We start from the raw sequence: 144179 nt of genomic DNA on the forward strand, positions 1-144179 counted from the left end.
TGTTTTGTTTCGTTCACACATGTTTGAATAATCTTTATTATTTTATCGTTACTCCATTTACATATTAAAATGCTCTGCTCCACCTTATGATGTCATGAAGTGGTAGTTGTTCAAGTTAAGAGTTATTTTATACCTTTAGCTCAAGTAGAGATTGACCATTTCACGACAGAAATCATCCAAGGTGTATGGAGTGTAAAAACACAGGGGAGCACTTCCCGTATTACTACATGACATCACAAGGTGGAACAAAGTGTTTTCCTGAGAAGTACACAGCCAAAGTATGCAGGTTAAACATGTGTGAATGATACAAAACACAAAAGCAGGTGTGTTTTCGATGAGGAAGCAACATTATAGCATAGATCAGAAAATAGTGCAATATGTTTCTGTTGAAGTTATGTTGACTAATATTTTGATGTAAACTGCAATGTAAAATACAAATTTAAATAAAACAGTGATAACTTATATAATATAATTTCACTGACTTATTACAACATAATTCATTACTGTATTATTGTCAAGGTTCTATCATATTATGACTTGCGATCAATATTGCTTTATATCTCCACACAATAAGAAGGTCACAAAGTCTTTTTCATATTTCTACACTCAACTCTGGAAACCTTAGTGAACTAAGCAAGGCAAGGGGACATAAGGAGAAAGACGTAGATGAAAGATATATAAAGCAAGTGTCACGTGTTTATTGGTAAAGCTTTAAGTAGTTCTGAGCACGAAGGTTGATGGTTCAAGGTTCACTTGCCAACATTATATAAACATACCATTATGAAGTTTAGCAATAAAAACACCTATAATAGAACAAATGCAAGATGGCTGAGTTTGAGGCCATACTGTGGGATATTCAAGACAAAGACGTAATATCTCCATGGAGACAAGCAGGAAATGTAACTACAACCAGAAAAGTTCCCCAGTGAACATTTAATGAAGCATGATCACAGACTTAATTCATAATGAACAAACAGTTTATTAAGAATGATTCAGGCTTAGTGACTACTTAATCAAGGGTTAGGAGTATTAAGCAGCCTGAATCTTTCTTAATGAGCTATTTGTAAATGATGATGCTTTATTAAAATGATCTATCTCACATTTATTCAATTACAGGTGTTTCAGTGCTCAAATGCATGTTGAAAAATTTGAAAATCCTGCCTAAAACTTGGCCTGGTGGTGTCACATACTAGAAAAGGTGGGGACTTACAAGTCGTGGACTCAAGTCAGACTTGAGTCACTGTTTTTAGGACTTGAGACTTGACTTGATAAATGGACTAAGACTTGGGACTTGACTTGGACTTGAAGGTCAGTGACTTGGGATTTGACTCGGACTTGAGGCCTGTGACTTAAGAAGACTTGAGAAGCACTTTTAAATCTGAATTCTTTCTATTCTGACCATAATGATTCACACTAAGATCTTGTCAAGACATTTAAAAAGAAAAAAAATTAACATTTCTACAACTCTTACATACTCTATAAATACTCATATATAAATGATTTTTTAAGTACAATTTATCTTAAAATTCATATAAATTGCAAAAATCTAAGCTGTATTTGGTACTTTGGTTTAAATACTTTAAATGACTTGAAGCTCAAAGCAGACGACTTGGACTTGGCCCAGTGACTTGAGACCCAACTTGGACTTGCCTGTATTTGACTTGTGACTTGACTCGGACTTGAGGTCAAAGACTTGAGACTTACTTGAGACTTGCAAAACAATGACTCGGTCCCACCTCTGCACTAGTACTTGCCTCCATACACAAACTACTGGCCAAAGGTTTTAGAACACCCTAATTTTTCAAGTTATTTATTTCAGTTCAAGTCAAATAAATAGCTTGAAATGGTACAAAGGTAAGAAAAACAAAAAAAGCTAAAAGATAACAAAACACAAGTCCAAACATTAAAACATGCAGTGTCCAGCACAGGCTCCAGACTTAAACCCCATCGAGCTGGTTTGGGATGAACTGGACAGAAGAGAAAGCCAAGCAACCTACAAGTGCCACACATTTATGAAAACTTCTGCAACAGACTTGGGAAGAACTTTCTGAACAATATTTGATTTCTATTGTAAAAAAAAAAAAAAAAAAAAAAAAAGAATGCCACGAGTGTGTTCAGCTGTTACATCTGCCAAAGGTGGACACGTTCATGAATCAAAAGTTTAGAAGACGTTTTGAACAACAGTAAACAGTAAAAAACATGAAAAAGTGTGATTTCTAAAACGTTTCACCGGTAGCGTACACAGGGTTAATGTTCTTCCGTGGAACATTCCAGGCAAATCAATAACATCTCCATGGAGACAAACAGTCAGCAGATACACCTCCAGAAGAGCTTTGATTTGTTATGCTTCATATTTTAACTTTGTTTTATAGTGGAGATGACATTGCTTTAGACTAGTGCTTTGAGAAAACGGTTGTCTTTTAAGATGAAGGTTGTTGATTCAATCCCAGCTCAAAGCAGTGCATGGTATTGTGTCTTTGGGCAAAACACTCGCCCACCTTGCCTATATGTAAATCCAGTACATTATAATTAAATTTAATGAGTTCCTTGCTATTCTAGGTTAAAGTTTTTAATGTTAACACGCAAAATCATTAACATAATAAGTGTCTATAAGATTTTTATCCATGTATGTATCTCTGTGTGTCCATCTGTTTGATTCATGCAGTAGTTTCAGCCCCCACACTGAGTTCTCTGTGTCCTCTCATTCACTCACCCCGGCGTTACTATAGCTACGCTGCGGTGGGGAAATGCAGAGAGAGAGAGAGGGAGAGAGGGAGGAGAAAGAGAGAAAAGGATAGAGGGAAAGGGAGGGAAGAAGAAGGGAGAGGAAGACACCTATATATATATATTAGAGAGAGAGAGAAGGGAAATAAACATGGAGAAAATGGAGTTAGAAAGAGGAGAGTGCAAAGGGAGGGGGAATGGGGAGAAAGAGAGAGAGAGAGAAAGACGTGGAGAGAAAAAGAGAGACATTTCAAGACAAAGACAAGGAGAAAGTAAAGGGAGAGGAAGGAATGGAGAGAAAGAAAGAGAGAGAGAAGGTGCCACTAGCTCCTGGCACGCACCAATATACAAGGGGGAAAACCTGGGCTGAATTTTAATAATGGTAAGACAAGAGCAAGGAGTGCGCCTGCTTAAGTGGAGGACACGCTATCCCTCTCTCCCTCCTCTCTCCCTCCTCCCTCCCTCCCTTCCTTCCTCTCTCCCTATCTCCCCTCTCTCTCTCTCTCTCTCTAAAGCAGTGAGGTTGCATAACTCTGCACCACAAGGAGTTTGCTGGTGCTGCTGCTGCTGCTGCTGCTGTTATGAGTCAACATCACCAAAATAAAAAATAAAAAGAGAGTGTTTTGTGGAAGGTTATCTGACAACATTCATGGGAGCATATTTTTGGCACAGGGCTAAATCTGGTTGACAGGAGAGAAAGCAGAAAAGACAGATGCAGTGGTTTAAAATATTACTAAATCAAAAGGTACTTCTGGAAGATTTGAGTCCGCTTTAAAATTCTACTGTTGCACTGTCCACACTGTATTTATGTATTTATCAGGGATGTAACAATGACCAAAATATCTTGATATCGTATCGTCAAAAGTCTCTCAGTAATATCGTGGGCCATCACAATATACTGAATAAGTTTATTTGCTGAAAATCACTGTTATGGTGCAACAATAGCTAAAAAAAACAAAAAACAGAGGGAACTACATTGACCATGATCCTTTGCTCTGTTTTGGTGCAAACTACATGAAGAAATAACAGTTCTAAGCACTTTTAAATCTTCGTTCTTTGAATTAAGTCTTGTCAAGGCATTTTAAGATGAAAAAGTAGCATAGTCACAGTTTCGCCTCCACAAAATATAACAATAAAAACCGTACCGTGAGATGTATACTGTGAAAATATTTAACTGTGAGATTTGGATATTGTTACATCCCTAGTATTTACATTATATTTAGTCAGTCTTCTTTTATTGTACATTTATAGTTAATGTGTGTTTTTATTGTTCAGTGTTTTGTATTGTATCTGTTGTATGTGTTGTGTCATCAAAGTTTCGGAATATTTTTTTATACTGACAATTTCAATTAAGGGTTTTCTGTTTATGGTTTGTTCTGGTGCCAAAAATTTACTTTTACTTGGCTGTTACAGTGGTGATAAAATTACCCTTAGATATGCAGTTTCTGAACTATAATGGAGAGTGACTTGTGCAGTTGGGGTAAATGTTATGTGTTCTTCCACATTGATTTAAAGATCCAATATTAGGCTATTTTCTGATCTATGTTGTAATGTTGTTTCCTCATTAAAACATACCCTGAGTTGTGTTTTGTTTCAGTCACACATGTTTTACACACAAACCCTTTAGACTGACTTTGTCTCTTCCTCCATGTGATGTCATGATGCAATACAGAAAGTTCTATACTGTGTTTTTAAACTCCACACACTCTAAAATCAGCCCTGGAATTTCAGATCTCTATTGAACAAAAGGTAAAAGGTAGCTGTTAAGTTGAAAACTACTGCTTAATGACATCACAAGGTGTAACGGAGCATTTTGAGCTTTGGAAATGTAGCCAGATTAATAAACCATGATTACTCAAATACAGTATGTGTTAATTAAGTAAAGCACAGCTCCAGGTATGTTTTTGAGGAGGTATATAACAACATTATAACATGGCTTAAAGCTCACAAGAAACAATTATGTGTAATATAGGACCTACGTAGTAACTAATATTCATAATGTGGCTGTTTAAGTTCAAAAAGAAGATTGAGTAGATACATGACACTATAGCTGTGTCTAATAAAGTCCGTGTCAAGTAATTATTTAATATAGTATAGGTTTTAGTTTGAACTGACCTTTAGTGTGTTCTCATCTATTCATGTTGACCATTTTAGAAGAAGGATTATAAAAGGACATCAGCAGTATAAGAATCTTACCACTTTGTAATACTATAATATTAAATACTGCGCCTTTTAAATGAGAAATATATAACAGAATATTCGTCCAGTACACAAATGAATACATTCCATTCAATCTTCTATTGAGCCATTGTACCACTGAAAACTAAGACACTAAAGGCAAGCTCAACATAGCACACACTAGGAGACGATCGTAGTTGTGGTCCAAGGTTGTAAACGTATATCTACACAGGACTGAACAGGTTCATGAACCTTGGACACATAATGAGCATAGCAGTTACATCAATTACAGTAACACAATGATTAATAAGGACCAATGGTGGAATGTTACGAAGAAAAAGTAGGAAAGTACTGTACTACAGTATAAATTAGATACATTAGGTATCTGTATTTTACTTAAGTAGATTTTAAAGTGGACACTTTTATTTCAGTGCATTTGAGAGAAGGTGGAGGTGTTGAAGTATCTCAGGGTCTTGTTTACGAGTGAGGGAAGGACGGCGCGTGAGACTGACAGGCGGATCAATGCAGCGTCTGCAGTGATGCGGTCACAGTATCGAACCATTGTGTTGAAGAGAGAGCTGACACGAAAGGCTAAGCGCTCGATTTACCAGTCATTCTACGTTTCTACCCTCACTTATGGTCATGAGCTGTGGGTAATGACTGAAAGCACAAGACTGTGGATACAAGCGGTTGAAATGAGTTTCCTCCACAGGGTGGCTGGGAGCTCCCTTAGAGATAGGGTGAGGAGCTCAGTCACACAGGAGGAGCTCAGAGTAGAGCCGCTCCTCCTCCACATCGAGAGGAGCAGCTGAGGTGACTCAGGCATCTGTTGCTTCCTGGGCGCCTTCCTTGGGAGGTGTTCCGGCGCATGTCCCACTGGGAGGAGGGTCTTCCCCCAGGACACACTGGAGGGACTATGTCTCAAGGCTAGCCTGGGAACACCTAAGGGTCCCCCCGAAGGAGCTGGAGGAAGTGTCTGGGGTGAAGGAAGTCTAGGAGTCCCTGCCTAGACTGCTGCCATCGCAATCTGGCCTCAGATAAGCGGAAGAAAATGGATGGATGAGAGAAGGTGTATCTAATTTCTACTCCACTACATTTTTGAACAGGCACAAGGAACAAGTAAATGTTTGTTTCAGAACTGAATTTTTTGCATGCTTTGGAACATGCCTGAATGACTGACAGACACTGGAAAGAGTACTGAAGTTATAATAGTACAATTACAGTTGAGTGCATGTATTGCTGTAAAAAGGTATAACAAGGTATGCATGAAAAAAGCACATTCAGACTATTGCCGGTTACATATTTTTAGTGCCATTACCATAGATCAAATTTAAGTACCAAAAAACAGATCTAGGCAAAAAGTCATTTCAGTCTGTACTTGTAATTACATAGTTACTCTCCACCCCTGATTTTCAGACTATAAACAAATAAATTATCTCTGCTCTGAACTCACAAAAAATAGCTTTTTTTTTTTTTTTCTAAAAGCCATTAGAAAGAACTGACCGTACTGTTTACCAAATGTTTGCCCCTAGTACATTTTATTTAATCATCCATTTTACATTTGACAAAACACATTTAAACATCACTTGGCATATTTTCAAACTCCCATTTTGTTACACAAGATCAACACTATACACTTAAAATAGAATGAATGAATTAATGTCACAAAATGTATTGCACCATTACAACAAGACAGCAATCAAGAAAAATCTGTGAATGGTCTTTGTTTTTATTATGTCCTTATAATCACCATTATAATCACTTCACTGGATCAAAGCCAGTGGCACTTCATCCAGACTGAGGGGGCGTGTACAGTCATCTAGGTCTGCCACCAAAGTCTTTATCAAAACATTGTTCTCTCTGCCTGATTTTGTGTGAAACAGAACACAACTCCAGGTATGTTTATGATGAGGAAACAACATTACAACAAAAATCTGAAAATAGACTAATATGAGTAATAAAGCAACTATTTAATTATTTATTCACTGAACTTTTAAAGTTCTATCCAGTTAGTTAGTGTTCATTTAGCCCAGTACTGCCTCAATGGAAAAGCCAAGTAGAGAAAGCCTGAAAGTGGACAGGTACATTGGAACACACGGAGGATTACACCTATTTTCTCCATGCTACGTAACCACTCTGCTAATCCTTTTACCTAGATTATTCCTGTCAACACACAGGGAGGAGCTCTAGCCAAGTGGACTGCACTCAAACACAGAAGCAATGTGGTCAAGTGGACTGTTTTTTTCTTGAAAACTACTCATAATGTAAATACAATATGTCGACCTAATATATGATGCATACAGCTAGGACAATGGCTATGGTAGGCATCCAGCAGACATACAGAGCTGTGACCTAGAAATGGTAATGAAGGTGGTATACAAAGCAACATATAGACCCCAATGTGTTTGTCACCTCAAGTATTCATTTATAGCTTTCCCAGTGGAGCTCAAACGTCATCACTTCGGTTTCGGAAGTAAATTTTCCATTCATTTTTCCTATAGACTTTTCGAAAAATTAAGTTAAAAGGCATCATGGAGGCCAAGCAGCTATGTGGTAACGAATATTCACAATGTGGTTGTTTAAGTCCAAAAAGAAGATTCAGCAAAATGTTTTTTTATTAACTTAGCGGCTTCTAAAGTTTCAGAAACAGATTCGAAATAAAATTCTACATCTTGTTGTCATTAGTTACCAGAGGTAGGACTTGCAAGTCATGACTTGGACTCGAGTCAGACATGAGTCACTATATTTAGGACTTGAGACTTGACTTGATAAAATGGACTAAGACTTGGGACTCAAGTCAGACTGGAGGTTGGTGATTTGGGACTTGACTCGGACTTGAGGCCTGTGACTTGAGAAGACTTATTGCTTCTTGTAAAATATATGTTTTTAGAAAATACTTTTCTCTTTACAGATGATAAATGCAGCGCTGAATTTTACAGAAACAAACTGGAAAATGTGCCTCTCACTTCTCTGTTTGGTACTTTGGATGTAACTGAAGTATTGTGATACAGTATCCTCAAATGTACTACAGTAATATACAGCACATTCAAGTACAATACAGTAAAACAGAGGGAACTACATCAACAAAATGACCAAATAACTGTTATTAAGCTCTTTTAAATGTGAATTCTTTTTATTCTGAGTGTAATGATTCACACTTAGGTCTTGTCAATTGACATTTCAAAAGAATAATTGAACAATATTTCTACAACTCTTATGTAAATACTCATATATAAATACCATGTACAATTTAGTTTAAAAATCATATAAATTGCAAAAATCTAAGCTATATTTGGTGCTTTTGTTTAAAGACTTGAAATGACTTGGAGCTCAAAGCAGATGACTTAGACTTGACTTGAACTTAAGGGCCATTGACTCAAGACTCGACTTGCTTGTATTTGACTTGAGACTCGACTCGGACTTGAGGTTAAAGACTTGAGACTTACTTGAGACTTGCAAAACAACGACTTGGTCCCACTTTTGTTAGTCACCACATAGCTGATTAGCCCTGTTGCAAGCTTGCAATTTTTTCTTTTTTTTGTTCTTTGTTTTTAGAATGTTTATGGGAAAAATAAACAAGAAATTTACTTCTATAACCCGGGGCACAATGAGCTCTATTGCCCAATTATATCTTAACAGTGAAGCTTCAGATGTGTTTTTGAATGTATCTATAATGTTGTAAATCTTTATAAATTAAACTTGCCTTATAGAGTTTTAGGTGTAGAATGTTCATAAGTAGCCAGTGGTCTAGAGGGAAATTAATATTATCCTTAACTGAATTAAAAATATAATGTTGTCTAATAACAAAATATTTACACATCATCTTATCTTCAATTTGTTGAAATATCCCAATTGTTTTTACATATTGTAATTCCCCCACTTTCCACACACCTACACAGGCTTTTGTTGTCTCTCCCTTATACTTGTGTGTGATTCATTTCCGCCCACTAAAGTAAATCTATTGGTTATTCGGTGATGGGGTTTATGTAAGCAGCAGAATACACTGTGCAGCACTTTCAGCCTGTCCCATCTACAGCTTTTATCCAATATTAACATATGAAAACACTAGCATTTGGTGCATCTGAGGCAAATGCTGTTACATTCAAATTCAGTTTTGTGTTGCATTGCAGTGAAAGTTTACTTTAACAGTTTTATGTTATTTTCTGTGTTAGATTAGGCTACATGTGGTATTGTTTTGTTCAGTTTAAACTGTGTTAGAATGTTGTTACCTCCTCAAAAACATATCTGGAGTTGTGTTTTGTTTCACTATTTTCACAAAAGTTGAGTAACCCTTTATTATTAGTCCATTTACATATCCAAAGCTGAAAATGCTTTGTCCCACCTTGTGATATCATGTAGTGGTTGTTTTGAACTTAACAGAACCTTTAGTTCTGTAAAGATTTGCATTTCCATGGTTCAATCACCCAAATGATTCTAGTGAAGGAACATGGAGTTTAAAAATACAAACAAACCACAACTACAGGTATATCTGTGATGAAGCAACAACTTTATAACATGGATAAAAAAACAGCGCAATATGGACCTTATAAAGAATCTCAGAAACAATAAATTCTACTTGAGAGTGAAACTAAACCTGCACTAAACCTGGACTAAACCAGGACTAGAACAAAAGCACCAAACCAAATCCCCATCAAAGCAGGACAAAATCACAACTCCACTGAAAAAAATGGTCTGCTCAAATTGCAAACACAAATTTGACAATAACAAGAACAAGACTTTTTTTTAATCAATTCTCTGTCCATCTTGTTTAAATCTTACAAACGTTGCTTAATTGTGGTCGATGTCAGACCTACATGTTTTAATCAAGCTGAGGAAACATGACTTTGTGATCATTTTTGCTGATACACCGATTCATTCAAAGATAATATAATTGTAACACCTGTAATTTACAGGTAGCTTTAAGAACAAAGCAAGCCAGTCAGTGTGTGGGTCTAACAGCCATACGGCAGCTTTTATTTACAAAAATGTTAAAAGGTGCTTTCAACAGGTGAGGATATTACTGGAGGGTTGAGGCTCCACCCTAAAGCTGGGGTGAAGGAGACATGCCATAAGTGAGAAAACAAACAAGATTAATACAAAGAAAACTGTTACCACAACTGAAAACACCCAAATACAAGTGCCACCATCACCAAAAACTATAAATAAGGTCACGCTCTGAGTGAGCCCCCTCCACACCCAGCTACCTCCAGCCCACAACCACTTCAGAGCTGTAACAAATTGACAATCAACTCCAACTAAAACTCAAAAACGGCAACCAGCACTGAGCCTGTAACACAGTGCAGTTATTAGAATACATCAATTAAGATTAAACAATAAGATAAAAGTCAAAAGCATACCTCTCTGATCTGGACTGTTAAAATCCTTAAAATTATATTTACAAAAGTTACAAATTTGTTTTCTAACAAGATTAAAGTGTACAAACATTACATTTGTTTGGCTCACCAGAAATAGCCATGTGTTAGGCCTGTTCCCCTCTGACCTTTGTGGTCTCTGCCATGTGACACCTAGACCACATGATCAGCTACCTTGCCACATAATGTAACATAAATGAAAAAACAGAATGAAGTAATATATTGGGACAAAAAGTAAAAAATAAAGTCATTCAACAAATGTGAATGAGATTTTTAATAGAGAATATGAACGGAACAGATTAATGAACAGATGAATAGGCCTGGCAGGATTATGATTATGCATTTTGAAGTATGATATATATTCTGAAGAAAATATAGAAAATAAAGGATAATACTGAAACTGGTTTGATACCACTGACACAACAGCAGGTTTATCCCTAAAAAGCAGGATTAAGCAAATTTGAAGCCAAGCTCTATATTATGAATGTTTTTTTTTAAATGAACAAAATAGCGGAGAAAACACCAGAATCATGTAAAGTGGGTTAATACTTAATAATATTTTAAGACCAAGATGACGAGGTTCATAGCAGCATTTACAGAGAGAGAGGCTGCGGTATTACAATGTAAAACAATGGGAGTCAGGGTCAGTAGGAGCCTGAAGAGTACGTTAGCTCTGTCCTTAGCTACGTATATCCATTTGTATATGCAGTCTGTGGTGTGTCCTCATGTGTCTTTTGAGATTACATCTTATAGCAAACACTTTCTTATAGACTAGGGAGCTGAATGGTTCCTCTATTGTGTGAACTTTCCTGTGTATTTGTAGTTTATATTTAGACCCAAATCTCTCTTTACAAACAGAGCACTTGTGTTTCCTGCTCTCTGCTCCTTCACCAGTTCCTGACATGTCATCATTGTTCACAGTGGCTCTGGTCTCTGGTGCAGACTTGGGGGACAGATGTGAGTTTTGTGCAGTGGTGCTTCTGTCTCTGATGTGGACTTGCTTGTGGACCCCTGTGTCCATGTGTGCAGGTGAACAGCTGGACAGTGGAGCTCTCCAGTCTTCATCATTATCAGTGTCAGAAGTGTGCTTTGTGTCTCCTTCAATCTCTGTGTGGACGTGTGTCTCTGCTCTAATGTCCTCGCTCTGTGTGTCCTCTCTGTAAGTATGTCTCTGCTTTGATGTCCTCTCCCTGTGTGTCCTGTCTGTGGATGTGTGTCTCTGCTCTGTTGTCCTCTCCACGTGTGTCCTGTCTGTGGACGTGTGTCTCTGCTCTGATGTCCTCGCTCTGTGTGTCCTCTCTGTGTTCAGTTTGTCTTTGTTGAGGCAGTGAGGACTCTTCTGTCTTCACACTCACAGCACTAAACTTTGGGACAAACCTGAACAATATAAGATACATTTGTAAATTTCTCACACAATCTGAATAGAAATGAATAAGAATGAATAAATTGCAGTTTGAAAAGTGCCTGAGACTCACACTTGCAGCTGATCCTTCTCCTGTTTGATGTTGTGTTCTTCTCTAATGTGTGGACTCAGACCAGGACACAGAGACGGGAGCTGAACACCTGCAGGAGACAAGAGAAAGCGTTTGGTTTGTTTGTGTTGCTAATTTGCTTCAGAAATGTGCTGAACATAAGCAAACTGATGCTGACTGTTATTGCTCTTGTTTTATTTGGACTTTCTTTGGGCCTGAGACTACAGTTTATAGCACTAATAAAATACCCACATTATCATCATAAATAAAGTGCAGCAGTTTTTAGAGTTCAAGCTCGCTCTACACCATAGACTGTATAAAAATATATTTATATATACAGTCTATGTTCCACACACTCCTGGGAGCACGGTGGGACTGCTGTCATCCACTGGTCGTCCGTGGTACTGCAGTAGAGAGAAGTTTAGCTCACACTTCAAATGGAGATTACTGACACAGCCAGAGCTCTGAAATGATTTAATGAGAGCTTTTGGTGTGTGTTAAAATAGAGGATGTTTTAATACTTCCTATTAGTAATTAGTAGTAAAGCATCTCTGAGTGCAAGGTGTACATTTTAGAGTAGTGCAGGGGTGGGTAATTGTTTTTTCCATGGAGCCATAGAAAACAGAAAATATTGTGGAGGGGTGGACCAAAATGCTTAACTTAATTCTGCATAATATTAATGGTATTTCCTTATTTTAAAAAAGCAGTAAGTAGCATTGTTTTGACGAGCTGGTAAGACTGACTGTGCTATGACTAAGCACACAAAAAATGTAATTAAAAAAAATAAATAAAAGCAATACTTGTAGTCATAGCAGTAGAGATTACAGTAGGGCAGTATAGGACATAACAGTGGTATAGTTGCTAAGCATCTGCTCCTTCCAACCAGAAGTGGCCAAACCTCCTTGTCAAAGCCTGATCTCATCACATCTCAGAGGCTACGCATGGCTGGGCCTGGTTAGTACCCAGCATCTTTGAGTTTGGTAAGATAGAGCATAATTACATAAATTCTCTTAATGGCTGAGGTGTACTTTTGATATTGTTTCTCTATTTGTACAGTTTTTATTCACATAACTAAAGAAATTGAATAGCTGTTCTATGAGAAGAAAGAGCACCTGTCTAGATATGTAGTCTAATAAAAGACGTGTTCTTCTATTTTTAAAACCCATTTGGACCATTGTTTAGCCTTTATCGGCCATTCAATTATTTTATTCTGAAAGCTTCAATTTCACGGCACTGTGTTTAATTGAATGTGTGTTCTAGAGGTGTGTGCTTCTCTCATTTTAGTCCATTACCATTTATCATCAGCTGCTAAAAATGAATCACACTCCCACATCTGACAGTGGGTCCAAAGGGATCCAAGGTCCAAATATTTTAATCCTGGTTTGAAAATGAAGAAGAAATTAGATTTTTCTCATATCCAAAATGCAAATAAAAGTGATGTTTAATCCTTATTTAAGTCTTAGTTTAAGCCTATTTTCTTAGTAAATAGAATCACAACCATTCATACTGCTGCCATGACTATGACTGCAACTTATACTATACTGATTATACTATACTGTTGAAGTGAACATGAGTAATTTTGCTGCTACTTTGCTATTGCCACTGACTGTAAGTATGATACTCACTGTGCTAATCTACCATTGAGACTAGTACTGTTACAACTTCTATTACTACAACTACTGTAATAATTCTTCTATTTCTATTGTGACCAAATGGATATAGATTATACTGCAATTTGATTACTTTTGGTAGCATATGACTACTGCCTATCCTAAGATGTACTTTTGATTACAGCACTACTGCCAATATTACTGCTACTACTGTAACTAGTACTGCATTTACAACTACTATTACTACTACAGTACAAATTAACTAAATAGTGACACACATTTTAGGATTACAAGTTTAAAGGTGTAACTTTTCTCCATTGGCATGTGATTGCTTTCTCTGTTTCAGGGTATGGCATTAAACCTTTCTATCATCATGGAGACCAAACCAGACCAAGTTACAGGTCAGATCTGTGGAGAGGCGACCAAGCTAACATCCAGAATGCCTGTTTTTGAATGTATTTTAGAGCTATACCACCTGTAACTGAATAAATGCAATGTTGGGCTCTTTAATGTCATACTGTGGAACATTCCAGGCAGAGCAGTGACATATCCGTACAAAAAAGCAGGTGTTATTTTTTAAAAAGTTATATAGTGCACCTTTAAAATTGCTTTCTGGATTCAATTTTTTGACCTCTCTGAAGTATTTCAGTTCATTTCAGGTCAGCCTCTGAAGCGATTAGGCATCCTCTTTCTGTGTTTTGTATATGGAGATTGTTAATCCTTCACAGGGAAACCACCACCCACCTCTCGTTGCGTAATACCTGTAGGAGAGGATGAGAACTGCTTATACCTGTGACAGCGCACCACAGTCAGATTAAGCAGAACAGCACTTGGCCCAGGAGACAGATGACGCTCAGAGTGTTGTGGAAGTGATTCAGTCCCGGAGAGGACTGGAGTTTCCACTGTGAGAGGAGGAAAGGCACGTCTGCACCATGGGTAAACAACATATGTTACACACAGATACACAGGTGTGATACAGAGGTAGTGCTGAGACAGGAGTTTCACATGACATCACGTCATTCTATACTAGACCTGTTTATTTAAGGGATATTTCTGGTCTATGTTATAATGTTGCTTCCTCATCACAAACACACCTGGAGTTGCATTTTGTTTCATTCATGCATGTTTAACACACAAACCCTGCACATTTAAACTCCATAAACCTTCACTAGAATCACTGGGTAAATTTCAGCCCTGGATTTGCCTATTTGTAGTCAGGCTGGCACCACCTACTGCCTCCCCTCAATTGCATTTCTCTCCAGCGAATGGTCATGAATTGAAATACACTAGATGATTTGCAAGAACCCCGGAAGTTGTAGACCATGCACCGGCCAATCAGCGAAGAGCTGTGAAGCCATGACGTCAAACTCAAGCACCTGTCTGGGTCCCTTTTGTGGTACAGCACAACAGTAAACAAAGTGGTAGATTCCTGAGATTGAGGATTTAAAGCTGGAACAAAAAGAATGTTTGGTGAATTTTATCAAGATGTTATTGCGCTTCTCCCATCCAGGATACTGAGCATTACATATGTCACAACCAAATATCAGCAATTGGTTAAATTTAAAAAGTACACGCCTACGGTCAAGCAAATGAATCCTAATGCTGCGAGGCCAGACATTTGCCACAAAGTGAAACTGGCTGGAGAATCAAGCTAGCCAAGCTACAAAAAGCTCAAATGTAGCTGTTATTTTCAAAACTACTGTTTCACAACAGTACATTAAAGTTCTCAAGAATCAATTTATGCAATATAGGACCTTTAAATGTGGGGCAGAATATATTATAAAATATATTGTGAAGTTATACTCATCCAAACAGAGGTTAGTTTAGTCAGTAATTTTGTATGAATTGTATGGAAACCTCATTGGTAAAAAAATACTGTACGAATCCTGCATATATCCATGTAAAGGCTCATTCTGCCACTGTATGAAACTACATAAAAACATTATGACCATATATGTTACCTGCTCCAATCTCAGGCTGATTACATTATAATTTGATCTGGCATCCAATATGTTTATGATTTTGGTTTTGTTATATTGATTTAAAATGTTGTTTTAAATTAAACATAAAACTAACCACGCAATTCTCTTCTCTAGAAAAAGATCATAATGCACCGTTAATACATAGCTGTTTAAATGCTGTCATAGATTCACCAAATACCTGATATGAGGCTACGTGATTACTTGGCTTTTATCAAATCTGAATAGTGTTCATTTTGGAAGTGCATCCTCTCTAGCATAGGCCCACTTCGGTTGTCAACAGCGACCTCATGTTCCTGTTTGATATTCAGATCACACTCTCTGTTGTTGTGAGTATAAGAATGGTGCTCCCATTCTAGTGTTTTCTTTTCTTTTTTTTTTTTTTTTTTTTTTTTTGCCTTGCCTTGCCTTTCCTTGCCTACCCATTATATTCTTTTATATAATAATTTGCACTAGCTTTTATAGATATATATTTAAGTCTATATCATGGCAAATATTTAAAAAAAAGATTTGCATACTTCCTTACCTAACTAACTTATCTCTCCTGGTATCCTTAACAAACCCCAATTATGATAGTGCAGTGTCCTGTAATGCCCTATGGTCTAAAATCTCCATGGGCACATTGTTTGGCTTTAGATGTGTTGTTAATCCGTTATTATGCAGAGGCTTTCATGTTCCGCTCCACTGGAACACCTCTGGTTATGTAAAAGATGAGTCAGTGTGTGAGCAGTGTAAAAGCTCCCTCTTGTGGCTGTTAAAAAAAAAAAGAGAGAGCTGCATATCTCAGATTCAGTTGTATAGTCCTGTATTGATTGTCATTATCAGCTGGCATACAACTTTTGTGTAGCCTATATACAGTAATAACAAAGAAAGAATTTATCTTACCAGTCTAGCCTAAAATGTGCTTGATATGACTGATCTTGATTTGAAGTCTTTTCTCATATGAGTTCCTTGTAGGTTTATAATCAGAAGTAAAAAGCATCCATACACTCTTAATATGAATCTACCAGCATCTACAACACAGGCAATTTTTATTTTTGTCAAGACAAAAAACAAGCCAAGTAAACTTTCAACATTTATTTTATTTACTCCTACCATTTCTGATTTATTGTTGAAACATACATCATTTTTCACAGTAAATATTTACACAAACTGACCTGCAGGCTTGAGTCTTATTGCAAGTTTTATCTGGTTTTATGTTTGGCAATGGTTTGATGAAGTTTAATTTACAACAGGCTGTGCTTTTTAAACTTTTAGACCTTGCGTGTGGTTTGAGTTTGAAGAAATGTTTTATGTTTAAACCGCAAGTAAGTCTCAGTCATGTTTAGGAATTTTTGTAAGCCATTTTATCTGTTGCCACTAGATGGCGTGAGTGCTTCACAAGTACGTGGTTCGCTCTCGGACTGCAAGGATGGATAACAAAATTACGCACAGTAAAAATGGTTTGTTCTTTTTATAAATTTAATCCCTTAAAAATAAATTAAGTTACGTTAAGTATAAATAGGTAAAATAATTAAAATAGTGCTCTTGAAAATGTGTTTTGGATGGAGTAGGCTCTCGGAACGGCTAAAAAGCACTGTGCGTAAAGGCGACCATTTCACGTCTTTACAGTTGAACATTCAAACAAAATCATCAATAGCATATCCATCTCATTAGCATGAATTAAACCAGTTCATTTGGAAAGTTTCTGAGTGCTGTTTGGGTCAGTTGTAGTGCGCGTTGATGTTGGCCAGGCCGTTGATGTTGTTGACGCAGCCAATGTGTGATGGAGACACGGTGCTGAACGGAGGCTGCAGGTTGTGGCTGTGGTACAGGGAGGGCGAGCCGGTCCAATACGAGAACCCGGACGGACCCACGCCTCCCACGGGCCCCACCAGGTTCAGCTTGGAGATCCCGGAGAAGGGCAGCGGGGAGAAGTTGCCCTGAAACTTGTACAGGGCCTGTTCAGTGCTGGACGGCTGGCACACCTGCGCGAGCCCGTGGAAGTCAAACTTGTAGGCGTAGCGTTTGCCGTGGACCTTTGTCATGATGTTTTTGTCGTAGTAGTAGCGTAAGGCGCGGCTCAGTTTGTCGTAGTTCATGTTGGGTTTGCTTTTACGCTCACCCCACCGCCGCGCCACCTCATCCGGGTCGATGAGCTTGAACTCGCCGTTGGTGCCCTCCCACGCGATGCATGACATGTTGGCACTGTCGGACAGCAGCTCCAGGAGGAACTGCCACAACTGGATCTGACCGCTGCCTGCGCACATCGGGACAGACACGCACATATGGGAATTAGCTTATGGTCCAATAAGGGAATATGGTTGATGGTTGATATAGAAAATACAATGTGGTTGCTCTTTTTTTATTATGTGATTTAAATCAACTTACACTTTTATTTTATTTAACACATATTAAACATGTTTAAGGAATTGCGTAGTGGTAAATCGTATTGTCAGCTGGATAGGTTTCTTGTTACATGCAACATCTTGAGGACTTTTCCCATTCAGAAAATATAATATTTTGTTTTAAAATGTGTATCACAATGACAATGGTCCTAGATTCTCATCATTTTGAAAGTCATGGATATGAAGAAGTCCGCATTGTCAGTGTAGACTATTATTTATTTATTTATTTAGAAATAAAACAGGTCTTCCCTTGTCGGTTAAATTATATTATTAAAAAAACAAACAATCAAAATAAATTGCCCTGAATCAAGTCAAATTTTAGTTAAGTGGACTAAAGCTGCACACTGCAGTACAGGCCGCACAGTGCCGGTCCTAATGGTCCTGGTCCTCTTTGGTCCTCACCGTGTATCTGAGCTAAAAAATTACAAATACAGTAGGTGATTTTTTTTTCTCTCTTTTCTTTCTCTCTTTTTCGTTTTCTTTTTTTTTTTTTTTTTTTTTCTTCTTAAAAAAAAAAAAAGACAGCTTTTTATTGTGGATCAATTGCACTTTTACGCATTTACGCAGAGCGATTAGGCCCAATTGTTTTTGCTTTTTTCTTGACCAAGATGTTTAGATTTATTTCCATTAATTAATAGATTTTCATGTGACTTCTTGGATATGCTGAATATTTGTACAGGAATATATAATATAATATTCCTCCCTACCTTTCTGCACTCCGGTGTTGATTGGAGCCCATGATGAGCCTTTGGTTTCCTTCAACAGGTTTTCTGTCGGATCTGAAATCAAAACACACAATTATGTCCAGCCCAAACCATCCTCCTCCTCACCGCCTCCGGGCACGGCTCAGGTGACACTGTCAGTCCTCATTAATGCGCGCCAGACACTTCACTTTAAGCTATTTTAAAATCTTTAGGAGCTATAACGTTACAGAATTTACCCAAATATCTAGGCTATATACACATTTCAAACTATAAAATATAATTCTATAATTCTATTTAATGAGTAGAAAAGGCTAAATGAATCGTGTTTACGCACAGAATCGTAAAAACCAAAAACGTATTATATAGAGGGAAAAAACATAGATCCTAAAAATAGGAAATTAAATGTATCTTCTAAAAAATAAATTATCTCAGTCACTATGATCTAATAATTTTCCCTCTTTAAATTTTTGAAAAAGACAAAAAAATACAAATTTTAAAAATTGTTTTAAATAAAATGGTACGTATGGTTCCTCGTGCGCCCTGCAGTCCGCTGTGGGAGTGATGCTTGTCGCGTGTCTGCCGCCAGCTGCGCTCAAAGAACCAGCAGGAAACGCGTCCAGGAAAAAGGATTTCCGATTTCCGACAATGGAGTCAGTCTATGAGCGCGCGCTGCGGAACCGAGTCTTTCATTTCCCCCTAAAAGAGCCACGCGCAAACGCCACTGGACCTACCGCGCGTCCTGACCACCAAACCACCACCCTGCCACCCTCATCCCTCCGCAAACCTGGGAGATACATGTTGAGCCCGAGCTGTCCTCCGCTGTCCTGCTTCATTGTGCTCGAGGCTTTGCCAAGGCTCGCCTTTCATTCGGCTGCTGCCTCCGCCAAAAGATTTTTATTAAACTTTATCTCATAACTGCGATCTGGAATAAACGCGACACATTGAAGTTTCCAGGCAACTGTCAGAGGGCCCCATCTCTGAGACAATATTCAGACAGCAATTTCCCCTGGTGCATTGCTTTAATTAAAAGAGCAATTTACCTCTGTCAGCGCGCCGCCTGCCCACAATAAAAAGAGGCCCCGAGAAATTGGGCCCTTATCAATCCGCCATCACGGTTTAATAAAGTTTCCTCTCGCGTTAAGATCTGAGTTTCTATGGTGAATTGAAGTGTTTGACATGGAAACCAGTTCAGATCCTGCGCACTTTTCCGCCTCTTTAGCTGTGGGCAAACAGTCCAGGCCTCCAGCGCGTTGGATAAAGCGTATTTGCCTTAAAACTGCACGCTCCATTGGGCATGGGAAAACAAAGAGTCATTGGGCATACAGTTACGCAGCGTCTGTTCCTGGCTTTTAGGGGTATATGGTTTTATTATGAACGCAACACGCTCGTAACTCTGAAACCATTGCTTATAATAGACGCACACGGGCATTTTGTGTGGTTTGTTCCAGTGACAAGTCGTGCGTAATGACGTTTGTGAAGCGGCCATCAGAAAACGGTGCGCGCCATTTCAACAATATTAATTTCATTTGAACTGTACGTGCCCAATTTTAGATTCAGATTTGAATTAAGTATTGGATTGTTATTTTATGTTGATTTATTGTTAGAAAACACAACACAAGTGGTTATAAGTGTCATATTTATAACAAACCAGCGACCTTCTGATCCGCAGCCTCTATCTCATTCAATCATCTATTTCAGGAATAATAACACATTAGGATGGAAGGAAGAAGATAACAGATATATGCAGTCTTTCTGAACTTGATGGTCCTTCTTTGAGAGTAACAAAAAAAAAAAGAAAAGAAAAACAAAACAAACAAAAAAAGACAATATACAGAAAGAAATGTTGCCTATGTGGTCAATAAAGAGATTATTTAACAAACCACTACTGCCAAATATTTGTATTTAGTTCATATTTAGCAACATAATCAATTTAAAATGCAAGTTCAATTTAAAATGCAATGTAAGTAGGTATAATGATATCCATTATAATAAAGAGCAGCTGCAGATTGCTATCAAATAGTCACGTGATCTGGCAAACACCAATGAACAACCGGGAACAATAACGCACCTTATCTTATTTGGTTTACAGCCTGATAAAATTGGATTAATGCTAATATTGCAAATGACAGATTTACAGCTTGTCTGATGTAAGACAAAAATGACTAAAACATTTATCATAGGAGTTAGTTGACATATGCAAATTATGATGCCTGTTTCAACTTTGAATAGTTTATTGAAAAAATAAACATAAAAGACTGGATATCTGTGTATCAAGTTATGTTTTTCCAGCAACTTCCAAATACTATCCCTTTTCATTTATTCACAAATTATTCAGAGAAAATTAGAATTAACTTCACGGATACTATTTTGAAGCACAGTAACTCTCCCTTAACTCTTTCCCATAAGAGTCCAGTAGTAAGTGTTTTCCGTCTGTTTAAGTGGTGCACTTGGTCAGGAGAAGGTGAAGGGTGTGTCTTTGGTGTTCCAGACTTGCTTTAGCTGCCTGTGTCAGAGCAAGAATCACAGGCAACTGAAAACAAGCCCGGAAAACCAGACCAGGATCCAAGGAAGTCTGCCACCCTCTGCACTTGTAGGCACACTAAAACAAAACACAACATTTTAGCATTTTGTGATCTGCTGTGTTAAATGTTTTCAATATTTGGCACAGAAAGGCATAACAAGTCTACAGTAAAGGCGATTTTCACACTATGTGCTTCCCTTACAATACCATATCTCAAAGACCTGCATAGACTTGCTTTGTCATGAATGATCTAAAAGCCCTACTATTAGGTTTATTTAATGTATAGACTAAAATGAATATGTATAATGTTGTTAAAATTATCCAACTAGATGATACGAATTGACACACTAACTATTTTCATGTATAAAGCAATAGAATTCTGTTTTAAGCATAATTATATCTATTCAAAGACTCAAAGTAATGGCAGTGTTCACATATTTGACTGGTTAACAAAATCTCCTAAAATAGTTCTGTATTAACTTATGTTCAAATATTTGATTGCTAAACAAATGAACTAAAAGTAAACACAACTTTTTAAATTACTTGTATACGTCTATAGCTATATTTATTGTCAAAATCTGCTAAAATAGTTTAGTTTTGCAGTCAGAACTTACCTGTTTCTTCCCAAAGTGCTTCCAAAGTCCATAGAGCTGCAGTGTGTCCATATGGCCCTGGTCCAGCAGCTTTATTCCGTGTGGAGGAATGTCTGTTTGGAAAAGGTGTGTGCTGGAGCTGCAACATTTATGCTCAGATCCTGTTCATTTTGGGTGTGGGACTCAAGGCTCCTACAGGTGAACGTGTCCAGGATCTCAACATGTGATACAAAGCAAACACACAACTGTCAAACTGGAATAAACAAACACCACACAACTGAATCCACACTCTATGCGAGGCTGACACTTTGTGAAGTTAAACTGAAAGATAGAGGTTGAAAGTATTTTTACTGCTACTACACAGTGTGACTCATAGCAGGTGCAGGGTTTTTTGTGAGGAATTGCTCGAGTTACAAAATGAAAATGCTTTTGTATTTTGTTGACCCGTAAGCATACTGGTAAAACTATTAGCCTTAAAATAAGTGGTAGAAGCAATTATCTTTATTGCTGCAAAAACGTCTCAAGTGCATTAGCTTATGGTTTGTGGAACTTGCTTGAACATTGGTCACATGACACAGTGGAGGAACTGATGCAACAGATATCTGCATAAATATAGGAGGAAACACTCTTGTTACCTGTTCAACAAATAACCAACTTAAGTATTATATTGGGCATTAAAAAAAGACATAAAACACAAATGACAAGATGAGTTGTTTTTATTGTGACTGGATTAGACTTGTGAATTATTGTAGAATTGGGGCTGTGAAAAGAATCATAAAATGACTTCTTCCCCAACTGAAATAAAAATCAAAATGGTATGTGGCAGAGGCATGGACCTGGATTTGAGTCACCATTTTGAGGACTTAAAACTTGACTTGATGAAGACTTGATGAAGACTTGGACCTCCACTTGGACTTGAAGGCCAATGACTTGAGACAAGACTTTTTGTTTTTAGAAAGTATTATTGTCTTTATCGTTACAACAATCGATTGTGCTTAATTTTACATGAGCAAACCGGAAATGGTCAACCAGCAGATCCAGAAACATCTGCTGTTTCCCTCCGAAGCAAAGGCTACTTTCTCCAAGCTTTCTGAGAAAGCAGAGACTACATCCTCACAGCAAAGAGCTGTCTCTCAACACAGTGAAGACTCACCTCACGCATCTGCAGGATCCAGAGCTGAAGTGAAAGTCAATCACGAATTAGAAGAAGACAGTCAGAGAGTCACAAGTGAAGCTTCTCCCACCTCAGCTAATGTGGACGAAGCAGAGACTGATGTACCTCAGACTGATATCCAGGAACATGAAGATGACAAAGATGTGCTGATCACAGCAATTATGGAGCAAGTGACACATGAACTGCCATGAGACAATGCTGAAATACTGGAAGACAGGAGGGAGATGATACAGAGGCTCAGTTTCATGAGACTGAGACAGTCTCCATGTGGAACAGGCTCACCTGCACCAGAGGTCATGGTCCAGACTATTCAGAAAACCACAGTGGGGCAAACTGCCAAAATGTTTCAGAAGAAGATTCACAGTGAGTGGGCCTTCCATATCGGCTCCATTATCTCAAGAATCCATCTTGTACTGCTCCCGCTCAGTCCTACACCTTCTACTCGTAGTTGATCTTTATAAGGAAGCAGAGGCTACTTGTAGATTCAACTTTAATGAGGAAGAAGAGACTACTTCCTCTGGTGAGAAGATTGTACATCTGCCTAAAAAAACAGCTGGACATGAGGACAACAAAGAGCCTGTCTTTCAACACAGTAAAGACCTACCTCACACATCTACTGGACACAGAAGAGCTCATCTACACCAGAAGTTATGGTCCAGGCTGTTCAGAAAACCAAAGTGGGCCAAACTGCCACAATGTTTCAGAAGAAGCCCCACAGTGGGCGGGCCTTCCACATAGGCCCCATCATCTCAAGATTCCATCTTGTATGGCTCCCGCTCACTCCACACAACTGAGGCGGAGCAGAAAGTGTAGATTTTCTGACAAAGACATTTGATTAGTATTCTCTAACAAAGTAGGAAGTATTTAACCAAATGTTACTTACAGTTTGACTTACAGTTTGGTTAATGTTTTATTGACTGATTGATTGATTGAGTTAGTTAGTTAGTTAGTTAGTTAGTTAGTTGCATTTTATGTCAGTGACCTGCTGTGACTGGCTAAAACTCCACTGAGAGTTTATTTATGGGAGCCATCCTAGATTGATCATGGGTCGACTTAAATCAGAGCGCTACACATCAATATCAGCCAGGTTAACAGGACCAGACAAAAAATAAATATATTTTTTAAATTAATTAATTAAACCTTTATTTGATGTCTTTCATAAAAGTGAAGATATGCTGTCTGAAATGGCAAGCAATATTTTTCCCTTTATTAAATAAACAAAAAGTAGAATTAAGACAACTAAACAATTAAAATGCTAAATTAAAATTCTCCCCCTCCCCTTCGGATTATAGAGCATAATATAATATGAAGCCAATTTAATACTACTTTATCAAGTACATTTTTTAAATTATTATTATTTTATAACCAGAAGACATTCTGTGTCTCTGATTTATATATGATTCATCTATTGGTATACTATGGTAAAAAGTCTTCACAATACAAAACAGGTGGATGTTCAGCACTGCCCAGTTTTAGTAGTATTTGTTCATATGTGTTTATGATTGTAATAGTATTGTGGGACTCTCGGCCTCTCTTTGCTCAGTCATTGTATAATCATGATTTAACTGTAAAGTTTAACCTGAAGAATTGGTGAATGTCAGTTTGAGAAGAGTCAGGACCTTGGACAGAGCCATGATAAAGTTTTTTTCCAGGCCAGGAAATTTGTGACTACAAAATGCCATTAGGTATTTTTAAATTAGTTTTGACATATAAAGTTAAAAAATATAGTATTAAAAATGTAAGTTTTGAGTTGCACTAACATGACCTCTCAGATGCCTGAGAGTTGTTATTGTATCTGTACTTTCAAATACTTTCTTTTTCATGCAAAATGGTATTCATTTGAATTTGTATTTCTACCGCTCCTTCAAAAGTGGAAGAACAAATAATAGAAGCCATTGCAGTGTGGTGCTCTTGTTTATTGGAAATAGTATTACAATCTGACAAGAACAAAATTACACATCTACTGCACAACTCTGCACTACAACTTCAAAATCTGCAAATATTACAAAGCCAAAGCTAAGTCAGGGCAAAGGGAAACCAGGGCTCTGATTGAAAGTGCTAGTTTTAATGGTCTGTTCTGATTGGCTGGCCATAATGATATTTATATATCTATCTACTGAATGAGGGAAAAAGTCCTCAAAATGTTGCATGTAACTGTAATCTGAAACCCATGAATAAGGTGGAGATTGTTAATGTAAAAAAATAAAGCACAAATGGTCTCTAGATTTGAAGAAAAACCTTTATTTCCTATTCCACACTTTAGCATGCCAGAAGTAGGTTGTTATCCATAGAGCCACAGAGAGAGAGGGGGAGTCCTGGTTCAGTTCAGTTCAGAGTGGTCCGGTCCGGTTCTGGTCTAGTGCTGGATCCTCCTAATGGACTGCACCTGGTTGGTGTGGGCCTGGGTGCTGTACTCGTTGTAGTGTCTGTACTCGCCTTGGCGTCTGTCCCTCTCCAAGATGTACTGGTAACCACGGTAACCGGGGAACTGGTAGGCCACCCAGCTGCAAGACATGACGCCCATCAATCTGTATTATTATTCACTTTTATACAGCACATTTATATCATCATCAGACACTATGCATATGGACTAATATTGAATACAACCTATGAGAGACCAAGCAGCAAAAGTCCATACTAGGGCTGTACATCATCATCATCATCATCATCATCATCTTTATTCCGGACTCATGGTCCACTTTTAAAACAGACAAGGACAGTGACAAAACAAAACAATAAACATTTATGTTTTTAAAAGACAACCATACCAGTGTCTCCACATACTGGACTGATATCTTATTGCACTGAATCTCAAATTTGTGAGTGACATTATTATTTCATTGTCTGATTTGTTCAGTCTGCAGATAAAAGTGTACATTAAAATTCTAAGTACAGCTTGCAGAGTGTTCACTCATGCAGTAACAAACATTTCAGTCGCACCATGGCCTCCTCAAAATGCACCCATAAAGCATCATTGTACAATCACGTACAATTTTGAAAAAAATCTAAATGTAAATTACAATAAAATTTGCAATACGCATTTAAAAGTGGAATTAGTTTCAAAGTGCACATTGTAAAATATTTCTGAAGGTTAATATTTGACAGCAGAGAATAACTGATAAATTAATCCAAGAATCCCAAGCATTTCAGAATATGTTTGTAAAGGTCTAAACTACAGATACAACAAGATAATTGTATCAACTCAACTTGCGATTTTGATTCTATTGCAAATAGTTTAGAAACCCTGGGTCACATCTGTCTAGACCATGTCATTCATATTTCACATTTAGAGATAATTTCTAAAACCATTTCCCACTCTTCACAGTGACTCTAAACACACACAGTGATAGACTTACGCTCCGGAGTTGACTTTGATGGAGGGCACTTCCTTGCTGCACCAGCCCATGGCCTGTAGAGAGGGGTAGTCATCGCACATCTCAAACTTACGGCCCTGGAAGTCCTCACACTCGTACATGGTCACCTTACTGTCACTGTGGTTCTGAGGAGCAAGAGGAGACACCATTTTGTTGAGCTGGTATGGATGAATACAAATAAAGGTGCACTGTGTAACTTTTTCGGGTGGAGGGTCGGCCACGTATTTGTCTCCATGGAGATGATAAGCCATTCAACATATCTACATTGTATTTATTCTATTATATTGCATTCTTACTGCAAGCAGGGTTATCGCTCTACAGATGTGACTTGGCCTAGTGGTGCACATACCCTCCACCAGAAAAGTTACATAGTATGCCTTTAAGTTGTGGCAGTTTGTTCTGTGGTACCATCAGTGTATTCATGGGGTTTAGCTTCCAAAATTTTAAGGACTTTTCACCATTCAAAACACAGGATAGTTTCAAATTGCAGTTCAAATTTGTTATCATTTTGAAACCCATGGATACACAGAACATATAGATATTTCAGTAGCAGTTGTGATACAGAATAAGCGTTGATCGTAATGGTCTAACTCACAGCGCACTTGATGGGTCTGAAGGAGAGGAGGTGCTCGGTTCTGTATCCGCTGTTGCCGCTCCAGGCCTCGTAGCAGGGGTAGTCTCCCTTCTCCAGGATGAACTGCTGTCCCTGGTACTCTGGGTACTCATAACCCACCCAGCTGCACACAACACACAAGATATATACAGGAAATGAAGCAGGTTAAAGAGGCAATAGTATTACAGCACACCGTAGTGTATTACTATTAGGTTTTGGTATTTGGTAAAAGAAGTTAAAGAGACAATAAGCAATTAGCCAAAAAAAAAAAAAAAAAAAAAAAAAAAAAAAAAAAAAGTATATTATGTATTTATTATTCTTTATCTGTATATTATGGTATTTATTTGCTGTTTATTTGTTCATTTTTTAATTTAATTTACATTTTTTTATCTTTTTATTGATTGCATTTACTAAAAACAAGTTAAAGAAGCAGTAGTTTTCTTTTTCTTTTTTTTTTTGTCTTTTTTCATAATTTTTTCAACTTCATTATTATTATTATTATTATTATTATTATTATTATTATTATTATTATTATTATTATTATTATTATTATTTATTTTAATTTATTTTTTTATTTGATTCACCATTTCACAACTGTAACTCATGAATTCAATATATACGCCAACAACTGTTTTGTACTACCAACTTAAAACTGCAGTTTGATTGTAAATCCTGTATTATTATATGTTATTTTAGTCTGTTAGCGCTAACTGTTGCTTAGAAAGGCCTAGACCAGGAAAGATGCAGTTCTATTGTGAATACAGGGGACAATACAAACACAGGCTCAACTCCGGCTGCAGGGGAGGCTGCTGCTGCTGCTGTGGTCTTTATCTGATCTACAGTCACTCACACACAGACACACACAGAGAGTCTTATGGGGACACTGCATAGATTTACATTCATTATTTAGAGCATACAATGTAATAAAGAAATATCAGTTTTAGTTTAAATAGGTTTGGAATTAGAATAGTTTGGTCTGCATTTAATTTAGATGTATTTATATTAAAGTTTTTGTTTTAATATGTGTGCACTCCAACAGAATGATGAAGAAGAGCGACAGAATCCATTGGAACCAGTGAGACATATATACACAGCAAATAAAAACTAAAACCACCCAGCTAAATAAATCATAACCATCATTGAAGCTAAACTAAAAACAGGCTTTACTCGTTTTTTGCAGTGCGTAAAACATGTTGATGTTTCAAACTGCAAAGCATCCTCACAGCTCAGCGTATTTGAAAAGATTTGTCTGCACACGACTAGTTAAACATGCACACACACACGGTCAGTCAGCTGCACAGGGCCGGCTCATATGACTGCAGGGTCACACTCAAACGCATGCACGCCCATTTACAAACAGCCGACAATGAGAAATCCCCAGGGCATGTCTTTTATGGATATTTGAAGTAGATTAATACGACATGATTGGACAAATGCTTATGGTAAAATAAAATAAAAAAAATGTGTTGTTTGGATAATGGAATACATATAATACATAACTGGAGCAGCAAAACTTATTATGTTAAATTGTTCTTGAATCACTTGAATCTTGAATTTTGAGGAGTAGATGTTGATAGGTTTCTGAAATTTCTTTGGGTTATTTTTGGCTAGTTTCAGTATAGAATTTTAAATATATTTCAAGAAAAAATATCATGACAGTGGAGTAAGGAATGTATACTCAATCATGCAAGAAAAACACCACAAATTGAGAATTTTAGTTTGAAACCAAACATTTATGAACTTCTCAGTCTATAATGTAATGATATACGAGTCATTTTTGTTAATATTTAGTGTTTAGTCAGTTAGTTTTTTTACTTGACCTTATATGTATAGTTGACTCCAGGATTTCAGTGCTACATTTAACTAATACTACTTCATGTCAGTCTTGGTGTGGACTTAAATCAGACATTACTCCAACACTTTGTACACTTACGGTCCGTTCTCGACCTTGATGGAGCGGATCTTGCAGAATCCTCTCTCCATGATGTTCTGGCACTCCAGCATGAACTCGCATCTCTTGCCCTGGAAGTTCTCCTCCTCCCAGACTGTGATCCTGAACTGGCCCATCTGCTCCATCTGTTGAGTGTTCATGGCTGCGGCTGCTCCCTGACGGGTAACTTTCTGCAATGAGGGAGAACAAAATGAAAGAAAATATATTAGGATAAAGAGGAAGTCCATCGGAATTGAAAAATGCATGTTGGGGTGTTAAGCTTTACATACAAATCTTATACAGTATTCATGGATTTCAGCAGCTCCCTGTTTTAATCTGCAACATTTTGAGGACTTTATCCCCATCTATGTATCTGTGTAATATTTGTTTATTTGTGTTAATAATAAGTGTTAATCGCTATGGTAACGATCCTGATTTGGATCATGGATAGACCATCATGTTTTTTTTACAGATGGAGGCAAGAAATTGTATCTTGACAATGTGCAGATTTTGTTGCTGAATACTAAAACTATGGCTTTAAATTATATGGTTAACATTTTAGATTGTATTTCTTTTTGATAAATGTTATGAAATTAGGACACAATCTATACAAAAAGTGCCTCCTGCTCTCTTTGTTGGTTTGACATCGACCCATTCTTAATGCTGAAAACAACCAATTATCGTTTTTTTTTCTATCAGATAAAGTGGCTGGGGCCTTGTTTCTTTAGCAACTATGGGCCTTAAGTGGGTTATACATCAGTCACCCTTTCAATCATTCCAAGTGCAATTAAGCAGCACTAGTTCTAAGTAAACGTGCATTTAGTAGGAAGGACACAGAACAAAGATGGAGATGCTATGCACAGGACAACAAGACAACTCTGCCCCCAATGAAATACTCACAGAGCAAACACAGTTTTTCATTTCTCACAGGATCTGTTAAAGCTGCTTGGAGAAAAATCCAGCCATTTATCATTTTTCAATTTCTGCACCTCACAAGATGGCCTCCCTTTTTTTAGATAACATCCCCGTACACAGCACCGAGCCACACAAACAAAGCTCTGTCTTCTATACAAGCAGGGTACATTTACAGTAGCGATCAGAAAGTAGTCCTGAATAAATGAATTACTCAAGCACTATTATAAAGTACCATTGTTAATAAGAATAGTACTAGAACACAACTGAAGAAAGCTGCATATTTTGTTGGCTACTAAATGCAGTTTCGTTACAAAAATGGTCTAACACTTCAGAAATGATCACAACCACTACTACTACTACCAAATATTACTTCCTTTTTCTCACCCATACCAAAAGATTTTAAATGTAAACAAAATAAGAAAGTAATCTCCATTATTCGTGACATTACAGTAAAAGAAGGCTTTGTGTGTATGTTTCTGCACAAATTATACAGGTTAAAAAATATATACTTTTTGATAATAATAGTGGATTAGTAAAGTTGTAATGCCCCAAATATATAAGTTATCACCCAAATCATATTTTTATTTATGTTCACCAAACTCATAATTAGCTTTAGCATTTCCCCACAACATACAGTACACTATTACTGTCATATACTTTCCAGTTGGTAATATGAGGTGTGTGGAGATACTCACAGACGTAGTGAGGTGGGACAGATCCAGTATAATCAATGTCGGCGCTGGGTCCCTTGGGTGCGTTTTTATAGGGTGCTGCTTTGGGACAGTGGCCTTGCACACTCAGCAGCTGGGTGTCGGTGTGAAAGGGGCGCATTAACCGGGTGCTTTGTGGACCGTCCAAAACTCCATTGTGCCCAGAGCCCCCAAATCCCTGAGTCATCAGAAACAACAGGGCCAGGGAGAGGCAGCCTGACCACCGGCCATACAAAGACAACGCACTGACACAACACTTTGATTGGGGACAGGGGATAATGGACACATTCTGGGAGCTGATCCACACATACTCAGTACTACTGGTACTGCTACTGCTACTGCTACTGCTGCTGGTGCATGGGTATAGCCAGTGCTGGAAAGTAACAAAGTAAAAGTAGTAGACACATTCTGGGAGCTGATCCACACATACTCACATAAACTGGCGTAACTACTACTGCTACTGCTACTTCTTCTGCTACTGCTACTGCTGCTGGTGCATGGGTATAGCCAATGATGGAGCATAATGAAGTAAAAGTAAAAAGTACTGTGCTTATGTATCCATTTTAGGTATCTGTATTTTACTTGAGTACAGTTTAGTGGATACTTTTTACTTTTACTTCATTACATTATTGAATAGGACTAAAAAGTAAGTGTTTTTTAGTATTGTTATAGATCTGCTAAAAAGGTTGAGGGGGTTATTATTATTTTATCAAGAATTTGAGCAAACAAAAATATAATATAACATAATATAAGATATAATATAAGAAAAATGGCTAGATTCACTTGTTCTATTGAGCAAAATGCAGCCCAAATCTTTATCAAAATCAATACTTCTGAAGCTTCATTAGAGCTCAAAATATGTATGAAATACTCAACTAACAAAATGGAGTACTTCTTCGACCACTGGATACAGCTATAGCAGAGAACGAGGATGTAATGGCAAGATTGTACAAGAGAAGTTATTAATTATGAGAATTATATTAACATGGAAGTCTAGCTGGTACATATGGTATTATTATAACCATATAATATTAAAATGTAGTAAGAATGATGAATGCAAAATGGTTTTATTTGTTCACGTTAAAGATTTTTCGATAATTTTATACTTTCTATCTTGTTATCAATTTGACTTAACAGTTTTGAACTAAATTTCACATATCCTAAAAGCTGTTTTTGCTTTTATATGAACCATAAAGTAGAGCCAGTGGATGTTGACAAAATAAAATAATTTCATCTACTTTTGCTAAACTATTACATTATTTTCTAAACTGTGTACAAAGATTAAATACCTTTCACATTCATATTGCACATAGACGAATATTAACACTATTACTTTTGTGTCTCTGGAAAAAAAAAAAAAAAAACCTCAAAGCAACTCCTAATCACTTGCAGTTAAAAACTAAATATTTTTACCACAATACATTTAATTTTTGTACCTGTTGTGTGTATATTTTTGTAGAAATGGTAACTGCCTTATAAAAAGAATACAATTGCACATGGATTAAAACCAGGATTTATGAATACATAAAAACATTCAGTGCACCATGATTACAGAAGTTTTCCTGCATCGTTGGTGACATCTAGTGGTGAAAGCTCCCGTCACACCCTGTAATAAACCTGCTCTAACCACATGCATTGTTCAATATTTAACACACAGGGTCCTTAGCAGCAGAAAGACATCACTCACCGCTCTCATTGAATCTTATATAAAGCCGTATTACTATAGCACCTGCAGTCTGGTCATTATGTCGTCTCTCCATTGTCCCGTGTGTGTACATGTCGTAGCCTGCTGTGGAGCCAGGTGATGCAGGTGAGAGGACACACACAGGCACACAGATGGGGGGTTTGTGTAGCTTAAAATCTCTTTAATATTGCACCATAAATTAAATGTCAAGATCGTTTCAGTGATGTTACAATACACGAAAAAGGTGCGAGCGTTAAAGCTACACTATGTAAATTTTATGGTGGAAGGTGCACCTAGTTGTCTCCATGGAGATGTTATTGATTAGCTCAGAATGATCAACAGTGTGTCGTAAATATAATATTAAACTGTCTGTCTCTATCATAGACTGTATAAAGAAGTGGAATATAGGGGTGTGATGTCAATCATAGCGTTCGGCTCCAGTCAAATGAAGCTCATTGAGGTTTTCAGTTATTGGGGAAAATTTGCAGCAGGAATGTATTTACGGACAAAGTAGCAAAATAAAAACATCAAGGTCATGCAGAGTGGGTTTATAAGAACATTTTAAGACCAAAATGATGAGGTTCATTAGTCTGATTCATCAGCTGGTTTCATTTCCTTTCACTTCGTAGAAACCGTCTGACCTCACAGTGTTAGAATTTGTTCGCTTGATGGTAGGTGGGTACTTTTTATCATTTAACCAATCGCTGCTATTTGGTCGTGACATATGTAATGCGCCGCTAGCTGGGCTTTTCCCAAATCCCATAGGAAGAAGGGCAATAATGTCTTTCCCCCTGATAAAATTCACCAAACATTCTCTTTATTTCCGGCTTTAAATCCTTGATCTCGGGAATCCTTGACAACACTGAATATATCACTCTTCACTGATTGGCTGGTGCCTGAACGTGCACTTCTGGGGTTTTTGCGAACTGTCTGTTGTATTTTGATTCCTGACCTAGTTGCTGGAGAGAAACAAAACTGAGCGGAGGCACTAGGTGGCACCAGCCTAGAGGTTCACTGCAGAACTTAAAGAAAGAGGGGTAACAATATTTCATTCAGTGGAGCCAGAAGCACCCCCATACTTATTTCCTATTTGGAACACGATGGGTTGTGGGTTAGCTATGTCCTTATAGTGAATGATCTCTATGTAGATAACAGATGAAGTTTTAAGACCAAGTTGAACACGACTCGGTTCACAATAAGAATGTATATTTTAAGGTAGTTTTAATCAAATAAAACTACTGTAATTGAATAAATGAAGGATAGACCAGTCCCGTTAAAGCAATAACATTAAGCAAACCCCCACCAGAAAGTCGTAGTGCACCATTAAGTATGACTGATCTTAAACAAATAAATGCTAAATGCTGAAATGTTCACAGACAGGACAAAAACATGAAAAAACACATTCATAACATTTCCCATAACTATCATATATTAAGAAAGTATTCAAAACAAAAAGTGCCTTCCCAAAAAATTCCTCATCATGTTTCCATAAAATAGATATGATCATAAACTTATTGCAACTATATTTGTTTTACATAGACGAATGAGCAGTGTCTTTCTTCAACAGGTCTGATAAGATGAATCAGATGAGCTGCCATTTTGTGCCTGGCTCCGGTCATCCAGCTGATTTCACTGGGAAATAAAGCCAAAGGGGATTTGCATGTGACTCTGGTAATACTGGTTCTAGAACAACTACTGCTATGTTCAGTTTTCACCGGTTTCACTGATAAATCTAGTCAGTGGATACATTAGGTAGTATCACAAAGACAATGTTAAATATGTTTTATAATTGTGAAATGTAAATAGAGCTACTGCATATTTTTTAACCCCAAATTTATGTTTCATGCATTTTTTCTAGAAGATGTAACCTCAGCCAGAAATAGACAATAATTGAACCATAAATTATTACTGAAGACTATCAACTTGAAGTAAATCAATTATAATACATACAAAAGGTGAACAAGCCTAAAGAGTAGAATACGTTTACATTGTTGACATATACTGGAGCTTGTTCAAACCCTGGCCAAGTTTAAACCTGTTTAGACCTTCTGAAATCAATGGGGATTCTATTACCTCAGCATGTGCACTAAGACTTGAAAGCTTAACAACCTCACCATTCCATGTGTGAGACCTTGTACTTTTTCTTCATTCATTTCTGTTTGTTCAGTCAAATCAACCATTCTGAGGAGAATATGGACCAGTTTGTACAAAAATAACTCAAGCATTCACAAAAATGTAATAGGACTTTTATATTAATTCTGCCTGGATTTTTCCCCCTAAATCTCATTATAACTGAGGTATGTTTCAGCATTGACATGGGAATTATCAAGACCCAATTGCAGCTCAGTCTACTGTCTCTCAGATCAAATCGGGGGACACCAGCTGTACTATACTATACTACACTACTTTTCTTATTTCTTGTATTTACCAGAATTTGAAATCTCTGTGTTGAGCTTGTTCCCACTTAAAATTAAACTAAATCAGACAGAGAGATCAAAACTACAGTGCCTCAGCTTCATTTGTTTGTGCTCCAAAGGGTTCAGAAACAGATTCAGTTTGAATTGAGAGTCATTTTAGGAAAAATAAGATGGAATGTTAAGAGTTTTTTGATTAGGTGATTGCTAAAATTAAAATGAGATTATCAGCAGCTGTCTTCAAGGGCAGAACTAGGGAGCTTTTTGTCTCTTTTTCATCCAATACCATCTAAAAATGTTCAAATGACAACCACAGTTTAAAATGAAGCTAAAATAAAACTACAAATATACAAATATCCCTCCTTAACCCATCTTAAAAATGCCAGGAGCTGCCCCTGGCTGGTTGTCAGGGGGTAAATCTTATTTCTGGGTCAGTCTGAGTCTCAGGTATTTGAATAGTCAGTAACAGCACCTGTACACACGTTTGCATACAACCACACACGCACACACAAATGACCCACACAGACACTGGTCCACTGAATAAATGCCCTTCTGCAGGTGGAAGGTTTCTATGGTGACTAATCCAGGTGAAGGTGCCGCTGAGCGAACATCTGCTGGCCTCCTCACAACCCCCGTGATCTCTGAATGGCCACTGGACCAAACAACCAAATCATGTTTATGTCTCATGTAACATGGGCCTAGTATAAGGTTCTGTGCATCTTATTTTTCTCAATGAAAGTCTATTGAGCACCATGGCAACTAATCCCACATTCTCTAAAAAATATACTGTGGATAATGCTTTCCAACAGGATCCATGTTGACCTCGATAGCGCAGGGACAGTAGTAGGCCAAGCTCTTGCAGTAGCAGTTTGCCTTGCATCCGGAATATACTGAATAACCAATGCTTTAAGAAGATGTGAGTCTGGTGAGGGAAATGCATGGTCTGTATGTATCAAAACAAATATGGCTATTATAACTGACTGAAAAACATTGCAGATTTCTGAAGAATTGATCAGCGAAGCTGTAAATTCTTCATCTGAAGTGAGAGAAATGTCATTTTATTCAAAATGATAGACGACCAATGAGCTCCTTCTTGTCAAATGCATTACTGAAAAACAGGCAAAGCAATATTTCTTGAATATAGGTTTAGTTTTAGAAATAAAAGTATTTTTGCCAGGTGTATTTCTAGTACAAGTAGAAGCTATAAGTTGTAAGTGTAAAAGGAATAGTAGCTGCTGTAAAACTGTTGAAACTACAATGGAGTGTAGTGCTTTGAGAGGCAGTGACAAACTATAATACCAATATAAGTGGTAAGCATTATTATTGATGTATTATTTTTTACAAATGAATAAACTGATAATACCAGTAATACCAGCAATAGTGGTAGCATAACTATAGATCTTACTTTTACTTATTCTTCCCATTAGTGTGACTGAAGGGACCCAAATTGCCAGTATTTTTGCATATTTTACGATGTATGGGCCTACATTGCTTTAACAGTAGGTTTAGTGTCTAGCCCTTGTGACTTAAATATCTACTATGTAGACTTAATTCCACCATAGAAAGATAGACCTCAGACAGCTGTATTTTAAATGACTGCATCTGCATGTTTTTTTGTTTTTTTCACCCCAAATTTAAAAACTGCCCCAAACACCATTGTAACAACAGTGAAAAGCTGAAGTGGATGTGGCCGTGGGGCATTTGCATGTCTCATATTATCAGTAACTGTCAGAGGAGGCAGCACACAGCCCTGAGGCACTATTTCTCCAAACCATTTCAACTGTGGACTGAGAACACTTTAGCAAAACAGGACACTAAATATAATCTTATTTCAACAATACAGATACAATCAGTCAGCACAGATCAGGGTGGAGGGAGATTTGGGGTCTTGTAAAGGTCAACACCAGTTTAATGCTGCTAAAGTCAATGGAATACAATACAACTATGAACTAACCATGAGTCAGATCAATTTGAATGGTGTATATTGTAGTAAGCTTATATTTTGGAACACTTTGGGGCATAACATGTTTTGTCTTTTTGTAATTATAGTAATAGTAAATGCATTTACCCTAACCAAAAGTAGAAGTACTATGTGTAGTAGAAGTAATTGTGTGAACTAAAGAAGAAATGTGAGTAATGTGAAGTCTATATTATTTCAGTCAGTAACAATAGGACTCATGTAAAATACGTAAAACATTAAAGGCCCACCATGTCACGTTTCTGGTGGAGAATCTACCACACGTTTATCTCTATGTTATTTCTTTGCCTGAATGTTCCACAGTATGGCATTTAACTTATTTATCTCATCTTTCTCAATGGAGACCAGAAGATTACACCAGCAGGGCAAGTTATAGGTTAGACCTGTGGAGAGGCGGGCCTGCTCACAATATAAATGCATGTTTTATATAGGATTTTTACCTAATACAATCAGTTTAATGCCATTTCAAGGGGAAAAGCAGTTGCAGTTGCAGTATCAGGGCTTTTATGAGACTTTCTTCACTGCTTCCTTGAAAAATACAGCCACAACAAATGAAAAGTTAACCTTAAATAATTAAATAATATGTCAAAGTAAAGCGAAGAATTGTAACACAATCTATTTAAAATCTTAGTCTGCGTTCATTCAAAATATTAAAATCCATTGTGAGTAATACAGGTGTAGAGTCCCTAAATAGTCTGTATGAATGAATGAATCCAGCCTGTAGCCTCTTGGAAGTACTGAGGCTGCATTATGTCTCATTGTGTCCTGAACAAATTGAGGATAAAGGGTGTAGCTGCGGCAGTACCAGTCGGGACAGTGGCTTTAACCTGACATGGGACAGGTAACCAGGATACCCAGGAGTGTGTGCTCTGCTCCACTCTGGCTTTAAACAAATATTGACTGGAAGCTTAGGACAGGCAAATGGTTCCTCTCATAGAGCCATGTACTACTAATCAGCTATATGACAGGTTAAAGGCAGAAGTTAGTAGTTATGTTTATTCATTCCGAGGACATGTATTCACGTTGAGGAATAATCATATTTCATGTTTTTACAATATTTCTTCTTCAGTGGATTTCTAACTTATTTAATCAACATTGTTCTAAAAAAATTACGTCTTTTACCTAGTTCTTTGTCTTTTTTACCTTTTCTTTGGTCCAACCAAAATTTAAAAAGCTACATACATTTAGTCATTTTTTTATGTATATTGTTTTAAAGTTGCCAAAGATAGCAGTTGGAAACAGTAGATTTACTCATAGAAAATACTCATACTACTAAAATACTCATACAAGAAAATACTCATACTTCAAAATGGTTTCAAAGTAACCATTCTCTTACTCAGGTGTCTCTATAGGGTGTCTCATATACAAGGGATGAACACGGTGACATTTATACTTTGAAAACAAAACAAAGACTGTGAACATGTTTGACTTGGAAATAATCTGAAAATTTTAATCTCACAGTAAACACAACCGTTCTATTGCCATTTAGTGTCAGGTTGTACAGTCGCAAAATATGAAAAAGCAGTTGTTGAGAGCTAACCTTGATCAAAATCTTATAATAAAATCTTTACCATATGCCTAACCCATTCATTTAGTTGAATTGTGCATAAAATGTTGTAACATATTGGTGATTACTATTTTTTTTATTTATTATGATAAAGCAATACAGTAATTTTGATGACATCGTTCTGAATATGGTTTAAGGACCACTATGCACATTTTTATCTTTTCTTTTCTTTTTTTATGTATATATTGTTGTTTTGTCTAAAATGTTTCACAAAATGGATCAAGACTTAACAATTTCCATGGGGACAAGCAGGTGACTCCCCCAAAAATAAGTTTATTTTTGGCAATAAAAACACCTAATTGAATCAGTGGGACCCTCCATCAGAAAACGTTCCTTCAAGAGCATCTAAACCCTCCACAAAAGGTCCTGATTAAGACTAAATGCAATTGACTATTACTATTCATTGACCACAACTCATTGTACCATATGCTCCAAAGCTCTTATTTAACATAATGAATTGTGCATCCAAAAAGCAGATGGTTCTATCAGATGCATGTGTGTGAAGTTAATGTTTAGTTAATGATTACCACAACCTCCCATTAAGCCGCTGTCTCTGTGGACCAGTGACGCAAGAGACGGACAGTAATGAATATAGGGCCCAGTGGAAAAAGCACCACTGTCTTGTCAGTGTGCCAATGGGAAAAAACATAGAGATCATTACTCAAGTTGTAAATGTCAAAAACTTCAGTGGAGAAACTTTTGGTCATTAAAATGCATTGAAACAAGCTACAAAGTTGGGGCTTGAATAACATATGGAACAGTCCAGTCTATTGTTTCCCCAAGAAATTACATGGGAGTTAGTGTGCACTTTAACTGTTTATACTGTATATTTAAAATAATGTGTTTGGCCTATAATATAAATGGTCAAAATGTTCTACTGATACAACTAGGGCTAGTAGTTCTTAACATTAAAAGTCAGTTTTCCAAAGCCTTATCTCTCAACAGCTGTATGCAAATAAGCGGCTCTACCCATTCAGTGAAACGTCCTACACACCTGGAGCTTCGGTTTAACAAACTCTTTTATTGAAATTCATTGTGCATACATACACATATGTCCAACGTATTTTCCTCATTACAAGTCTCCGTAACATAGCAGAAGTTGCAGTGCATCCATCAATTCAAACCATTTGGCGCCTTTAATTATTACGCATGCGTCAAGAAGACAGTCCATCATTTGCATAGCTAGGAACTTTTACGAAAACGATGCTCCGTGTTAGGAAAAAAGTTGAAAAGAATCATTGTCGATGTCTTTACAGATGTCAATCCGTACCTGCATAACGCGAGCCGAACGAACAAAACATCACCTTCAGGTATTGTACGTGAGGCTCAACGTGAAGCAAATACGGACAAAGTCAAAATGATGCTCCAAGAACTTCGTGGTATACTCCTGTTAACAAAAAAGTTAGTTTGGAAATGTTAGTTGACCAGTTAAAGTAGCACATTTGAGATTAAGCTATAAGTTATAGCTTACCTGTAAACGTAGCAAACGGACGTGCAACGAGCATGGTATGACGCGTCTTTACGCGCACTGGATGTGCCGTGCCAGAGACAGATACACACCTTTTATACCTGTGTGTTTCGTCTCTGCCCCTCCATCACCCCTCCCCTGCCTCTCCCCCTCCCTTCGGTGCGCTCCTGTGAGTAGATCGTCCTCGGGCAGACACCTGTCGCATGGTGCGTTACTCTGATCCAATATTGACACAAAGCGAGAGGTGTGTGAGCTCTAGATGCGGTTATGACCTGTGTATGTGTGTGCGTGTGCGTGTGTGTGTGTGTGTGTGTGTCCTCCTTCTCTTCTCCAATCACCAGGCAACGCGTGTGACCTTTGTGCCCGCGCTGATGTGTAAAGGGTCCATTGTGAGGGCCGGAGCAGCCGCCTCAGCGCGCAGGCCCCGACTTGATGTATCCCGACGCGTATATTTACATATATGTGCCTTGCAAATGACTTTCTGCGTAACTTTGTCCGAATATAGTATAGTGAGGAGTCAGTACTACAAACCTACAATGACTGTAAAAAAAAATAATTTAATTTAGGCTTTTTTTCCCCCTCATTTTCTCTCCTGCTATTGTTCCTGTCGTATTATCAGAGAATATAATCTTACAGTAGCACGTAGTTTCTAAACAGAATTTTAACATCACTTTCTTTTCTTTCATACAGTGACTAATTTCTTACTAAGTCAAAGCTAGAGAAGGACATTGTAACATTATATTTATATAGTAAAGTATACAGCAGTTAGTGTACAGTAGATTTGGGTCTCCAAACATCCACACCTCAGAGGTTTCAACAATAGACAAACGAGGCCTTGAATTATAATGAAAGGACAGCAGGTTAATATCTTTTACAAAGTATTATTATTTTATAGTATTTTATATTGCTTACGTTGATTTCTGTTCTATAACATCTTTATTAACCATATATTAAGACAGGAGGTTGTCAGGAGGGAGAAGTATGTAGTGGTAACCAACGTATTTATGTAAAATTGTGGCCGTTGAGAGAAAAAGGTTGGAACCAAGGTATATAAAGCTGATGTCTTAAACAATATCAACATAAAAAAATACTTTAATTTGTACAAAGAAAACAAGTGGAATTAAAAGCCATTAGTATATTTGATTTATTTGTTCATGGTCCCTTGAGATGACACACATTTTGGAAATTCAAGTAACAAAGAATACATTAAAGAAAAATATAAGAAATATTGCATTTTACCTGACATCAGAAGAAATGTAAAACCAATAACCTCATACTGTTTTCTGTTTTAGCAGCAACTAACAACCAGGACACCAGGAGACATACAAAAGGAGTCTAAAATGGTCCTCAATAAACAAAACTGCTGAACTTCTCCTTTCACATCAGTGACTGAAACTTGACTTTAAATCACTGGCTCTTTAAGACAACATATCTGTGTATTATTGATAAATCAGGATGGAAAGACAGGTGAACAGGACAGATGGATCAACCAATCATAATCAAACTTAACTAAATGATGCTCCTTGGACATCAACAGTACAGTGAATAAAAGTAGAAATACAAGGTTTTTGGTTACAAAGTACAGGCATCATTTGTAATTAAATGGCCTATACTAATTAACACAAAAAAAAAGAAATTATGCTTTATTTTTTTTACTAAACACCATAAAGAATGCTGATATACAAGATCTACCTTAAATTTAGCCTATTATTAAAATAAAATGAATATTACTATGCCAGTCCACTATGCAGATCCAAGTATGACACATTGTATGTAGGAAAATTGCACTATAATTAGGAACTACAATGGATGAAATAAGTGTAAGCCCAAGTTTAGTCCTGGAGAAACAATGGAGAACATAAATTGAACAAATTCAATTGATCATAAAGTTATAAAGCAAAAAGTCTGCTTATTTATACCAATAGTGTAACACTGACTATATTATCACAAATAGGTCTTTGATTGAGGTGTAGTTGAATATTTTGAAAATGAGACACAAAAATGCAAATCTATTGTTGACTCAAGGCCAGTCGTAGTGTGTAGCCTTCCCAGCCCGACTTCCTGTACGCCTCGGCAGCTTTCAGCCTATCAGGGGCCTCCAGGATCCCGCGTCCAACAATGATGACATCAGAGCCTTTGTTCTTGATCACCTCCTCTGGGGTGGAGTACTGCTGCCCTAAATCATCTCCTGACAAAACAAACAAATCAGGAGTTAGAAAAATTGTATCACCTTTGTGAGACCTGGAATTATCCTATGTACTATGGCTCCACCTGGTGTTGATTGATGAACACTACATACATTTTGTTCTGCTTTTTTCAAGTTGGGCAATATGGAGCTCATCAGTGACTTCCCACCTTCCTCCTCCTTCCTTAACTAAATTTCCCATTCATTTTTCTAATGGATTTTCAGAAAAAAAATAATATTAAAAGTTTGAAATCTTGCTAAAAGATCATTAATCAGCTATGTGGTAACTTATGATCACATAATTGTTAGGGAAAATAAGCGTGGTCCTAACGAGTCTTAGTGGGCAGGAGACTGGCCGAGATAAAATTAGAAGAGCATAGCTCACCGCTTTTGAGACGAGTTAATCAAGGATACTGATAATGTTAAAGAAGGACAAATTCTGTAATGGCTGGATGACGCCAGAGCTAATCTCAGAGAAATGTCAACAGTGAACTGGAGGTGCCCTTGCTTATCTTATGCACCAAAATTCCACAACAATAATAATAATTACCTATTCTTTTATTTAAAATCTGTTTCTGAAACTTTATAAACCACCCAGTTATTAAAGCATTTTGCTGAATCTCTCACTTTTTTGGACTTAAACAACTACTTCATCGATATAAGTTTTAAAATTGTGGTTTGGAACATCTTTGCTATAGTTTTACATATAAACGGGGTGGGGGGTGCATACAATAGAAAGGCAAAATCGAAGTCAGTGTGTTATAAAGGTCTAGTAATGTTACCTTTACTCAGCAGTTGCACTCCTGGGGTCATGTGGATGAACTCTGGCCTTTTGGTTATCTTCCCACCGCAGATAAAACCCATCACAAAATCTGAGTGATCCTCTGCCATTTTCATCTGCAAGAACAAAAAAATGTAATGCCAAATTGTGTTAAGAAAAATCTAGAGAATTTATAAACTATACTAACCGCAGTTTGTGTGTATTCTCCAGTGGCCAGCGAGCCCTGTGAGCTCATCTGTGCTATGAGTAGACAGCCACGGCCCAGGGGCTTGCCCACAGCACTGAGCCCCTTCACCACCCCAGGACCAGGCAGTGGGTGTGCATTTACTATGTGGGACCAGGACGAGATCTGGTACAAGCCACCTAAAGAGAAAGACAGATTCAATGGTACAATGTAGTAAAGTTGGGATAGCATTGATTAAAATATGATATAGATGATTAAAATATCTTATGTCAATACTGAATTTTTGACTGGTTTATACACAACCTACATCATATTTAAATGATAAAATGGGTAATTTTAGTTTGGTAATTAAGATACATAAAATAGTAGGTCAGACCTGGGTCTTTTAATGGTATAATCAGTCACATGATTAAAAAAAACAATTCTTTAAATTTTGTTTGTCTTCTATTTGCTCAATACTATTGTCACTACAAATGGTATCTTACCTCCATATTGATGCTTGACTGTGTTCCCAATGTCTGCAAACTTTCGGTCTTCAAAGATAAGGAAGTTGTGCTTCTCGGCCACAGCTTGTAATTTCTGACCAATTTCTGTTGTGTAGTCCTAAAAACATTTATATTTGTTTTTATCCAATAAGGCATTTTGTTTACTTAATTAAAATTGCTGACAGTCTTACCTTAATTATGTCTATGTGTGTTTTAAGCAAACAGATTTTGGAGCCAAGTGAATCTGCGAGCTCTAATAACTCTTCACTGCTAGTTACATCAGCCGACACACACAGGTTTGACTGCTTCTCCTCCATGATGTTCAGTAACTTGGATGCAAGTGGGTGAATTTCTGCAAATGAAATAAGATTCAATATTTAAATCTACTTCTGACTCTGGCACTGTAAGAATAATTTATATCAGTGTAACCATGACATATTTAATGTGTTCAACAAGGAAAAAGCATAGGAGTGTGGGTGAATCTCGTAAGATCCCCTGAATTATGTTGACAATACAACTGTCTACAGAGTGGTGGTGCTATTGAAAAATAATGTTATGAATGTTGTATACTTTCAAAAAGACACACCAAGTGTTATTTATGCACTTTTGTGCACTCAATTGTAATTTATTTGTCTGATGCTTAAATCCAAACTACTACTATTTAAACACGTTTTAACACGTGTGAATACTAATGACAAAAGAGTGTTTCTATAGTGATATAATAATCAAAAGACATACTTGGTAGTTTGGCTCTTTCTGTATAACTCAGCTCTTTGTGCTCGATACAAGGCTTCTTGGGAACAGATACACCGTTACCATTCTTCTTCTCATCTTTGGGCCTTTAGGGTAAAATAAGTACATGATTAAAATCTAAACTTCTAGAACTATAACAGTCGCTGATATCACATTTGTTATTAGTAATAATAATAATAATAATAATAATAATAATTTTGTGCAACAACCTGTGTATCTATAGGTTTTTAGTGGCACAATTATTAGTTTTCAGCAGTGTTGGGAGTAACTTGCCATAAAAGTAACTAATTACTGTAATGCATTACTTTTTGCTGTAACACAGTAATGTAAGGCATTACAGGGGAAAAAATTGTAATGTTTTACTTTGTATAAATGTCAGTAGCACGCGTTACAAAGCTATTTTAACCTGGATTGAAGTGGTGGGTTTTTCGTTTTTTCTTCATTTAAATTCACTAAAATCATGGCGATATCAGCTGCGGTGAAACGCCATCATTATGGTTCTGAATATCGGGACTGGCCCCGAGGTGCGCCCTTGTAGACTGTCGGGTAACAGTGGGCAAAAGGACCAGCGCAGAGCTCAGTGCTGCACAGGGCCCAATCACGCTTTGCAGACACCCTGTTCCACGGGTTTGGGGTTCTCTCTCTCCAAGTCCTAGTCCAAGATTAGTCTTGGTTTAGACCTGGTTTAGTCCTTGATGGAAAGTTTTTTATGTTAGCTGAAGGACAATCAAGCTTCATGTTGGGAGTATGAGAAAAAGTCTGTTATTTCCTAAAATTACCTTAAGGAATGTTGATGGACCCCAATCAACCATTTGTTGTTGCTAAAGTTAGGTTGTCACAGTATACTTTTATGACTGCAGTTGTTGCCTGACCAACTATTGATCACTCTGTTTGACATGAGCCGCACACCTGTGTCCACCACCAGTGCAGAGAGATTCAGTCTCTCTGTCGTTGCATGTAGGCAGTAGAGCCAGAGCTCTGTATGCGTTTGTATTAAACCTTCAGAAAGCGCTCTTGTGGTCCTCACCTATTTTCTTATACCACAACCAGAAACTCATGATATCAGCCCTGTTTCAGTCCTCGGTTCAGTCTTGCTTTAGACCTGGTTCAGTTCGTTTAATCCTTGTTTAGTCCTGATTTAGTCCTGGTTCAGTCCATATACGGCGCAAAAGGTTGGCATCTTTGTTATTTTGGGGAGAGTAACTTAAACGTAATGCAGTAGTAGTGTAATGCCTTACATTTTAAATACAGTCATTTTGTAAAGTAACAAATTACTATGAAATGACAGCAGCAAGGAATAAATACCGCATTATAGTTTCTTGCCCAACAGTGGTTTTCAGAATGTTGATGTGAAAATGTCTAATCTATGCGATTCAGCGTGATAATACATTAGCACTGTTAACAGATGAATTTATTAATGCTTTTTTTGAATGATCAAACGTCCTCAGAATGTCACTTACAAACAGGAAGGTGAAACCAATGGTTATGTGTGACATTTAAAAAGTATTAAACAACATTTAAATATAAGATTACATCTACATGCCTATACAGCCAGAAAAGTCTGCACATTAGTGATTCCATTTAAACCATCACCAATCTAAATTTAATATTACAAATTGATCTACAAATTATCAATATTGTACCTGAATGAATATTGTACCTGAATGTGTTGTTTTCAATAATGAATTTGCGGACGTTTTGAGCCATTTGTGCGTCGATTCGCTCGGCCGCCTGCAGCACATCGAGCAGTTTAAACATAGAGATTATCGGGTGAAGACGTATTCCCTTTGACGCCAGCATCTCCACTCCTCCCTGCTCTCTGTCCATCAAAACAATGGAATCTGTCACCTGAAAGACAAAGCATGTTTATCAGATGTGTTAATATGCACCAAGGGTAAGGTGGGATACATCTGTTCTTTCTCTCACAGATAGTGTGGTAGTAGTAGAAAAGATGAATATAATGTGGTTTTAGATAGAACTAAGAAAGAGCACACCAGAGAGAAAATTCACTATATAGTATGTCTAAATTATCAAATGTGTGTAGATTGAGATAATTTGGACAAGTACAGAGGTGATCATTTGGGTAGAAGAATACTGAGATTAGTGCTGCAGGAAAAATGAGAAAAGCTCAATGAGGACATTTATGGATGTAGTGAACTCTGTTTTGTACCTTGAGTCCCTCTTTGTAGAGCACTTCTGCAGTCTCCAAAATACTGGTACCACTGGTCACTGTGTCTTCAATGATCAAACAAATATCGCCTTCTCGACAGATGCCCTCCACCATACGTTTAGTGCCTAGACAAATCACACAGTTGTTTTAAAATACAGCTACAACTACCCTAGGGTACACTAATGGAAGGATATCTGCCATTCTGCAGATATGGTTCCTAAAACTACTTCCAATCATTCACTTCCACATATCTGGGTGAACTTTCTTGCCCCAAGTATGCTGGGTTCAATAAAGACTCCAGTCTCTGGGATTTTGGGCATCACTATTTCAGTCTAAATTGTATCTCCATTTCCGAATGCATTTTGTTGAATGTGCAGATACTGATCACATTGTCACCTCACGTGACATATTAATTACTTGCATTAAACTAGTTGATTTACAGATTATTAGTATCAGCATATTTCATATATGTCGGTTGACTGAAAATTGTTTTATTATTCCCTTACAAAGTTTCACAATACAATATTACAATTGGACACTGACCATAGTCCTTGGCCTCCTTTCTCCTGATAAGCATGGGCAGCTCATGTCTAGAGCAGATGATTGTGGCCAGAGGCAGAGCTGTGTACGGGACCCCACACACAGACTCAAACTGGAGACCCTCATCCTGCACCTTCTGGTAAATGAAACTGGCAACCTGCAAAACAACATTCAACCAGCAATGTATCAAGTTAGAATGCAATAACAACACATTTCATACTATGCCTTATTGTCTAAACGTAAGTTTGCAAAAGCGCCTTTCAGAGGCTTTCATTAAAATGTATAACTTCTAACTCGTTATATGCTGCTTTAAACACTAAATCACATTTTTTTTTATCAAATTTATAGATTTTCCCAGATACATTTTGTGGAAGCTGACATTTGATTTAGAAAAAAATTATTAACATGACTTCTGTGCAAAAGTATTTATACCTTCAAAAGCAGTGTTTTTACAACTGCCTTTGATCACTAATGTTCACACGTGATTCTGCACATTGTTGCACAATGCTCTTACCTCAAATAAACTTAGGCTGTAAGGACACTGCACATGGCGCTTTGATTTCCCAAGTTTTACAATAAACTGATCAAATAACAATGTGAACTTCAAACCTTATGCCCTCATTCATGAAAGGCACGTAGGCTAGATAATTTTTTATCACATTTGTTAAAAGATTGCCCAATTATGACTACTTTATTGAACTATTACAATTCATTTGAGGGCACGTGGTACCTGGTTCAAGAGCGCTGGATGGGACACTAAAACTCTCAGATCGATATAAATAGGCGTCATCATTCCAGATTTGAGTTTATATTCCCCAAATTTCACCGCGTTTACATCGTGGAGTTTCAGGATCAGACTGTCCAAGCTGTCCATGTTTACGAGAGCCGTGTCGGTGCCTGAAAAACTGAAGAGAATAAAACTGAAGACCGCCGAGGGGAAGTCACCTATTTCTACTTCCTGAAAAAATGTGAAAGAATCCGTACTAGCCATGCATCTATTGTACTAACAGCAAAACACAACTCACTTCCGCTAAGACCTTCGCAATAAAACCACTCGAATCAAAGGTGGTGTGATTTCAAAATAAATGTATTTAAATGGTTGGAATTGACAAATAAACACATAAACTACAACCCAAAACATGCTACATAGGTCTCCAGGAAGAACAGTTAATAGCCAAGGTCAGTTAAATACAATCAATCAATGAACCTACCCAGGAACTACAGGTGGAAATTAGTGCTACAACCTGGTACAATTAGTCCGGTTCCTTATATACTTTTGTGGGAATTTTTTGGGGATTTGCTAACCTATATATTTTTGGAAAGGTTATAGTATATGGAGTCAGAAAATCAATGTTTGCACTTGCCAACATGTCTTTATGGCGGCCATATTGGATTTAAAAAAAATGGCCGCCAAAAAACCCTTTTTGGAATATCTCAGCCTCTGAATAAGTTGAAATGTTGATTTTAACTGCTAAACCCACATTTTCAGGGTCAGGGAATCAAATGGTGCTAGTTACAAACCTGTAAGACCTACCCAAATTAACCCTTAGATGAATAAGTGGGTCAAAAATGACCCAGTTTGGTTGTTTTCTTGCAATTTCACTGTAATATTCACATGTAATACCCCATGTTCCTTTGTGTATGTTTTTTTTTTTATAATGATCCTGCTGAAATACATCAACAATATGGGTAAAACAAATTATAAACATCACATGCAGCTGGTCAGATAACTCAAAGAGTTTAAAAGTAGCTAACATAAAATTTGGATATTAGATGTAAACACACATTTAGACACAATATCATTACACAACTTTTTTATGAGACATTTTCTATACATCATCATTATCATCATCACTTTCATACAACCATAGACTGTATATATGAGTGGACAGATCTAACACTGTAGCCACCATGTGCCAAATAGGAAGTTCTCCAGGAGGCTCTTCCGGCTCCTTCTGACTCTGGCTCCAATGGACTTACATTAGGATCTTGTGGCTCCTCTCTCTATACCTGCTGCAGTGAGCCTCAAACATTTTGGTCTTAAAATGTTTGTGTTAACCCACGACACATGATCCTATTCATAATATAGAGTCTGGCTCCAGATTGGCTCCTGTAACCGTGAACATCACAAGCCTCATTTGAGTGGTACTGAACTCTGTGGGTCACACTCACTTAGTCCACTTCTTTTATACAGTCTATGCAACAACATGGCTTCGGAATCATCATCATTCTGGCACTGGCTGCTGCACTGACACATGTCGGTACAGGATAAACCTTTAGTTTCTGGTGTGCAGTTCTGCAGTCGCCTTTGTACTTGGCAGTGGTGAACCGTGGACCTGGACCCTGAGCCTTCATTAGGACCAACTGCTGCTATCATGACATCATTTATTTAAAGAAAACTAAATGAAGCAAATTGCGCATGCACTTATTGCATATATTTGCTTAATAAACATTAGCTACTGTTCAACAAGATGGATAGATCCACGGCTGTCCGGGCTCCGAGCTCTGGTCTGGCCGTGGGCTCTGAGCTCCAGTTCTTCCGTCATCCAAATAGGGGTGTCGCTTATATTTGCTATCACAGGGTATTCACAAGATGTTGTGGTATGTGTGTGTGTATATATATATATGTATATATATATATATATATATATATATATATATATATATATATATATATATATATATATATATATATATATATATATATATATACGGAATGTGGCTACGGCCAAATACCTGCAAAGAGTGAGGCAAGTCCTAAGAAGCCAGCTCAATGGCAAGAACAAGGTGCAGGCAATCAACAGCTCTGCCCTGCCAGTGATGAGATACCCTGCAGGAATCATAAGCTGGCCAAAGAAGGAGATACAGACTACAGATGTTAAGACACGAAAGCTCCTGACCATGCATGGAGGGTTCCATCCCAATGGCTTGAGAGGGTCTGAAGGACACACAGAGGCTCATTCTGGAGGTCAGGAGCAGGCCCTGGGCACTTGAGTAATAGAGGCCCAGATCTACCACACCAAACAAGAGCCACGGTGTAGACTGTGCAAAGAGGCTCCTGAGACAGTCCAGCACAGAACTGCAGGGTGTAAAATGCTGCAGGGAAAGCATACATGGAGCGACATAACCAAGTGGTGGGCATAGTGTACAGAAACATCTGTGCAGAGTACGGGCTGGAGACCCCAGGATCAAGGTGGGAAACACCTCCAAAGGTTGTGGAGAACGACCGAGCCAAGATCCTGTGGGACTTCCAGATACAGACTGACAGGATGGTGATGGATCAACCAGACATAGTAGTGGTGGATAAGAAACAGAGCAGAGCCGTGGTGGTGGACATCACAATACCAAGCGATGGTAATATCAGGAAAAAGGAACCGCCTGTCAATCTCACGTTCCGTCCTCCCCTCACTCATGAACAAGACCCCGAGATACTTGAACTCCTCCACTTGAGGCAGGGACTCTCCACCCACTCGGAGAGGGCAAGACGCCTTTTTCCGGTCGAGAACCATGGCCTCGGATTTGGAGGAGCTGATCTTCATACCAGCCGCTTCACACACAGGTCAAACTGCCCCAGTGCTGCAGGTCCTGGTTTGATGAAGACAACAGGACAACATCATCTGTGAACAGCAGAGATGATCCTGTGGTCCCCAAACTAGACTGTTCGGCCCCTGACTGCACCGAGAAATTCTGTTCATAAATACAATGAACAGAACCGGTGACAGTTGCGGCCCTGGTGGAGTCCAACAAGCACCGGGAATAGGTTTGACTTACTGCCGGCAATGAACACAGCTCCTGCTCCGGTCGTACAGGGACCGGACAGCCCTTAGCAAAGGGCCCCGGACCCCATACTCCCAGAGCACCCCCCACAGGACACCATGAGGGACACGGTCGAATGCCTTCTCCAGATCCACAAAGCACATGTGGACTGGTTGGGCAAACGCCCATGAACCCTCGAGTGCCTGATGGAGAGTATAGAGCTGGTCCAGTGTTCCACGACTGGGACGAAAACCACGGTTGGATTCTCCTCTCCAGTCCCTGGCACAGACTGGGGAGGCTGAGAAGTGTGACTCCCCTGTAGTTGGAACACACCCTCCGGTCCCCCTTCTTATACAGAGGGACCAACACCCCGGTCTGCCAGTCCAGAGGTATTGTCCCCGACCACCACACAATGTTGAAGAGGCGTGTCAGCCAAGACCCACAACATCCAGAGACTTAAGGTACTCAGGATGGATCTCATCCAGCCACGGGCTTTATATTATGAATAGGATTTTTTTGATGGACAAAATAGCAAAAAAAAAAAAAAAAAAAAAAAAAGCACTCAGAGAGCGCAGACCTCCGCCAAGGACTACCCCCATTTTTTATAGAAATTGCGATAAAATCAGTCTTCTGGATCAGATCCGGATCAGCCTTTGGAATATGAAAGAGGATCCCATTGTCCATCCCTGAGTCAAATTTCATGGGGTTTGGTCAATAATTAACCGAGATATTGAGAAACAAAATTTTTGGCCCCATTTACCACAATGTTAACTAAAATTTCAAAGTGATCCAGAATCCAGGATTTCTTCCGGATCACCCCCAAAATGAAATCAGTTCTTCCTTTTCATATTTCCAACAAATCCTGAAAATTTCATCAAAATCGGTCCATAACTTTTTGAGTTATGTTGCTAACAGACAAACAAACAAACAGACAAACGTCGGCAAAAACATAACCTACTTGGCGGAGGTAATCAGGATCATGTAGAGCGGGTTCATACAAACATTTTAAGACCAAAATGTCGAGGCTCACATCAGCAGGTACAGAGAGAGGAGCCACAAGATCCTAATGTAAGTCCATTGGAGCCAGAGTCAGAAGGAGCCGGAAGAGCCTCCTGGAGAACTTCCTATTTGGCACATGGTGGCTACAGTGTTAGATCTGTCCACATATATATATATATATATATATATATATATATATATATATATATATATATATATATATATATAGTCTATGGTTGTATGAAAGTGATGATGATAATGATGATGTATAGAAAATGTCTCATAAAAAAGTTGTGTAATGATATTGTGTCTAAATGTGTGTGTTTACATCCAATATCCAAATTTTATGTTAGCTACTTTTAAACTCTTTGAGTTATCTGACCAGCTGCATGTGATGTTTACAATTTGTTTTACCCATATTGATGTATTTCAGCAGGATAATAAAAAAAGAAAAAAAAAAGAAAAACATGTTTTTGGAGGAACATGGGGTATTACATGTGAATATTACAGTGAAAATGCAAGAAAACAACCAAACCGGGTCATTTTTGACCCACTTATTCATCTAAGGGTTAATGTGGGTAGGTCTTACAGGTTTGTAACTAGCACCATTTGATTCCCTGACCCTGAAAATGTGGGTTTAGCAGTTAAAATCAACATTTCAACTTATTCAGAGGCTGAGATATTCCAAAAAGGGTTTTTTGGCGGCCATTTTTTAAAAATCCAATATGGCCGCCATAAAGACATGTGGGCAAATGCAAACATTGATTTTCTGACTCCATATACTATAACCTTTCCAAAAATATATAGGTTAGCAAATCCCCAAAAACTTCCCACTAAGGTCAAAAAATGGCAATAAGGAACCGGACTAAATGCATTTCTCTCGTGTTAAGGTTAATGTGAAAATTGTGCGCTGTCCCTGTCTCATTAAATAAATAAATAAATAAATAAAAACTAGTTTGTAAGAATCTGGACACAGTTAGCTAAATGTCAAAGATCACGTTTTTTTTGTTGTTGTTGTTGTTGTTATTTTATTAAAGCTACTGCTATTCCATTACATTCCATTGATTGTGACTACACCTTCATGTGGTTCATGTAGCCTATTGCATTTAATTGGATGCAAGATTGCGCCCTCGTGTGGTTCATGAAGCCTATTGCATTTAATTGGATATAAGCAGCACCTTACTAGTTAGTTGAGTCAGAAAATTAGAAAAGAATACATGAATGAACACTAAAAACAATTAACTCTTCTAATTTATATTCTGCAAAATTAGAATCAACTGCCTCAGAGCTATTTTACCAATTAATTAGGCCTATTATCAATATGATGCTTGGTAAGCAACAACAACTGCATTTGGATTTTGTTCTGTTTATTAAAAAGTTTCAATCCACAGTAGTTCAGAGTTTGGCACCAACAATACAAAACAAGTTTAAAAAATAAAGTGTACACCCCAAATTAGCATTAAACAAATGCTGGATAAGCGGGATAAATAAAACAAAGAATAAAAGAAAACATACATTTCTTTTAAAACTCATGTAACGCATTTCCAAAACAATGAAAATATTTATACCAGTCTGTCTTTGGTCATCTTTGGTCTCATTGATTTTACAGACAATATTTTTTTAAACCAGCAGATGGCAGAAAAACAAATATACTGAAATGGTGAGGCACTGTAATACTAGTCTGTAATATTTAACACTAATTCCAAGGCATCAGTGCTTACTTTCTATAAAAAATACAACTGACAACATACAGATAAAGCCTATGTTAAGAAATTGGAGGGGGGAAAAAAATCACATAAAAATATTTCAAAATCTATTGCCAATCAAACAAAATGTATCACAAAAATATTCTATAGGCTAAATAGAGGGAAATATTATGCAAAGGTTTATTAATTTACATAGTGGTGTGTCATGAAACAAATGCAGTCTGTAGAAAGCAGCAAGTTTGTGCTCTTAGAAAATCATGTTTTAATTTTACAACATCTTGGCCAAGGCACAAGGCCAGAAAATGCATTTCAGAAGGCACAGGTTGGTGATAAGGCACTACATTATGTGAAAAGGGGAAAACCTTTATAAGGCAAAAGTAAGCTCCTATTTGAATAAAAGCACCATGAGTTTTCCTTCGTGAAGTGGTTTGGACAGTGTTGGGTGTTGTTAGTCTTCGTCATTGCTTCGTCACTTTTTGGATGGGCTCTGTGCGTCTGCGAGAAGCTCTGGTCTCAAACATTCAATCGGACAGTGGATGTTCTGCATAAACAAGGTAAGTATATGTTAATAATGACATACATATAAATGTATTTAATTATTTACTTATAAATAATAATTTCAAAGACAACTGTATATTGTGTTAGGCATCAATATATATCATTAAAGAACAGAATATTAGATTCTAGTAAGTAGTCCGTATGGCAAACATTAGATAATGAAAATGATGTAATAATGTTGTGCCGTTTATGTTTCATGTTTAGGATTAAATCACAGCACTGATAATGGGCATTTGAAATCATTTTAAAAGGTGCCCTACGTAACTTTTCTGGTGGAAGGTCACGCTTGTCACCACGGAGATGTTATTGCTATCTCAGGAATGTTCTACACTATTGCATTAAACATATTTATCTAAATGAAGACAAGCAGGTAGAGCCACTAGGTCAAGTTACAGGTCAGATCTGTGGAGAGGTGAGCCCGCACACAGTAAGAAATCATGTTTTTCAAGATATTTTGAGCTATAAAACACCTGTTTATATTAATGCTGAAGTTATATGCCTTATTGTGTAACATTCCAACTTAAATATGGATATTAATGCACTCACCAGTTTTCGTAGAGCGTTTTCTCTGTACCGGTCAAAGACATCTGTGTGAACAGGCTGAAGCAAATCAGCCTCTACTTCTGTGTTGACACCTGGTCTCCTGCAGTTCTCACAGCGCCATCCCTGCAAATGAACAATTATTCAGTATATTTAGTACATAAGTCTGCATTTAGACAAAAAACTCTGCTCAGATATCTAAGAGATTCAAGATGTGTGGTATGACTTAATATAGCTTCAACTTATTCTAAGATAGAATAATGTGAATGGGTCATACCTGCTGTCCTCCATAGCATGTGCATGTGCAGATGGCACCAAGATACTCCTTCTGCCACTGGTTTCCAACTTGGTACATCTTTCCATCATCGTAACACGTTGACTCATCTGGAAAATCATACAAATGCAAAGATTAATGATAAAAAAAATTACTTTGAAAATAACTTTTCTATTTTAGACAAGGGACAACATCACCAGAGGACAATGCACACAAATAATCCCCCACTAGCTAAACTGTTCATCCTCATCCAAGTAACAAGTCAGATAATTTACCATTGTCAGGTATTTTTACATTTTTAAATTATTCAAAATACATCTGCTAAAACAAGTGTCAGTGTGCTGAAGTGAAGGCTGCTTTCCTTCAAAGTTTTATAGACTCTTGCATTTTTAGTTTATGAGGAATGTAGTTGGAATCATTGCATTGCAGTTTTGACACGAGTACCAGTAATTAGCAGTAAGTATTAAAAATGTTCTGTACATACGTGGTTCACATTTGAATTCTCCTTTTCCATTGCCTAGACAAGTGCAGCTCATCATGTGTCCATTCTCTGCACGACGATCCCATTTCTCTCCAATACGGTAGTTATTTCCATTGTCATGACACCACTCTGAGGAAGTGAAAGACAGATAGATAGAAAGAAAGGGATAGATGCAAAAGACAGACATGACAGACACAGAAACACATAAAATACACCAGGGAGATCACAGGGGACAAGAGAAAGAGAAATGGTCATTGTTCATGTACAGTATATCCAAGGACATACAATTTTATTTACAGTACTGATATACAACCACAACAAACAGTGGACAATAATATATGTACACCAATCAAACTTTTGGGTAAATTAGTGAAAAGCTTTGTTACGCAATAAACATTAACATGGGCAGCTGAGTTTAATTTGCTTTTGATCAAACTCAGTTACAATGACTGTCCATGCTAATTTGTATATTAAGGCATTAAAATTGATTCAGGAATTTACAGTATCCATTTATATATTTAAACATCCCAATAATAAGCTAAAATTTATATATTTTTATTACTTCAATGTGCTGCCGAGATTAGTTTAGATATAAATTCAAACATTAAAACACTACAGTATAAGGTATTTCCAAATTATATTATCATAAAACTTTGCTTCTATAAATTCCATAATGTTAAAACCCCATAGAATTACAGTGTATCTAATTCTATGTTCTTTGCAAAGCATGCTGGGTAAGGGGTAATACTCACTTGAGGAGTCACATCTGAAGTGCCCACTGCCCAGGCCAATGCAGCGACACCACAGTTTGAAGCCTGTTTCGGACATGCGCTCCCACTCGGACCCCACCTCGTGATAGGTGTGGGTGAAGGTGTCATAGCACACGTCCTGAGGGGTGGTGGTCAGGGGGAGATCTCCAGGAACTGAGGGAATAAGAAGAAATATGAGTTAAGCAATGCAATAATCTCTGTTGCATTTTCATATGCCCTCTATTAACCTATTAGAAATGGTACAAATCCTGCATATAATCAGAAACAAATCAAGCATCAGTAGGGACGCTGTTTCTGCTGTGTTCCTTTTCAGATTTATTTTATTAATTGATTTGGAGATTAGTTTTATATTTTGAGATTTTTTTTTTTCAAACAACAACTGCAGACAAGTTCAATTTTTTATTTAGCCTCACCTTCCCATTGCCCAAGTTGCTACTGTACTCAAGTAACTAAATGAGGAATTGAACCTACACATTTAAAAACTCATATGGACCTATATGAGATTAAGCAGGTAATATTTGTTAGATGTAAACACTTTTCAAATATTTCCAAATCACTCTTTTTTTAACAAGGTATCATTAGTCATTTATTTACTGTTTGGTCACATTGAAAATTTCAGATATGTTTAGAAAAGTACAAGAGCATTAACATTAAAGTAGTACCTGCATTGCCAACGGTTACTACTTCCTCCAGGACCTTCTCTTTAGCTCCGCCCTTCATGGCTTCCACCACAACATTATAGGACGCTCCAGAGGTCAGACCAATCAGAGTAGCACTGTTTGAGGTACCAGGAAGTCGCATCTGGAAGAAAAAATATGGCATGAGAAAGGCAGCACGATTTAGGTTGTAATATCAAATTGTGACAAGCACCGCTATGGTGATTTCACAGTTCACAGTTTAGACACATAAACACGTTATTGACAAAAAGACTGAAAAAGGCCTACAAATTAACAAACTAATAAACTATAAAAGGATCACAAGTATTTCAGCACATTGTTTGAACAGATCTAAACTATGGTTAGCAGGTTTTTTTTGCAAAATAAGACAGAATTTATTAAAGGAAATTATGATACTCAAAAAACTGCAACCTTTGTGATTTGGTGATAGCGCCCATTCAAACTGAGATATTACTGAATCTTGAAATTGGAATATTGTTACATACTTTTAATTATTATGCACTAGCACATGTTTTACCTGGAAGCCCCTCTCCTCCAGGTGAGTGAGGGGGTTACAGGACACCTCATATTCGGTGGTGTGGGGGATGGGCTGCCAGGACAGGGTGGTGATGGTCTGAGCTTCTTGGGGAATTTCGGTTTCATTATCAGGGAATCCAAACGCAAGGCCGGGCAGTGGGCCGTCGCTCACCTAATGAAAAACAATGAACATTCATTTAAAATAATGTCAAACCAAATGTTACTGATATTTTACTACCATACTATATAAACTGAGTGATGAAGATCTGACTTGAGCAACTTCAAACAAAGTCAATTCATAATATAGAATAGAAAGTCATTATAGTAACCCCATCTACTGTGCTATTGCTTCTAGGGGACAGTACATTATAATAGGGGACAATAAATTATAATAAATAGATTGAATAATAACATTTTCTCCACATGAGATTTTGTGACAGGAAATCTTGACAAACCCCTTACTACTAAAATAAAATACATTAAAAAAGTTAATATACTGATTAAAAACTATAAAACACTATTAACAGCTAGTACTAACTGATACTCTCATAAGTTTTAAGGTATTTAAGGGAAACTACCGTAACACTATTTGCACCTTAAATATATGAATTCAGTAACTTCACAGTTGCAGTTATAAACCTATCAAGCCCATATTATAAAGGCTAACTTACCTTGACCAGTGGTACTCTGTTGCCATCAGGCCCAGGCATGGGGATATAGACGAGTGGCTCTCTGAATGTTGGTCTCTGTCCCTCTTTGGGCCCATTAAAAAGTCCATTAATTCCAGTGTTTGGTCCAAGACTCTGATACTCTGTGTAAATGTGCTGCCCCTGCTGGCCTGGCTGACTTTGTCCACTGGTGCCGGCCAAATGCACATGGTTGGAGTCAAAACTTCTGCAAGAATAAGAATAAATGTTGACTACACTTTAGTCTTGTAAAATATATCCATAGACAAAACAAAACATCACAAATATTTTAAAAAGATGTAATGCACTTACTATGCATAATTATACTAGTTAGTCAATATAATGTAGTCCCTAAACTAAATCCTACCTTTAGTTATCATTTTTACAACAATTTATAATGCATTTTATTTTCCTAACTCTTACAGTTTTTCGTTGAAGGTCTCTGGGACGTCCAGGATGTCACTGGTGGGTCGGTGAGGAACAGGAAGTTGAGGTAGTTCAGGAACAAGCACCTGATCTGGGGCAGGCTCTGATTGGATGACAAACAATCACATGATCAGTTTTAAAGAGATTTGATTTCAAGAAGATGTAAAAGAAAAGAAAAAAAAAAGAAGAGAAATAAAATAAAATTTGCAAAACTTTTGACAGGGATAATGTACTTACGGGTTTTGGCTTTGCCCTCAAGAGGTGAACTTCTCAAAGAATTCTGCAGAGCAACAATCTTGATGACGTAGGAAGTACCAGGTTTCAGCCCTATGGCGAAAGATTACAAAATGTACAAATTAATGAAAATGACTGATTTGTAATAATTTTATATTTCTATTGATGCTACAGTGAGAAGCTAAACTGCATTTTATTCATTTAATCGGACTATACCAAAAACTGTTCATTATCTGATTTCTAGAGTAATCAGATTGTTGAAATGTCTCCAGGTGTTTTTGATAATTTGATTTCTTTTGTGCATGTAAACACACCAAAAATCTGTTTATCTTTACTGGTCATGTAGATGTACCCACTCACAATAAACTGCATTTCACTATGATCACCCAGTTATTTGCTTTGTCAGTTGCTATTAGTTTCATAATGCAAACTCACCATTGATAGTGGCATAGCTCTGCCCCTCATGTGGGCGGGGGGTGAGTTCTCGGGGCAGTCCTCCGACCTCCTCGTAGGTCACATAGTACCCGGTGACCCCTGGACTCCGGGACGGCTCCCAGGTGAAGGAGATACTGGTGGGGTTCAAGGAGATGAAGCGAATGTCCGTGGGTGGGATCACAACTGGTTTAGCTGCACGAGAAAAGACAGTATTGCAATAAAAAAAACACTAAACACTAAATACTATTTTGTATTGTGTCAGTTTATTATACTCCATAATTATTTATGTAACTAAAATATAATATTTCTCATAGTGTATAGAAAATATATGTATCTTCAAAACATAAAAAGTCAAGTATGTGGATCCCATTCCTTAGAAAGACAGTTTGCTTTCCAATTTTTCTGTGAAATGTGTTGGACTGTGTATTTTGTGATATATCTAAAAGAATCCATGTAATCAAATGTTCAACTAATTTGATAAGATGATGATGATTATTTTTCAACATTTCAACCACTGTCCACTATTGGGTCCCCATTAAAGAGTTAGGAATCACAGTATAAGTAATAGGATACATAAAAAGTGCATTCTTACCTGTGGTGGCTGTCAGTGTTAGAGGAGCACTGCGTCCATTTCCTTTTAGTGTGTAGATGTTGATCTTGTAAGCCGTCCCAGGCTCAAGACCTGAAAGTGAGGGAATTCAAATAGTTAAATTAACAATTTTAACTCCATATTCTCCAATTCCTTAAAGAGACTAAATAATAATTACACAAGCAGGATATTCAGCAAATGAAACAAATGTAAATTATTTGTCTGGAATTTAGTTTTAAGGAAAAAGTAAGACTTATGCTAAATAGCTGATCTGTGTAGCCATACCAGTGATGCTGTATGACCGTGAGTCCGCTCCGATGGTCTTCTGGATGGGAGAAAACGAAGAAGTGGAGATTGGAGTGACCTCGATGAAGAATCCGGAGATGGTTTCTGTTTTGGAGCGCCAGGTCAGGGTGATGGCAGAGTCGTTAACATCAGAGATACGCAGACGACGGGGAGGGCTGATGTCTGGAGAAATAAAGCAAGTTAAAAATAGATACTATATTAGGGTTAACACAAGACAAGTAAATGCTATATGTTTATTTTTGCTATAATGCATTGTTATAAGAGCACTACATCAAGGTCTATAGTGTATCTAGAATTTTAAAAAAGTAGTTCAGCTTAAAAGTTTAATGCTGAAAAGTAACAATGCAAAAGACTGTACACATTTAAAAATGTTCAGTCAATTTATAAATTAAAAAATAATGTTAACTGGATTATTTCATACATTATTTTAGATCTGAGTATTTTGCAATAGTACAATTAGTATTGTAAGTTTTATGTTCTCATGTGCTACTTGAGCTTAGTGTTATGCTATTTCGAACACAGTTAGAACCAAAGTATCTGTATGCATGCTTTGTTAATCAAGTACCAATGAATATGCAAGATGTTGATTAAGAATATTTAGAATCTTTGGAACCAAATGATTGTAAAAACTCACTCTCCACAGTGGTGACCTCTCCTTGGACTGCTCGGCTGGTCAGGGAGTCTTTCAGAGCGTAAACATGGACATCATATGTAGTTGCGATCTATAATAATGACAAAAATAATGACACAAATTAGTATCATTAATATAATAAATGAACCACAGATTAGATTTGCTCATTCTTTAAGGTATAGTATAGTATAGTGTTTTCTTCCTTACCATGAGTCCAGAGATGTGAGCCTGTGTAGTATCGGGGGCTAGATTCAGCTCTTTGGTGGGTCCGTTCTTGTTTTTCGGGTTGACCACCACACGGTACCCGGTCAGTCTGGTCACTCCCCCGAGCCTGTTCTCCTGTCCTGTCCCAGACCAGCTAATGGTGAAAGAGGTGGGTCCCACTTGGGAGAACTGGAGGTTGGTGGGAGGAGAGATGGCTGTATAGGAGTAAAGAAATTATACATTTTTATTTTTTTTGTATTAATGATTTGAGCTGGACTACGACAGGTTTAAACTGGGGTCTAAAATTAATACCTAGCTATAATGGGACTAAACATAGAACCAACTAGAGTAGGATTAACTGATTTTACCAGTATTAAATCTAATCTAAACCAGGGTTAAAACAGCTCAGTTTGTTTTAATACATTACAAAAATAACTGTAACCAAAATGTCTAAAACCAATTTGAAACAGTAAGTAATGTAAAGACTAAAATAAAAACCAGGAAGAAAATTAGGACTAAACCATGAATAAACCAAGGACTAAATCAGGACAGAACTTTGAATAAACCAGTCCTATGATCAGGTGAAAAGTATACTCAGACTAAAACAGGACCAAAGTTGTTTACACTAAACTATAACATAAGTTGGACCATTTAAATTTCACATACGTGTAGCCTGCACTCCAATCACAGGTGTGCTCTCTGTATCATCATGCAACGCGATGACTTTGACTGTGTACTCAGTGCCGGGCTGAAGTCCATAGATGACAGCAGACTCAGCATCTCCTCTGGGGGCGGGGTACAGCTCTCTCTCCCCTTCCTCTGAACTGGCGTAAAGGATTCTATAGGAGGTGACAATGCCCTCCGGACTGTCCCAAGAGATGCGCAGGGAGGTGGAGTCCACATCGGAGAAGCTCAAATCTTTGGGACGATCAAGCTCTAAAAATACAAAAAAATATAATAGAAAGGGACAGTCACTAAATGACGCTTTCAGATAGCAACCAAAACGTCTTAATTTCAAAAACATTGTCCAGATTACTAAATAACAAATGTAAAATCTTCACTCTATAATTATTTGGTAGTTTTATTTGCTTATATGTGTTATTTAGGCGTCAAATAAATAGGATACTATAAACAGGGCCAGTGACTAAACTTTAATTCCAATCCCAATCCAACTACTTTGAACATTTTTGTAAATAATATAATACAGTTTAATTAAACTCACCAGTTAAAGCATTCACCACCACAGGGGAGCTTTCACCATCTTGTCCCAGGGCAGACACACTCACAACATACTCTGAAGAAGGCATCAGGCCATGGAAGGTAATCTCTGTTTGGTCTACAAAAAAAGACAACACAAGAAAATTGAGATGTGTATTTCAATTTAATAAATTGTTCAGGTCAGACATTATTTTCTTTTACAATTACCATCACACATAAAAATAGAAGAACAGACTTAAATTACAAAAAAACTAAATAAAGCTGTTGTTTCAGTTTTCCAAAAGTAGTCAAAAGTAGTGAAAATCAGATACTAATCAATACTAAATGGGGGATCACATAGATATAGGACCACATGATGGAAGTACTGTTATTTGATGTTGTTTATTTATTTTATTTTATTTTATTTATTTTTATCGAGTTTATTCCTTAGTATTGAAATCATGTTTGAAATTTTAGTATTGTGACAACCGACCTGGAGCAACCACTTCAGTAAAGCTGGGGCCTTGTCCGTTTCGTGGAACCCCTGTAACTCTGTATCCCTTGATGGGCCCCTGGGCTGGACTCCACCTGACTGTTACACTGTTGTCATTCACTTCCTTCACTTCCATGTCTGAGGGAGAGTCAACACCTACAAAATACAGTATCATACAACTATTAATATCAAATTGTACTACTTGTAATACTCAAATAGAAGTAAAGAATTGTCTAATAATTTCCATAGCAAACGTACAAAAAGAATAGTCACTACTGGTTTACAATTTAGCAAGTATAATTCAATAAAACATTACAAATAAAAAAGGGAGAACCAGTCTCAGTAGAGTAAGTACATATTTAGGCACACACAAGTTTCTTCATGTCAAGCGGAGGTTATTATTATTGCGTGTACCTGTTTTGTGCGTGACATAGATGGGAGTGGAGGAGGCGGGGCTGTCTCCTCTTCCTGTCACAGCGTACACAGTGATGGTGTAGTCAGTACCTGGGTTCAGATTACTGATGGTGGCCGTGGACTGAGAACCAGAAACAGTGAACTCTTTGGGGTTACTGTGGCCACCTGCAAAACAAAATACAATGTAAACAAGTTTGCTCTCTATGTACTGAGTTGGGCCATGTCTGATAATGGTTTAGTCAATTGAGTGCTGGGTGCATTTTATTCCTCGTTACAGTTATTTTGACGTTTTGTCAGAAAACCCTTACCAGTCTCTCCATGTGTGATCCTGTAGTACCGCACAGTGACAGGAGGGGCGTCCCAGCGCACAGTAATGCTTGTAGGAGTGGAATCCAAAACTGTCAGGTCTGTGGGAGCATCAGAAACTGCAGAGAAAGAGAGGAGATTGATATATTTGCCATATTTTATCTTGTTTCACAGAGGTTATTTAACATATCTGCATTTATTTCTAGTCAAAATACTGAGTTTAGTCATTATTTTCTATTACAATCTATTCAGATGATGCGCCTGTTGTAGAATTAAAATGTAAAATGGGGTACAAGACAACAAATTATTTACAAGTGCTTACTTGTCTTTTGCTTTCCACTAATAGGAATGCTCTCCCGTATTCCATTGACTGCAGTGATGTTGACGATGTATTCAGTGTCTGGGGCCAGTCCAGTGATGGTAAAGTGGTTTCGAGATGGGGGCAATCTCTCCTCCTTTGTGCGCCCTCCGGTGGACATTTGGTAGCGGATTCTGTAGCCTGTGATCCTGCTCTGAGGGGGCAGCCAATGGATGGTGAAGGAGGTGGTGTAGATCTCAGAGAAACGCAGACCCGCAGGGGAGTCCAAGGCTGAAGAGAGAAGTAACATGTAATTCAAGCAAAGTAAAACATTTGCATTTGATATTCAGACTGCTAAAACATATTTACTTTAGTTTCTACTTCTATAAATAATATATCTACTTTCTCATGGTAAATTGGCAACCGATGAAACATAAAAACAAGTAAACATTCCTTAAGTATACAAGTGGTACCATAAAATAAAAACGCCAAGATGTTATGCTTTCACAATTATAATTAAAACTGTAACATATTTCGTATTTATATCAATTTAAATAGAGTTTACAATTGCAAAATGGATTAGCTGATTTATTATAATTAATGTAGAATTCAAGCCTTACCTGTTTTCATGGTGCCGACAACAGGTGAGCTCTCTCTTTGCTCATAGACACACACCACACTGACCAGATACTCTGTGTTTGGCAGCAAATCTGTAGAAAACCACAAACACATAAAATAACATTATATACTCCTCATTCAGAGAAGCCAAATCAAGTAGACAGTGTTTTTTTAAGACTAGTACTTACGCTTCAGCACTACACTATTCTCATCACCCCCAACACTGGTCTCTGTGTTGTCATCTTCATCGTCAATGGGGTGATACCTTGAAACAAAGAATTAAAGGTATATTTATTGAGCATAGTTATCTAAAATAGTTAGAAAATAAAATGAAAGAAAATTATGATATTATCTAAACTAACCAAGTAAGCTAACAAAATTAAATTCAAATAAAAAAAAAAAATACCATAATACAATTGAAAAATATATATTATAAACCCGACCATACCTGATCAAGTAGCTATTGATGTCTGCACTATTTGGCACATGAGGAGCAACCCATGAGACGTGAATTGTATTTGGTCCAGATTGTCCAAAAGTCAAATCAGTCGGAGCTGGTACAGCTATAGAAAAAATATCAAAACATTGATTAAAATTGCAATTTAATATAATAAAATTAAATCTAAATAGTAAATTAGTTTCTGAATGTATCAGATGAACCTTCATGTAGCTAACTCATAAGAAAGAGGATGTATTATTTGTCAGATAAGATTTATGTTTTAAGTTTTATTGTCATCTTTACAAGTAGGGAACAAGCAGAGAATACACCAGGGAGAAAAATGAGCCTTGCTATGATAAAACGCTCGAACTAAAACCAGATGTTGCACACGTGGAGACACACAGAACTAAATGGTTAAACCGACAACGCAGCATGACGGACAATTACAACAACAAGCTTAATGGGCAGTGATTAAGAGATCAGCTCAGAGTTAATATGGAGCAGATTTGATTATGTAACCTATAAGGGCTTTCTCACACAGCTAGTTATTAAGGAAATCAAATTGTAAAAGTACTTAAGGGATAATACTTTCTTTACTTAAAATGGGGTTTGAAGGATTACGCTTTGTTTCCACCATGTAGCCTTTTCCTCACTCTAAAAGTTCAAAACTTCATTGTAGTAATAAATGTTTTCAACATGATTTTTATTATCTATTATTTACAACATATTTATGTGTTATGTTAAGTGTTGAAAATGCACTAATATCATATATATATATATATATATATATACACACATATATATACATACATACATTGTGGACATCATAATTTAGTCATTGTCTAACTGTACATAGTAGCATGTCTTATAATGTTTAATGTGAGATAATGTATCTTCTTGAACTGTTGAATTGTTTATAAACTACAAAATACTCACTTAGCATTTATTTTGCTGAATAAAATACTCTCCTAAATTTCTTAAGTTTTTATTTTATCTATTTATTGCATTTAGTTTTATTGCATTTAGTCAATACTCAACCCACCATTTTTCAGAAAATATAATATTTGCATTATCATTTAAATATATAAACAATGTAAACTAGTGTTACTTACATGTATGTTGAGTCAGCGTTGTGGGCTCACTCTCTCCGTGCTCAGTCATAGTGATCACACTGATGTCATAGTCAATACCAGGCTCCAGTCCATAGACCGTGTAAAAGCCAGTACTGGGCTGAACCATATCCTCAAATATGGGCACACTCTCTCCAGCTGCTACCACTGTAATTTTATAACCAGTGATAGCTGTAGTGTTGTGAGGGGACCAGCGCAGGCTAATGGTCGTATCCCCAACATCATCAAAAGTCAGGTCTGTCAACTGTGGGATTTCTGGTTAGGGGTAAAAATGACAAAACATACAGAAAAAGTAGAGAAAGAGGAGGAGACGCAAGAGTTAGAATGAGCATTAAAACTTCCAGTAGCATGCAACAATATGCCACACTATTGGAAGAACGAATGCCTTCCCCAGTACATAAAATCAATTAGTCAGTCAATAGATTACAACCATTGATGACTATAAACATATATATCTAGGGTAGCATTAGCTTAGCACTCTAGCCCATTGATTCTCAAATGGTTCCAGTTTCAAGGTTAATCAACATATTTTTGTATTTCACTTTTAATTTCATTATTTATTTATTTATTTATTTATTTATTTATTTATTTATTTATTGGTTACTACAACCTTAAATACATGGTTGCATTTAGCCCATTTCCCAAGGTTAAAACTCGGTCCACCATTTGAAAATCACAAATGTATAATCCTACTTTTGTTGTGTATAAAATGTTAACACAACAAAGAAAGTTGTTACTAAAATAAATACTGAAAGTTAGTTAGCTGTGGTTTAGACTTCAATGTATGTTATTCAAATTGACAATTATATAACCCTTTATACTTACCAAACATAATTCTTATAATAACTCCAAACTAAACTGATGCCCACAAAGGAATAATTTATAGCTTACCTCTTCAAAAAACACTACTTTCCTAGACTGACTTCATTTTATTTTACAGTTCCTACTGTCAAAGTGTTTACAATCCCATAGACATGTTCTGTGACTCACCGGGCGTAACAGTGGTGTAGATGGGGGTGCTCTCCATATCGCCTTTCACAGTGACCACGCTGATGTTGTACTCGATGCCTGGACTGAGGTTATCCAAAGTGCATGAAGTCTGCCCAGCCTTAACAAACTCCTCTATGCTGTTTCCCTGCTGGCTGTTTGTGGGAGTGCACATCACTCTGTAGCCGGTTATGTCTTTGAGCAGAGTTAAAAATAATAAAATCGGTAAAATTAATAGTTAATAAATAACATTTTCTACTGTGCACTTTGGTTGTGCAAAAATACTTTCATATATTAGTTCAAGTTTTCTTAACCATTTTGCTCAGTGTCACTGAGTGAAATGATGAAATGTTTTGAAATGACCTTTTATACCTCACCAAATCGGTGAGGTATAAAAGGTCTATTAGGTACATGTTGTTCTGATATGGGAATTTCTTTAATTCATTCTTTCCTAGAAAATAAAAATAAAAATTTGCTGCATCTATCCACAAACCTGAAGACAATTTCAAACAAAAGGTGCACACTATTTGATATTTGATATGAAAGATGAATCTATCTTGTTGCGATAGTGTTTTGTTAAATGTAGTCCATACCTGGTGCATCAGTGCTGGTCCATTGCACAGTGACCTCTCCTGACCCTGGATTAGACTTCAGGTTCAAATCAGTGGGGGGAGACAGAGCTGAAGATAAAAACACTAACAGTATCAGTATTGGGTAAAATATAATGATATGTGCATTAAAAATATTTTAGTAGTATAAACTTATTTGTTCTTACGTGTAACCACTCTTTTTGTGATGGGGGTGCCTTGTTCCTGTCCGTTTAATACTGGCTGAACGCTGTAGGTGTACTCCACTCCAGGGGTCAGACCGGAAATGTAGATACTTCCTGAGTCAGAGGTCACGTCCCGTGGAGCCTCTCCTCCCTGACTGGGGCGCACCGTCAACTGAAGTATGAAAGTGCAACAAACATTTAGACAGGAGAGAGGGAGAGAGGGAAAGAGAGAGGGAGGTGTAAGGATGTGTATGGAGGGTGTTGAAGGAGAAAGGAAAGATACTGAGAGAGAGAAGCGGGAAAACGTGAGGTAGGAAAATAAAGCGAAAGTAATGGAGGGATGGAAGGAGGAAGGGGGGAGAAAGAAATTAAGAAAAATAAAAAGTGGTAGAAAGGGAAGAAGAAAGAGGGAAATAAAAGAAATAGAGAAGAATGGATGTAGGGAGAGAAAGAGGCATGGAGTGGACAGAGAAAAAGATGGAGAAAGACAGGGAAGTTTACAAAACAGGTGTGAGAGATAAGCAGAGAGAAAGAGAGAAAGGGAAATGAGAAGACAGTGGGAGGTGAGAGACCCGTGATAAGGTTAGAGATCACAATGGGGGAGTAAACGAGAGAAAGGAGGGAGAAGAGAGATAGAGGGTGTAGAAAGGGAGGGATGGAGGAAAAAGAAAAAGGGAGAAATAGGAGAAAAGGTAGAGGGAAGAGAGGCAGAGCCATAGAATGAGAGAGGAATGAGATTGCTTAGGGTGCAAAAGGTAAAGATCAAAGGTCAAAGTTTTCCCAGGAACATGAGGAAATCCAGAACATTCCCATCGTCAGTGCGACATATTCTATCCAATCAGAACTGAGGACTAAAGATTTCATGGTACTCTACAGCGAAGGGGCCTTTTACTCAAACAAGACAGCTAAGCTAAAACTGTTGACTAAACCTCTCAACTATGAAGCTAGGCAAATGTAACTAGGCTTTTTTTTTTAAAAACGTGTTACTCTTACTTATACAAATATACTTACAGCCTTCTCCATGTTAACTATTATTTTACACATGTTTCCAGTGTCTGTGTAACCCCTCAGTCATCCCAGTAGGTTCCATCACAAAAGAAAATGAAACTAGACAGAAATTTTGGGAGTGAAGACATTTCACCAATATTCCAAGCATTTCAAGCAGCTTCTTCAGTTCTAGCCATATATTTGTATATATATATCTGAATGTAGGAGCTAATACACCCTTGTTGTTTACAGTGGGGAGTATCTGTTATTAGTTAAGGCCATTGAGCTATACCCTAAGGTGTAAACTAACCCTGACTCATACTTTGCTTGATCCTTCAAGCTCCTAATGGGTGATCTTGTTCTACTCAAAATGTACTACTGTTAGATTTACTGTGTTATTAAGTGCCTAAGTCATGCCTAAGAATTTTCAGTGATATTTTGTCCCGCTCCCACTTGCCCAGTCCTGCAAGATGGGGACATTCGCTTTCATAAGCTCTATTAAACACAAAGAAGCGGAAAGGAACTGTCTAAAATGTGGCCGAGAATAGACCACTTACGCAAATTTAGGCTGCTTAAAATGTTTGTATTAATGCCAAATAAAATATCCATCACAAATTATGCATGATAGACAAACATTCATCATTTGTATATTTTACTTTACACTATATTTAGTTTGAAGGACTGCAGTTTACCATCCCACCCACCCGCTCCCGAGTAGTGTGTAGTAGTAGTGTAGTTTTGTGTCGGGTCCCATGGGTTCTGCAGGAGGCCCACGGGACTGCAGGGTTCTAATGTAGTACCTTGTATCCGATGCGTGGAATAGGAGTCCAGGAGACAACGATGGAGGTGTCAGTTACATCTGTGTTGAACTGAGGGGCGTTACCCATTGGAGGAGCTACAAACACACAGCACAAATGCATTAACTTTCATATTCGACATCATGGCAATATAGACTCAAGTCCATATGAATCATTTTATTTTCATTTTATAATATCCTACAATACAGCAAAGTATAAGGCATTTCAGTTTGTTAATGTATGGTTGCAGTCAAGTTTCTTTCAGTATAACCTAAATTAATTACATACTTCTTAGATTTAAGCATAATGCACAGCAAATAAATAAATATGAGTAAATAGCACTCACTGGTGGTAAAGACAGCAGACTCTCCCTCACTCAGAGTATTATCTATCTCTGAGTGCAGTGTGGCCGTGTACTCTGTATCTGGCTTCAGGTTGAGCAGGGTGTACTGGGTGAGGCGAGCTGGGAGTTTGAGCTGTTTGGGAGTGGAACCTTCGACCGTGAGGAACAAGCGGTACCCGGTGACTTTGGCTCGAGGTGCGTACCACAGAATCACAGCACTGTCCTCTGTGACGTTCATGAAGTGGATGTCTGTCGGGGCATCTGGCTCTAAACATTAAAAAAATGCAGTTAGAAATGGAAGAGATTTTGATTAAATAGTATTTTAGCATATTTTAGGCATAGGTGGGTAGTACACAGTTACATTTACTTGAGAAACCTTTTAATGAAATTGTACCTCTTCTTTCAGATGCCATACTTTTGTACAGTGTAGCAATACTTTGACTTAATTTAGTTTATTCAGTTCATGTATGCATTCCAGACAGCTGCTCTTAAAATTGGTCTTAAAAGTAGTACTTTTTACTAAATACATTTCTTTTACAGGTTTGGCTACTCTACCTCCTCTGGTCCTAGATCTTTAGCGTTTGTACTTACTGGTCAGCTGCTCTCCAACCAGGGGCACACTCTCCTCTCCATTGTTGATAGAGTAGACGTTGAAGCGATAGTTCGTTCCTGGTTCAAGGTGAGTGACTTCGATGTAGGAGTTTTGGCTCACAGGGAGGGTCATCTCTGTTTGGGGGGTCCCAGACTCATCCACAGGGACAACGGTCACCCTGTACCCAGAAACATCCACAGCTGGGCCTGTCCAGGTCAGAACTATTTTCTTATCGGACACCTCGAAGAACTGCAGGTCAGTAGGAGATTCTACTTCATCTGAAAGAAATAAGAGAATTATATGATCAAAGTCTTCCTATATTGATTCCCCACATCTCCATTAAATAAAAACTGTAATAACAATGGTACTGAATGAGAATTGCTTTGTTAATTACTAAAAACAATGACTGATTTGATACTAACAGGTACTGGAAAAGCTGAATACATTTTTGCTGCTAATAGAAATATTTTATAACGGATGCAAATTTTCAAAGCTTTAATAAATACTTATTATTTTTACCAGATAATGGTGAATTGATTTTTCCGAACCAAATAAAAATGTCATTTATTGGTGTATCTTAAAAATGTGGTTTTATCTAATTGTTCATTACCCATAGTTAGCACTCTATGCATAAACATTGCAAAACTAAAAATCACAAGACAACCTGCTTTGAATTCTGGTTCATTAAATGACAAACTTCAAAGGAATATCACTCCAATGACAACATATTTAACACCAGCACAATTTTACTAAAACTACTTGATAGATCCTTTGACAGTCTGGAATAATCACTATAATTTTGTTCCATAAACTGACAACATTTGCAACCCATTTTAGTTCAAATGTATTGTCTCCAGAATACAGTGAATCCCACATCTTCAATCACCAGCCCTGGTTTCTGTTTATTATCAAGTCTGTAGACGGTCATTAGCCAGTGGCAGCAACAACAAACTCCTGTCTCTCCAAAGATGGCTCCAATCTGCTCTAAACTGGGTCAGAAGTCCTGGTTCCCTCTCCCACTGTCCAAACAAATGCACCTAAATTTGTAGCATGTGTTGGGCCCAGGAGCGAGATGGACCTGGCAGACTGTTTAAGTTTTACATAAAGTCCAACGGAGCAGCTGTGAACTCAATGACTTCACTTTTCCATCCTCCAGTATCTTCTCCTATTCAGAGCCAAACTGTAGACATCTCAACCAAGCCAAGAATGATGTACAAGTTCCCCTGTTTGTAATACTTAATTTCATCACTAATAATTTTTTTGTGACCCAGTTTTGAAGAAGAATTGATGGTACATAAATTTTAGTATTTTCAGTAAGTAAGTAAGTAAGTAAGTAAGACTCCCATTAACTCATAAAATATTATTATGCTGTAGCCAAATACTAAATTATTTTTTAAATTCCTAACATTTTACACTGAATATCTTATCATTGCACTACATTACACTACAGGGTTTTTTTTAAGTAAAAATATGAAAAAAGAAAAATAACTACAATTTCACAATGTCACAATTCAATTTAATTCAATGATGTGTCTATTAAAAGTCACCATTCCTTAAACAATTATATATAAATAAACACTTTATGTATGCTTGTAGAAATTAACAAATTAACATATTTTAATAATAATAATAATAATTTCACCTTTCTCTGATTGATTTTTTTTACCTGGCTGTGGTTCTCCGGCCGTGTTGACCTGTACAAACACAGGCTCGCTCTCCAGACTGCCCTCCACGGCGTAGATACTGATGTTGTACAGCAGACCGGGTCGAAGGTCACTTAGGGTGACAGAGGTCACTGTGTCAGAGAGGGTCAGCTCTGTGCTCTCTCCCTCCACTGAAGGGGTGTACACAACCCGGTAACCTATGGAGATGAGCCAATGTCATTGTTTTAATATGTTTTTCTATATGAACTAAACTACATGAGAGCTGATGTGGCAGAGTTTTAATACAATAAATACAGTTATTCTTTCATTTTTAATTCACAATTATTGAGATAACATACCAGTGATAGGAGCAAGAGGCTTATCCCAGCTGATGACGATAGAGGTCTCTCCAACTTCGTCAACTTCATGGTCAACAGGAGCATCAGGAGCTACAGAAATATGATTTCAAAGATGTTTAATCGTGTTTAATTACGATTTACGGACTGAAGTAGCCTATAGGTACAAAAATATGTCAAAAAGATTACATAATACAAATATAAATGAACAACAGTGTGTCCATTAACCTGTAGTTTGTGAAGTGGTGAGGATGAGGTTGTCTTCTCCTCCGTCAGTGACTTCATAGACATTGACAGTGTATTTCCTCCCAGGCAGAAGCTCATTGATGTTCACTGATGTGGCTGTACGTGGCAGTTCTGATACGGAAAGACAAAATTACAATATAAGACAATTGACTATATATAGCCAAAATTGTTATTATAGTCAACAAAAATAAAACGGGACCAATGCAAGACTACACCCAATAGTGACTAGAGGAAACTAAGGCTAAATCTGGACTAAACCAAGACGACAACAGAGCTAAGTTAGAACTAAACCAAGACTAAAAGAACACTAAACAACAGGGCAGGTGTTTTAAAGGTGCACTATGTATTTTTATCTAGAGGAGGGTCCATCACCTGTTTGTCTCCATGGAGATGTTAGTGCTTAATGTTATAGCGTTACAGTACACTTATTTATCTCTAGGAAAACAAGCAGGTGACAGTCACATCAACAGGACAAGTGACAAGTGAGATCATGGAGAGGAGACCCTAATCAGGAAGGCTTTTTTTCCAAGGCCTTTTTGAGCAGTGAAACATGTGTATTTGATTAAATGCAAATTCTGTTTAATGTCATACTGCAGAAGATTCCAGGCAAAACAATTAAATCCCCATGGAGACAAGCAGGTGGCAGAAACCCCACTACAAAAGTTACATACCTTTAACTTTTTTCTGACAATAAAATGCACTATGTTCTTTCTTATATTCATAGTACTTATGCAACACATCGTGGCACTATGATATGCCTTAGGATTCTACTAATTGAAAGCATGTGTCACAACAGCCTTACCTAACACGATTGGCTGCCCAGTGCCTTGTCCCTGTTCATTGAGCTCATATTCCACTCTGAACCCAGAAACTGTGTCAGAGGCAGAGACCCAAGAGATGACGAAACTGCTGGAGGTAATTTCAGTGACGGACTCCAAAATATCCACAACTGGAGGAGGAGGGGAGGTCTCTCCATGAGATGTGGCCACTAAACGGGCAAAAATACAAAAAGGAAAATAAATATAGTGAACAGATACTTCCTGTCTCTGAGAACAGGACACTCGAGGGAGAATAGCTCATATAACGCATGGGGAGGGCTATGTAATATATACTGGGTAGGAAGTTGCTACAGATGGGTCATGCTGTTTTATGTAGTTGTTGAAACAATTAAATCAACTTGCAAGTGATGTTCAAATAATCAAACTACTTAGAATGGAAAGTTTTACATTGAAAACAGTTAAATAAGAAAGCAAACACTATTTTATCCTATTGGAGTACAGTTCCAAATTGCTTTAAAACTGCTATAACATATTTGGTTTTACTTGCTGTTTAATGTTGCCAGTTCAAATTAAAATGCATTAGATCATAATTATAGTTTTAAAACATCCAAAAATGAGGCCAATGAGGTAAGTGCAATTTTCTTAACCCTTTATACCCCTAAATAATGTCATGAAATTTGAAGTTTTGTACTGAAATCAGAAAACCACTTGAAACTAGAATTCAAGATTGCTATCCTGAATTCCAGTACATTGAATTCATAAATGAAAAAAATTTGACTGAAAAAAAAATAATTTAAACACATGTACCCCCATACCTTCTTCTGACAGCCATTAAAATAAATTACACTATGAAATAATGATTATCAGACACTCACATGACCCGTAGGTGGTGGTGAAGTCGAATCGTGTGACCTCACGCCGTCCGAATCGAAGCACGCTGATCAGCTGACCCTCGTACGTTACTCCAGGCTTCAGACCAGAGATGGTGTATGAGTTCAGATGGCCCGGGATGATCACCTCCCTCCATGGGTTGGGGCTGTTTTTCTATAAAAAAAATATTACAGACGGGAAATTAAAGGCAAACTGATTATGTAGGGTTTAATACTGGTACATTTTTATGCTATTTTAAGCTCCTTGTCATATATAGAGTTATAAAATTGTTTCATGTCTTTAATTATTCTCAACTATGTAGCGTCAGTAGTTTGTATCTTGTCATATATTTGTCACTGGGTCCTGGTCCTGGTTGCTGGTTAGTTCACCCATATGTTCAACACAATGAATGGCTATTTGAGACAGGAAGATACATAAGATGAATAATTTTCAATTATAAGCACAACTTTGATATGTGCTTTGAAATTACATACACATAGGCACATTGGAAATACAATTGGCAATAGGCTTTCATTACTAACACACCATAAATGTTCTGTTTTTTTTTTTTGCCTAATACAGTTATAATGAGTTAAACTAACTTTACTTAAGCATTTAGAACACACAGATGACTAGAGTGCATATGATGTAAAAATAAAATAATAAATAATAGATAATAAATATAATATTAAAATCCAAGTTTATTTAGAAAGTGCTGCATTTTAATCTTTCCATTTTTTGGCATAGGAGAAATTCAATTTGTCAAGTGAACAAAGTTTATTTGGTTGAATATGTTTCTCATCTCATCCAAGTTGCTTCCTCAGTTCTGGTCAGAATGGTGGTGGGTACTTCCTTATATCTGTCTGCAGGGAGGAGCTAATTACAATGAAACTACTCTGTTTCTTCAGTTCTTTCAATTTTTTTGTTTCAAGACATGGTTGTTTTCCAGACTTGGTCCCTATAGTTATTTTGGTGTTCATATGAAAGAGTTTAAATGGTGGTACTCACAGCTCTCCACTTGAGGACATATTGAGTGATGTGGGCAGAGGCAGGGGCGTTCCACTGGATGGGGTGAGAGTTGGGTTGGTTTCCAGATTCGGTGATGATAACTTGTACAGGACGGGTACCACCTGGGACACGCAGACATAAAAATGAGGGGAAAGTAATGAAACATCTGCAAATATGCCAAGGTCTATAATCCAAGGACACATGATGAAAATGGTGAAGAAAGGGTATCTACTATATTTGAGTAATGGTTTGAAACAGATTTTGCAATTTTATGCTTGAGACTTTGACCATGACACACTTTTGAAAGCAACACGATATTCTGTACTTTTGGCTTTTTAGTTTTGGGGTCACTAAAGCAAATCATCCACTATGCCTCATAATAGGGTTACCAAAATACTAACCGGTAATAGTTATTGAAACGAGGACGAGAACTGAAACTAGAACTAGCACTGAACGTAGATACTCAATTGAAAAGTATTGTTAAAATGTGAAAATGTGCAAAATTTAAATAAGACATAACTGGGCCTTTCCTGAAGAGTTGTTATTTTCAGCCCTAGCATAGGACAACAAATACACCCCACCATGACTAAATTGTCTTCATTTTACAGAATCAGAATTCATTTAAAAATCACTGTACAACGTTTGTGTTACATGTATTATATTTCAAAATTTCTCACTTAATTTCAAAGGAAAACAATTTATCTTCTAATGAGATACAGAACACAGTACCATTACAATCAATAATTTAATTTTGGCAAAAGAACACACACTAATAAATAAAGCAACTCTGTATAAGCTTCCAGCCAAAGCCAAACTTAAAATATGTTGAGTAACAGAATGTCCACAGAAACTGAGAAGAACCTGGCAGCTCTGTGTGAAATTCCTAAAGAATTCTACAGCTGCAATGCAACCGCTTTCCATGTTCTTTCAGCAACCACTTTCTAGAAACATAACAGTGATTACATGAATAAATGCATAATATTGCAATGGTTGTTTTGGAGTTATGCCAAATTTGAATATTGTGTATATACCATAGTTAATGACAAAAAAAATAAAAATACAGTTATAAAAATGCAGGTAACAGTTATATTTGTAATTAATTTACATTTCATCCAATCTCTGATGGATTTCTATGGATTGTCATTGGGATAATTCCATAAACCCTACTAAGCTAATATAGACAATAAATTAGGGATGCACTGATCCAACTTTTTTCAGTTCCAACACCAAATTTGGTACTATGGCTTTAAGTATTTGTCGATACCCAATATCAAGCAATACAAGTGCAGAGAAATTTCATTTGTACTGTATGTGTTATGTAACTGTTACTTATGTATAGTTATTATTTTGTTTATAGTTGACCCATAATCTCAGTATGATTTTGATGCTGTATTCTTAACTCAGTATCTTGCACATTCCTAGATATAAGATTAAACATCTGGCTAACATGTGTGCACTTTGCAGACATTGCATTAGCACAATTTGTACATTGTAAGTCAAAGATTCATCTCTCAACACTGTGCTTCTACTCAGACTTCATGGTATGTGAGAAAAATGATATGACCATAAGAAACAAAACCAGGGATTCCAAATCAAAGCACTCAAACAGCGATAAATCTTCCTAAAACCCTTCATGCATACAGAGGTCATATGGCATGCAGACTGTGTTGATAGCGCACTGGTAGCTTCTATAAAGATCTTTTCGAAACCGCTTTTCCCAATTCAAAAACCTGTAATCTTAGTTTCTGAGCAAGTGGCGCGGTTAACCAGATTCTGCCCGCCGATACTCAAACCTCAAAAACAATCTGGGACCAATTAAGGATTATTACAGGCCCACAGAGCACTGACGGAGCAGAGGAGAAGGCTTAGTCAAAATCAGATGTGGGGTAAGTATGAAACGGATATACACTTTGCATTTAAGACAAAGAGCTTTACAATCAGGATTCAAGTAGTGCTGTTGTGATACTCAAATTTCTAACTTGACACCAGACTTTCAATACTAAAAAACACACTTTTTTGAGAAAATTTTCAGCAAAATAGTAGTTTTGTTTATACCGCCTTGTGGAAGATTGATTTTTTTATACAGGGCAAGACCTAAAACTATTAAAAAAGGTTATTTTATTTTATGTATATGGTTTTTTTCAGTATTAACACTCAGTACTAGTTTTGGTATTGATCATGTGGGTATAGCAAAAAATTGATTGGATTTTTCTTTTGCAACAACTGAGGGATTGCACAGACATTATCTGATTAAACGTTTTTTGACAACCTTAGCTCAAAAGGTTACGGTTGCAGATTTAAAAAAATTAAAAATTAAGAGAAGATAAACTGCTAAACTAATAAACTAATCTCAATAATGTTTGGAGAGAAATTTTGCAATAAAAACAGGACATTTTGTTTTGCAACCCTACTCCAGACAAATTCACCTCAAATCTATGCTTTTCTCACAAGTGCTAGACATAACTTGATGCAGACAGATGCACAATGTAGTTACGGGGCAATGAACTTGAAAGAACCCCCTTAAAAGAACCCCAAACAACATGATATGGGCTACAGATTGTGTTACAAGATGAGAAACATAGACACTGCAAAAGCAAACTGCATTTTTGCAAAGATCGTATCAGAGCAATGGTAAATGTGAGACTTTTAAAACACTATTAAAATTCTCCACTTTGGGTTTTCCACTTTTGCCTTTTATGGAGTTTTTACATAGCAGCAGCTGACGAGCTTGAGGTCTGGACTAACCCTCACGCTGGCCTTAAATCTTGGTGAACTTGAACGCACAAAAACACACACATATTCGCACACACAGGATCGCAGCTGGTTGTCATTACAAAGACTGAAAAGTGCCCTACATTTTCTATCTCATGTCAACCTGCTCTATGCACACTGCAAAAAAGCTGCAGTTCGATCTTGATCCATGGAGCCTACAATGGAAATGTTAAAGGTCCTATATTAAAGAAATTAGATTCTTGTGAGTTTTAAGCCATGTAATAATGTTGTTTCCTCCTCAAAAACATACCTGGAGTGGAGTTGTGTTTTGTTTCATTCATATGTCTGAGTAACACTTTCCTAAAAATGCTCTGTTCCACTTTGTGATGTCAAGCAGTCGTTTTGTTTTGTTTGTTTGTTTTTTCTTTTACCTGTGGTTCTGTAGAAATTGGCAATTCCAGGGCCGAAATCATCCAAATGACTCTAGTGCAGGTGTATGTGCTTAAAAACACAGTGGAGCATGGCCTGTATTACCACATGACATCACAAAGTAGAACAGAGTGTTTTCTGTTTGGGAGAAGAACTCAGCCTCAATATGTAGTTTGTGTGTTAAACATTTGTGAATGAAACAACCCTAGGTATGTTTTTGATGAGGAACATAATAACATAGATCAGAAAATAGCATAATATAGGGCCTTAAAGTAAAAAGTAATTCTGCCCTTATTTTGACATTGATTCTTCACTGTTAAATCATGTTTGGGTTTAAAATGAACACACACACACACACATACAAAGGCCAGGCATTGATCTGTACAGCTGTAGCAACATCACAGGACGTGCCCCATGCAGACAGGAACAAAGAGCAGGGGGAGGAGGGAGTCCCAAAGAGGAAATCACACCCCATCCCATCGCAATCTGTCCACATCAAAGTCAAAAGGCCTGCCTCAAGTAAACATTTAGACTGCAACATTTGGGGGAAAGAGTTGTTAATTTGGGCCATTAAGCTGTCAGTTACTGGTGTTGGGACAGCAGGCTAACGAGGCTCCTTTTGTTAACTTTTGAATACACATAATACAATGAAAGCCTGTCTCAAAGCATGAAAAGAAACATCCATTATCTAAGTTGTAATCATAAATCTTACTCTAGTTGTTTTTTCAAAGGTGAAAATATATCAAGTTTGTTTATATCAGTAGTAAGTGAAAAAGATTTATTGACTACGCATGTATGTAATATCATGTCTACATGATATTGAATAGCATGAATAACATTAGCTATTAGCCATTAGTATAGCTGAATAGCATTAGAATGATCTTGAGCTGTATCAAATATAAGAGCACATAGACTAGTACATCCATGGACTAAAGGCTTTATAGATTATTATTCTTTCACCCCATACCATACGGACATAAGATGCTTACCTGGGTAGGACTGCTGGGGCTCACAACTCAGCTCTCCGAGACCGTTGCCATAGCAATAACACTTGTACATGACTCCGTGGATGACTTTGTCCCATGACTCCCCAATCTGATAGAAAGCTCTGGTCTCTGGCTCCTGGCACTGGTCTGAAAAAAATTAAAAAAAAAACATAAAAAGGATATTAAAGCAGTGAGTCACGATTTAGCACAATTTAGTTTTTTAAATGAACTCACCAATTGCGTCACACTTCCATCGACCGCGCCCCTGTCCGAAGCAGGTGCAGTTCATTGTGTAGCCCTCCTCATGTTGTTTGGTAAAAGTCTGGTTCACCTCATAGGTCAAGCCATCCACAATACACTGATCTATGATACAAAATACAGAGGACACTGGCTGGTTACATTTTCATACACACCAAAAATCTGATCATAATATGATTTCTGGAGTTTTCAGATTATTGAAATTTCATGTACATCATCCGGTGTGGGTAAGTAAGTAAGTCTTTATTTATATAGCGCTTTCACAGACATTTTCTGTCCTAAAAGACACTTTACACAGCATTCATTCACTCTGGTGATGATAAGCTACTATTGTAGCCACAGCTGCCCTGGGGCACACTGACAGAGGCACAGCTGCCATGCCACTGGGCGCCATCAGTCCCTCCAACCACCACCATCACTCACACACACCACTTTCATACTAGGCAATATGGGTGAAGTGTCTTGCCTAAGGACACAATGATTGAATTGATTGTATTTAACTGACCACAACTATCAAGCTGTTTATGGAGACCTATGTAGCATGTTTTGGGTTGATGGGGGAAACCGGAGCACCCGGAGGAAACCCATCCGGGCACAGGGAGAAACATGCAAACTCCACACAGAAAGGCCCGGGCAACCCGGGGATCGAACCCAGAACCTTCTTGCTGTGAGGCATGAGTGCTAGCCACTCAGCCACCGTGCCGCCGGGTAATCTAATTTCTTTCTGAGTATTCACACTTATTCAAAAAAGGGGTAAACATGTGGTAAAGACAAAAATGAAAGAAAAATTTTTTTAAAATTAATTCCAAATACTGTATTATTATATTGTACTGTTTTTTCACAAATGGAAACTCAAACTTGCAGGTGCACTAAAACCACTATAAAGTGCACGTGTATTGGCTTAGACTTTGCAGGTGAGCGATTATACCACATGACCTTTTGACCTTTAGTGTCAAGAATGTTAATGCTAGTCTTTAATTATCATGCACCACCCGCAGACCAAGACAGCAGCCTTCTCTTTATTTTGGTATCTCTGTCATCAGTTGCCCTCCCAAATCTCTACATCAATTTAATTAAATTTCTTACAACAGATGAGTAAAATTTCCTGTTTTTGAAATAAACAACAAAACTGAAAATCCTTTTATGTTAAACTTTATAATTTTCTATCAGGAATTTTGCCTACAGATGTGCTTAAAATCATCTTCTGGCTTAAAGTCCCTTCTGAACTTTCAAATTTGCTATTAAGGAAGGCACTGAACTTTGTACCAGTTCTTGTTTTCTATCGATCTGTATAGGCTCCTGTCTATAGAAATTTAAACCACAAACCAGGTAAAACAGCTGAGAGTTATGAATTCTGACCTGCTCCCTGACTCAGTTTTAAACTATAGATATTGTAAAATGTGAACCTGCATCTGTACCTTTGAGTTGAGAATAGGCGACACAGCTCCACTCTCCTCTCCCATTTCCAACACAGGTACACCTCATCATGTGTCCCAGGACGTCATGGCGCCTGTCCCACTGGTCGCCCACTCTGTACATCGCCCCTTCAGTTGTGGTGCAGACCTCTTCATGAGCTAAAACATACAACAAAACACAGTTAATGCATTTAAACTAGCAACAAGACAACAAATACGCTTACAAAATTTAACCTAGCAATCCTATTTAACGTTCTCTGGTTTGTAGTCATAGTTGTGATTGTGATTGTAGCAGTAGTTGTAGTGGTGGCAGTAATAGTGGTTGCATTAGTAGCAGTAGTATTGGTAGTAGAAGTAGTATGTGTAGAAAAGGTATAGAAGAAGTTATGGTAGTTTTAACATAGCACTACATAAAGAAATACAATACATAAAGTACACAACTGTGATTTAATTACAGTGTGTATTAGTAGAGGTTGTAGCAGTAAATGCATTAGTACTTGTCTTAGTAGTAGTAGTAGCAGTAGTAACAGTATAAGTAGTACTACTGTAATCATGTTAACATTAAGTGCTAGACTACAAGTTGTTTTCACAGTCATAGTAAGAATAATTATCATGTTATTTATACAGTCTTTAGCAGATAAGTAGTAGTATGTAGAATAGTCTTTATAGTGATAGATAAAGGTAGTGACATCAATTTATGTAGTAATAGTAGTCGTAAGAGCTGTAGTGGGAGTCTCAACAGCAATATTTGTCATTCAGTAGCGGAAATCAAGTGTCTTCTCTTTGCAATTACTGGATCTAGTCTACTATTATTTAACACAGCACCTGGGCCCAGTGGAAACTTCCTGAATAGAAAGTCAAAAACCAGCTGTGTGTTGACTTGACTGAGTGTGTCTCTGTTATTAAGAGTGGAGTTTATAATCAAGAGATATACATGTTTGTTGAACAAGAAGAAACATGTCACGTTGGCATACGGTGTGGTATTTATGCACCCTTTCACACATTTCACACGTCTCATTACTTTAAATTACAAAGTTGGACAATTTAATTAAGCAATAAGAAAGTTTAAAAGCAGCCACACAGTTTGCAGTTTGCATCAGGTATAGCAACAGCCTACAGAATTATATCTAATAAATTTTACACTATGTATTTTGCTGCTTGATGTCACTGATATATGCCAGTGCTTTTCCGATCACACATAATTTGGTTTAATTTAGCTGGGGGGAATGTCTTGCCCAAACATATAATAAAAGTATGAGTTGTATAGATCAAACTCCCATGGCCTCTCTAAAACCAAAGTTATTATCCCATCCAATTCTAACTTAAACCTTGTCATTGAAAAACTCATGCTTAATTTCTGGTCCTACCCCACAAGAAAGAGGTTAAAAACATATATTCTCCATGGAGATAGGTACATTTTATGCCATACTTTGGGCGATTATAGCCAAAAGGACAACATTTCCATGGAAACAAGCTGAAGGAGTCAAATATGAGTCAGGTTTGTGGATATGCAAGCCTGTTCATAGTAAGGACCTGAGTTTTTCAGTACAATAAACCCAACCAAATTGAAAAACAATGTGGTACAAAAATCCATTTGTGTCCTACTGCATTATAGACTGTCCCTGAAGTTGAGTCCACAGTATATGGTGTTTTTACAGTCCATATAAAGTCTTTGTCATTCACAAGCACTCCTGTAATAAATCTCTAAGTAATGACTGTATTTCCTTCAAATGGGGGCATAAATTATACAGTGACGAAACTCAAGCTCTATTCCACAGGGTAGGTCTGTTTTTGCAGGTAAAAAGGCAGAGAGAACAGAAAGACTGTCCCAAAACATCTGTTAAATTGAGCATAGAAGAGGAGGAGAGAGGAAGGAGGAGAGAAGGAGGAGGAGAGATATGGGGCAAATGCCAGGCTGCTTCTGCACTGGCGCCACACCATATGGGACTTTCAGCTTGGACTCAGTGTCTATGGACTGGTGGCTGGGCAGTAACTTTGGGATGACAATAACGAATGGTGATTTAAGTGTGCAAATCTGTCAAATGGCTTTAGGTCAGGGCTGGGTTATTATGTCAGTAAGATCGAAATAACACAGAAGGAAAGGTTTTTGTTTTCATTTTTACAAGAATAATTCACACCTACTTATATCTTTACCTCATTTTTCTTTAGCCTGGATGTCTAAGGGTTACTAACGGACTATGTTACCCTGAAAGAGGTCTGTCATGTGATGGCAACATAGAGACAATGTTTTACTTGAGGTCTTGACTAAAAAAGTATACAGCCACTATGAAGAATGAAGCAATAATCAGTTGTAATACGTCAATTTAGTATTTCTTGTAATATATGTATGAATGTTTTTTGCTAAAGGGCTTGTGAAGCTGAAAAGATGTTTGACTATAACATCTAAATATCCAGTTTCAGATAAGAGTGAGTGGTGCCATTGAATTGTATAGTGAAGCAATAGGATTTTCTGCATTAAACGGTCACATATTTGCACATACTGTATCTAGAAATATCATCAAGTATAATTAGTGTGCTAGTAATTTTTAAATTCCTAGTTAGTAGTATTGTCTCAGTGAAAAGTCAAATTTTATGTACTAATTTGGCTGCTTTGTATAGTTTGTATCCTATTCCTTCTTTTTTCCCAAGTATGGACTGAACATGAGTCTGAAATAAAGAATTAATTAATTAATTAATTAATTAATTAAATCAATAAACAATTTATTTTTTTGCGGAACACTTATACCTAGGCACATCAACAAGAACTACACTGCAAGAAAGACTGTCTAACTTTAAAAAAAACACTAGAACTGTTCCATGATGCCATTTTGGGATACACAGGCCAATGCATGAATTACTGTCTAAACTGTCATATATAGGCAATACAAAAGTGTGCTAGTAAAGTATCCATTGCCCTTGCAGCTGTATAATGTATTACAGACTATGGACAAACCAGATGGGATTTCTGCGTCAGACTTTTAATACTAACAGTGCTTCTCTAGAGCTGCTATGGATTATGTTTATAGGTCTGCCATTCAATTATTGGAGTCTGCCAGGGCTTAACTCACTGTTCCTGTGGATTGTAGCTTAAGGCACATTACATATCTACATGTTCTGAAGACACCAAATGCTTTGATCCAATCAGATAACATTTAAAAGGGAAGATTTGTGCATGGTTTGCTCAAACACTGGAGGCATCTGGCCTTAACTCAACTTTGCAGGAGAGGAAATACAATCCACACTTGTTTATTTTGTTACGGAATAACTCAAAAACACAACTCAAATGTGGGAAATTGAAGAATATATACACAATTCAATATTACTGCATACATCTGAAATATGTCTATTGGTTCTTCTCGTAAACTGCTGTTAATAATGGAGGAACGTCATTTGTCAGATTGCATGGTAACTTGTATAATTACATAGTTTTATTATGACTATGGATGCGTTTACACTTGCCATGGTTTAGTCTTGATCTAAAACATGTTGATTGGGTATGAAACTATTTCAGCCTATAACATTTATAATTAATCTCATGTTATTTCTATTGAGGGACATTTTTACACTTAGTTAAGGTATTTGGCATTCTAATCTTCACTAGTCATCAACATAATTCTCAATGTTGTTTCAGTTACCCCCTGATGTTTCACTCTCTTTACCCTTTTGATTGATTAATTGACACCTCAGTGACAGAACAACAACTTTCACATTTACTGAGGTTATCTTCACTAATCTCATCTGCAAGTTAAAGAAGTCAATTCAAATGAGATTATCTAGCCTGTGTCAACAATGTGGGGAGCTTTCACTGCCCTAAAAGATTTATACAAATACAGTAATCAGGTAACACATTCGAACATCTGGATGGTACATTTAACATACAGCACAGGGGTCTTTAAAAACCAGGCAGAACATTGACAAAAAGTCTTGTTTTTTAAACAGGTCACTACTCACCAGCCATGGGGCAGAATCCAAATCTCTGCTCAGCATCGTAGTCTGTTGTCGTGCCGCACCACTTCATCCCGTCTCTCCTCCCGTCAGAAGTACAATCCGAATAGTTCCGTCCATTATAGATGTAAGGGAACTGACACAGGGCGCCATTGGAGTTACCTCCCCTGGTCGTCACAATGGCTGATAAGACAAAACAAGTTAAGAAATAAATAAATTATCAAAAGTGTGTCTGAACAAATGAGTAGAAGAATTGTTAAAATAACAACAACAAAAGTTGGCTGGGAAGTTATATGAAAGTTATGTGTAAGGAAATCTGCTAATTCGAATTTCCTACAAAAAAAGTTCTACATATATTGATTGTTGTTTTGTATAAAAAATTTGCATGTCACTATTTCACACTTATTTAAAGACATGTTTTAGCATATTTCTTTTGAATTGCCACAATATCTGATTATTGTCACTGGGATATCGGCAAAATTCACCCCTACTTAGACACCTACTAAAACCAGTAATGACTATATGCATTAAATAGTACTCAGTGTAAAAATAAAGGCTGCTCCACTGCCAAAGATAAAATAGGCTGTAGTTTTCTTACCATTTTGTTCAGTACAGAAAGAGTATTTTTGTTCGGTCTCAAAGTCAGATGAAGTGGAACACCAGAGCTGTCCATCACTGCGTCCGTCCGAGGTGCAGGTGTGGTAAGTCTTTCCTTTGTAAACGAACGGGAAAACACAGGGCTGCCCACCAGAATTACCTCCATAGACAGCAGCAGGTCCATCTATACAAAACAATATGCATTAGTAATACTTAGACAATTAACACATGACAATAGCTAAAAGAAGTACAGCATGTTTGTGGGTGGGTTCTATATAGGCACAATTAAATATACTTAACTGTCTAACATTAAAATAAAACTGTTGAAAATAAATAAGTGATTTGAATATTGACATTAGGATATAATGTTAATGTGTTCATAGCTAGTTCATGAACCAATAATATAGACATTAACTGTATGGATAGAATGGGTTAATTTGAGGCTGTAATTATTATGTAAAAATTATGATTGTAACTGAATAATATTTTACCCCATTGTTCACAGCTGATGCCGTTGCCGAGGCAGGTGCAGAGCATTTGTTTGGTTCCCTGGTTCTTGATCCATCTCTGTCCAATGAAATAATACAGCCCAGCGTCCGACCTGCAGGGCCCCTCCTGAGGTAGTTCAGGGACTGCCGGCTGGTAGACCACCGGCTGGATGTTTGTGATCACGCGAGAGCCAGTGCCTGGGAAATAACAAGAAAATATGTTATTAATAATTTGGTAACAAGACCTAATCAAGTCTCATTGGTTTAAATATTAATCAGTCCTGAATAAGTTGTGGTCAAGTATGGATAAGACGGTGACAATTAATTCCATCTATCTTTTACAAATACTTTATTTTTGTTAAGATCTAAAACTTAAATTTTCTTTTTCAAGTATGAACAACTGCTCATAGAGTAAAAATGCATTTAAATAATAATATAGGTATTTCATTCAGATACAAATGAATATATAATATTTCAGAAGAAGCAGATAAACTTAACTGCATTAAGGACGTTTTTCTTAATTGACATAGTGTATCATAAAGTGTAACTCCCTAAAATGGCAATGTTCAATAGTGACAAAATTATGTACAAATATGTGTTTATGTGCAGTTAGACAAGCTTTGAATATTAAGTAAACTTAGTTCAGTTTTGGTACATATTGGTACAAGTATTCCTTTGCAACTTACTGTAGAAGTAATAAAAATGAGGAATCAATTTTAATAGCCTAAATTAAAAGTACTTTTTTCTATATGAAGGTAATTTATTCATTGTATTATATTGTACTATTCCTTTGCCCTAATTCTCAAACTTTCTCACAAGGTCATCACTTGGAGGACTTGTCTTTCTCACATCAACACTATGGAGGTGGGGGGCTTCTTATCTTTACCCCCCAAACACCAGCTGCCTCTGCTCTTTCTCCCTCTGTAATCACTAAGGCCATAGGGGGCAGAGGGGCAGTGGGGCAGGGGGCATCAGTTCTCACCCAGTCCGGTGGTGTGAAGCGAGGCATGTCTCTCACACTTCCACTCTCCCCTCCCATTCCCAGTGCACAGGCACTGAAGCAGGTTGCCCCTCGCGTCTGTTTTGGTCCAAGTGTCTCCAATGCGGTAAGAGGACAGGGTATCCTGGTCATTACAGCGGTCTGAAAAATAAGATACATATAGATACATTTTCCCTTGTATTTGCACCTTGATTAGTAAATTTGGGTGTGTTACATCTTTATTTGAATACCATTTGTAATACCATCTCAATTACTGGTTCAGACTCACATGCCTTTTTCTTGTTATAGAAGTCATATTAAAACAAGGCCTCAAACTGTTGTATGTAACAGGAAGCTGAAACCGGATGTGTTTAGAATAGTAAATTGCTACTTGAAAAACCAATGGACATGTAGAAGACTTTTTAATCCACTGACAGGTCGCAAGTTCGTAGTGTCAGTCCCAAGCATGGATAAAGGAAGTAGAACATAGAATTGGGCAGGGCATCTCGTCACATAATATTTGCTAATGGACCCAACTGATTTCCAAAGTACTGCACACATTGGGAAAGATTACTTATAATTTTCCACCTCATAATAGAAATGTGTGTGTTGCAATTTTGGTTTTATGCTTCATCATGTAAGAAAAAAATCTACATGTTTTGTTTTATAATTGCATATAGAAAGTAGTTTCTCCTTTGTGTAGTTTATATAGTATGTTAAAATAAAAAGTTACAATAGACTTTTTATATACAAACTTAAACTCACACCAACAATTTACCAAGCTTCCAAAATTGGCCTAATACAGAATATGACATATTTGTTATTTGTTCTGTTATGACCCTACTGGAGCATAACAGTGACCTGCCTCCTCCAGTTCTAAAAGCACATTTTCCATTCATTTTTTTTCCATAGACATAGAAAAATCAACCATTAATAGTTCAAAGGAATCACAGAGGCTTTGTCTATGGGAAAATTAATAAGAAATTTAATTCTGGAACCAGGGGGTGGGTAGTCACAGTTGAGCTCTATTGGTTGGAACAACACTGAGATCATGAACTTTCTTTACTTGGTTTTGGGCAGTGGAAATGACATAAGAGATTTTTCAACACATTTTCATTCAAAGTGTCTCAAACAATTGACACAAAACAGCTCAATCAAACATTTACAAGTGTGTCACAGCCATTGCTTGTTTGTTTTTGTTGATTCCCCAGGCAACCAGCTGTTCTCCATTTTCTTTTGTTAATGTGAGATAATTTAGTGCTATCCAGAGGCCACCTAGTGTTTTTGCATGTGCGTGTCAAGTGATTTAGGCAGTTTCATCAAGGACAAATGGTTGTAATTGCGAACACAACATTTCCTCCAAAGCTTTTAAAAAAATGAAAAGAATGGCATTGCCCTAAGAAATGAAGCTGTAATAGACTCATTATGAGAATAGTAAGGCTAATACACTGATTATGTCAACAAAACATTTACAGCTCCAAATTGTTTACCAGGGGGATTGAATAATAATATAATAAATTGCACAGATGAAATAAACATTAAATTGTGTACAATCCCAATTGACCGGCGTAATTTAGTGATGGAAACAAATATCCAAGTCTGTTACAACTGCAACTGATAAGTCCGCAGGTGTTCAGTCATTGAGTGAGCACAAAATGGGTTACTAGATTCTCAATTTAAAATCTATTTTTAATACAGGTCACAAAATATTACTCATAAAAGATGACGATTTCCCACCTGGAGGGTCGTAAAAAATATTTTCCGTAAGTTGTTAAAAAGAGGTCCAAACTAGACAAATTGAATTAGGCATGTTAATTGCTCTTACTAAGTGTTTTATAATCATTCTCCATTCTGTAACATTCTCTAACAAGACAATCGTTTGTTTGTTTTTTCCCTATAAGGTAGTAGCTTTTCATGTAAGAAAAGCATATCTACAGGTAAAATAGGGGCAACTGAGAGAAAATGTTTGGGAAACACTGGCAGAAATTAACACAGTTTTGTACAGTGGATCCTCTGTGGAGGTTATGTAAGGCTATTTTAAGCGGACTTAGTAGTTAGAGTGACAATGTTTCACTTACTTCTTGAGGTACATGTGATTCGTCCACTGCCCTCTCCCATACAGGTGCAGTCCACCACCATCCAGCCCTGGTACGGCTTCTCCCATGTTTCACCCACTACATAAGACGTCCCGGCACTGTTGTCATAGCAACGCTCAGCTGCAACAGGCAAATATTTAGTAAACATTTAGTTCATTCATTCATTTACACTGGATCTCATTTTTATCACCTATTTCACACAGAATTGAGCTTTACTAGTATAGGTATCTGCAATAATCCTGGTTAGGTCCTAATTGCACAAACTTTATCCTAGCTTTGACAATTGATAATTAAGTATATTAAGTTTGGGTGTCAAGAAATACATCTTAATTATCCTTGAAAAATCATTAACTCACCAACTGGTTTGCAAGTCCATTCTCCTTTCCCATTGCCCAAACAGTCACACTCCAACATGTATCCTCCGGTTTCGTGAGGTCTTCTCCAGGTGTCCCCTATCTTATAAGAAGCTCCGCCCTCATGGCAGCGATCTGGGCAAAAAAAAAGAACAAAAGGGTGTTTATGTCTGCACAGAGAGAACACGCAAAAGAAATGAAAACACCACATCAGACCTCTATGCCATTATCTAACCACGCAGCTAAATGCTAACAGCTGCAGGAGAGCTAGCTGTGCTAATCAGCTGAGGAGAGGATGTTATAGGCAAAATGGTGTATAAGCAGGAAGCAGGACAGCTCTTTCATTTCAAATAGATTAGTTTTATTTTGGTCCTGGATCGTGCTGGTTGCTTTAAGCCAGGGTTTAGGTTCTGGTTAAGTTTTGGTTTAGTTCTTCAATTTTTTTTTTTTCAGTATTTTGTAGGGGTGTAACGATATCCAAGTCTCACAAAACGATATTGTCATGGTATGAACCTCACGACACAATATTTATTGTAATATCATGGGAAAGCTCTAAATAAGGTGGGGAGGCTCACGATTAGGGATGTAACAATATCCAAATCTCTCAGTACGATATTTATAGCGATATTTGGTGAAGGCTAACAAAACTGTTAATGATACTTTTTTCCTCTTAAAATGTCTTGACAAGACTTAGTCCAAAGAACTAAGACTTAAAAGTGCTAAGAACTGTTATTTCTGGTTGTAGTCTGTGCTGAAATGGAGCAAAGGATCATGGTCTATGTAGTTCCCTCTGTATTTTTAGCTATTGCTGCACCATAACTCTTACTTTAAGCAAAGAGACTTGTAATTTGATATATTGTGATGATCCACAACATTACTGTGAGAAATTTGACAATACAATATCATGATATTTCAGTTATTGTTACATCCCTAGTATTATTTTTTTCAGTGAATAATATTTTTAGTTCACATTATTTGGAATAAAATCTTGGCTTGGTTTAGTCCTGTTATAGACCTGGTTTAGACCAGATTTAATCCTGGTTTAGTCCTGATTGAGACCTGATTTAGGTTTCCTGCTTTGGTCCTAGTATAGTCCTGATCTAGTTCTAGTTTAAGAATGATTAACTGCTCATTAAGTGCTCATGTTCTGACCTAAAGAATACATTTTTAATACAATAGTACTGCTAGATTTAAACCTGGATTTCAAATATTTATGCTAGTCAATTGCATCATGTTTCTTGCACAGTATCTTCAACATAAAAGTTTTCGAATACTTACTGGCAATTGTGCTAATCTTGCCTCTTCCAGAGCCGATGCAGGTACAGTCCCAGATCATGCCGTCCTTGGGTCTCTCGTAAGTTTCTCCAACAGTGTAGGAGCGCTGGTTTATCTTGTCAAAACACCTTTCTTCTTCTGCAAAGGAAACACAGGCAGCCATTAATAACACTTTTCATTCACTGTTTTGCTAAAGGTCAGTGTTTCTCCTTCCACTTTGATTCATGTTTTGGTTAATTTATTTAGAACTACAGTGGAAATGGTGCAGTTCACTTTTGGTCTTGGTTTAGGTGTGAAAATTTTGAGAACCACTGCTATAGGTTACACGCTAGGTGGTCTGTATAGTATTGCCAAATCCAATAAATTAGAATTACACTGAAAGAACATCCAGGGTACTTCAGGGTGTGTCTAAAAGCAACACCTTTTATTGCATTCTAAAGTATTTCAGAACCCTATAAGTATGTATAAGTATATCCTATAATGTAAATTGCAAATAAAAGATATACTCACCATCTGGTTTACTTGTGCATTTAATCCCAGCGACTCCTTGGCATGTGCAGACCAGCATGCTGCCCAGGTATGGCCGTTCCCACTGGTCATTGACGCCATAAAAGTGACCATTTTCCATGCAGCCCTCTGAAACAAGACAGGAAAATATGTTAAAAAACCAAAACCTAAGGACCCTGTACCAGACTTTTCCCATGTATTTGCACAAACTTTGTCTTGCCCCAGTGCAGATATATAAGCAGCTATCAAAACAAGTCAGCTGTGAACTATATGGATCTAAAATAAAGCGTTTTATTGTCTGAGAATCAGGAAGTGCTGTTGTTAGCTTTATCGTCACCGCAAAACTCCACTCTGGTCTCTGAAAGTTGTGAAAAGGGCTTGTAAACGTACTGTGGTGAATAATTAGGATGCTCAGAATACATAAGGTAAGTGAGGAATAACTTTGGACCAATGAAAAATGTTTAAAATGAACTAGTTTTTCATATTTAAGACAGCACCTTGTAGCAGATTTCACAAAGCGACTCTTGTCTATCTGGCACCATGTATCCAAACCATAAAACAAATTACAAGATTATACTGTTTACAAGACTGCAAGGCAAGGAATCTAATAATAGTACTAGAGCCTTAGATGTTGTTCTATCCACAAAGTACACACAGGGACTAGAAGACAAAAAGATACCAGGAATAAACATTTGCGTGTGGGAGGGAGGAGGCTTCACCCATGTCTGTGAAATCAAGATTGGATGTGTTAACTCCACTTCAAAGGGCCATAAGCCAGAGCAGTAAATCAATTGAACCAAGAAGAGAATGGAGAACACTTGTACTTTCACACAGCTTTTGTCCATATCTCATTCAAAGGACAATAGAAAAGTACTGTAAGCAGACATTTTCTAGTGGTTCTGAAGGAAACTAATTATTGACTCTCAGTAAACTGACAATACAGATCATTACTCAAAGCAATTGGTGATAAAAGCAACATCTTTGTAATGTTATGCATTACAAAGCTTTGAAACACTACTTTAACGATTCACGCCATTACTGTTACTGTTACTACTACTACATAATCACTACTACTTTAATAACAGTGTAGCATGGTCTCTATAGTCTTCATATTACAATGCTTTTTCTCACTTTGCTGACAAGAAATAGACAACTACCAATATAAAATAGAACCTGAATATATGTAGTGCCCTAAGTAATGCACAAACTACTCAAGGAATGTATACAGGTCGAGAAGTTGTGTAAAAAGACCTAAAAAATACCTCTGTTTTTTAATGAAGCACATGATGTTATTCAGAGTAAACATTCAGCCCACATGGCAGCTTTCCAGTCATTTCATTTGCATACTGCTGCTCCCAGCTCCAATCTACATCCACGTTGATCTCACTCGACTTTGCAAATGGACCTTTCCTGATTAATCAACATGGACTTGAGCAATTGACCTCCTGGGGTCAAGGTTAGGGGTCAAAAACACAATTGTGAACTACAGAGGAAAGATTCAGAGAATATTTCAGCGAGGTTTTCTCACAATTTCAAATATTTTTTAAGCAAATTGATAAAGATGCACAGGAATTTCATAGAGGATACTTTTATTCAAATCTGAAGACGCACAAAAAGTAGCCTAAACTTTTTTTTATCCTAAATACTGCGGTTATCTCCTTGAAATTCTCTCTTTGATAGTTCAAAATGACCTCGTGAAATCATTTCATATAATCATCTTACCTTGAGATACGGAGGAGACGTGATGCTGCTGCGCTTGCCGCCGGCTTTTCTGCGTCCTGTTGGGCATACAGTTAACCACGCTCCCGATGCACAGAGCCACAAGCACCCGAGTTATGGTGCTACCGGCCATCGTGGAGGGAAAAAACACTAAAACTGAACAAAAAGCTGCCTGCGTCCGATGTCAGTTCACGGGACACGGAATGAAAAGAGTCCCCGGAGCAGCGGATAGTGGTTCCCTCCTCGCTCTGGTCTTCGCTCTGGTCTGCAGAGAGCGGCCCCTCAGCGGTGCAGGTTATCCGGAGGGGGAGTGATTTATCTGGGCACGGCGAGCACACACGAGCAGAGGGAGGGAGGAGGGAGACTCCCCACACACGGCTCAGCCCACAGGGGCGAGAAAGAAGTAGGACCACGGGGGACAGAGAAACTAAAACAAAGGAAGGAAGACAGGAAAAGACTTATCTGAATCATCAGGCTGAGCCTATGGCATAGCGAGCTTCTGTTGCTCCTGCTCTTTAGCCTTTATAGCGGACCGTTTTGGAAACGTTTATGGAACAAAATTACAACAAAAAATTTAAAAGTTTGTGCAAAAGTCATATAATAGGCTACGCTCCCAAAAGTAATTCATACATTTTAACTGAAGCTTGGAGCCTTGACTTGAAAAAGATTGCAGTTTGTTTTTTATATCTTATTTTGATCATTATTAAGAGATATTAATTATATTGTCCAAACATTTTTGTGAAAAAGCAGAGCAGTGGGTGGAGATAGGTGGTATGTGATAACAGACATTTTCGGAGGACTCAAACCTTGAATGCAGGACAGTACAGGCCAACATGCATGAATCAATCAAAATACAACTCTAGGTAAATGAATGATGAGGGAACACCAGTATAACATGGTTAAAAACTCATGCAAGTCGATTGACATGTCCCCTTTAAGTCCCTGAGCTGGTGGTCCTGGTTCTTTCCTCATGGATGTATTGTGGGTTCACCTCCAGCTCGAGGAGTGATCTGCAGAATTAGGTCACATGGCGTCAGTGTCTGGACAGTCTCCAGCCACAGCGTAACGTTTCAGGTCTGGAAACTCTTTCAGCGTCCTGGTCCTTCATCTCATGATTGTTCTGTGATATAATCTAAATTCTGTAATGTAAAGCTTTAGTAACCACCGTTTCACTTTCACTCATTTATTCATCACATCACATCAGAAATATATACACCCAGTCGCCCCAATCCACTATTGTCTCACAGCTCTTTCTGCTTCTTTCTATACCCTTAATAGTGACAAGTCGACTATAAGAAATAGTATTTTTCAAAAATAATGCAATTAACTATTTTCATTAACATACTTTTGCAATTATTCTACCATATTTTTGGTTGTATATGTATTTTTAAAAATCTAAATGTAAAATAATTGTTAGTTGCAGTTATACTACAAACACACATCACGACTCCTCACCGCCTGCTCTGACTGGCTTGATCTCTACAAATATACTGCAGTTTAAAACAACCTATGTATTTCACCTGTAGATCATCATGTTATAACTTGTACACTGGAAATCACAATATTCATTTAAAGCAACTTTAAAAAAGAAACAAGTCGGCTGATTCTACATTAGAAAACTGCTTTGTCACAACAAAGCGTCTACCAAGGACTGCCAAATCCTGTGTGTATCACTGATTAAGAAAATAAAATTGAAGAACAAAGTAAGTGGAGAGCAATGGGAACATGCCAGTGGCAGTAAACATGGAAGTTGAACAGCAATATAATACAATATGGTGTCTTGAAAAGAATACTTAAAGATGCACAAATGACTCCAAATACAACTCTGAGAGGGTTGACAAGGGAAACAACTATAACATGATTAAAAGCTCTGAAAAGTCTATCAGTTTTTACAACAGGTTTTACAACTAAAATTGTGTACTCTCTAGCACTTTGAATAGTATTTTTCATGCATATCTAATACTTTTATTCAGTTTAAGCCATGTAACTGTACTTTTACTAGAGTACAACATCTTTCAGTACTGTTTCCACCACTGCATATTCCTAACACTACATCAACCTCCACTGCAGCCATTATAGCTCTCCCATGTGGCAAGGTCATTACTGCGTTTCAGATTACCACTGGTAGCAATTACTACTCCAGTACAGTTTCCTCTCCAAATTAATTGTTAGCTTTAGTCAATCAAGCTAACGAGGTTCTAATTGTCTCTTTGGCCTTTCTGTCTGTGAGTGTACGTGTTTTTGCCTCCTTTTCTGGTGGCTCCCCTGAATTTCCAGTAACCTCCTCGAGCTCATTTATCTTTCTAATGGACTTGTTTGTTGGACAGTGATGCCACACAGAGGAGCCGAGGTGAGGAGGTCAGCTGATAAAATGCTCAGAGCAAGTTTTTAGCTGGAAATGTTTTATTACTCCCCTCAGACAGTTGTTTAGAGATAGTGTGTTGAAAAAGACTGTCTACAATTTGGTTGAAGAGTATCAGATGTAGTGAAAAAGAAAGAAAGATGCAGTTTTATTTCATTTTCTTAAAGCAGACATTTTGTGCAAAATTGAATTTTCAGATCTTTTAACCACAGTATAGACTTTTCCCCTTCTCGTTTACTCTTTCAAAGTTGTATTTGGAGTCATTCGTGCATGTTTGAGCAATCTTTAGACACCATTTTACACCCACTGCTCTGAACTTACTTTGTTCTTCAGTTTTACTTTGTTAATTGGTTATAGACATAGAGTTCGGCAGCATCATGACGTTGCGGTTCAAATGAAAAAAATATAAATAAATAAACTACTTGTTAGTATGATCTGCAGCTATATCACAGCTCTTTGTTGTGATGGTGTTAACAGCGACGTCACCTCCCATTGGACACTGCAGTATTCTAATGTGAAAGGCAGTGGATTTGTTTCTTTTTATAAGTCGTTTTAAATGAATATTGCATTTTAAAACATAAAAATAATGGTAAATCTTCTCATCATATCAGCTATATCATCTTTATATAGCGCTTTTCGACATTCAAGGCACTCAAAGCCCTTTACAACAAGTAACCACTCACCCATTCACACACAGACAGGCAAGGTGGGTTAAGTGTCTTGCCCAAGGACACAACGATAGCGTTCATCTGTGGGAGCTAAAACGTGCGGCCAACCTGTGGGCCAGTGGATCTGACCACTCAAGCAACGATTTTTATGTGGAGAGCTTTGAATCACTAACTTGCGGATCAGTGGAAGCTCTACCAACTGAGCTTCTGCTGCCCAACTATGACATCGTCGTGTCGTAGATTATAACTATAGGCTCCAGAACAATATGTGTTCTTTAAAGAGAAAGACAATAAAGTAAAATTAAATGAGCAAGAATGTCTCAACATTATTAAAATGAATTATTTATGTTCTACTGGCAGTATTATTTTTGTATCACTGGGCATGACATCCAAATTTCCCACTCCAGTCGTAATATATTTTTGTTAGTTACCACAATAAATACCCTGAAACACATGCACTCTTTCTATGTGGGATCACCTTTACACAGATCTGACATGTAACCCTGCTTATTTCATGACTTTAATACCATACTCCAGTCAAATCAGTTACATCTCCATGGAAACAAGCAGGTGGCTCACACTACACCGAAGTTACACAATGAATCATTAAAGTACCTATATCATACATTTTTAGCTTTTACTCTTAACATTAGGATCCATTCAATTATTTTCAGTTTTTCAGAGCTGAACTATGCTATACCAAGTTGTCTTATAGGCCTCAATTATAATGTGTTTTTGTGGGGAGACATCATTGCATCACGTTTTCCCAGTGAAGCAACAGTCTCATAAATCTGACACATTAGCACATCATGGGTTTAAACACCACCTTCAGACAACACATCTTCACTCGTCTTTGAATGGGTTTTGATTTTTCCAATACTAATGTCTGAAGGCAGTGGGTTTGTCTTTGTCACCCAGTTGTTTATTCATTGGTCTAAACATCCTTTGTGGTTGCCATGTCCAAACCACTGCTACTGCCCCTATGTGATGAGCTCTAATTACTTTAAACCAGGAAATTCCATCTTAAAGCTATTATTTATCCATTATCTATCTCATGTAACCACTGAGTATTAACATAAAGCATTCTTTTGGTCATAAAATTAGGTTTTAAGTGGTAATTGTACATCAAAAGCAATGGATTTCAATTGGTAATGATTGAATGTTGCTTTCACTGTCTAATGGCATTTATTAGAAGACTTGGAGAGCTCAGACCTGGTCCAAAGTCGCAATAGCAAAGATGTAGTGGTCAGTCAGACATAGATTTGAACAAAGGATCTTCTGTTTTATAACTCTCATGTCTATTATTAGTCTGTTTATCACCAAAGCTCAGAATGCTCTATTTCACTTTGTGATGTCATGAAATGGTGGTTTTCAATGGCTAGATTTACCTTTTGCTCAATATTCCAGAGCAGAAATCATCCAGATGATTCTAGTGAACATTTGTGGAGTTTAAAAACACAGTGGAGCACTTCCTGTTTTACAAAATGACATCACAAGGTGGAACGGAGTGTTTTCCATTGGAGAGAAGAACTCTCAGATATCTAAATATGCATGTTAAATAATCATGTGTGAATGAAATAAAACACAACTTCAGTTATGTTTTTAATGAGAAAACAACAGTAACACTTTATTTTACTCACTTATTAACATCTAACTACCTGATGATTAGCATAGTTGAAGATGGTTAATTTGTCATTAATTAGTATTTATGCAGTCCTTATTAATGTCTAATTCCCTATAAGCTTATTCTGCTATTAGTTAGACATTTACAAACACTGTTCTATTAATACACTTTATATTACTGCTTATTAATATGATACTAGGCCATTTTTGTATATGAATTGTGATTCTAATAAGCTTTTGGTGCAAATAAGTAAAAACTAAATTTCTTGTGCTACTAGTCCTTAACAACACCCTTCCCAAAAGCTTATAAAAATCATAATTCATATACAAAAATGGCTTAGTATCAAACTAATAAGCAGCAATAAGGAGTATATTATTTTATTATTATATTAGGAAAGTGTTGGTAAATGTTTAACTAATAAGAGAATAAGCTTATGAGAAATTAGACATTAATAAGGGCTAAATAAATACTAATGAATGACAAATAAACCATTTACAACTATGCTGATTAGTGGTTAGATAATAATAAGTGTACCCTACAATAAAGTGTCACAGAAACAGCATATAATATAGATTTTGAAAGTAAAGTAGGCCTCCTTGAAAAACATAATGCCAATTTTCAAATTTCCCTCTTCATTTTTTACAATTTTAACCAAATATTTATTCTTGCAACCTTATTCAGCAAGTACATTTATCACACATGGAATATAGATGGTGCATCAGCTAATAATCCAAAAGTTGGCCGCTAGTACAAAAAGACAGATTGGCCTGAACAAAGTGTAATGTAGCATGTAATGTATAACTGGGAGTGAACAGATATGAAAAATTACCCACAAAAGTTTCAGTTTAGGGTCAAGGCCAAAACACATATGAATAATCTACAATGACAAGGTAAGACAGTACTGTAGGAAGAGTTGAGAAATGTAGATAGATCACAAAATGTATTGTATGGGTGTGGGAATGACAATAACAGACTAACAACAGACTTTATGGTAATACTGAGAAATAGATCAAAATGATAAAGAAAGGGGTTACAGCTGCAAATTGCTTCCATAACTAAATAACTTCTCACCCAAACTGACTCCTCCGTTGTACAATCACGTAAATTTATTCCCATAGCGTTTTGGTATTGAGTGTGTTTTGATTTTGCATTCTTTTTCTGATGGATTGCCAGTGTCCGTAGAAGTGAAATCGTGGGAAATTGATAACTGAAGATTTGTACTAAGGCCTAGTGTTGAAATATCGCAAACATTTGGTGCGTGGGGGCTTGTAACTTTTCAACATCATCCAAGTTTTTGATGCATAACTCATCCCAAAAGAGCGCCAAGTATGACATGCGATTGGTCTATTAACTGTATTGTGAATGAAGCCGATATTATTTTAACTGCATCATTTTCTATTTCAAAGCATTTCAGTTGACCCTCTATTATGCAGATTTAACCCCTTGTGAGCTTTTAGCCATGTTAGAATATTAGAACATGTTGTTGTGTTTTGTTTCATTCACACATTTGAGTTAACATTCGTCTGTCTACAGGCCTGTTTACACGAGAACGCTTGTGGGTAAAAATGACAAAATATTTGATCAGAAGTGCCTTTTGTTTAGATGGTGACAGCATTTTGGGGGCCTAAAACTCAAAAATCTGAAATTACCCTCCAGAGTGAAAAAGTTGAATGCGCTCCGCCGTAGCGTTTCCATCTACACTGCCCAAGACGCAAAAACTCCGGTCAGATCTGTTCACGTCTCATACGCGTTTAAGTCACATACATCACAACCTAGCCATCTGGCATGCATACCCAATCAAATTACACACACTTTTGCATCACCGTATGCATGCAGATTTCCTTCCAAAAACACTCGTCTAAAGGCAGAATAAAAAGTGAAGATGCAATGCTACTTTAGCGTCTTCCGTCCATACTGTCATCATATAAACGCAGCCTAAATCCCCAAAGCTCAAAATACTCTGTTCCATCTTGTGATGTCATGAAGCAGTAGTTTTCAACAGCTACCTTTTACCTTTTGTTCAGTAGAGATTGGCAGTTCCAGGGTTGAAATTTTCCAAATGATTCTAATCAAAGAGCATGGAGTTTAAAAACACAATGGTGCACTTCTTCTATTACCACATGGCATCACAAGGTGGAACAGAGTGTGTTTGTCTGAGAGAAAAACTCAGGACCTGTTCACACAAGAATGGGTAAAAATGACAAAATATTTTATTGGAAGTGCCTTTTGTTTAGACGGTGAAGCTGTTTTTGGGACTTAAAAACGCAAAAACCTGAAACCACCCTCCAGAGTGGAAAATTTGAATATGCTCCGTCATAGCGTTTCCGTCTACACTGCCCCAGACACAAAACTCTGATCAGATCTGTCTCGTACATGTTTACGTCACATACATACAGTACACAGAAACATGTCGGATCATTTCCATGCGTTGGACCTTCAAGCTGCTCTGGCAGCTCTAATAAACTTACAGGAGGCATCCAAACAAATGTACAGAATATGCAGAGATACTATCAGTAAACAAGGATCTGCAATTACCTCTGTCAAACTCTGGATACAACAGTTCGTCACAGGCGAGCCAGACGGCTATGGACGGGACCTGGGAGAACCAGTCGATGGTGGGACAACTTTGTGGAAGGAGTAGCTGATGAAAATGTGTGCTGTGAAAACATTCATATGTCCAAAGATGCCCTTGTAGCTTTAAGTACAATCTGCATCTTCCGTTCAGATCGTCATCATATCAACATAGCCTTAGCCTTAATATGCAGGTTTGTGTGTTAAACATGTTTGAATTAAATAAAACACAACTCCGGGTATGCTTTTAATGAGGAAACAACATTATAACAATGGAAATAGTGTAATATGGGCACTTTAAAGCAGGTTTTTCTAGGACACTCCACTTAATTCAAATCAAATTGGTAGGTAACTTTTTTCATGTATTGCCCCTATTGGTCTTTGCTTGATCTTTTTGGTGCAGCCATATTCCCACAAAGCACATAGTTTGCTTCAGCTGGACAAAATGTAAGAAGGTAGAATAATGGGACCATTTTCTGAAATTTTTGTGAAAATTGAATTACTTTTTTTATTTTGTCTGGACTAAGAGGACACTGAACTCTGTGTCCGGTTTTGTTTCATGTGGATAGGCCCAGTAATTACAGAGATAAGAACCATAAACCTGGTCAACAAATCTGTAAACTTTTAAACATCAAATGCTACCACAGAATTCTGACCTGTGCTCAATTTTAAACTACAATTTATTTCACTATTTTCTAGACTTTTGTATCAATGAGTTGCTGTCTTTTTGAAATTTGATTTTAACTTTATTTCCATGAGTAACTGAGTCGCACAATCAGCTCCTTTTGTGGGAAAAAATTGTGATAGTATCAAATCAACATGTAGCCCAATACCATAAAACAAAGTAGGAATTTTCTCAGCTCAACCTTTATATCTCCCAGTTGACCATTTCCACGCTTGAGGGCTTTTTATATATTCGCCTTTACGCTTCAAGTCCCCAAAACACACTGCTTCACAAATCTCACTATGACCTTTCATGATTTTATGTTGCTACGAGTTGTTGAGTTCTGCCCATGTTAAATTTGAATTACTCCATACATTTTTTATCTGAGCGACCCTTAAATTTGAGCCAAAGTCAACAAATAATTTTGCAATCTTGTTCACCATCTCAGCTTCCCTTCCCCCACTTTTCCTCTCTCCTCCGGCCCCGTGGTCCTCTGGGAGATGAGGTCACAGTCTGGGAAGATGCAGTGATTAGACCCCAAACTCCGCTTACGTCTTCTTGGTGAAGTTTCAAATATGTTTACATCTGTGGAGGTGAGAATGGTACCTGCTCAGACATGGTTTAGTTTAAGTCACTGTGTTACTGTAAAGTTTGGACAGTGTGTGTCAGCTGTGAGTGGGGCTGCTACTGTCTGTGTGTCTGGCCTGAGTATATCTGTGTTTGATAGTCATTGTTAATTACTCTTCCATGGTTCCAACCCTCTCTTCCATTCCACTTCATTACGTATTGGAGATTTGACAAAAAGTGTTTTCAAAATAGTTAAGACAATAAATACAACTATAAAACTGAGAAAAAATATTAAATTTAATAAAAACCACTGGGCAAAAAATTAAAACAATATAATGGAACAAAAATATTTACTTAATATTTGTTCAACTTAAAGTGTTGAAAATGCATTATATTGTTGACTTAAGTATTATCAAAGTCATGTATAAAGCAAAGTGCAATGTATTACCTGTAAATATTCAAAGACTGTTTGAGATGAGAACAAGCCACTACAATTTAAAAGGAACCTACATGTTTAAAAAACCCAGATTCAGAACCAAGATTATGGAGCGAAGCATCGCTGTGAAAAGAGTTAACTTATGGAATAGTCTTGAAAAAGAAATAAAAGAATCAAATACAATGATGACATTTTAAAAATACATAAAATCAAATGCAATGTGTATGTACGAAAAAGAAAACTAAGTTGTTGTGCATAAAAATTAAGATTTCTGTTTGCAATTGATCAGTAATTGTGCCTGAACTGATTTGGAATGTTTAGTAACCATCAGTGTTGATGTATAGTCTTGAAAGGGAAAGGGGGGCAGATAACATAAGATTTCTCTTCTTTCTGCTCCTTTTCATTCATGTATGTCGGATGTTGTGACACTCTCGATGTCTTTATGAATAAAATAAAATAAATAAATAAATAAAACTTAAAGGTGCAATGAACTGTGGGATTGTTTTTAATCACTGTAAAGCGCTTTGTGTCACATTTTTTGTATGAAAAGCGCTCCATAAATAAAGTTTGGTTAATTCATTGGTTAATTGAGCCGTTTTCCATCAGACTAGTGCGAGCGAACACTGCATCCGCAACGAAAACGACTCGAATATGTACAAGTGTGGATAGGGCCTCAGTAGAGGGATTGCTATGCTTGCCTTGTTGTCAAGCAGATAATCCCACCAGGGCAAGTGGCAGGTCAGAGCTGGTTTTCAAGGTAATTTTGAGCAAAATTAGCCCCTGTAATTTAAAGAGTGGGTATTATGCAATTTTATTTTATCTATTTTTTGCCTTCTTTCATGTTGTTCCATCATAAAAACATGTCTGAAGATGTTTTAGATCCTTGCATGTTTGAGTATTTTAGTGATCTCTCCTTGGCCCTATTCAAACCTCCTCATTGTTAGTTGTAAGATTCATTGCTCAACTTACATCACCCATGCTCGACCACAACAATTCTCCATAAATATACAAAAAACTTGATTAAAAACTGTACATACCAACTTGACAAAACTGATGTGATGTGCAATAGTTTCATTAGCAGGATGCACGATGATTGTGTTGTGATAGCGCTTTGAACGGGGAGTGACTTGGGAGGCGAGACTCATCATCAAAAACGAAAGTGAAACTAATGTTAATACACTACCAGTCAAAAGATTTAGAACACCACACTTTTTCCAGTTTTTTACTGTTTCACATTGACCAAAACATATTCTAAACTTTTGATTCATGAACGTGTCCACCTTTGGCAGATATAACAGCTGAACACACTCATGGCTTGTTCTTTTTACAATAGAAATCAAATATTCTTCAGAAAGTTCTTCCCAAGTCTGTTGCAGAAGTTCCCATAAATGTGTGGCACTTGTAGGTTGCTTGACTTTCACTCTTCTGTCCAGTTCATCCCAAACCAGCTCGATGGGGTTTAAGTCTGGACACTGTGCTGGACACTCCATGTTTTAAAGCTCAGCATCTTGTTCTTTTTTCCTGAGGCAGAGCATAGACTTGTAATTTTTTATCTTTTATCTTTTGTTTTTTTTAACATCTGGCTGTTCAGTGCCTACCTTTTTACCATTTCAAGCTCTTCATTGGATTTGCACGACTTGAATTGCAATAAATAACTGGAAAAAATAAGGTGATCTAAAACTTTTGACCTTTACTGTATATTGTTTTAGGCAATATAGCATTTCAAAGCAATAAAAGGTAACACAGTGATCTAAATATGTGAAATACCCCCCTTTAACAATGCAAACTAGATGCAGTTGTTTGGAACATAAACATGGATAAAGCAGGGGTCAGAAAATATGTATTTATATATAATATAAATACGACAACATTACAATGATGCTATTTAAGTGTAACACTTAAACATGATTAAGAAAACCTGCATTCAGTAACTTAAACCCAGTGTGTTATCTGTCAGAGTCTTTTAGTCATATCCATTGGGGACGTGCAGAACCACATCGAGTGCATGACTCTAAAATAGCCCCTCCACCTCCACATGTGACCTTTGACCTCTAGTGTATCACATATGAGTGAATCAGGTTTACGACATGCACACAGGAAACATCCCATTGTGTCATGTCCGCTACTGACCATCTGCATCTGTGTTATTCTTGGAAATTAAACTGTTTTTGTTTTTACCATGGAAAAGTGCCACTCAGCAAGAGGGAAATATTGGTCAAGGTGGGATTTTACAGTGTATCATAAACAGGGGAAAACCACCAATGGAAATTTACCAATGCAGTAAAATGGAAAGTAAAATGGAATAGCCTAATGAATTCCAGTTAAGTACATTTATTATACTCATATTTATCAGTTTGGGATGACTCTTGCCTAAAGGGACCAGGACAAATATTTGAAGCTGTTTGAACGAAGCAGCACAACTGGCACAACAGCAGGACAAGGTAATTCAATAACGGAGCTCATTGGTCCTCCATTAGTTTGAACAGAACTACATTTCTCTCACCTCAGATTCACAGAGTTTTGGGCTTCATCCATTGATTCTGCAGAAATATGCAAAGTTTTTCAGTCCCCGGTGATATTTTTATTGTTTTCATATGGAAGAACCACATGTGTCTCTGATTAGTTAATCCAGAAGTGTGTGTTCTAGTTTACAGGAAACAATTGATGTGGCGTCAGTGAAAAAGAGGGACATTCTCTTAATAAAGAATGTTCGTAGTTCACTTGGTAGAGAGTTTGTCCACTGGTCAGATCCACAGCCCCACAGGTTGGCAGTGCGATTCCAGCTCCCACAGATGAATGCTGTTGTTGTGTCCTTGGGCAAGACACTCAGCCCATCTTTCCCCCTACTGCCTTTGTACACTAGTGTGTGAATGGGTGAGTGGTCTGAGTTCCTCGAAGGTGGAAATGTACTCTATAAAAATGTGATCATTTACCATAAGTGCGACAGGGGACAATCACTGTGATTGTATCAGTCTGTGTTTCTGAATTTAGCAATATACATTATTTAGACTACATTTTCTATGATTTTTTCACAAAATGTGAAGCATAAATGTACACACATGATCTTATCTATAAGTTCTCAGCATATTCTATGGTTTCACATATACACACACAGTACAAAATACACACCAACCTTTGACTTTGAAAATATCAAACTGGACCCCCACACACACAATTCATGCGAGTGTTTTTGCAGATACGTGACACAAACAACTAAATCCGAAACATGCAGCACTTTGTACTCCTGTAAGCTTGTTTTAATTGAAAAGTCGATCCAGACTAAGCAGTAGTGCTATAAAAGCAAACAGGCACTTATGTTGAACTATGAGTGCTTGGTTATTCAGGCTTTGAGCTCAACAAACTCCAGCTCAAAAGTGGGTTACTCTCAAAAACACACGGGTTATTTATATTCATAGTATTAATATTGTTATGAGTAGATCTGACATTTTGATGTAATTTTAAAAAAATTAAAACATATTCAACTTGTTGAAAGACGTTTTTTATTTCAAACTAAATTAATTGACATTGTTTAAGAAAATTGTGCCCACTGAGTTAATCTAAGAATGCACTTATGTGTAACTTTTGCGGTAGGGGGTCCGCCATGTGCTTGTCTCCGTGGAGATGTTATTGCTTTGGTAAATGGTCACATTTTTATAGAGCGCTTTTCCACCTTCAAGGCACTCAAAGCACTTCACAAGAAGTAACCACTCACCCATTCACACACACACACGCAGACACTGGGGGCGAGGTAGGTTACGTGTCTTGCCCAAGGACACAATGATAGCATTCATCTGTGGGAGCTGGAATCACACCGCCAACCTATGGGTCAGTGGATTTGACCGCTCAACCACTGATGTTTATGTCGAGAGCGGAATTCGAACCACCAACCTTCGGACCAACTGCGCTACTGTCATCTGGAATTTGCCTGGAATGTTACACAGTATGCCTTTCAACTTGTTACGTTACAGGTCAGATCTGTGGGGAAAGAAGCCCTTCGACAGTAAGTAAGATATATATATATATTTTTTTAATATATATGTTTCGCATTAAAACCACTTGTAATTGAATAAATGTAAGATATATAAGTTTAAAGGGCTTATATTATGCCATTTTTTATTTAGAAATGGAACAAAACACAATTCCAGGTATGTTTTGATGAGGTTACAATATTCCAACATGGCTTAAAGCTCACAAGAGTCAATTTCACATAATATAGAAGCTTTAATGCCTGTGTGGCATGTGGAACACCCCAGGTAAAACAATATCTTTTCTAGATCTGTAAACAAGATACATAATTCTAATTCAAGTCATTGTAATATTTGTGTTTATGCATGTATTTTTTGTTCTATTTTTTTTTTCTTATTTCTTTTACTTTGCTTCACCCATCCCAATACACAAATCTACCGCTGCAGCTTCCCAGCTTTGTAAAAGGAGGAAGTGAGAACATTTGGTGCCCCACTGACCATGTGTCAGCACACTCACCTAAGGCCATTCATTATGATCAGTGCATTTACAGCAGCTTTCAAACATACTGTGGAGGAAAAAGTGAAAAGACATCAATATAACACTAAAGGGTTATAACACGTACCATTTCCTAAATAATGTGGCGCTAGACCTGAGCCAGACTAAAGGAAAACACTTACTAACCTAACGCTGGTGAAAATGATCCTCTGCTATAGAAGGAGGTTATAAATGGAGGAATAATATTGTTTTCCAGGCCGGGTTCATTGTGAGTGGGATGCATAGGCCCATTTTATACTGCTAAGATAGAAGGGTTGTGTAAGCATTAATATAGCTACACTTAGATAGTCCAGTGTAAACAACTGCAAAGCAGTAGTATATTATTTGATCCGAAATAATATTTGGGGGGTAATGATATTAGTAGGCCTGAAATTTGAAATGACTAACAAATGTAAACATCTCAATAAAACATGTGATCTTAAAATGGCATGATGATTTTTATGTATGTGTTTTTTATGTTGTTTGTTTTTTCTAACATTTACAGAATTTAATTATTCACAGACCTTTTATCTTTATTTACTTCTCTGGTGCAAAGTGATCACTTGTGATCATTTGTGTCCCCTTTGAATGTTGTACTGAGTAATCAAATGTCATAAGGTTGCTATTTGTTTACAAAAGCTTTAAAATAATTGGTCAGAGGCCGAGCCATTGATTACTTTTAACTTTGGCCTAGGCACTGACCCATTGACTCCATTGCCCTCTGACCTGGAAATGTTTACTATTCTTAAAAAATGACTAACCCAGCAAGTCCTGGATTATGCATGAATTTAGTTATCTCAGAATTTGGCATGTTTTATTGGGCTTATATTGATTATGAAAACAAATGTAAAATGAACAAATTATTAGTATTTAATCAGTTAAGCTGCCCTGCATGATCTACCTGGCTGAATTCAGTTCTATACATTATCAATCTGGTCTTCCTAAAAGCATTTGTAAAACACAGGACTATTTTAATCTGATTGGTTGAAGCATCACAACAAAGGAACAAGACGAAAAATCTAACTTTTGTTACATCCAGTTGAGAGAAAAGCACAAACATCTTCCCTGTTCTAAAATGCACAAAGCAATTGCCTTCTGCACATTTTTCACAAACTCAATAGTGTATATTTTCACTAAAATAGACTGAAGTACATTTGTTGGCATCATCATGTTTTAGTTTGTTCAGGTTCTTCGCCTTTGACTTCCACACAAATCTCAATACTGCTCTGTGAGAGTCACAACTCAGCTTTTGAACAAATGTCATGAGAATCCATCTAGTGATAAGGCCAAAGTTCCTAAAATCACATCTTTAAATAAAAAAAAAAGATCAACATTAGCCTATACTAACCCTGTGTCTCCATAGGTTTCAGAATGATGAAAAAATGTATAACATTGCCATAGCGATTAACAATTTTAAACTAAATATTTAGGCAATATTATGATATTATTGATACTAAGAAGTTGAAACCCATGGATACCTAAGTCTGTAAATTCCTCCTCCGCAATGCTGAAAGATTATAAATGCATTTAAATTGATTTCAAATTATTAAAATGTTAGTCACTATGGTTACACGACAACAGCAGTGAACAATCCCAATGTCAGTTTGCATTGACATAGAGCTGCTCTGTGTAGGAAAAGGGGGGGATGGAGGAAGTCGTCTGAACGCTCAGTGAATGAGAAGAACAAAAAGGAAAGCATATGTCACTGTCTCCAGGCCTCAGTGTGCCTAGAGGTATTTGGTTTGAGTCATTATTATAGGCTGAAAAACAGTTACTAAGGACACATAAGGCGTATGGAAAACAGTGAGGTTGGGAAATGCTGACTTTCCTCTAACTGGCTGAATCACAGAGCATCATGCACTAATTAGAGGAACATATAAAACTAGAGGACGGAAAAGAAGGAAGAGGCTGGCGTTTGTGTTGATGCTAATGCTACGTCGTTTTGTTGTATGGGGAAGTTGCAGTTAGTCAGAAAAACAGTCAAAACTATTTACGCATGTATTCAACAATGTAAGCAGATGGTTAATCCCCCCGCTGGTACTAAACATAAACCCATTTGTCTCAGCATTCTCTAACATAAACACAACATATTTTAGACTTGAAAAGAGATATTTTGTTTTTAATTTTTTATCGTCACGGCAACGGTTCTAGATCATCGTCTTTTAGAAACCCAAGGATTAAGATCTGGAGGAGTCCCCACCATGCGCTGCACTGCGGTCACCCACTGCTCCAGACAGGTTGCTTGCGTCAGTGGCACTGGAGATTGGGTTACACGCAGAGAACAAAGTTGAGCCGTTATTTTCATTGTGGGTGTTTTTATAGCTTTAAAGGGCCCATATTAAGCTATTTACTGATTTATGTTATAATGTTGTTTTCTCATCTGGACTTGTGTTTTGTTTCATGCACATATAACGCACAAACCCTGCTCATTTAGGCTGAGTTCTTCTCTCAAACAAAAAGCCCTGTGGTAATACAGAAAGTGGTCCACTGTGTTTTTAAACTTCATACACCTTCACTAGAATCATTTGGGTAATTTTTGCCCTGGAATTGCGTATCTCTACTGAACTAAATGTAAAAGGTAGCTGTTAACTTAATAGAACTAAACCAGGTATGTTTTTGATGAGGTAACATTTCAAAATGTCTGAAAACTCTCAAGAGCCAATTTTGCATAATATAGGACCTTTAAAATACCTTGACAAACATGTATCCATAATGTTGGCAGACATACAGTCCACAGACCTGACTCCTGACTCATAACTTTACCTGGGATGTGGTGGACAGACCATCTTGTCACATATTTCATGATATCAAAGGCTTTCATTTTTCTCCACTAATCTCCATTTTAGTTTCAGTTTGACTTGCTTGGAACCAGGGGGAAAACCCCTTAACTTGGTATTTTTAGCAGACGATATTTGACTTTTGCAGCACCTTGAACATTAACTGTGTGTGCCTTTGTCATCAATACAAGAGATCAAGTACAGGGCAGTAGTTCCTTTCATGTCCTCAAAAGCAGCGCCTCTCGTGCACCTGTGCGCTGAGGCAGACAGAGGAGCCAGTCTTTTTATGTTGTTCACTGACCTGCTCCAAACTTCTGCTCCTCTCTCCAAAACACAAGAGCAACTGTTTGGTCCAGGAGTCAGGACAGCCCACAACCTCAAAGCCCTTTATTAATCCCTGTGAGAACATATGGACAAGAGAATGAGGGATCACAAGAAATGCATAAAGTTCCCCCTATCAAAACCAGTGATTCATGTGGGTTGCTTTGTTACTATTTCCTGCAATTTCTCAGGCACTGTACTTGGTTTTATTGTCTTAAAAACGCAAAAACAGAACTAGTTCATTGGAAGCAGTTTGCATCGGTACAAAGTTATTTCTCACTTACTTTATGCATTCCAAGTGCTCTTCACAACTCTTCAGGATTTTTCCATGATGGCAAAAGCTAATAACTAGCATGCTAATGTGTACTTGTTGGTTATCAGACAATAACCCTCTTTATCATTTTATTCAGATACCATCCAGAGCTTCTTATACAGTATATGTACTAGGGAAAGACACATTTTGCACAAACATGGGAAAAACATAAACTTGACTTTGTGATTTAAAAAGTTTGATTTTATAAAGCTGCTCACATAGCCTATAAAGCAATGTTTATCTATTCAACAGTATAAAAATTAAAGTGAATTAAGGAATTTCATGGCACCAGTAATTATAGAATGTTTATTGTAATTGTTATAATTGTATATGTGATATTGTGACATGAGCATAGGTCATGTGGGTGTAGTGACAGCGACAGTACTGACTGGCAGAGGCGGTGCAACCATTAGGCAAAAGTAGGCAGTTGCCTAGGGCCCCCAAACCTGGAGGGTCCCCAACCAATTCCCCTCAGTGTCACTAATGACCAAGGCCTCAGAGCAATTTACTTTTCTCCAAATATGACATTAAATGAGATTAGTTTACTTTTATTGGCCATCTGAGTGTGCTATGCATTTTTTTCACTTTTATTTTACTGTTCCTTGCATTTGCACCTCTACAAGAACCTTAGTGTGTGTTTCCTGTTTGATTTGAGTAGTTTACTTTTACACAAAAATAATAATAGTCATATGTAATGGAGGTAAACAAAAATGTAATTGTACTAGCAAAAAAATACAACTACTTCCAGTTCTAGTTAGTAGGTTGTGGCTTAGTAGGCAACAAATAATAAGACACGTTTCCCATCCACCATAATTCACATAAATAGAGATGTGCATGTCTCAAGAGCAATGGTGAAAAACAGACACTAAATATATTAAAAAACAAAACAATTTTAAAAAACGGTGCATTATAGAGAGGGCTCCAAACTCAAGTTCGCCTAGGGCCCCCAAAATGCTAACTCCACCACTGCTGACTGGACCTGGACCTCAAAATAACCAAAGTAGATAGAGTATTCAAAAATTGTTCTCAAGTAAGAGTAATGTTGCTTCAAAATAAAATTACTCAAGTAGAAGTACAAAGTTAGTGGCCCCAGAAATTGTTCAAGTAAGAATAAAAAAGTAAGAGTAACTTAAAAAGTAAGTGTCTCGATATTACATCTAATTTATAATTTGATGGTAATGTATTTTCAAAAAACAAAATCATATCTGAAGGAGTGGTGCACAAAACATAAAAGTTCAAATCATTTCATATTGTCAAGATAAAGCTTTTGTAACTTGTAGACATACTCACAGTAGGAAGAGTAGCCAAAGCTTTTACTTCAGTAAGGTACTGTTGCCTGTTAAAATTACTTACTAAATAATAAAAATACTCAAGGGTAAAAGTATGCTCCTAGAAAAGTTCTCTAAAAATACAATTTCTTTAAAAAGTTGCTCAAGTAAATGTAACTCTGAAAATAAATGAATCATGTTAAAAAAGTGAAAGTATGGTGCATGGGGAAATTTTGTTGTTTTTGTTGTTTTTGTTTTACTGTGCTTTTACTTTTACTTTTAATGTCTAATTCCTCTAATTCGTTCAGATTAATGCTGTTTTCATTTTAGATGTGAAAGTCGTCACAATGAATCACCAGGCATTTTCCAGTATTCAGTTCTAAAAAAAAGTTTATTGCCATTGTCACCACATAGTTATGCTGATTCACTGAGAAAGAAAGAAAGAAAGAAAGAAAGAAAGAAAATAAGAAAGCAGTTTATTCATTTGTGTCTTGCCCTTAACACTAGTGCACGTAGTATTGAAATATTTCATCCTGTTGTCTCAAAATCTCATTAAAATAATAACATTTGGAGACTACAAAGTCCCAACAAAACATTATGATGGAAGGGGGAAATCTTTTGCAACTTTAAAGTGTAATTTTTGTGGTGAAAGGAGAACCACCTGCTTGTCTCCATAGAAATGTTTTTGCTTTGCCTTGAATATTCCACACATGGCATTAATAATCTGCCTGAAAACAATGAAGTGATGCCCTCAGTCCAAGTTACAGGTCAAGTCAGATCAGTGGAAAAGGCGACGTTGCTCACAATAAGAACAATAAAACTGTAATTGAATGCAAAATATGTTTTATGCCATACTGTGGAACATGCCAAACTAAGCAATGAGATCTCCATGGAGACAAGTCAGTGTCTGTAAATGGTCAATAAACAAAGAGACCTTATTATCTATAGTATTGTCATTAATAGGCAGTGAAGGGAAGAATATTTTGAAAATGTATTTAGTAACAGAATACTGAATACTGCATTAAAATGTATTTTGTAACATATTCCGATACATGGTCCAATCAGAGTACTGTATTCTGAACACTTAGAATACTTTCACATCAAGTTTCATTTAAGACGCAAAATAGCATTAACAAGTTTTATGTGTGTTTTGCTATTTTTAAAGCATTTCTTACTAAATGGAGATGGAAAAATCACGTTTATTTGTTTTTTTACTGATTATGTGCATTTTGATGCCTAATTTGCATGATCAATACTGTAATGCATTCCTTTGATTTTAGAAATGTAACTGTATTTTGAATATCTCCAAATGAATACAGTTACTCAAAATTAGTACTCAGAATATAAATTCTTGGTACATAGCTTCAGTTACTTCCCAACACTGCTAATAGGAGATATGTTGACGTAAAGATTTCTCTATCTCAACTCACAATTTTTATGTAAGCAAAAATCTCTATACCAAACATAAACCAAATTTGGATCAAATTATAGAACACAAATTTGCTTTTTGATTTGGTCTCATCCTGTGGCCCTCCCTGACTTTTATTTACTGTTCGTGTTTGGGGTATCTTTTTGTCACCAGTTGTCCCATTGTAGGCGTTTGTGGATAGACCAAACAACAAGTCAAGTCTGATATTTGGTGGTAAATGATTCACAGTTTTAACATCCAGGAAACTCCACATCACTTTGACCATACATGGGTTTTGTTTTTGATGGTTTGCATGACTTAGTGTGGGTCCATGCCTTAGACCTTACCACATTATCATCTTGTTGTCTCAAATAACATGTCCATGGCAGTAAATGGCACTGGATCAAAATAAACCCAAGGCCAACTGCTCTTTCTTAAATGTTTCAACAAGAAGGCATTCCCATCAATACAAGCGAGCTTTTCATTAGAACATTTGTCACTTTTTGTACCCAGAGATTAGACAAAATAGAGTTCACAATTAAGATTACTTTATATTCCCTGCCAGAGTTACTGAGAAAGAAACTGTTTTGCTACTAGATCGGTTAAGAGCATCTAGATAGTTACATAATTAATGGGGGAAAAAAGTCTTATTGGCTAAGTTCAATATAGTTCAAAGAGGCAGTTTTATGCAGAATTGTGTTTTGTTCTTCTACCCTGTTGTAATATTCCCTCATCAAAAACATGACTGAAGAGGTTCGAACCCTTCTTACGGTTAAACAATGAACAATAATAATTCTGACCCCTTGATATTATTTTCAATTTGAATTTTGCTGCTCTCACAGTCGCAACATGGCCACCATAACTGCCACAGCAACAGAGTCCATAATCTATCTTGTTTTATTACAGCATTGATTATACCTCATCTCCAGTTCCCATTCACATTGTTTAAGAATATGACGGCATGCACTGTAAATCTAACAAACAGCTTTTTGGAAACAATGAAGCCACAGCCTCTCTATAATCCAGCTGAGACCAAAGCATGATTTACCAGTTATTATTAATGAGGCAGGATTTTGACTATTCTTGAACACAACGCTGTCTTTTCCAGGCTGGTGGCCCACATCTGCTCTGAGCATTGCTTATTCTCATGGGCCATCTTTTTTTTTTTTTTTTAGTAACTAGCAAGACACTTTTTAACATGAATTCATGCAAGCTTTTTTGTATTACTTTTTGGGCCATGCAATACCGTTGACATCTCAAATTAAATAATTGCTTGTTCTGCCAAAAAACATGATAAGAAATATAAACAAAATTGGCCGGTAGACTTTTTTTGTTTTTGGTTTATTAAGATGGTTTCAGGCTTAGTAACTTAATTAAGAGGTTGGAACACGGGTGTCCAAACTATGGTCCAGGTGCCAAATGTTAGCCTGATTCATCTGTCGGTTTCACTACGTGGAAACTGTCTGACCTCGCAGCATTAGGATTTGTTCGTTCGACAGTAGGCTGGTACTTTTTTATTTAACCAATCATTGCTATTTGGTTGTGACGTATGTAATGCACTGCTAACCAGAAGAAGGGCAATAATGTCTTTCCCCTTGATAAAATTCATCAGACTTTCTCTTTGTTTCATCTTTAATTCCTTGATCTCGGTAATCGTTGCCAACACGGAATATATGGCTTCATCTACACCCTCTACATCGCATCTACATCTCGACCGCTTTGTTTACTGTTGTGCTGTATTACAAAAGGGACCCAGACAGGCACTTGAGTTTGACGTCATGGCTTCACAGCTCTTTGAGGATTGGCCGGTGCGCGGTTTACAACTTCTGGGGTTCTTGCAAACCTAGTGTATTCCGATTCCTGACCTAGTCGTTGGAGAGAAATGAAGGTGGAGCCAGCCTGGGTAGCCAAATGTGACCCTCATGTTGAACTGGTGCAAATGATCATGAGCTGAGCTTTTTGCTGCAAATGTATGGAAAGTCAGTGACGTCGCACTGTAACGAAAGGGACCTAAAATAAAAGCCCAAAGTCTTATTAATGGTACAGTGGCTTTGAATAGGCTTAGATATGGGGACACGTGGTTACCCTGCACATACATAATTCAAGAGGAAGATCTCACCTTTAATTTTTCCTTCTGTAATCTCTTGATACAAATTGTGGAATCTCAAAAATACAAGTATGAAATATTTGTATTGCATGCATCAAACTTCTAACTTGGATTTTCCATGTAATTTTGTCCCTAATCCTTTTCTCGAATGTAGTTTTGGCATTTAAATTTGGCTGTGATTTGTGGGCTGCTGTCACACTCAATCTACCAGAGAGGAAAGTTTTATATTAGCCAACTCCAACACTAACACTCATTGTCTTCCAGAGTCACTGTCTCTCGTATTCATGGGTTTCATCTGCTGTTATAGCTGCCATTTTGAGGACTTTTGCCCTTCAAACATTGAGTATTTTGTGTTAACTGTTAACTGCTATGGTAACGGTCTCAGTTTTTTTTATCAAAATAACAAAACTATGAACGCTCGTATTGATCACAGGCTCCTTAAAATGTATTGTATGAATCCATTTATTTTTCTTGAACTTTCAGACGATCTTAAAACTTTTTTGTCTGTGTTTGTTAACAGAGATCCATGTAGAATACCCCCAATGTGATGTCGCTGCAAAGTATTAATATTTGTCAAAGTTTTAAGGATGTTTACTGATAATTCAAGTGCCTTTGCAGTGAAGTGACCTGTAAAAAAAAAATAAGTGCATTTAATTTACGTAATTGTGGTTAAAATGAATGGTACTTATCCTCTTGTGTTATCTGCCAGGTGTTTCGGCTAAAAGAGTCCCTGGGCAGCCAAAGCATCTAAAGAAGGTTCCGGGGCAGGCCACCATTTTGTTAGGAGGAGGGGAGCACAGATATTTTAACTTTTCTACTTAGTGTTTTAAATTAATAACAACACACTTCTAATTTAATAAAGAGATGTATTTTTGTATTTTGATGTAAGTGAATATTTGGAGCACTGTTTTTGATATGATTCACTTTTTTAATATTGAATGGAAATTGTCTGAACTTACCTGTACTTGGAGATGAGCTCACCCAATTAGAGGACGTGGCCTATAAAAGGAGCCAGCCTCACCTTTGTCAAGAGGAAGGTGCTGTGTGTGAGTGCAGGTTTTGCCATGCATGTTTTTAACTTTTGTTTTAAAAAATATTTTTCCAATTTTCTTCTTGGTTGTGGAAATAAATGCACTGGGGTCTGCACTAAAATTGTCTCAACTTGACTCTGTTCCTCTTCCACTGCTAAGGTTGCTATCTGGGCTATTACAGAGTGCAAGAAGAAAAAAAAGGTATATTAATCCACCCCTATTTATTACATAGTTTAAAAAATTCCCTTGGTTTCTTCTCCCCGACATGTTGCTGGCTCATCAGATGATTTGTTAAAAAATGTAAAAATTGTTTAAAAGTATTTACTTAAAAGGAAATCAAAAATAGACACATTATCCGTTGTTGGAGGAGGTAAACTGATTAAAAAGCAAAAACAGCAGGAGCAAGCAAGGATAGCGTCCACACTCTTCAGAAGCAGGAAGTAGCTTACATACTATGCATACTAAATATAATTTTAACCCAATTTCATCTTTTTTCTTGTATTATGGTCATATCAAATTAAGCATAAATGAGAATGAAGAATGTAAGGATTTATTTTTATTTTTTTTCCTCTTTATCTGTTTATGGTCACACAAACTAATAATAATGTTAACAAGGGCACAAAAGTTTATTGTTTATGATCGTATTCATATTATTAAAATAATATTCAATTTTTAAATATTTGTTACGTACAGTACAGTACCAGTAATGTGAGTTTGAGACTTGGCCAAAAACCTCCAATGGAACAAAACAGCTGCTATAAAAGTGTTTTAAATACACTTGTTCACACCCAGTTAGTTCCCCATGATAGCATCAGGAAAGCGTCCTCTCCAAGCCTCTGCCTGTGTCTGTATGTTCCAGTGGCTCATTACTCACAAGAGATAAAGATTTAATTAGTCTTCTTGGGTTTCTGGGCAGAAGGACCATTTTTTACATCAAAGAAAACAGATGCTGCAGTCATTTGTCATGTTTCACCGTCTATCTGTCTTATAATCAGAACCTCTCCTCCCTCTGCCTTATACCAGCTAGTGCTATCTACTTTTACTCTCTCATTCTCTCTCTCTGTTTTTCTCTCTCCTTCCCTCTTTCTGTTTCACTAACTCACGCTCTCTCATTCTTTACAAGCGTTGCTTTCCATGTCTCTTTTCCTCTCCATATCACTCCCTCTTTATCCACTGCGCTCTCTCTCTATCCTCCACGTCTCTCTCTCTCTTCCTCTCTCTCCCTCTGATTTCCTCTCCCCCTTGCTCTCCTCTTGCTTGCTTGCATAGCTCTACTTTGTATCTCTATGACTTGTCTCTCTTTCTTCCTTTTTGTATTCAGTCTTTCTCTCTCCCTCTCTTTCTATTTTTACTCTCTCTCTCTCACTCAATCTCTCCCTCACTCTCTCTTTCGCTCACTCATTCTCTCTCTCTCGCTCTCTCTCTCACTCACTCACTCTCTCTCACGCAATCACTTGCGCTCTCTCTCTCTCTCTCTCTCACTCTCTTTCACGCAGTCTCTCAATCTCCTTCTCTCACTCTCTCTCTCTTTCTCACTCTCTCTCTCTCGCTCACTCTCTCTCACTAATTCTCTCTCAATCTCTTCCTCTCTCTCTCTCTCTCTCTCTCTCTCTCTCACTCTCTCTCAATCCCTCACTCTCTCTTTCTCTCATCCTCTCTCTTTCTCTCACTCTTTCTCTCATCCTCTCTCTTTCCCTGTTTCCCTCATAAACAAAGTCAAGTTATTTCCGCTGCACACACATTAACTTAACTCAGATCTAAACAGAATGGTTCCACTGGAATAAACATTTTAATTCATATTTTCCCAATGACAAACAGCTGCTTTTCACATAAGTTAACTTGCGAATGGTGAATGAAGGACGTGGTGTCACTGAGCTTTTGCATTTGTCCAGACATGACAAACTTTATGAAACTGGTCATTGTCCTAAATTTGGTTTGGTTTGGCAATTTGGTTACTTAAAAAAAAAAAAATAACCTTGAAACACTCAGAAGTCAGAAGTAGAGAAGGGGCAATAATCAGTAATACCGTTGCAATTAAAAGGAAGACTAAAAATAAACAAAGTATGCAAAGGTTTTATAATAGTTGTGTGAATATGGAACTCATTAATGTCTTTTCAAAGCCCCACCACGTAACTTTTAATCAAAAAAAGTAGAATATTTAATCGATTTTTGGATGGTCTTACTGCATTGAAATACATAGAAAAACACTTCCACAAACTTGGAGCTTTAATAGATGCAGATAGAAACTCTTCACTATATTGTTGTAAATTGAGTTGTTTATTTCCCCACCATGTCTTATATTACACACACACACACACACAAAACATACTACTCTGGTGTGTTTATTTCTTCAAAAATGTGTGGTCAAAAGATGGTGATCCAAATGTAAATAGTAGCACCCTAATCCATGAGTGAAAGGATCTAGTTCAACATGACCCTGCTTGAAAAAAGTAAGTACAGTAATGTAATATTTAAACATTATATTTAATAGTAACAGCCTGGTCTGTGTATTGTACTGATATGAACACACAGGAAGTTGGTGAGACTTGGCTTGTGTCCATTTTAGGACCATCCCCCGCTCTGTTCCTCTGCCTTATCTCTGCTGCTTCCTCTGCTCTCACCAAGCCCCTCAATTATTTTCCATTCATATGCCCACGAGATTTCACATGTTTACCTTACATTATGAAAAGAAAGTTAAATTAAAAGAAAAAAAAATGTCATTAACTGCTTTAAAGTGAATTGGGTTGCACATTGGAGCATAGTTGTGTATTTTCTTCATTTTATTAAAGTTTATTGATTAGCCTGAATGACATACAAACATGTACAAGAAGTAGAGAAGAAATCAGAGTTATTAATTCACATTTGAACATGATTTTAAAACAAAATAAAAGAATAAATATTGAGGTATTCAAAAAGCTTAGGTTGAAAGAACTCACAGTTACATTTACTTTAGTAACTTTTTCATAATTTGTTATGTATTTGAATGCTTTTTAATAACCATACTTTTACTCCAACTTTTATTTTTTCCCCCCTATTCCTTGCACTGTTTCTTCAAATATGATTTAGTTCATTTTTGTGGTCCAAATGCCATATCGTGTGCAGTACTGAATGTCCGTCCATCCAGACAGTTACTTTTACAGTTACTCCTACCTGAATAATAGTATCCTCAAAGTAAAATCTGGGACCAGTAATTTGTACTTAGTTGATGAAATAGTCTTGAAGTAACAAAACTCTCACCTGTGTACAATGTTTGACTATACTACTCATCTCTGATTAAAAATGATTACATCAAGCCTTTATTTCAGGATGAACTAAAACATTGCATCTTCGATCTCAACTCTGCTGGTCTTCTGAAACTCCAGGGACCCCCATCTGAGGAGGTTGCCCTCAGGAACAGTGATATTGTGGCTGTAGTTGAGAATCTGAACTGGAGACAGAGCGTAGTCCCACATGTGCAGGTCAGCTGTCATCCCCACAAAAGACTGTTTTATGTCAAATCCTCCTCCATGACTGTCTTGCTCCTGGAATACAAGGACAACGCACACTAATTATTTATTTGATAGTTTGAGTTGCGTTTTGTTTCATTCACAACCACAATTTTAAGACACATGTATGTATTTAGGTGGTGTTCTTTTTACAAACAGAAAACTTCTTAGGTCATTCCATAATACAAAAAGTACTCCATCGTGATTTCAAACACCACACACCTAGAGTCATCTGGATAATTTAAGCCCCGGAATTTCCAATCGCTACTGAACAAAAATTAAAATGTAGTTGTTCACTTGAAAACTACCGCTTCATGACATCACAAGGTGTAACAGAGCATTTTGAGCTTCGCAGATGTAGACAGATTAATAATAAAGGGTTACTCAAACATGAGTGAATGAACATTATAACATGTTTTAAAGCTCACAAGGGTCCAGTCTGGGTAATATAGGACCTTTAACTGAAATTGAATGCAGATTTTGTGGAGTTAGATAAGATTTGACCATTTTTGCACAAATTTTCCTGAAAACACCATAATCTGGCTACAACTTAATATATTACACTTGTGCTATATGTTACCTGGCCCAGTACGATAATGATGGGTCCATTAATCTCTGAAGTAGTGATGAACTTCCTGGCGGAGGGGATTCCGTTGAGCCAGAGTTGGGTGAGACCGGTGCTGGAGTCCCAGGTGGAGCAAAGAGACTGCCATGTGTTAATCTTGTATTCTTGCCCGTAATACTCAGCAAGGGCATCCCTCACAAACACCTGGAAATGGTCTGTACGCGCCTTTTTGAAGATAGTGAAGCTGTTCTGGTGAGAGGACGTGGCCATCGAGAACATGCCGAACTCTTTGGTGAGGTCTGTGAAATATCTGTAGAAAAACAGGTATACTTATTATCCTGCCCAATCCACTTTAAAAAAGACAGTTTCCAAAAAGTGCTGGTAAAGAAAATGCCAATAAAGGGTCTCTATTACACCATTTTCTGATCTGTGTTATAAGTTATAATGTTGTTTTATCAGTGGAGGAGTTAGCAATTTGGGGGCCCTAGGTGAACTTGAGTTTGGGGCCCTTACTATAATGCACCTTTTTTTGTTTTGTTTTGTTTTGTTCTTTTAATATATTTATAATCTGTTTTTCTCTGTTGTTCTTGAGACATGCACATCTCTATTTATTTGAATTATGGTGGATTGGAAACTTGTCATATTATAATTTTTTGCTAGTACAATTACATTTTTGTTTACATCCATTACATATGATTATTATTATTTTTCTTATGATTATTGTTTAAAAGTAAACTACCATTTAATGTCATATTAAGAGAAAATCTAATTGCTCTGAGGCCTCGGCCATTAGTGGCACTGAGCAACTGGCTGGGGGCCCCTCCAGATTTGGGGGCCCTAAGCAGCCGCCTACTTTTGCCTAATGGTAGTGCCGCCTCTGTCTTTTATAAGGTATAACGTTGTTTCCTCATCAAAAACTTACCCAGAGTTGTGTCTTGTTTTATTCACACATGTTTAACACACAAATCCTCCATATTTAGGCTTTGTTCCACCTTGTGATGTCATGTGGTAAAACAGGAAGTGCTCCACTGTGTTTTTAAACTTCATACACTTTCACTAGAATCAGTTGGATGGGTTCAGCCTTGGGATTGCCTAACTAAAAGTAAAAGAAGCTGTTAACTTTAAAACTACCATTTCATCACAAGGTGGAACAGAGCATTTTGAACTTTGAAGATGTAGACAGACTAATCATAAAGGTTTACTCAAACATGTGTGAATGAAACAAAAAACAACTCCTCTTCAAAACAACTGACAATGTATATATTACTTTACTGAAAACAGTATCTTTTAGTGAAATTTATAACACTGAAAGAACTATTCAAATAAAGAACATTTGACTGAATTTGTCACATTGCCTTTTAACATGATACAGCACTGTCTGTTTTGCTTCACTGTGGGGGTCCCAAATCAGTTCTGGTTTTAAATTTGTGAACTGACTGACCTGAAGCAGACAGTGGTCGCTGCCAGGTGCTGTCTGGATGTGGTTATTCTCACATGAGCCCAGCTGGTCTCTAAAGGGAACGTGAACATCTTTCCCGACAAATCTTCACAAACACAAACAAAAAAACAAGACAAACTGTTTTATTCAGTCAAGGCATAATGAATCTATTACTGAAAGTGTCAGAAAACACTGCATTGATGTAACCATAATTGTTTACTAGAACTAGACGTCTTATGTTTGAAGAGCCCATATTGCGTTATTTTCTGGTCTGCTATAATGTTTCCTAATCACAAACATACCCAGTTGTTTTGTTTCAGTACAAAAATCATGCATATTTAAGCTGTGTTCTTTTCTCAAAAAACACCGTTCCACCTTGTGATGTCATGTGGTAATACAGGAAGTGCTCCACTGTGTTTTTAAACCCCACACAACTTCACTAGAATCACTTGGATAATTTTAGTTGCAGTTTAGTTTAGTTTTAGTTAGAATTGCAGATCTCTACTGAACTAATGATAAAAGGTAGCTGTTAACTTAAAAACGTCCACTTCATGACATCACATGGGAGAAGAGAGCATTTTGATCTTTGGAGATGTAGACAGACTTAGTCAAACATGTTTGATTGAAACAAAACACAACTCCTAGTATGTTTTTGAGGAGGTAACAACATACAGATCTTTAAATTCTTTCAAATTCAAAAGTGAACTCCAAATGCCATATTCCCATATTTTTTAACAGTTATGCAAAATTCTTGGTGTCGTTTTACCTTGAGGATAGGCCAAAGACATCCCCAGCACCAAAAAGAGTATAATGCCTCGAAACACCATCTGAAGTAGCACAAGAATGCAAAAATTAAAAACATTAACATTAACTGGATTTCTAACTAAAATGAATGTAGTTTAAATATAGTTTCTTACCTTTGAACAATTTTGATCAATGCCAGTAGTGATCACATGTGCAGCTTGTATGTAGTGTGGCTCCTATATATAGTCCTGTAGTTTGTATGCATTGTCCATACACAATGTTAAATCCTCCCACGCAACATGTAACCAAATCTATAACTTTGTGTGGCCATCTTATCATTGCATTGTTAAATGGAGTTTGTGATGTGATTATAGTGAGCCTGGGAAGTTTTCACACTAAACAATGGGACAAAAAACAGGAGAAAAATGCTTTATGATTGGCCTATTTCAAGGGGGGTGTTTTCATGTTTTTGTGTGTTCATGTGTCACCTGTGCCAGAAGTGACATATGATAGTACACAAAACCCATGGTGCTGTATTGTATGGGATGTACTTAAATATAAAACAATGTTATAGTGTTTTCCTACAAATAATATGGTAGGTGGTTTGACCCGAGCCCCATCCACTGCACACAATAGAAGTTCCATTGGACACTTAATCCATTGTAGTATGGTGTGTGATCACATCTTTGGCACTTGTGGCTGCAAAGAGCTATGTTAAAATGTTGTTACTTTCTCAAAAACATGGACCTTCTATAAAACAGGACTAAACCAGGTCTAAACCAGAACTGAACCAGCACTGAATCAGAACTAAATCAGAGCTAAACCAGGACTAAACTGATCTCAGTCCTGGTCTCAGTCCTGGTCTGGTCCCCGTCTCAGTCCTTGTATCATTCCTGGTCTCAGTCCTGGTCTCAGTCCTGGTCTGGTCACGGTCTCTGTGCTGGTCCCAGTCTGGTCCCGGTCTCAGTTCTGACCACCCGACAGTTTATGCTAGTGCACCTCCGGGCCTGTCCCAACACTCAGTCCTGGTTCAGTCCTGGTTTAGTCCTGGTTTAGACCTGGTTTAGACTTGTTTCAGTCCTGTTTTAGTCCTGGTTCAGTCCTGGTCTCAATCCCAGGCTCAGTCCTGGTCTGGTCTCGATCTCAGTCCTGATCACTTCAGAGTCTACGCGGGTGCACCTCCGGGCCTGTCCCGACACTCAGTCCTGGTTCAGTCCTGGTTTAGTCCTGGTTTAGTCCTGTTTTAGGTCTGTTTTAGTCCTGTTCAGTTCCACTTTCAGTCCTGGTATGGTCCGGTCTCAGTCCTGGTCTTCAGTCCCAGTCTGGTCCCAGTCTCAGTCCTGATTACTTAAGAGTCTGCACGGGTGTACCTCTGGGCCCGTCCCGACACTGAGTCCTGGTTCAGTCCTGGTTTAGTCCTGATTTAGACCTGGTTTAGACCTGTTTTAGTCCTGGTTCAGTCCTGGGATCAGTCTGTATGCGACTCAAAAGTCCGGTATTGCCGTTTAAGTCAAGGAAACGAGAAATGGTCATTATCTGTTTTTCCATTATTCATTTAAACACAAAAACTGAAAAAAAAATGAATCGTTATCCATTTTTTAATTTTGGTTTTGGAGACAAATAATGAAGAAAATTTTCCTATGTATGGAGTTTAAAAATGTATGAAACAAAAGAAAAATCCAGGTAATATGGGTCCTTTAACATTATGAAGAGAGAATGAAAGTGCAGTGTAAACCATCACAGAATGTATTATCATTATTAAATGATGTATTCAATTTAACAATACAGCAAACAATTCCACAATGCTTTCACTTTGCATGAGATGAAAGAGATTGAACACAATAGATTCATTATGTTTCCCTATTCTTTCTGAACCATACAAAACTCCAGGATTTGTCATTGTATTATAGGACTGTCCCACTGTGGAGTTTTTCAGGGGAGGAGTGGGCTCAGGTATCGGCAGAAAAAGAACACAAAGAGGAGGCGTTTGGGGAGTTAGACAGAAAATGATTTGTGAACATGAGGCAAAGGGGATTTTACGTGAATCACTTTGCTTTTATGGACCATATTCTCAAGGCTACGTTTTGAAAAATAATCAAAACAAACTAAAAAAAATATACTGCAAGAGAGTGAACTTATCTTAAGGTGAAGATAAGATCTGATATCATTTTGGGCACAAAGGAAATAGACAGCATTCTATTCTATCCTGTCTTATCCTATATACTATTAAACTAGAAAAGCACTCAGAGAGCGCAGACCTCCGCCAAGGACTACCCCCATTTTTTATATAAATTGCGATAAAATCAGTCTTCTGGATCAGATCCGGATCAGCCTGTGGAATATGAAAGAGGATCTCATTGTCCATCCCTGAGTAAAATTTCATGGGGTTTGGTCAATAATTAACCGAGATATTGAGAAACAAAATTTTTGGCCCCATTTACCACAATGTTAACTAAAATTTCAAAGTGATCCAGAATCCAGGATTTCTTCCGGATCACCTCCAAAATGAAATCAGTTCTTCCTTTTCACATTTCCAACAAATCCTGAAAATTTCATCAAAATCGGTCCATAACTGTTTGAGTTATGTTGCTAAAAGACAAACAAACAGACAAACGCCGGCAAAAACATAACCTCCTTGGCGGAGGTAACAATTGCTTCATGATCTAAAAGTGTAGGTAAAATTGCACTATGCCCTAACTGGCCTCAAACAAACATACTTTTTGATCATATGTGCTGAAATAAAACTCAGATTAAGTCTACCATATTTTTTGGACTATAAATCGCGCTTTTTTTCATTGTTTGGGTGGTCCTGCGACTTATATATTAAAATTTTTACACTGACAGCCGCGAGAGGGCACTCTAGGCTTGTGTGTCAGTATCTATTACTCCTGTACCACTGTCACTTCACATTCTACTGCGCATGCCTCCTGTAGAAAAAGCCACTGTCTTGCTGCAAATAGTGAAATATGCAGCTGAAAACGATAATCGAGGAGCAGAGAGAAAGTTTGGCGTGAGCGAGAAACTTGTGAGGAATTGGTGGAAAGCAGGGATGGAGAACACAGCTTCACGGCAACCGGGCGAATGCATCATGCAACTCTCCTGGAAGTCACTGGATGAATCGACAAAGCCTGAACTTCAGTGACACCGAAACCATCCTGTCGGGATTCAGGAAGGCTGGAATTGATGCTGACACAGAGGAGGAAGCGGTGCTCCATTTACCTCATGGATCTATGGTTTATCTCCAGAGGTCACGCAGAAGTGACACCGAGGATGAAGAATTCAGTGGATTTAGTGATTTGGAGTGAGAGTGTGAGTTTGGTAAACTTATGTTATGTTGTTGATGCTATAATTATCTGAATAACTGTTAATATGTTACGTTAATATATTAACGCCTATTCAGCCTGTTGTTCTCTATTCTGTTGTTATTACTAGAACTTGCCTTTCTTAATGAAATATCGATTCCTGGTCTCTGATTTTATAAAATACATTTCCCCAAAAAGTGCGACTTATAGTTCGGTGCGACTTATATATGTTTTTTTCTTCTTCCTATAATATAATTTTTCCTTCTACCTATAATGCAAAATTGACTTTTTAGAACTTTTTACCATGTTATAGTTATTTCCCTTCACTATTCACCCTCTCGAAGTTGTATTTAGAGTGTTTGAGCAATCTTTAATCACTCTTTTTCAAGCCCACTCCAATTTTTATTTCTTAATCGGTGATCCATGTAGGATTCGGCAGTGTTGCGTATCCATTTTGCTGGTTTTTGGCTGCGTGCTATCCACTGGAGTTGTTTTAGATGAATATTGTAATTTAAAATGTGCACATTTTAACAGAATGATCCATGGGTGTCATAGATTACAGGTATATAGCAAACCCAAGTACAATAGGTCTTCTTTAATATATTTTTTCACTCAATAATTTTATGTATAATAAAGCATTACATTAAAATTACATGCTTAAATTTACTAATGAAAGTCAAAATAAAAACTTCACAGAGACACACAGGCTAATTTTGGATTTAAAACAATGCATTTTTGTCAGATGGAGTGTTATTATGTTATATTGAGTATGTTGTCAGTCAATATTGCAAGGCAGTATTGATACTTTTGTGATATATTGTGTAGGAAGTGACTCTGTATTTCATATGTCTTACTTGATTTCAGATTGAACATTTTCTCCCACAGTCATAGACCTTTTGGCTTTGAAAACGTGCATCCTTGTGTTTAGTTGTGCCTTCTTCCTGGAGCTGAGTGTCTCTTCTTAACCAGTCTTCCTCTGTCATTTGCTCCTCACCACAATGAGATGAGCACCAACAGGCTTTTTGATGCTCCGGTCTCTGTGTACATGGTTTACAGCAAAAGGATGACTTAAGTACATGTGTTTTTGGAAACCCCTGGGGAAAAGCAAATGCAAAAAAAGCACAGTTTGATTTTGACTTTGATTTTGACTTCGATTTTGACTCACTCATATCATTATTGCACTGTTTTCCTTATGACCTCTTGTATTAAGCTGAGATTTTATATTTCATTGCTTATTTTCTATTTTATTTTGACTTGTACATATATATTTTTATAATTATGTCTTATTTGACACCTATTATTATGTGATGTGTGAGCAACTGTGTCCAAATCATTTTCCTTGTGGATCAATAAAGTTTAAGTCTGACTTGGAAAGACATTATGGATACAAGAAGGAGATTACATGGTTAACCTGGAATCATGTTTTGTTTCATTCACACATGTTTGAGTAACCCTTTACTATTACACCATCTGTATATATCCAAAATGCTCTGTCCCACCTTGTGATGTCATTTAGTGGTAGTTTTCAGGTTAACAGCTACCTTTCATCTTTTGTTCAGTAGAGATTGGCAATTCTACGGCTGAAATCATCCAAATTATTCTAGTGAAAGTGTATGGATTTTAAAAACATAGTGGAGTGCTTCCTGCATTACCACATGACATCACTAGGTGGAATACAGTGTTTTCTATTTGAGAGAAGACCACAGATTTAATATGCAGGATTTGTGTGTTAAACATGAATGAACAAAGCAAAAAAAAGTATGTTTGTGATGAGGAAACAACATTATAACATGGTACTGTGCAAAACATAATGACTATGTTTGTTTGTATTGTGTTCTGAATGAAATAAATGAACCTTTACTATGATTTCCTCCCCTCCCACGAGCGCCCCACTGGAAATCAGACAGAGTTATTATTGTTTGATTCACGCACAGCATGACACAGACTTTTAGCTGTTTTTGTTTGTGTCTGCCCTCTCCTCCGGTCAGATGAGCACCAGCTGAGGCCTAAGAAGCTTTTGGCAATAAAGATTAGGATGAAAAAGAGTGAGATTGTGAATTCTTGCCATTTAGAGTTTGAAGGCTACAATCAAAATAAATGATTTTCTTACAGTGGAGGGCATACTCCACATGAGAGCCAAAGCCAAACGAATTAATGAAATATTACAACCAAGCCAGACAGTTGTGAAAGCAGTTCACTTGGCCTGTCTGTGGAGTTTAAGTCATTTTATCAAGATGATGGGTGTAACAATATCTAAGTCTCACAATACAATATCATCACTTCAGGAACCTCACAGTACAATATTTATTACAATATTGTGGGAAAGCTCAAGATTAGGGATGTAACAATATCCATATCTCTCTGTACAATATTTTCATGATATACATCTCACGGTATTTATCATGATATTTTGTGAAGGCTAACAAAACTTTTAATATGCTACTTTTTCCTCTTAAAATGTCTTGACAAGACTTAATCCAAAGAATTAAGACTTAAAAGTGCTTAGAACTGTTATTTCTTCATGTAGTCTGCACTGAAACGGAGCAAAGGATCATGGTCTATGACATAGACCATGTTTTTTATGTACTTCCCTCTTTTTTTTCGCTATTGCTGAACCATAATTCTTCATTTAAGCAAAAAGACTTGTAATTCGATATATTGTGATGGTCCATGATATTATTGTGAGAACTTTGACGATACAATATCATGATATTTCAGTTACTGTTACATCCCTAATCAAGATGGTACTGCTTAACCTCTCATCTCAACATAAAATTCATGATCCCCTCATCCTTTAGTTGAATGTTAAAATGTCAGTGTACTTTGAAAGAAAAATATAAGGTAAGCAGCAAAATTTTATTTATGTAGAACTTTGTGGTGGTTGCAAATGACCTGTACAGAAAATTGTAGCTAAAGTAACAACATTTTGGTGGAAACATGCAGGAAGCTCTCCTCCAGGACAAATAAGACTCAGGTTTGTGGAGATGCAAGTCCACTCACAGTCTTGTTTTCGAGTGCAATAAAAACAGGACAAAAAAACACGCATTTATGTACATTCATTTTTCATTTAAGTTATACTATTTACTACATACTGTGGCTTTAAACATTTATAATCCTATTTGTTGAATGGTATTTGAATGGCAGAGTTTTTGTTAGAGACTTTTCTTCACAAATTTCATATTAACTCTGTAAAAGCATGCTTAATTTTCATTGCGTGTCTCTTTGAAGATGAATTAGAATGAACCTTAATAGACTTACAAGGCTAATATGGAGTTTAGACTGAACCAGAGGCCTGTCAGACAGTTGGACAGACACAAGGCATTCCCCCTCAAATGACCTCGGAGAAAATGGCAGCTGTTTTTCAATGAGCTCATGATGGTGGAAGCCCGGATTCGTCATAGCTCTGAGCTGTATATAAAAAGTGTGTGTGCGTGTGTGTATATATCAAGTGTGTGTATGAAACTGTGTGTGATTTTGTTTGTGAACAGGACCACTGCAGTGAATATCTGAACCGTGAGTCATACGCATGAGCAGAGTGCAAAGTCAGGCAGATACAGGCCCCATGTCCCAGAGCAAAAACTCACCATACAACCATTCACCTAGCAACACCGAACGAGACGAGACGGGAAGCACCTCAAGGACGCAGGTGTGAGACTAAAGGTGAGTGGTTTGAACTGAAATCAAAGTGTGTTAGTGCAATTATCTCTCAACAAGTTCAAATTAGAGCCAAAGTTTCAAGGTTTAATTTGATCATTTCTTGGATATACTGTATAGTGGCTTTCCAGACTCCCACAAGGCTTTGGTGATTTTTTATAGATTGTTCAGTCCTAAGTTGGTGGGGTCCGTTTGCCTGTGATACAGAATACAAAATACTCCAGTACTTTAGGAAGATGTGAGACTGTTTACGGTGTTTTCAGATGGGTGTTATTGATAGATAGATTAGGGGGTGTCCAAAACTATGGCTCGGGGGCCAAACGCTAGCCAGGCGGGCGCCACCTAGTGCTTTCGCTCAATTTCATTTCTCTCCAGCAACTAGGTCAGGAATCAAAATACAATAGATGGTGCAAGTGCAAGTTCAGGCACCAACCAATCAGCGAAGAGCCATATATTCAGTGTTGTCAACGATTTAAAGCCACAATAAAGAGAATGTTTGGTAAATTTCATCAAGGGGAAAGACGTTATTGCCCCTCTTCCTATGGGATTTGGGAAAAGCTTAGTATACCAGTTAACCCCCTTTAGCGGCACATTGCATATGTGACTACCAAATAGCAGCGATTGTTAAATGATGAAAAGTACCTGCCTACAGTCAAGCAAACAAATTCTAACTCTGCGAGGTCAGACGGTTTCGACGAAGTGAAACAAAGTGAAAGTGGCTGATGAATCAGGCTAGCCAAACGCAGCCCAAAGAGCAATTTTTGTCGGCTCTCAGGCCTTCAGTTGAATTGGCCCAAATTATCATGTGAAGAACTTTTTAATGCAAATTTAAGTAATTCTAAACTCACATTGACACTGACTTCAAATTATCTGAGTTCCAAGCTTTCTTAAAATGTTGAGTGGTAGAGTGTGAGTGGTCCTAAGATATGTTAAATCTGAATGACACAAGGTACGTTCAGACTGCAGGGCTTAATGCTCAATTCGGATTTTTTTTTTTTGTGAAATCAGATTTTTTTTGCAAGGTCATCCACATTTCCAATTAAATGCGACTTGTAAGTGATCTCCAGCATGAACTTTATATGCCCCAAAAGTGTCCCGCATGTGCATTGGAGGGCACGACGACATCACACACAGCGAGCGTGCTCAGTGTTTATGCAAGTAGCCTAAACATGGATGCTAGCATTGAGCACCTGGGGATTTTAAAGTTGCTGTTGTACCAGAGGCGGAACATGTACATCTTATTTGTTTTAAGGTGGAGATTGAGAAGGAGAAGGACAAGGTTTTATGGGGCAGAGGCAGCAACTTCTGAAGAATGGAACGTGTAGGTGCAGAGTCGCAGCAAAGAGTGGTGGGATTGCGATGTGCTTCGCTGCTTCACTGACAAGGAGTTCATACGCAATTGTATGATGAGAAGAACATTTGTGTAGATTTGTTGATGACGTGTAGGTGGGATGAATGCGACCTGGCTGTTCAGACTGAAGTCACCTGTCAAAAGATTGGATATGTATTGGTTTTAAGAGCACATATCCAAATGGCCTGGGTTCCATTTGAAAAAATTGGATCTGTGTCATTAAAATATCAGATACAGGTTGAATGGGGGTGAAAAAATCTGATTTGGGTCACTTCAGGCTGTAGTCTGAACTTAGGCTATGACTATTTCAATATAAAATATGACTTTATTAATAATGAAAATGATGATCGTTGTAGCTCAAAAAGCTCATATACAAAAGCCAGTTGTGGACTTCCTATGAGGCAAGTGGGAGTCAGGCTTTGAATCCTCACATACCTGAAATATAGGAATAAGTAACAGAGAAGAGGGGAGGCCACGAGAGAGGTCCCGCTACTGAAATAAATACTAAGTCTGTAAATCTAATAACTGTCGTATATCCTTTCTAGATATTTAGACTCAAATTCAGTATGATTGTCTGGTGGTGAGGTTCACACCACCAGTGTTATGGTTCACAGCAGAATCACGTTAAATCAATCATGTCAGCAGTTTTGTTACACTATAGCCTGCAGTGTACAGCGTAATTCTTCAGTAGAGCTATATATTACATAAGGGAGCATACTAAGAATCCATTACTGTAAAAAAATAGAATGAAGTCAGTGCTCTGGTCTAATGAGATGGTTTTCTATTTCTATACATGAGGCGCTTTCTCCAAATGTAGCCAGTGTATTTTGAGACACTGAAGAGACATAGACGTCATTCATTTTACAATATGAAATGGTATTAAATAACTGTGGTATTTGGACATGGTAGACTTCAGAAGGAGTTTACTATCAAGTCTAATAGATGAGTGATTGACACGCAAAAGAATATATGAGCAGTGAAAAATTATGTACCTGATTTTTACAGTTAGAAACATGTCTAAAACAGAACTAGTTCATTTTAACTGTTTGCAGTAGTCCAAAGTTATTCCTCACTCTTAATTATTCAAAGTGATAAGTTTATAAGCACTTTTCACAACTTTCAGAGGCAGTTTTGCTGTCATGGTAAAGCAAAAAACAACTAGCATGTTAATGTGCACTTCCTGATTATCAGACAATGCATATAATTAGATACAGAGCACGCAGCAGGTATAACTAAAAGGTAGCTGTTAACTTGAAAACTACAACTACATGACATCATAAGTTGGAACAGAGCATTTGAGCTTTGGAGATGTAAACAAACTAAAAGTAAATGATTATTTAAACGTGTGTGAATGAAACAAAACTCACCTTCAGGTATGTTTTTGATGACATACAACATTATAACATGGCTAAAAGTTCACAAGAGTCAATTTTTAGTAATGTAGGTCCTTAAAATCAATAGCTGAAAACTATGAAAGTAATTTTGGGATATTTAGATTATATATTTGTCTAACATTCAGGGTACATAGCGTTCTGTTTTGTGTCTGTAGGCCCAGCTTTGCACTATAAGGGGATGACATCACACAGTACAGACACCTATTACAACAAAAGGTGGTCTCTTAGCTTCTCTCAATGGACATGACCTATACATATACGCACACTAATCCTCTGTGTGATTGAATACAAAGGCATGAGGGGCCACAACTGTGACTGTTATTATGGTTTTAGGTCAGGTAAATGAGATAAGTGCTGACAGAGGAGGCAGTCAGGTGAGTGGGACTAGAATGAATCACTGTCTGTCTGTCTATGAGGAAAAGATACGGAGGGCTATCGTGACTCAACAAAGAGGGGTGGGTCCTGATGCTACTTTTGTTTGGGTTAGAATAGAGATAGTTAAGATAGGTTGATAAGATAGGGTAATGTGGTGAGAGAGCATGCAAGCAAAACAAAACAAAGATTTAGTTCAACAACAGTGTAGTAGTAAATTCTAAAGTGAATGAAGGTAAATAGTAACTTTGTTTCTAGATAAATACATTTTATTTTTTTAATGTTTTTTAACATAATTTATACAACTTTACTTTATCAGTGCAACAGTGGATTTAACCTGGTAAAACGACCCCCACAGATAACACTAAATATTATTACTTCCTCTGGCATTTTCAAATTTTGCATTATTGTTACTGTAGCCATTTAAAGGGTCTATATTGCAGTATTTTCTGTTCTATAATGTTGTTTCCATATCACAAATATACTTGGAGTTGTGTTTTGTTTCATTCACACATGTTTAACACACAAATCCTGCATATTATTATTATTTTCAATTATAGAGTGTTTACACTCTGTTCAACTTGGTGATGTCATGTGCTAATACAGGAAGTTCTTAAACTCCATACACCTTCACTAGATTTGGATAATTTACCTTCACTAGACTTGGATAATTTCAGCCCTGGAATTTCCTATCTCTACTGAACAAAATGTAAAAGGCAGCTGTTAACTTGAAAAGTACGACTACATGACATCACAAGGTGGAACAGAGCATATTGAGCTTTGGAGATAACTGCAAGTTTTTTGAAATTCTACATTGATAAAGCTAATATTTAATATTTAGTGTATCGTTTTAAGGATCTTAGCATGAATAAAGACTGATGGCTCATTGTAACTTGTTAAACATGCACATATTTCAATTATTCACTGTATTGAGTACCAGTCTACATGGCCTTCCATCAGCCCTCTGCTTCGTGTGTTTAGATATGTGGCCCTTGATGATAAAAGTTTGGACACCCCTGTACTAAAGGATTACTCAAACAAATGAAATAAAACACAACTGTGGGTATGTTTTTGAAGAACTCAAATATAACATGGCTCAAGCTCACAGGAATCCATTTAGTGTAATATATAACCTTTAAGTCTTGTTCAAAATTCTTCAGTTCTGGTTTAGTTCCCAGTTTTCACGCTGTGATTGTGCAACTGTAAACACACTCCAAAATACTAATACTATTCTCAATCACAACAGCTATTACAAATGCTTCCACTGTTATAACGAGCACTGTTTCGATGCTGTACAATCACAGTCGTGCATTCTTCAGAGAGGTGGGCTTATTTTAAATGAGTTGAGTAAAGGGATCTATAATTACTTTCTAGTTTTGCTTTTTCTTTCAACATCTGTGTGACAAGTCAGTCAGTGATCTGGGGTCTGTAGCTGCTTTGACTGATATTGCAGAAACATAATGGCTTCCAGATGTGCTCTTTAATCCTACGTTCATCCAGACACTTAAACAAGACCAAGCCCTCTTTATATGTTTATTGCTCAAGTTAATCCCCCTTTAGTGCACCAGAACGAGAAGTGAGGAATTTTTGCCACGATTACCAGGAATTTGGGCTTCTAGTGAAAAAGGATGGAAATTTAGGATTGTTAGTGATAGCAAAATTGTGAAGAAAGTTATGTTTATGGGAGTCTATTAAGTATTTTGAGATGCACCTACTTTATTTTCTTCGTTTTACATTTTGAACATCAAATATAATGCAAGTGCAGTTGAATTTCCAAAATAATTTAAGTGATAGCAATGAATAATATGGGTCCAAATACTGAGCCCTGTGGTACACCATAGCTTTATGACTTTAAATGTTGGTGTGCTTTACCAAATTATTACTGGTAGATATTATTTAAACCACTTCCTTAATGTGTCAGCTATATGTTTGTGCCAAATTAATATGAGAAATAAAGTGTGCTTGTAGGTTGTTGCTTTGAGACTATCCAAATGAAACAAACACCAAGGAAAAGTGATTACAAGTTTTTGTGTATTTTTCTTTTTTTAAATCTTTCTGCCATGTTTCTACCCTCATCAAAAACATGCCCACAAGCCTACATCACACAGGCCAATGCTCTATAAATATACAAAAGCATGATACAAAACTTTAAACAGCAACTTGGCAAAGCTGATGTGCAGTAATAGTTTCATTAGAAGGATGCACGTTGATTGTGTTGTAATATCGCTCTGAGGGGGAGTTATCTAGCACGGAGAGCAAAGGGAGGGGGAAACTCATAGCATCAAAAACAACAGAGAAACTTATAAAGCATTTAAATACATTGTTTTTGGCAAATACAGCATTTTCAAATCAATAAAAGGTAGGGATGTAACGATATCCAAACCTCTCGGTACATTATCACGATATGTATTTCACGGTACGATATTTATTGTGATATTTTGGAGAGGCTGTAGTAACTTTAGATAGGACACTTTTATGCTTTTAAAATACCCTGACAAGAATTATTACTGTCATAATCCCAAGAATTCAAGTAAAAACATATTTCTTCATGTTGTCTGCACTGAAATGAATCATGGGATATGTAGTTACCCATGTTTATTAGCTAGTGCTACTATAAAACCATGCATTTAATCAGAGAAACTTGTAATTCGATATATTGTGACAGCCCACGATATTATTGTGAGACTTTTGACGATACGATATCACGATATTTTGGTTATTGTTACATCCCTAATAAAAGGTGATCTAAATGTTATGCGGTAGCAGTTACCCCATAGAAGTAAAGTTTTAATATTTAAAGATTTTTTAACATACATATAAAAACATACTTTATTTTTAACTAACTAGATTACTCATATAGGATTTGAGGAACTATATCAGGACTTGTGTAATTACTGATACCCACTGATAACCACAGACATGCAGTGGACACACCCTCCTCTCCCCCAAACCATTTCTCAACACATGTGGCCTTTTGATACATACAATCTTTTCCAAAACGAAAAACCAAATACTAACAGTGACGTTTTGTGAGTCTCTTAAACCACAGTCATTCTCATAACAGTTGTACTTTATCATTGTTTAATCTGCTAAGCATTTAAATAGATGGTGAAATGGGGTAACTGGCCTGGCCCCTGCTATATTTAAGAGGGTGTGGAGTTTAAAGAGGCTAATGATGTAGTATTTCCTGAACAGACTCTTGATCTTTTGACCCCATCTCAGGTGCTGGAGAGGTCAAAGGTCACAGCCTGGTTTGCTCGCTAAAGATTCTAAACATCCTCAACACATTACCTGATGTCTACGTGTACGTGCAAGTGTAACGTGCGTTCATTGGCATTTGTGGACCGGGCTGTAACTCTGCTGTCAGCACTTTTATCATTTACTATGTGTGGGGAAAAATGTTGGCATACATAGGACTGTGCTGAATAAATGAATACAGCCTGCCCTGCAAACCTGTTTAATAAAAGTCTTTTATTTCTACCCAGATTTTATTTTGAATGAGGAAATGTTAACCTAATAACTTCACTATGGAACACTTTTTCTACTGGTATACACAAAAAATATCACTGCAATAAGCTTCCATTCTGGTGAGTCTGCTTACAGGGCACATAAGCAAACAAAATAGGAAAAACATTTGGAAGAAAGTTATAGCATGACGAATTACTGACAATGAGTTTAGGATTGCAACAGTCCAGCAATGATCTCTGGTAAATTTTGCTGGACATTTTATTTCTAACATAATATTCATTTTTGAAACTGTGACTTGGCTCTATAGAGAAAAGCAACAAAAACAAAAAAGCTACTTTTCAACTCTAACGTATTACTGATTATATAACCATAAACTCTATATTTTATCCACTTATAAAGTCTGTTATATTTATAGACAGAATTGTACATATTAGCTTTGTGTTGTAGCGTCTGTGACTTAAAGGGGACAGTAAAATAAACTGCTTTTTCATTCAGTGAGTGATAAAGCTTAAACTGTCATACACAGTCCACAGGGGTCTAACCATGTTTAGTCTACAATAAGCCCATGTGTTTATAAGTCATTTATCATGTTTAGAACAGGGACAGCAATACACAACTGGAACTGCACATTAGAATAGCACTTCATATTTCATTGACCAGAGCTTTGAAGTTTGGTTCAGGGGATCCAGGTGCTACAAATGTATAAATCCAGCCTATGACTGCTTAAAAGAATATATTAATAAATGATAGTAGTACTGAGTTAAGGTCTTGTGGTACTTGTACTTGTGGTAGTAATGTTCTGGGATCCAATTGTCTTTAACTGCTGAGGTCAGTACAGTTTTGTCACTTTTTTCATCATACTTGTGTTGACGTTAATACCAGTTTCCTGTTGATCTGGGAGGTTAAGTTATTGATTTCGTAATAGTGAGTCATATATTGCATCAATGAGGTCTTGAGAAGAAAGTTTAAATAGAGTCACAGTCAATTTAATCTATAGGGTCATAGCAAGACTCCATAGATTCCATAGTTTCTATAGTTTTGTCATTGATCTGCTTGGAATGTTCCACAGTATTACATTAAGCAGCTTTATTTTACATTTATGAAATTACAGGTGGTTTTATAGCTTAAAAATACCATTCTGACTGTGAAGATAGAAAGGTTTAATGCCATACTATGAAACATTCCAGACAAAGTAAATTGCATCATACATTTGGCAGACTCTCCATCAGAAAAGTAACACAGTGCACCTTTAATGTAATAGTTCAAGTGTTTATATATGTTTGAAGCAGTTGTTGTCTTCTTTGGTTGTACAGGTTGTATCAGACTATAAAGTAGGGCCCGACCAATATGGGGTTTTTTTAGAGCCCATACGATATCGATATAACAGGCTTTGGAGCTGCCGATAGCCGATATAAAAGCGTGGGAGTGTAAAAATTCACTACAAATCTTCAACTGATTATAAAACTTAGGTCTGGCTCTAATGGATTTTAAATTGGGTTTGTTTAAGCTACATTTATTGTTATTCTGCCTCTTTACAGCCATATTTAAAGACAGTAGGTGGCCTAATGGCATTTTTGCATGACATTCTAGCTTGTAAACAAAGCAAGTATACTACCGCTATTAGCCTTTAGCGGTAAATGCGTGTGTGCCGCGGTAATTAATTAAATGCGTAAATGCCGATCATTCTGTTCACAGCTCATTTACATATCAATGTAGGTCCAGTAATGTATGTACAGCCACTATAGTCACTTTACACTAGGCCAGTATAAGAGAAAACAGACTGTTTGTGTGGGAGCTACAGCAGCTAAGCGCCAACCAATGAGAAAGAACCAAAAGTAGCTTCAAAACCAACACATTTGCAACACTCAGCGTTCACACAGGCTTCTCTCAAATCACAAGTCTTCACGAATAAGTGAAGCTCACATTTATTTATAGTTAATATCTTAGATCAGACACAAGAGCATTAAAAGCCAGAGCCTCAGTGCTATCTTAGAGCAGATGTTGAGTGTGCACTGGTGTAAACAAACACACGAGAGAGACGTGACTCTGGGGTTTGTTCAGGTGCAGTACGGCGTCACAGACATAGACAAATTACTCTGCAGATAAATATTGATGCGTTGCCACATATTAGGACACTTATCTGTGTGTAAATTAAATTAATTTTACAGAATATAGAGAGTTTAAGCTTTATAACGTGGACTATCGGCTAAATTTAGGCCAATAGCCCATTGGTAAGTGCCCATATTGGCTGATAATACTGGCCAACCGATATATCAGTCAGGCTCTATTATCAAGATTTATTATCTAACATTTCTAGTGGAGGGTTGGCTACTTACTTTTCTCCATGGAGAGGTTATTACTTGGCCTGGAATGTTCCATGGTATGACATTTAACATTTTCATTTAGCATTTATTTATTACAGATGTTTCTATTGCTCATAAATACAGTAATTCCTTCTGTGAATAAGGGCAGCTCCCCACAGATCTGAACTGTAATGTAGTCTACTGCTGTAACCTGCTTGTCTCCCTCATAACAGATGGTTTAATCTATAATGTGGAACATTATAGATAAATCGATAGCATTTCCATGAAGACAAACAGGTGGCGGATGTTACCTTTAACATTGCAATATATTTTCTGCACCAAACATATTATACGTCCTGTCTGATTTTAACGCAGAGACCATTGTAGCCAATACACTTCTCTTGAGACAATAATGACTAAAAATGACTAAACCCTGTGTCTGACCTATTGGAAATGTACTCGTTAACCTATGAACTTTTACATGACTCCACAGGGGAATGACCAATGCTGAGTGTGAATAATTTCATTAAGATTTCTTCCTCCAGTTGTCTCATTTTGGGCCCACAGCTAAACAAACTACTCATTCTGAGGAGAGTGGGGTAATATTTCTGAAAAAGTGTAACACATGATGTCAGCATTACAAGATCTAGATTGTCTAATGGGAAAAACCTGTGGAGTACAATGGCTTCGCTAGCTGCCAGCAGACTATCAACTATCGGTCCCCCTCCCCCCCACATGTGTGATCCCCTTCTTAGTTCCACATCTGGAGAGCAAACTTGGAAAGGGGCCTTGGACAGAGCAATATTTGGGTCAAAGTAAACTAGGGGAGAGAGGGAAAGAGGGATGTAGAGAAAGGCAGGAATAGAGAGAGAGAGAAAATGGAAAGAGTGATGACAGAGCGAGAGACATGGAGGAAGAGAGAGATATAGAGGGTTAGAGAGAGAGAGGAAGAGCTAGAGAAAGTCAGAGGCATACCGATGGTGAGGAGTAGCAAGGGAAGAGGGAGGGAGAGGGATGGAGATAGCAAGAGATATAAGGAGGAATGAGAAAGGGAGTGAAATATGGAGGGAAAGAGAAAGAGAACGAGGGCGAGAGATACAGAGAAACAGACTGAGTACTTGGAGACAGAGGGAGAGAGAGAAAGAGGGACATACCAAAGCCCCAGAGAGCTGCCCCTGTGTTTGAACCGGATGATGATCCTGAGGTGAACTGGACCAAACGGACAGTGTGTGCATTCACAAAGTTTAAAAAGGAGTTTGAGACAGAGCCAACCTGAGTTCACTGTCTGCACCATGGAACATAAATAAAAGCTTTTCCACTTGTGATTTTTAACAGGTGTTGCAGAAGTGTGATATAAGGAGGACAGACTGCGTTCTTTGTTGCTTTTAATGATTCCCATGTTACCCAGTGTGTGACATTATAAAATGCAACATAATTAACACTTCAGAACATCAGACACTGACACAGTAACACACAGTTCACTTTCAGTTTTTAGTTTCTACATAATGTTTTTGCATAATGATTCATTTCATCAATACCAAAAGAGAAACTAAATTCTGTCAACTGGACAAAAGTTTTTTGATTGAATCCATTCCACAGCTCATCCAAACTTCTTTGAATGTATTTCATCAAAAATCTTTTGTCCAGTTGACAGAATTGAATTTCTACTTTGTTATGGATCCTACCTGGACAACTTAGGGATTTCACGAACAATTCATCAATTGAATTTCTTCTCTCATCCATCTCACTGAGACAAACATCTGGCAAGAACACTGTGTGTGACTTGTTGCTTCCCTCTTGTGGTTAAACTATGACATAACACTATACTCAGTGATGATTTTAGTGTAGGCCCACTGTGTGTGGAAAAAAAAAATGCTGCATTTCATCAAAGTTATTTTTGAAACACGTAATAAATAACATCAGGAACAAGTTGACAAAACAACCCACAAAAGTTAGTCACATGTGATATGCATACAGCTTGGTATATGATCATACATTTTGTGTTAAAACCATGAAAATACTAAAATGGTATTGTTGTATTGAGCCAGCAAAGAGCAAAGATTCAGAAACAGGTTGTTTTCAGACTTCATCAATGGCAAACAATTTGTCTATCAAGATAGGTTAAAGAAATATGTATTATACATTTTGAGATAACATTAATGATTAGTTATAAATAAAATATAATTTTATTTGTCTTCAGTCGCTTTCACCCATCCTTCTTTGGATATTTTTGTTTGGCCAGATTTACAAAGTCCTCAGCGCTGTCCAGTGACACCAGGCGATCCTGAACACACAAACACAGAAAGTGTTTAGATATTATACATTTTATAGTTTAAATTGTACAAATCTTAAAATCTTTATGAAGAAAATGTAACAGTTTGAATATGTTTTATGTCACAATCTGTATTCACCATGACATAGAGGTATTTGCTGTGGTGCCCTGTGCCTGGGGGGAACAGACTGGTGTGCTCCAGCAGATATTTGAGCAGCTCAATGGCTCTGGACAGGTGTTCCTGGTCCCTGCTGAACCGACTCTGTTTATTCACATTAAGCAAGTTCTCCACCTCACACTGATAACCTGCACATGCAGAGAGATAGATCAGAATGTAAAAGAAAAAAGTTTTTTTGTTTCGTTTTTTTTTTTTAATGAAAGTGCATGTGACAATGAGTCAATACTGCATAATATAGGACCTTAAAGAAAGGCCTTATCAAGTCCAAACAGTCCAAATGACTAAACCTCCATAAAGTTTCCACGAATCAGTAGCAGCTGCCTGTACCCATACCATTTCAAGTTTAGAGTAACACTGGTCACATGCACTTGGGTGCAGGGATGGCAGCAAAGATATAATGATTTTGACAAATAAGATAATATCTCCACTCACCAAGTTGAAGTAATATTTTCTCCCACCGAGCTCTGACCTCTCTTTTTGTGTACCTCAGTGTGTGGATGTCAAAATTCAGCTGTTCCCATTCCTAAAACAACAAATTAAAATAACACACATAATTAGAACATTACAAGTAAATATTTTATTCAGATTTTCTTATTACATTTTTAATATCCAATAAATTGACACTGACTTGGGGACAGAAAATAACACATAGTACATTAGTTGCCCAATTCCTGCCTAAGGTCAACCACTACACACTCACTCACACACGGCATTAATACATGGACAAAGTGCATGAAGTGTATTGCTCAAGGACACAACAATGTGCAGACATGAGAAAATTACAACAGACTCTGAATGATAGGAACACTAACTTTTGCATGACCCATACATTACAGTGTATTCCTGACAAACCACTGCTACTTTTAGACTGAGGACATGACCACAATGTGTCCAGTGTGTGCTGCTCCACTGCATATCTCTGTCACATGTTTCTTCTCTCATACCTTTCTTTAGTATGTCATGTTTCTGTAGGTTTTCTTCAACCCGCCTGCTAAAATGCTGTGTAATATAGTATGTAAACTATAGTGACATCTCTTTCACCAGAGTTAAAGGAACATTACAATCACAACTGACCTGGGTTGCCACTGCCTTATCCTGCATATAGAGGACACATACAAGTCTTTTCTCCTTCTCAGTATTTGGACAGGGCATGGGAAAGCTCATTCTGCTTTCTGATTGGATAATCGTCTTGAGAACCAAAGCACCAAATCATAACATAAACAGCTCATCCATCTTGTCCAGTGTTTTCAAAATAAAGAATAAATCAACATTTTATTTTCACATGTCTACCTCAGGGACACAGATGGGTCATGTTATGAAATGTAAAATTAAAATCTGGAGAAATGGCAAATTGCAAATGTGTCTTGAAGTTACAGTTTGAAGCATGTCTAAACGTTATACGTCTGAATAGAAACTGCGTATCAGCTATAGACCAAAAGTAGCAAATACATTTTAGGAGTGAAACCATAAAAAAAATGCATAATACAAACTTGTATAGAGAAAAAGAAGAATTACTAGAAGAAAGAACTGTAATGCATGATTGAAGGTCTATGCTCCACAACAGGTAGAGCAACAATGTACAGATACTTTGCAGATGATGTCAACAACATCCTCTGATGGTGCAATGCCAATGTAGGTAAACAGATGAGGTGATTTTGTGCTGCTAAACAAGTCTCTCACATAAAATTACACTTTCAGATACTCCCAAATCAAACTCAAAAACTGGACCATGAACGCTTATATTGATCAGAGGCTCCTGAAAATGTGCTGTTTAAAATATTTTTTTATTTTATTTTTTTATTATTTATATTATTATATATATATATATATATATATATATATATATATATATATATATATATATATATATATATATATATATATATATATATATATATATATATTTATAGTTTTTTTTTTTTTTTTTTCATCTTAATTTTTTCTGATAGTGTTTTCTAATGTGTGCATTGTGTCACCATGACAACTAATGAATTCCGCCAAGAGCTACATGAAGAACACCCCTCAATTAATACTGTTGCTGCAGTATCAATTGAGCCAGTGTTTTGACTCTTCTACATTTATATCTTTAAAATTATAATAAATCCACTTATTCATTTTTTATTATTATTTTATTAGTAGTAATTGGTAATAACTGAATATATGCAATTCTTCCATCCACAGATCTTCCCATATTTGCTGTTCCTCAAAAAGAGACCACAAACAGCTTCTATTCTTTCTATGTACTCAGTGACGGTACAGTGAAAGCCTTCAGAAAAATACTAGGTCACTGCTAATGAAGTAAGTGAATTAGCTGTTTACTCTGCTGTTTTGGTTGGTCTGTAAATGACCTAAACAGCTTTAAACCAGCACTGACCCCAAAGACAGCTGGTTCTCAAGAGACATGTTAACTGTGAGTTTTAAAATAGGTCACGTTTTCTGGTGGCTTCAGTTCAGATGAAAGAACTGTCTTCTCAAAGCCAGTTACAGTACGTGCATGTGCAAGTTGATTGGATAATACTGTTAGCCTGATTCTGGGTACAGCAGTGAAGACTGTTAAAAGTTTGAGAAGTGCAAAACAACACAGAACAATGGCCTTTGATATTTTCAGGGATATTAACCATCTCCAGGCAGGCGTTGCAGATTTGCAACAGCTAAATGCCAATTACCTACTTACTCCACATCCATATTTTATGAGCCTTTTTTACTCAGGAGCCTTTTTTCCCATCCATGCTGATAAATGTGGACGATGCAGACTGTGCAAGAATGACTACAAACAAACGGTCTGCCAGAAGTGCAAAGTACTTTTGTTGTTTACAAAGGATAAAATTGTTTCTTGGAGTACCACATGAAAAAGTGATGTTGTTCTGCCTCTGTAAAGCAAATTGTTATGAAAAGTGGTATACACATAAAGTTAGCGTTCATATCATTTTCAGTCTTCACTCTTAATTTACCACACTGGACCAATGCTGCAAATGGATGTGAAGGTCTCTCTCAAAAAAAAAGTCAGGATTGTATATTACTACCCTATATGATCATTTTCCCCAAATATCAGATTTTTCCTAATGCTAAAAATTAATTTGAGCCTGAGAGGGTTAATATGATAAAAAATCTGATCTAATTATTATACAAATGAGTTGGCCAATAGCAGATCCTTTGTAATGTCTATTTGAAAGTGTTGTCATTTTGAAATATATGGATGTGTCTATGTAATTAGGTACTAATAGTAGGGGTGTAACAATAACCAAAATATCGTCAAAAGTCTCTGAATAATATCATGGGTCATCACAATATATCGGATCTTTGCGTAAATTCGCTGTTATGGTGCAGCAATAGCTAAAAAAACAGAGGGAACTACATAGACCATGATCCTTTGCTCTGTTTTGGTGCAAACTACATGAAGAAATAGCAGTTCTAAGCACTTTTAAATCTTAGTACTTTACATTAAGTCTTGTCAAGGCATTTTAAGAGGAAAAGGTAGTATATTCACAATTTTGTTAGCCTCCACAAAATATTGCAATAAATATCGTACCGTGAGATGTATATCGTGAAAATATTGTACAGTGAGATATGGATATTGTTACATCCCTAACTAATAGGTACTAGAAAAATATTCCAGTAGTGAAAGACTGAATACAATGATGCCACTATTTATACTTTACTGTAAAAAGATCTGTTAATCTGAGTTTTATTATGTACTGACCAGAAAGACCTGATTTATCTGAAACTACAACAGGTGAGATTATTTTGTACTGTTAAACAAATCTCTCACACATAACCTCTGACCATTCCACCATAGAGATACATGTAGAAGATATATGTAGAACACCCCCAGCGTGATGTAACAGCGTTAAGTTCCACTAATATCTCTGGATGTTTTTATACAGAGAGATTTCAGTCTGGTCACCACCCCCAAGCCAGACCTAAACATAACTGTGCAATCAGATTTACAGAGTTTAGTGCTTTACTTATTGATTCTACAGAAATCTGCTATATTTTTCTGTCCCATGTGATTTTTTCCCCCCTCATAATCATCCATATTTGTTTTGATACAGATGGACCATACATCACAGTCATCTGGATTAGAGGAGAGTGAACAATGACTAGTATTGGAGGTGTATTCTGCAACTACTTTAGAATTACACCTCAAGGTTTTCTGATCTCTGTTATAATGTTGTTTCCTCATCATAATCATACCTTTAGTTGTGTTTTATTTCATTCACACATGTTAAAACACACAAACCCTGAATCTTTAGGCTGTATGTAGTCATGATCTGTTATTACTTTTGCTGAGAACATTTCATCAGAATTAAAATATACATCTACTTTTTATTTTCCACAATGACATTACCTCAGTAGCTTTATCAGCCTTGTCCCTCATGTTGATAAAAGCCTGCAGCTCTCTGTCAGAGGACCTCCTTTTTGATCCTCTACTCCGTGTTTTGTGCATGGACCACACCTCCACAGAGCTCCTATGGCCCTTCTGCTTCTGCTTCTGCTCAGGGGGGTCGTTCCAAGGGTTCCTCCTGGAAGACTGAGGCCCAAAGATGCTCTCCTCTGGGTCACTGTCGGTGGATTCACTGGACTGGAGCTCCGGAGGACGAGTGGCTGTGGTGGTGGTCTGCATGTTACTGCTTAGGCACAAAAAAAAGTACAGTGGATTAAGGGAGTGTCACCTGTAGCGTTCGGCACCAGTCAAATGAAGCTCATGAGACTAGCATTTATTGGAGCAAACTTGCAGACAGTTCCATA

At 37.2% G+C, this 144179-nt stretch overlaps 7 protein-coding genes across 7 annotated transcripts in view; 1 reads left to right on the forward strand and 6 right to left on the reverse strand.

Moving 5' to 3' along the window:
• Positions 1 to 16499: 16499 nt before the first annotated feature.
• fev (FEV transcription factor, ETS family member) lies at positions 16500 to 18776 on the reverse strand. Its single transcript, XM_020920298.2, has 2 exons — positions 18430 to 18776; positions 16500 to 17574 (listed from the first exon to the last, which is right to left on the reverse strand). Exon 2 carries the CDS (start codon positions 17513 to 17515, stop codon positions 17039 to 17041), a length of 477 nt encoding a protein of 158 aa, XP_020775957.2. The 5' UTR covers positions 17516 to 17574; positions 18430 to 18776; the 3' UTR covers positions 16500 to 17038.
• A 6131-nt stretch (positions 18777 to 24907) lies between these two features.
• On the reverse strand, positions 24908 to 39487 carry cryba2b (crystallin, beta A2b). The gene is made up of 6 exons (XM_055150371.1): positions 39371 to 39487; positions 39170 to 39286; positions 28635 to 28822; positions 26684 to 26825; positions 26071 to 26213; positions 24908 to 25218 (listed from the first exon to the last, which is right to left on the reverse strand). Exons 2-6 carry the CDS (start codon positions 39173 to 39175, stop codon positions 25071 to 25073), a joined length of 627 nt encoding a protein of 208 aa, XP_055006346.1. The 5' UTR covers positions 39176 to 39286; positions 39371 to 39487; the 3' UTR covers positions 24908 to 25070.
• Positions 39488 to 40487: 1000 nt separating this feature from the next.
• Positions 40488 to 47432, reverse strand: umps (uridine monophosphate synthetase). The gene is made up of 10 exons (XM_020920366.2): positions 47196 to 47432; positions 46469 to 46622; positions 45926 to 46050; positions 45416 to 45603; positions 43741 to 43841; positions 43194 to 43354; positions 43003 to 43120; positions 42521 to 42696; positions 42335 to 42449; positions 40488 to 41555 (listed from the first exon to the last, which is right to left on the reverse strand). The coding sequence occupies exons 1-10, from the start codon at positions 47337 to 47339 to the stop codon at positions 41377 to 41379; spliced, it is 1461 nt and encodes a 486-aa protein (XP_020776025.2). The 5' UTR covers positions 47340 to 47432; the 3' UTR covers positions 40488 to 41376.
• A 5138-nt stretch (positions 47433 to 52570) lies between these two features.
• Positions 52571 to 92642, reverse strand: fn1a (fibronectin 1a). The gene is made up of 49 exons (XM_020920361.2): positions 92291 to 92642; positions 90572 to 90697; positions 90065 to 90199; positions 88790 to 88921; positions 88416 to 88553; positions 86341 to 86499; positions 85362 to 85556; positions 84872 to 85054; positions 84280 to 84456; positions 80332 to 80487; positions 78890 to 79018; positions 78659 to 78802; positions 74529 to 74650; positions 73526 to 73694; positions 72674 to 72859; positions 71854 to 71982; positions 71629 to 71718; positions 71293 to 71487; positions 69626 to 69904; positions 69038 to 69301; positions 68695 to 68789; positions 66911 to 67079; positions 66729 to 66815; positions 66139 to 66330; positions 65131 to 65403; positions 64028 to 64142; positions 63768 to 63844; positions 63582 to 63671; positions 62986 to 63252; positions 62666 to 62782; positions 62358 to 62522; positions 61944 to 62099; positions 61476 to 61589; positions 60920 to 61189; positions 60257 to 60468; positions 60053 to 60140; positions 59398 to 59580; positions 59116 to 59205; positions 58524 to 58715; positions 58092 to 58181; positions 57852 to 57957; positions 57414 to 57636; positions 56744 to 56914; positions 56212 to 56350; positions 55532 to 55702; positions 54783 to 54908; positions 54302 to 54408; positions 54031 to 54150; positions 52571 to 53467 (listed from the first exon to the last, which is right to left on the reverse strand). Exons 1-49 carry the CDS (start codon positions 92418 to 92420, stop codon positions 53396 to 53398), a joined length of 7515 nt encoding a protein of 2504 aa, XP_020776020.2. The 5' UTR covers positions 92421 to 92642; the 3' UTR covers positions 52571 to 53395.
• Positions 92643 to 117938: 25296 nt separating this feature from the next.
• LOC110156115 (serum amyloid P-component-like) lies at positions 117939 to 121203 on the reverse strand. The gene is made up of 4 exons (XM_020920299.2): positions 121159 to 121203; positions 120396 to 120498; positions 118970 to 119264; positions 117939 to 118425 (listed from the first exon to the last, which is right to left on the reverse strand). Exons 1-4 carry the CDS (start codon positions 121178 to 121180, stop codon positions 118216 to 118218), a joined length of 630 nt encoding a protein of 209 aa, XP_020775958.2. The 5' UTR covers positions 121181 to 121203; the 3' UTR covers positions 117939 to 118215.
• A 6708-nt stretch (positions 121204 to 127911) lies between these two features.
• Positions 127912 to 144179, forward strand: part of LOC110156117 (carboxypeptidase O-like) — a 24741-nt gene continuing 8473 nt past the window's right edge. Inside the window, exon 1 of the mRNA XM_055152795.1 lies at positions 127912 to 128098. The gene's annotated coding sequence lies outside the window, so the exon portion shown is untranslated. The remainder of the gene's footprint in view (positions 128099 to 144179) is intronic.
• LOC110156116 (melanoregulin-like) overlaps positions 139176 to 144179 on the reverse strand; it is a 6075-nt gene continuing 1071 nt past the window's right edge. Inside the window, 4 exon segments of the mRNA XM_055152809.1 lie at positions 139176 to 139264; positions 139392 to 139558; positions 139863 to 139953; positions 143779 to 144048. Coding sequence (XP_055008784.1) covers positions 139187 to 139264; positions 139392 to 139558; positions 139863 to 139953; positions 143779 to 144048 — 606 coding nt within the window. The 3' untranslated portion in view covers positions 139176 to 139186.

Source organism: Boleophthalmus pectinirostris, unplaced genomic scaffold, assembly GCF_026225935.1.
Source record: "Boleophthalmus pectinirostris isolate CB_2022bp ecotype Guang Dong unplaced genomic scaffold, ASM2622593v1 HiC_scaffold_1, whole genome shotgun sequence".
NCBI lineage: Eukaryota > Metazoa > Chordata > Actinopteri > Gobiiformes > Gobiidae > Boleophthalmus > Boleophthalmus pectinirostris.

Coding starts and splice junctions, on each gene's coding strand:
- LOC110156115 (XM_020920299.2), bottom strand. CDS start 121,180: ATGTCTTTGGCCTATCCTCAAG. Junction 120,499..121,158: donor GTCTTTGGCCTATCCTCAAG/GTAAAACGACAC, acceptor GTGTTTGTGAAG/ATTTGTCGGGAAAGATGTTC. Junction 118,426..118,969: donor TCATTATCGTACTGGGCCAG/GTAACATATAGC, acceptor CTTGTATTCCAG/GAGCAAGACAGTCATGGAGG.
- fn1a (XM_020920361.2), bottom strand. CDS start 92,420: ATGGCCGGTAGCACCATAACTCGGGTGCTTGTGGCTCTGTGCATCGGG. Junction 90,200..90,571: donor ATGCACAAGTAAACCAGATG/GTGAGTATATCT, acceptor TTTCCTTTGCAG/AAGAAGAAAGGTGTTTTGAC. Junction 57,637..57,851: donor GAGACCTTCAACGAAAAACT/GTAAGAGTTAGG, acceptor TTATTCTTGCAG/AAGTTTTGACTCCAACCATG.
- umps (XM_020920366.2), bottom strand. CDS start 47,339: ATGGACAGCTTGGACAGTCTGATCCTGAAACTCCACGATGTAAACGCG. Junction 43,355..43,740: donor AGAAAGAGCCAAACTACCAA/GTATGTCTTTTG, acceptor TTTCATTTGCAG/AAATTCACCCACTTGCATCC. Junction 42,450..42,520: donor GAGAATACACACAAACTGCG/GTTAGTATAGTT, acceptor TTGTTCTTGCAG/ATGAAAATGGCAGAGGATCA.
- cryba2b (XM_055150371.1), bottom strand. Junction 26,214..26,683: donor TCAGACCCATCAAGTGCGCT/GTGAGTTAGACC, acceptor CTTGCTCCTCAG/AACCACAGTGACAGTAAGGT. Junction 25,219..26,070: donor ATCAAAGTCAACTCCGGAGC/GTAAGTCTATCA, acceptor CATGTCTTGCAG/CTGGGTGGCCTACCAGTTCC.
- fev (XM_020920298.2), bottom strand. CDS start 17,515: ATGTCATGCATCGCGTGGGAGGGCACCAACGGCGAGTTCAAGCTCATC.